The sequence below is a fragment of the Cornus florida genome, unplaced genomic scaffold (assembly GCF_030987335.1).
Source record: "Cornus florida cultivar Cherokee Brave unplaced genomic scaffold, ASM3098733v1 CherokeeBrave_3.0.0_Hap2_Chr04, whole genome shotgun sequence".
Taxonomy (NCBI): Eukaryota; Viridiplantae; Streptophyta; class Magnoliopsida; order Cornales; family Cornaceae; genus Cornus; species Cornus florida.
Genome location: NW_026775574.1, coordinates 100,708,726 through 100,852,904, shown reverse-complemented (window position 1 = coordinate 100,852,904; position 144,179 = coordinate 100,708,726). Strand labels below are relative to the sequence as shown.

General features: G+C 36.3%; 7 protein-coding genes, 2 long non-coding RNA genes and 2 pseudogenes across 15 annotated transcripts; 7 read left to right on the top strand and 4 right to left on the bottom strand.

Moving 5' to 3' along the window:
• The first annotated feature begins 66,360 nt into the window (after nucleotides 1-66,360).
• Nucleotides 66,361-70,335, top strand: LOC132304235 (protein SIEVE ELEMENT OCCLUSION B-like). Of its 2 annotated transcripts, none has more exons than XM_059801817.1 (7): nucleotides 66,361-66,605; nucleotides 66,749-66,856; nucleotides 67,057-67,508; nucleotides 67,660-67,766; nucleotides 68,040-68,179; nucleotides 68,330-68,845; nucleotides 69,488-70,335. In XM_059801817.1, the coding sequence occupies exons 1-7, from the start codon at nucleotides 66,375-66,377 to the stop codon at nucleotides 70,130-70,132; spliced, it is 2,199 nt and encodes a 732-aa protein (XP_059657800.1). In that variant the 5' UTR covers nucleotides 66,361-66,374; the 3' UTR covers nucleotides 70,133-70,335. The 2 variants fall into 2 exon arrangements, with proteins under 2 accessions (XP_059657800.1, XP_059657799.1); XM_059801816.1 differs by having other exon boundaries at nucleotides 66,361-66,647.
• Nucleotides 70,336-72,201: 1,866 nt separating this feature from the next.
• Nucleotides 72,202-76,458, top strand: LOC132304234 (protein SIEVE ELEMENT OCCLUSION B-like). The gene is made up of 7 exons (XM_059801815.1): nucleotides 72,202-72,488; nucleotides 72,577-72,687; nucleotides 73,098-73,558; nucleotides 73,984-74,093; nucleotides 74,225-74,367; nucleotides 74,465-74,959; nucleotides 75,467-76,458. The coding sequence occupies exons 1-7, from the start codon at nucleotides 72,279-72,281 to the stop codon at nucleotides 76,088-76,090; spliced, it is 2,154 nt and encodes a 717-aa protein (XP_059657798.1). The 5' UTR covers nucleotides 72,202-72,278; the 3' UTR covers nucleotides 76,091-76,458.
• Nucleotides 76,459-80,919: 4,461 nt separating this feature from the next.
• LOC132305474 (putative multidrug resistance protein) lies at nucleotides 80,920-86,342 on the bottom strand. Its single transcript, XM_059803112.1, has 7 exons — nucleotides 86,116-86,342; nucleotides 85,776-85,830; nucleotides 85,056-85,240; nucleotides 84,416-84,873; nucleotides 83,442-83,982; nucleotides 81,407-83,349; nucleotides 80,920-81,319 (listed from the first exon to the last, which is right to left on the bottom strand). Exons 1-7 carry the CDS (start codon nucleotides 86,314-86,316, stop codon nucleotides 80,920-80,922), a joined length of 3,783 nt encoding a protein of 1,260 aa, XP_059659095.1. The 5' UTR covers nucleotides 86,317-86,342.
• A 2,059-nt stretch (nucleotides 86,343-88,401) lies between these two features.
• LOC132304233 (uncharacterized) lies at nucleotides 88,402-89,709 on the top strand. Of its 3 annotated transcripts, none has more exons than XM_059801814.1 (3): nucleotides 88,402-88,504; nucleotides 88,619-88,756; nucleotides 89,415-89,709. In XM_059801814.1, exons 2-3 carry the CDS (start codon nucleotides 88,652-88,654, stop codon nucleotides 89,499-89,501), a joined length of 192 nt encoding a protein of 63 aa, XP_059657797.1. In that variant the 5' UTR covers nucleotides 88,402-88,504; nucleotides 88,619-88,651; the 3' UTR covers nucleotides 89,502-89,709. The 3 variants fall into 3 exon arrangements, with proteins under 3 accessions (XP_059657797.1, XP_059657795.1, XP_059657796.1); XM_059801812.1 differs by having other exon boundaries at nucleotides 88,411-88,547; XM_059801813.1 differs by having other exon boundaries at nucleotides 88,441-88,756.
• Nucleotides 89,710-94,196: 4,487 nt separating this feature from the next.
• Nucleotides 94,197-95,694, top strand: LOC132304232 (vignain-like). The gene is made up of 4 exons (XM_059801811.1): nucleotides 94,197-94,644; nucleotides 94,762-94,994; nucleotides 95,077-95,217; nucleotides 95,360-95,694. The coding sequence occupies exons 1-4, from the start codon at nucleotides 94,197-94,199 to the stop codon at nucleotides 95,615-95,617; spliced, it is 1,080 nt and encodes a 359-aa protein (XP_059657794.1). The 3' UTR covers nucleotides 95,618-95,694.
• Nucleotides 95,695-96,502: 808 nt separating this feature from the next.
• Nucleotides 96,503-103,717, bottom strand: LOC132304231 (AAA-ATPase At5g17760-like). Of its 2 annotated transcripts, none has more exons than XM_059801810.1 (3): nucleotides 103,428-103,717; nucleotides 99,260-100,272; nucleotides 96,503-97,422 (listed from the first exon to the last, which is right to left on the bottom strand). In XM_059801810.1, exons 2-3 carry the CDS (start codon nucleotides 100,244-100,246, stop codon nucleotides 97,036-97,038), a joined length of 1,374 nt encoding a protein of 457 aa, XP_059657793.1. In that variant the 5' UTR covers nucleotides 100,247-100,272; nucleotides 103,428-103,717; the 3' UTR covers nucleotides 96,503-97,035. The 2 variants fall into 2 exon arrangements, with proteins under 2 accessions (XP_059657793.1, XP_059657792.1); XM_059801809.1 differs by having other exon boundaries at nucleotides 99,260-100,286; nucleotides 103,428-103,716.
• A 1,912-nt stretch (nucleotides 103,718-105,629) lies between these two features.
• On the bottom strand, nucleotides 105,630-107,428 carry LOC132305473 (lysine histidine transporter 1-like; annotated as a pseudogene).
• On the bottom strand, nucleotides 107,426-108,707 carry LOC132304230 (uncharacterized). Its single transcript, XR_009481550.1, has 3 exons — nucleotides 108,486-108,707; nucleotides 107,766-108,144; nucleotides 107,426-107,635 (listed from the first exon to the last, which is right to left on the bottom strand). It is a non-coding gene; the product is annotated as an uncharacterized LOC132304230 (long non-coding RNA).
• An 8,077-nt stretch (nucleotides 108,708-116,784) lies between these two features.
• Nucleotides 116,785-118,780, top strand: LOC132304229 (AAA-ATPase At3g50940-like). The gene is made up of 2 exons (XM_059801807.1): nucleotides 116,785-116,933; nucleotides 117,324-118,780. Exon 2 carries the CDS (start codon nucleotides 117,358-117,360, stop codon nucleotides 118,606-118,608), a length of 1,251 nt encoding a protein of 416 aa, XP_059657790.1. The 5' UTR covers nucleotides 116,785-116,933; nucleotides 117,324-117,357; the 3' UTR covers nucleotides 118,609-118,780.
• Nucleotides 118,781-121,320: 2,540 nt separating this feature from the next.
• LOC132305472 (AAA-ATPase At2g18193-like) lies at nucleotides 121,321-122,789 on the top strand (annotated as a pseudogene).
• A 9,422-nt stretch (nucleotides 122,790-132,211) lies between these two features.
• Nucleotides 132,212-138,293, top strand: LOC132304228 (uncharacterized). Of its 3 annotated transcripts, XR_009481547.1 has the most exons (9): nucleotides 132,212-132,548; nucleotides 133,944-134,009; nucleotides 134,278-134,336; nucleotides 134,561-134,655; nucleotides 135,083-135,156; nucleotides 135,307-136,430; nucleotides 137,343-137,445; nucleotides 137,708-137,766; nucleotides 137,990-138,293. It is a non-coding gene; the product is annotated as an uncharacterized LOC132304228 (long non-coding RNA). The 3 variants fall into 3 exon arrangements; XR_009481549.1 differs by lacking the exon at nucleotides 134,278-134,336; XR_009481548.1 differs by lacking the exon at nucleotides 137,343-137,445.
• The last annotated feature ends 5,886 nt before the right edge of the window (nucleotides 138,294-144,179 follow it).

Genomic DNA, 144,179 nt, shown 5'->3' with positions numbered 1-144,179 from the left:
CGAAATCAAACAAAGTGGATACTCGGACGTTACGCCGGGTCAGACCGACAATATAGTTACTTTAGGGTTATTAGCCCATGGGTAACCTCCCTATATGCGCACTAGACCATATATAGAGGGACTATCCCCCGTACTAGAACCAAGTCCTAGCTATAGCCAAACAACGACATCCCCAAGTTTCCAAAATCAACAAGTTGTGCAACAACGCATATATCAACAGGAATATGCAAGATAATCAACTATCTACCAAGCACAACCAAATTTGGAAACCTATACAATACATACTCTAAATCCACAACTAATATGATGTGATGAATGTCGAATCTTCAGTGTGCGATTCGTTACACGCTATGCATGAATGATGTTAAATACAAAATGTGCAAATCATTACACAAGGCAACAGTATATTCAATAAGGAAAACATATTCTCATGAGTATAAACATAGCAACTATGTTATCCAATGCTCAAAACATAACCAAATGAATATACAACAAGTCCATGTCCCGGATTTTGATATAGAACCGACTTTCAAACACAATTAAATCCATGGCTCAATTCGATAGAATTTAATTAAATAAAAATAATTAAATTCCCTAGATTCTAATTCAATTCCAAATAACCTTAAATTAATACATATTAAAGAACATGGCATGGTCATCACCTATATCCATTCTAAAACTTAATTAGGTTATTGGAACAACAAAGTAGAACTCTAATTAAATCATGCTAATTTAATTACCAAGGTTCTAAAGCAACTTCAAATGGTCCACAATTAATATATACTAGTAAACAAGTCATGGCCAATACAAATATCAAGTTAAAACCTTAAGCTAATGGGACCACAAAATAGATTTTAATTAATTCTTAATCTCTAGATTTTCAAACTTAACCAAATGCTCTCAATTTAACATATCTTAGAGAATATGTCAAGGACTAATGTAATATCACATTACAAGTTTATTTCATTCAATTTAAGACCATGTGACTTAACCTTTCACTAAAGTTAAATATAAATTAAAAGTTGCAATTCTCATGCAATTAATCCCAATTTAATATATGTGAACAACTATACCTAAACTTAATTTTCTAACATGTCACAATATAATCCCAAGTTGTATATCACCATGAAGGTTAAATCTTAAACATGGAATTTAATTAAATGAAAGGTTTGAAAACCTAACTGAATATTCCAAATCAAACATATGTGAAGCTATATGGCATGTAAGTCAAGAATATCAAGTCGGAATTTAAATAGAGTGAATAGTGCACTCGGGGCAAATTAATTAATCAAATTAATTAATAATTACTAATTTTCAAAACACCTCCAATTACTTTCAAATTCAACAATGTTGGAGAGCATGCAAATGCCTAATTTAATATGCTAACATATATTAATTTCAAGCTAGTTAAGGCTATGTGAATTAATCTTTCACCTAAGATAAATATTAAATAAAATCTTTAATACTTATTCAAATGTTCCAATTTTAATACACGACAATGAGCATATCAAGGGGCAATATAAAATCATGCTACATGTTTAAACCAAGTCATGAGCAACCGGGAAAATTAGATCCCGTACAAGAAAAATAAATAATAAAATCTCTAGATTTTATATTTAATCATGCAAACAAGTAGTATAAGCATCACAAGCATGATATATAACAAGAATTTAAACCTAGAACATCTCCTACCTCAATTTGAGATGAAAATCCCAAAGGCTCACCAAAATAAAAGTGCTCCGAATTTGACGATACCGAGAGGTTTTGTCGGGGACAACACCATGAACATAACCCCCATCAAAGCCCCATCAAAATCATAACTTGACCTCAAAACCAAACTCAAGAAATGGTCAAAACTGAATTCTAATAAGGGGGAAAGGTAGAGCACGGCGAGGGGAACAATAAACGTTAAGGCCGAAAACTTTCCATCAAGGAAAAGTGAACCAAAAGAGGAGAGAGAAGATGGCAGCACCCCTTGGGCTGCCATGGGAGCTCCAGGTCATGCATGAAGAGGGGAGAAGATCAAAAATGAAATATCTCACCCCCCTTTTATAGAAATCTCAAAAAGTGCCTCGAACGGGCCCCGCCGGGTCCGAGAAAGTAAAATTTGAGCAGACGCGCTCAAATGGCAAAACTTTATGAACGAAAAAGATTTAAAATGATAAAATGTGAACAACGGAAGAAACAGCATCAAAAACTGAGTCCCGAGCATAAAGTTATGCCCAAAACAAGTTTGGCGCTAACCGGGGCCAAAAACCCTAAAACTGGAAAACATCATCCAGGAGAAAATTTCAAGAGTACACAACTCGACGAAATGTGAAAATGAATCTTGTACGAGGATCCAGCCTCAAAACAAGACATTTTGCAATAACTTTCATTAATTGCACAATGGCCCCTCCAAAAAGTGAAAACTGCACTTAGGCCCAGAATGAAAATATCGTCCAAAAATATTTTCTTAAAAACCCCTGAAATAAAATATCTTCAAAAGATATTTACGAAAAACACCCCAAGAAAAGAAAATAATTTCAAAGAACTTTGCATCCATGCCCCTATGGACATTGGGAGCAACCAAAGTACTTTCTTGCAAAAGTAAAGATACGTATTTCGAGAAAACCACTCAAGATGAAGGCACGTGAAGTCAAAAACCAACTCCGAGCATGAGAAGTGAGGTTGTGCCAAAAACTGACAAACAGAGATAAGACGAAATAGGGAAAATGACAGAATAGGGAAAAGACGAAATAGTACATAGTGTCCGAAAAACGAAAAATACGAAAATGACTCGGTCCTCAAAGGAAGTTGTCAATTCACATGAAAGAGTCTCAGAAACCAATTCTGAGCACTCGAGATGACACTAAGCGACACGAAACAGAGCTCAGAAAAGAAAATTAAACGAAAAAAAATTCATTCGTAAAATTTTAAGAAAAAGGAAAGGGAGGCAAATGACCGGGTCGTTACAGTTTTACTACCAATAAGAGTCGAATAATCTACAATGAGTAGTTGGATATGCTCTATGCTAGGTAGGGATTTGTTTTTACAACGCCATAAGAATGGTGGTTGTGAATGTTTCGGGGGATTCGTGGGGTTATGGTAGGTAAAGATCACTGTAATGCCACTATAGTTCGGACGAAGGATTTCGGGCTGGTAGGTATTTGTTTGAATGACGCCGAGAAAGGATAATGGACTGATTAAAGTTATATCAGTCTATTCGAAATCTAGACATGTTTTTTTCGGGGGTGTCATTTGAAGTAGTTGCTGGTATGTATTTGGAGGAGGAACCAAAGTTTCTACACTATATAAAATGTGGAAATTGTTTTAATGTCATAATAAACAACAATTAGTTGTTGCTTTGACATTGATGACTATATGGAGGATGGGAAAAGTTTCATAAGTTTTTGAAGTAGGACAAGGAGTCAAATTGACACTACTTATATTACAAAGGTAGGGTGTGTCAAAGATAGGATGGTGGGACCAGTCACCTATCATCAGGAAGCGATGCATGGTGTATGTGAAAAAGTCATACTGTAGGGTTAGTTTTTAACAATGCTCTAAATTAAGTATTGGGTGCAGACGGAAGCTGGTGGTACCCGACTAATGGTAATTTTGGTAGACGGACTGGGAGGAGGATGTCGGGACTAAGGTTCACAACACTTAGTTCTTTCTTCATTCTGGTAGATAATATGATGCGCTCACGGTCAAATTCAAATATCGGAGTTGACCCTGGAAGCGGTGTTACCTTACTTGGCTAGAGCTTAAGGTACTGGAGGGTTACTTTCTGTTAAGGTTGCCGGAGTGAGTGTCATGTAAATGTTCGTCACTTCTTTTCAATTGCACTCGGATGATTAAGGAACATCAGGACATTAAATGTCCGTTCTAGTGAACCGGTTTAGAAAGAGACATGTATATAACTGTAAAATGAGTATCACCAGTTAGAAAGATAACCGGCGATCATTGGAGACTTTTGCCACTGCCTAAATAAAAGTGGGAGTATGACTAATCAGGAGTAGGTGGTTGGTCGAACTTGTCGATATCTATTGGAATTTTAATTCCATGCGGATTAAGAGTGGTGGATTGAGCGAGTTTGCTGCTAGACCTAATTCTCGTAATGTTCACTTTTGGACTTTGTATTAGTTCTATATTGCACTGCTAATGGAGGTATAATTGTGCTTCATATCTCTCAACGGGAGATTAGATCGAGAATGTATATTCGATCATGAAGGAGATACTTGGGATAGATATCCTAGGTTTTTATGGGAAGTTGGAAGTGTTTACTTCATTTCTCATCTTGATGGCACCGGGAGGTGTGCGTAGGAAGCAAGGTGTTGCCGGGGAAGGTCAGTTGTTAGGTATTAAATTTCTTTTTCATGGATAGTGTTACTAAAACACTAGGATGGATGCCTAAACATTTTGCCAGTTTATGCTATGAAATTTGGAGGAATGTGGATCTTTACCCTGTAAAAACAAATGTGGGTACGAATGAGTAGTTGCTAAATCCAACTTATATGTTGAATAATTTTTGTGTTTCCTTTATATCAGACCCGTAAATTGTTCTTGGCAGTTTTGGAATTCAGTGGAGCTCCTACGCAACAACAACGTCCACAATGGAACGATAATGAATTTTAATGAGAATTATTCAAGGTTTCGTGAATTTCGAGGACGGAATTCCATTTGTTAGGGGGGAAGAATGTAATACCCCTAGTTTTAAAAAGGATAAAATTAGAATTTCAATTATCTTTATTGCATTTTTATGTGACTAGTTGCTTAAATGTTTAATTGGTTTATTTATTTTAAACTGTTAGTTTTGTATTTGAATTGCCTTATTTGGTTAAGCATATTTTAATTAATTTAATTGTATTTTTGGTTACTATGCTTACTTTAATTGTATTATTAATTATATTCTTGCATGGACGTAACTGTTTAATTAAATTAAGTGTATGAATTATCTTTTAGGGTTTTAGTATTTTTATGGGCTTGCCGACATAATTAATTAGGATTTACGTTTAGGGTTTTTATTGACTTAGGATTTGGAGTTAGTTATAAATATATAACTTATACGTCCCTAGGGTTTGATAACCCTATTCACGGCACAGTGAAAATACAGAGAGTTTGGAGAGAACTGAGCGAGAGAAAAACAGAACAAAACTTAGAAGGAGAACAGAGAGGGCCAAGGGAGAGTTGTGGTGGATTAAACCAAAACCATAGAAGGCTTGAAGGTGGTCAGTGGTTGCCGGAAATTAGGAAGACCACAACACAGTTTTGAGACCAAAGCTACAGGTAAGTTCTTCTACTTTCTCCTTCCCTTTGGCTTGTGTTCTGTGCACATAGGTAGTCTGTAGGGTTAAATAAATTATAAACTAAAACTTACATGTTAATTATATGTTATATTGATAATATATTTGGGTTGTAATCGAATCTATTACAGAATTCGTACATATCTGTTTTCAGTTTTGTTGGAAAAGCTTGTTAGTCCGGTTATAATTTTAGACTCTAGGGAATTTGTTGAGTCTTAAAGGGATCTTGCATGATTATTATATGTCAAATTTCATTATCTGTTGTCTGAGATTTGGTCTGAAATAAATTCGTTATTGTCTGTTCCAGTTTTGCTCTTTAAGCATGCTAGTAAATTGCTTAGTTAAATCTCTATATTTGATTTCAAATTGTTGTTCTAAAACCATTGGGAGTATGTTTTGGTATTAATAAGACTTTAGGATAAGTTTTAGAAATCAACTGAAGGGTGGACATAGGCCAGAGAAGAAGCAGAAGGACGAGGACGGAGCAAACGGGGACTGGAAGCTCTCAAAGGAGGTGAGAGCCGGCTCCATGGAAGTAGGAGCCGGCTCCCACACTCATTGAGCCGGCTCTAAAGTCCATAGAGCCGGTTCCAGGCTCAAAAAGCGCCTGCTCTTGGAATTTAGAACAGGCTCTTTCAAATAGTGGTTTTCTGAATTTTTTTTTTACGATCTGTTTGCAACTGTTGGAGCATGGGAACTGTTTGGATGGGTCTGGGTCTACACAGAGGTATTAAGAAATTTATTTTGGGTGTAATTAAGACCTTAAGTTGATTAATGTTGACCTCTAAGTCAATAGGACAAACAGTATAAAATTAAGGAATTTTCTACGCTGTTAACGGATGGAAGAGAAATAAATTGCTTAATTAAATTTCAGCAATTGTTATGGGATTTAGTAAGTTATTAAAACTTATTCTATATGCACGATGAAGTAATTTAATTAACCAATTGGACTTGTGGCATAGTGTATGGCTCTATGCTAAAAGATGAAACAGAATACGAGTATACAACTTAGTACGCTGTTATCGGACGAAAGGAACTAAATTGCCTAGATTAGTTTAGGAATTGATTGGAGTATAATATGATTATAAAACTTAATTGTAATGCATGATAGAGTCACTGATATATTAGATGTGATCTACGCATGCTTTGGATGCTAGTTATTGAACCTTTAAACCATTTCCTACAAATACATGGTTTAACTCTTGGATTTAAATTGCTGAAACTATAATAGTCTCCTGCAAGTATTTGGGATGGTTCTGGATTGTAAATTGCTAAACTGTTAATTATGTGTTGTAATTTACATGGGTTGGATGTTAATTGTGGAATCTTATATATTATTCTACAGTTAATTGGATTATGGTTTTGAACTATAATTGTTGTGGCATTGTATAAACTATTCTGCAATGATATGGATAATTGGTTTTGGACTGTAAATTACTTGCTGATTATTTATATGTTGTAATTTACATGGATATGGAGGATTGTGTGCACCGGTATGGGACGGTGACATACTAGGTATGGTTTAGCTCAAAACGCTCATTCCTACCTTATGGATTTTAATTAGTGAACAGTTTTACCTGTTCAATCAATTATATGGATTTTGTAGATGGTATGCACCGGTATGGGACGGTGGCATACTAGGGATAGACTGATTCAAAATAACTCGGTCCTACCTATTTTGGATTAAGGGTTCGAATTATAAAAACATAATTCTCCTTATATTTAAGTCTGTGCAGCTGAATAAGCTGAACGACTTATCGGATTTCCTATGGATGGATATCAATGGATTTTAAATATATGTTGATGGTACCACGAGATGAGCTTGAGTCTCAGACTCGTTGGTTAGGGTGCGTATATGCAGTGGATGCATAGCTGGCTATAGTAGGTTGAGGTGTACCATGTTAGGTCTAGGTACTCATGCCCACCTTTGGGTGCGTTTTCGCATGTTGCCTTCTATTCAGGTTGAGACCCCTACTGTAGACCAGTGAATGTCCCTTAGTGTGGATATATCTATATGTATGGACTAGATAGCTATTGTTGAGATATCTAGGGTGTATCTGCGTATCAAGTCACTGTTTGGATTGTAGTTAGAGAAGAATTTGCATGTGGGCCTGACCCACTCTTATTTTTACAGGTGTTCGTTAGTTCCAGACTTAGAGCTAGATCGTGCTGAGCAGATATAGTCTTCACTCCACCGATGACCAGGATTTTATTTCATATTTTAGACTTGGGTCTCATTTCCAATCTTTTGAGTTCAGTGAGATATTTTAGGGGTCTACTAGATGGATTCCCGAGTTGTAATAGAAATGGAGAAGTAGGATGTATCAGAATTATTCTTTGTTAATAAAATTTTATTCTGAGATTTTTGGATTATTATTCTAGTTTCTTTTCAACAATTTATTTATTCCTGTTTTCTTATTTGTATTCTGTGTTCGATTATTATTAATTGGTTTGATATCCTAGGGTAATCGGGCGTAAGCCTGGCCAACCCGCATCCGGAAATCCGGGGGTATCACACTTCTAGACAATTCTTCTGCATCTCGCGACATATTTGGCCAAAAGTATCCCTGTGTCATCACTTTGTGCGCTAGAGATCTTCTTCTTAAATGATTGCCACACACACCCTCATGGATAGTTCGTAAGATCTGCCTAGCTTCTGTGGGGGGTAACACACTTCAGGTACGGACCCGAGAAAGACCTTTTATACAACTGGTTATGTACAATGGCATATTTCGCAACATTTAATCTGATTTTCCTTACCTCGTCTTTTCGTTCGGGCAGAACACCATCTCGTTTGAAAGTTACGATTGGATCAATCCAACTCGGCTCATATGGTATGACATTCACTTGCCAAGGACCTGAGCCACATGGTTCCCCGAATATAGATGGCTGATATAACACATCAATTAGAATCACCCTTGCCAATGTTTCCCCCAGAACTTGATGCACTACAGGCCAACTGATCGGCATCCTCATTATGTTCTCTTGGCAATTGGATGAATTCAACTTGATCAAAGCTACTCGCCTCGCATATAACGGCAGACCGATACACCTCCATTGTGTTAACTTTGGTTTCATACTCCCCAGTTGTAAGACCCTTAGTTTTCAAAAGGATATAAAAATGATTTAATTATTTATTTTTATTGTATTTTAGTTGCTAATGTGGCTATGTATTTATATGGCTCCATGTTATATGTTTAAATAAATTAATTGTTTAATTATAAGTGTGTGTTTAAGTGGTTTATTTAAATTAATTGATGTGCTTGTTTAAATGTAATTTTGTTTGCTTGATTAAATGTGTGTTTTATTTTATTTTTGATTTAAAAAGGATGGATTTGGATAGTAGTAATGGACCAACAATTAGGTCTCATGGACTACTTGAATAGGGGTTGCTTATGTGTACGGATAATTACCCATATATGGTTGGTTGTATATATACTTGAGTATATATGTTTAAGAGGATAGAGTATTATTATTATTAATTATTTATTTTTAATGTCAATAATAGTAATATTATGTTAGTAGGTTATATATATATATATAATTATAATTATAAATTATGTATTTATATTTGGTTATCATGTATAGGACCTTATATGTATATGTAATTATATTTTAATTTTCTTTTCTTTTCTTTTCTTTTATGATTAGCCGACTTAGTATTGGGTTGGGATTAGGGTTTGTATAAACCTTTATATATGTAAGGTTGTGTCTGTCAAGGGTTTTAGAACCCTATTCACGTAACAGTGGAGGCAGAGAGAAAGAACAGAGAGGTTTGAGAGAAAACAGAGAGTTTTTGAGAGAAAAGAAACTAGGGTTTCGACTTAGGACTTAAGGTCAGACCAAGGAAGTAGATTGAAGGCTATTTGGGGGTTGGAACCAGAGCAGTAGGAGGCTTCGACGGCGGCCAAGGATCACCGAAAATGTTAGGAAATAGAGGTTAAGGTTTCAATCCAAAACTTAGAGGCAAGTTCTATCTCTAACTCTTTCCCTTGGACTTGTGTTTTGTGCATGCTTAGATAATCTCTAGGATGTAATCGGATTTTAAAACTGATCTTGTATGCATATAAATGAAGAGTTTAAATTAGATTATGTGTTGTAAATTAAATTGGATTCACCATATCAATTGTTTTCAGCACATGTGTTTTAAATATCTGTTAGTAATGCATACTTGGTTTATTTGTTTTCTAAATAATTTTGGGACATAAATTGAATCCTAGAAACCTTACTAAACATTACAGAGGGTTCTGCAATATCGTCTGAGGTGAAGAAAATGAAGGATTTCAGTTACGGCTCTCTGGAATAGAAAGAGCCGGCTCCCTAAAGGAGGGAGCCGGCTTCCTCTTTGGGAGAGGCGGCTCTCCCACTGGCAGTGCACTTATGTGTGTGTAATTGATATTTTTGGACTTCTGGGGGCTAAAGTGTGATTCTGGACTTTGATGGGGAGTTTTAAATGATTTACAAAAGCATGTTAAAATCCCAGGAATTGACTAATCTATGTTACTATGCTAGAATGTTGGACATAATAAGATTTATATAATGATTTGCATGTTGTCAATGTTTATGGAGGATTTGTTTGCTTATCGTTTAAATTAGCAAGTTAAATGGAATAACTTAGATATATTCTTGAATAATTTAATATAATGTATTCAGTTATCTATCTGTCATGCATTATATTATTCGCTGGATTTTAATTGATGAACTATTTTATTCTGTTTGGCATATTAGGGATGGATTAGCTCAAAATGCTAAGTCCTACCTATTCTAGAATAAGGGAATAGATTTACTAAAATGTTAAATCCTACTTATATTATCTATTTTATAAATTATTAGATTTTGTGGATTGTATGCACCGGTATGGAACGGTGGCATACTGGGGACGGATTAGGTCAAAATACTAAATCTTACCTACTCTGGAATGAGGGAATGGATTAACTATAGTATTAAATCCTACCTATACATGTCGTGTCAAGGCAACGAACAGTTGACCGGCACTACTTTGGTTTTGGATGGGTTTATATATATATATATATGATTATGGTACTACAATATGAGCTTGAGTCTCAGGATCGATGGTTAGGGAGCGTATATGCAGTGGGATGCATAGCTAGCTATGATGGTTTGAGGTATACCCTGCTAGGTCTAGGTACTCATGCCCACTTCAGGTGCATTTTGCATGTTGCCTACTAGTCAGGTTGAGACTGCCTTGTAGTCCAGTGAAAGTCCCTTAGTATGGATATATATAGTTATGGACTATATAGTTTTGTTGAGTTATCTAGGATGTATCTGCGTATCGGGTCTCTGCTTGGACAGTAGTAGGGTAAAACTTGTTTGTGGGCCTGACTCACTATCATTTTTTAGGTATTCGTCAGGAGTAGGAATTGTTCGAGCTGAGCAGGGATCGTCTGCATCATTCTTCCAAATTGTCTACATAGGAGTTCCCTTTGGGATTTCTGTATCTAGTTGTAGACCGTTGATTGTTTAGTTTTGGTTTTTCAAGGGGTCCACATAGTATGGTCTCTCGAGTTGTATAAATTGGAAGATTACTTGTATCAGAAGAATTTATTAATGGTAATTTATTATGAGGATTTATTTATCATTTTAGTTTTTGATCAGCATTATAGTTAATTTTATTTTCATATTTGTAATCTGTGTTCGATTATCGCCAATTTGTTTTTGATATCCTCAGGTAATTGGGCGTGGGCCTGGCCAACCCGCATCCAGAAATCCGGGGGTTATCGCTAAAAGCAACTAAACTTTTGACCTTCAGCTCCTTAGCCAACTTCAGTCCAGCCAGCAATGCTTCATATTCTGCTTCATTATTAGTTGCTCTGAATTCAAGCCTGATCACTTGACTTAGCGTGATACCTTCTGGTGTCTGTAGTTTGATCCTAATTCCTTCCCATATTTGATTTGAAGAGCCATCAACGAAAAGCCTCCATGAAAAAGTTCCAGGATTTACCTCTAGGTCTTCTGTGTTACACTCAAGCATGAAATCAACCATAGTTTGTCCTTTGATTGCCGTTCTAGGTTTATACATTATGTCAAATGAGCTCAACTCTATGGCCTACTTTGTCATTCTTCCTGATAAATTTGGCTTATGCAAGATGACCCTTATAAGGAAAGTGGTCAGAACGATAATAGAATGGGATTCGAAATAGTACCTGAGTTTCTTCTTCGCGTTCACCAATGATAGGATTACTCGTTCGGCTTTCGAATACCTTCTTTCCTGCTCGGTCATTATTTTGCTGACATAAAACACTGGGAACTACTTACCTTCTTCACACCATATTAGAATGACGCTTGTTGCAATGCTGGACACTTCAAGGTACATGAAAAGTGTTTCACCTGGTTTTGAGACAGTCAAAACTGGAGGGTTCCGCATATATTCTTTTAACTTGGTTAATGCCTGCCTTTGTTTATCCCCCCAAGATTGCCTTTTGTGGCTTCTTATTGTATCAAAGAATGGCTTGCAATGGTCTGACAACCTGGAAATGAATCGACTCAGTGCCACTATTCGACCGGTGAGAGCTTACATCTTTTTTACCATACTTGGCTCAACATTTTTGAGCAGAGCTTCTGCTTGGGCTGGGCTAACTTCGATCCTTTTTTTGTTGACTACGTGCCCCAGGAATTACCTAGAACCCACACCGAACGAGCACTTGGTCGGGTTCAGCTTCATACCTTACCTTCTCAACACTCCGAACACATCTTGCAAGTGTTGCAAATGATGGTCCTTCTTTCTACTCTTTACAACCATGTCATTAATATAAGCCTCTATAGTCTTACCCATCTGACTTTTGAAAATCTTACTGACCAGCCTTTGATAAGTGGCTCCGGCATTCTTCAATCCGAACGGCATGACCTTGTAACAGTAGATCCCTCGTTCAGTAACAAAAGAAGTCTTTTCCTCATCGTTCGGATCCATACGAATTTAGTTGTAGCCTGAATAAGCGTCCAGAAAGGTTAACCGCTCGTACCCAGTAGTAACATCCACCATTTGATCAATTTTTGGCAATGGAAACTATCTTTTGGGCAGATTTTGTTCAAGTTGGTAAAGTCAATGCAAACTCTCCATTTCCTATTCTTCTTTTATACGATAACCACATTCGAGAGCCAGGACGGATATTGAACTTCTCTAATGAACCCTACTTCCAATAACCTGTTAATCTCATCGGCTATGATCTGGTTACGTTCTGGGGCAAATCTCCTCTACTTCTATCTTATAGGCCTGACGCTCGGGCCTACGTTAAGGGAATGACAAGATACTGAGGAATTGATCCCTGGCATGTCTGAATGGCTCCAAGCGAACACATCTGCGTTCTGAGACAAGAAATTAACTAATTGGTGCTTTTTTTTTTCTTCTGCAAGCCCTGATCCTACCCTTGTTGTTCGGTCAGATTTCAGATGATCGATTTGTACGTTAATAAGAGGTTTTTCGGTCAGGACCGAAGGCTCCTCCTCCTCATTCTTATTGGGTGGAGGTTTCTTTAATTGCTATCTTGGGCTATCAGAATGGATGGGAGCTTTTCCCTTTCCAGCAGTTTTCAAAGTTACAGAATAACATTCCTTGGCCGCAACCTGGTCTCTATGAATATTAATCACCTTGTTCCCATCTGGGCCCAAACATCTCATCACTTGGTGCAAAGTTGATGGGACACCATAGACCCTGTATATCCAACATTTTCCTATCAAAAGGTTGTAAGATGGATGGATCTCAACCACCACAAAGCTTTCAATCAACTCTCTCTCAGCAGCCTGAACAAGCAATTCTACCATACCCATTGGTTCCACTCGCTTCCCATCGAATCCTAATAAGGGATTTCTAGTTGATTTGAGCTTTTCTGGCTTGATCTCGAGCCGGTTGAATGTTACCCTAGGCATGACATTCGCACTATGTAATACCCCTAGTTTTTAAAAGGATAAAATTAGGATTCTTATTTATTTATTTATTTATTGATTAATTGATTTAATTATGTGATTTAGTTATTTTGTTTTTCTTAAGTGATTAATAGTGTGTATTTAAATTAATATTGTTTAATTGTGAATAGTGGGTATGTATTTAATTATTTATTGTCTTGAATTTATTTATGTGTTTTGAGTGATTATTTATTTGCTTTCCTTATTTGTTTTACGTGTAATTAATTAATTAGGTTTAGGGTGTTACGATTATGTAATTATGGGAGCCGACTTATAGGAGGTTAGAATTAGGGTTAAGTTTTTATGGTAGCCTATATATTTAACTTTACAAGTCTGATAGGGTTAAAAACAAACTTATGCACGTAAGAATTCTTGAGAGAGAAAACAGAGGCACACATAATGGTTTTGAGAGGAAACTATATGGGCCACCAGTTAGGAGTTCAACCATGACCTGAAGGTCATATCAAGGAGGAAGGAGTGGATGGATTGTGGTATTGGAACTGAGCAGTAGGAAGGTTGCCGGTCGTCCGTTCGTCGGAAACTCCATAGACGACGTTGTAAGGTTTCAAACCGAAACCTAAAGGCAAGTTTCATTCTATCTCCTTCCTATAAACTTGTGTTCTGTGCATTCTATATGGTCTCCAGGAAATTAATTTAACTTTAAAATGGAAGGTTGATACAAGATTATCACACTGTAACCTGTTGCATGCTTAATTAACTGGTCTCAGTTCTCTTGCATAAATTGTGTTGTTTTCGGTTTACATTTTTGTCAATTGATTTACATTGGAACATGAAGGGCTTCTAGGGTTGTTTAAACTCTGATTGAACCTTGTAAACTTTAAAAAAAAAATTCAGAACCGAAGGATGGAGTTCGCTGGTAGCAGAGAGGGCAAACAGAGGAAGCATAAACTGTTTCGTTTATGGTTTATGTTTTGTCAATTAATTCATATTCAAATTGGAGAAGCTTCTAGGATTGTTAGGACTTAAATGAACAGTAAAATTTATTTAATTAATGTGCTTGAATTTAAAGGAATTTAATTGCATGAAATTGAATTTGTTTTAGGACTGCTTTTATGGTTGGATTATGTACCTGTTTTAACCATGATTTCTCTTGAATGTACACTTGTTTTGAATCATGTAGTGATGCAAAATTACTTTGTATAATTAGTTGGGATGGTCTGGAACTTAAAACAGTGGGTTAGGAACTTGAACAGGGGCAACCGAAAAGTCAGAAAGTGTCTGGAATTGAAGAAGACGGAGGTTCAGATAATGGAGCAGGCTCCATTCTTCAAAGGAGCTGGATCCATTGAGATGGAGAAGGCTCTAAACTATTATGGAGCCGGATCCAAGAGGATAGAGCAGGCTCCAAAATATAATGGAGCCGGCTCCACTTTTGGTAATGCACAGTAAGTGCGTTTTGTGGTTTTTCTAATTTCAGGGACTTAAATGAAATTAATGAAAAGTGGTGTGGGGTTTTAGATGTTTAAAATTAACCTATTAAAATCATAAATTAGTTAGTATATGCTAGTGTGTTAATATAAATGGACATCATGACTTTTTAAAAAAAAATTAATGTGCATGTTGTCCAGGAAGGAAAAAGTCTTAAATTTCTAGTTTGGTTAGCCAATTGAATGGACTGAATTGAAAGATATTTTAGGGATTTTGTACCAAAGATATTTGTGATATATTTAAGTTCCATGAGGGTTGGTTGGGTTGTGGTTGTGGACGTCATGTAATTAAATACATTGTTGCATGCTGTCAGGAGTGGAGGAGTTTTTATTTGCCGGTTTGTTTTAACCAGTTTATTTTGGTAAGTATAAAATACCATTGGGGTTGTATATAATGTGTTGTGAGACTTCTTAGTTGATATATTATGTCAAGCATGGGTTTTAACATGGAGGATTAAAAAGGACGTCATGTAATGAAACGATAATTTTCATGCCGTCAGGGATTAAGGAGGATTTTCATTACTAGTCTTTGTTTTAATAATTTAAATGAACTAGTATGAGAGTATGGTTAGGGATGTCTAGTATAATGTGCTCAGCTCATATTTCTGATAGTCATTATACCATGGTGTGGGTGTTAATTGATGAACTATTGAAATTTCTGTTTTGTCAATTGGATGGATATTGATGGTTTAAATTGTCTATCAATGCGTTAACAATTTAAATGGAAGTTTTATGATTATAATCATATACTGGATGCATAATTTGGCCATACATATAATAGACTATATTTATGTTTATTTTGGAGTATGGTTGATGAATATTTATTATTGATTTGTCAACTATATTGGATGGAGGATGGTATGCATCGGTATGGGACGGTGGCATACTAGGTATGGACTAGTTCAAACACTATAACCTACCTATTCTAGATTGAGGTGTGAATTTACCATAAAGGTTCAGTCCCACTCATATTTGTGTTATATCAATTATAAATTGAATGACCTACTTTGGTTTCTGGATGGATTGTTATACTTATATCAGACCACTACAAAAGATGGATGATATTTTGTATTAGGAGTATACAGACTTTATATACATATCATTATGGTGCCATGGTATGAGCTTGAGTCTCAGGACCATGGTTAGGGTGCGTATATCGCCTAGGATGGATAACTGGACACAGGTGTTGTTCCCTGGTAGGTCTAGATATACATGACCACAATATGTACAATTTGCATGGTATCTCTACTCAGGCTGAGACAGACCTATTGGACTAGTGAACGTTTTATAGTGTGTATCTATATCTATATGGACTATTTTAGCTATTGCCGAACTATCTAGGATGTATCTGCGTATCGGGTTTATGTATGGATTGTAGTAGTATGGAACTTGCATGTGGGCCTGACCCACCCTTATTTTTCAGGTGTTCGTGAGTACCAGGCTTAGGGCTTGATCGTGGTGATGCAGATACAAACACTCACTCTTCTGACTATATAGGAGTTTCTTTTTTATTTTAGTTTTGGGTTTTATTTCTGTATTTCATTTACAGTTGAGGATTATTAGGGGTCCACTTGGTGGATTCCCAAGTTGTAAGGATTAGAAGGTTTAAATTATATTAAAATCAGAATTGAAGGATTTTTCGTATTTATAATTCTTATCAGCTTATTATTATTTTATCTTATTTCATATTTTTTATATTCTGTGTTCAATTATATATTGATTCTTTGCTATCCCTCGGATCTGTGCCCGGACTTAATCACCCGTGGCTCTAGAATCGAGGGGTATCTAAGTTGGTATCAGAGCACTCCAGGTTCTAGTGTCCTTAGGAGTGTCTTTCGTTAGAAGTCTTCTGCGTTGCGTCTCTTAAAACTTAGAGTCATATTAGGATTCGTTGTACTCTTTTACGGTTCGTTAGGAGGAGCAGGTGATGTCAATTATATTTCATAATTATGGAATGGTTGACACTAGGTGGAGGATGGGTCCAAGGCGACTGTGAATCAGACTCGAAGGAGTAGAGGAGTACGTTATCGAGTTCTCTATCAGAAGCAAAACTTAGGATCAAAGGTTAAGTTCCGATTGGCGCTACTTTTGAAATATAAGCCAAGGAAGGATTTAGGAGTGTGTTTTAGGTCACCGCATAAAGGGACCAACACGATTTTAGTTGTTCTCATAAAGGAGGCAACCGAGGAATAGGAGTCTGAAGAGAATTCTAATGGAGGAGGTTGCAACACACCCCAGAAAGAAGATATCGAATCTTGTCAATCAAGGATCGCGCAAGGGGAATCTTGTTCGCTAGTAGTATAATAAACGATACTAGTAGAGTTGGTGGGGATTGACCTACATATAGTTAAAAAATTTCGTGTTACCTTAAAAGAGGTTGCTAAAGAGAACTCTTCACGAGTTTAGGATCGGATAGAGTTATTATCGGAACGCAGCAATGATGTGATATCACGTTCCAGGGAGTATGGGAATTAGGTTGTGACGGTCTAAGTTGCTTTCTTATAGCTACATTAGACGGTTGCATTCTAGGTATAAGGAGGATGGAGGTTAGGCCTTGGGAATTTGCTGAAACAAATGGATTTTTGTTATGAGCTATGATTTGAGCTTATGTTTCGGGGTTGGATGATTACCTCTGGAACTGGAAAAAGAGATTGTGAACCAATCCGGTAAAGTTGATTTCTAAAAGAGATTTTCTTTGCTAGGAGGAACGATGTTTTACGTAGGATTTTATTGTATTTTATTGTGTATTTGTGAGTGCATTATGTGTTTTCTTTTCGTTAATTATTCAGGATCGGGAATACGATTTAGTTGAGGACGCAAGTGAGTGAACAGTCAATTATCATTTTGGAGGAATAACATTAATTACGCTAGGATTTTGGGCATGTGGTCATAGGATTTGGTAAGTATACCTACCTAAAGCCAATCTGATGAACCTGGACATGCGTAGTTATAGTACGTTTTCAGGATGGGATAAGTAAACTTGCAGTTCGAGTCACACTGCCTATCCTCCTTTTCATTTATGCTTGATGGAGGTGCGTTCGAAACAATTCTTCTAACTCTTCGGTCTGCTCAGGTAAGCCATGAATTGCATTTATTATCCAGATTGGCTGGGCGTTATGGTAGTTTGGCTTCTGATTTTTCTTAACTTGCTCAGCCGGTCAGTTTTGCTCCTGTACTTCACCTACCTCCTTAGGTTCCTGCATTCATTACTCTGATGTCCAAAGTCACTATGGAAAGCACAATATTTGGATTGATCTCTCCGTTCGAGAGGCAGCCTAATTGGTAGAGGAGAGCGAAACTTATCTTTGTTCTCTTGATACAGCCTTGCCAGAGTGACTTTAAGTGGAGTGATCAATTCCTCCTCCCTCGGCCTCTTTTCTGCTTTCCAAGGAGTTTGGCGCTGTAATGGAGCTTATTTTTGCCGGATTTTTGCTTTAAACTTCTCCTCCATCGATATCATGGATGTCTTCCTTGCATTAGCAGCTTCTTCTTCCTCTAAGTGCACAAAACCATCAGCTCTTCCGTTTAGTTTGTCCATAGTTTTTGGTGTATTCTCTACCAAGCTTGTGTGGAACAGTATCCCTTGATTCATTGCTAGTTTGAACGCTTGAACTGCTGTGAACGGATGGCATTCTAACACCATGTTCTTGACAAGGTTGAATTGGGTGAGGAAAGCTTGGAGACGCTCATCTTCGTGCTGCTTCATTGTAAATAGACTTGAAATATCTTTGGCTGGATGCTTATTCCCGTAGTACTAGTTTATGAACCTGTCGCACAATGTCCAAAAACTATCCACTGAGCCTCTTGCCAGATTCTTGAACTAATTGAGCACTGGTTTGGTTAAGCTTGTAGGAAAGCACTTGCATATCAAAGGACCATTTTCTGTGTTTAAAGCCATTTTCAATTGGATATGGTAATCGTGATCGATCGGATCGGTCTTTCTGTTGAACAGAATGAAAACCGGCATAGAAAACTTTCTTGGATTCGGAGCGTTCAGGATCTCGTTTGTGAACGGTGAATCTATAATACCCTTAATTTTAAAAGGATAGTCTCGATATTTCTTTTAATTTTTTTATTTGCGTTTTTATTTATTTAATTGATTTATTGATGATTTGATTATACGTTTAATTGTTTAAATTGTCTAATTGGTTAATTTAATTAGTTGTTTTCATTTACATTGTATGCTTATTTGGAATTTGAAATAACTGTTTAAGTTGAATAAATGAATAAATTGGTTAATTAAATTAGATGATTAAGTGTTTATTTTATTTTAAGGAGTTGGGCTTGGATGGTATGGATTATTTGGATAGGAGATTAAACGGGTATAGTTTTTACCCAAGGATGGTTATACATATATATATGGGTATATATGTATATAAGGTTAATTTAATTATTAATTATTCTTAATGGTTAAATGAGAATTATTATTCACGTTGTTGTTATAGCCGACTTATATATATATATTTATTTTAGATTTTATTTTTCTTTTTTGTCTCCTCTTATAATTAGAATTAGGTTTTTATAAGCCTATATATATAACTTTATACATTGGCCAAGGGTTAAAAAAAAACCCTATTCACGTATACAGAGAGGTTTGAGAGAAACTAAGAGAGGGAGAATTAAGGTTTGGTTAGAAACAAGGGCTGGTTGAAGGAGGGGTTATTGATGCTTTCTCGTGGGTTGAACTAAGTGCAACGGAGGGTCTGTGAAAGCAACCAAGGTCGTCAGATTAATCAGTAAAGAAGGTTTAAGGTTTCAAAACTGAAATCAAAGGCAAGTTCTATATCTTACTCCTTCCCTTAGGCTTGTGTTCTGTGTATGCCCAGATAATCTCCAAGATTTAATTAGATTTTAAAATTGAATCTGGTATGCATATTAATTTAAGGTTTTAACTATATTATATGTTGTTAAGTGAAAATTTATGTATTGTACCAATTGTTTCGTATTATGTTCTTTAATTGTTGTTAATGATGCATACTGTGTTTTAAAAGTTTCTGGGATAATTTTAGAACATAGACTGACCTCTAGGAACGTTAACAAAACATTACAGAGGGTTTTAACGTCATCGGAGGCGAGGAAGATGATAGGAAGCAGGGGTAGAGTCGGCTCTCAAAGGGATGGAGCCGGCACCCTTTATTTTTGGGCAGGAGGCTATCTGGGAGAGAGAAAGCCGGCTCTCCAATGGAGAGAGCCACCGGCTCCATTAAGGGAGAGCCGGCACCCTCTTGTGGGGAAACAGCTCCCAGGCTGTAATACACCAACGAGTGTATTTGTGATGCAGTTTTGGATGTTTAGGGGCTGTAATGGGGTTTTGAACTGCAATGGAGGGTTTCAAATGTTTTAAATAATTATGCTAAAGCCCTGGAATGGTTAATTTATGCTTATGCTAAGAGATTGGACATCATGAATTTTAATATTAAATTGTATGTTGTCAAGGATTAAGGAAAGTTTAATTGCTTGTTGATATACTAGCAAATTAAATGGATTTTTATGAAATTACTTGAGTATTTCATTATAACGTGCTCAGTTTATATTTTTTATTATCATTATATCGCTCTCTGGATTTTAATTGATGAACCGTTTTATTGTGTGTTATCAATGTAATACCCCTAATTTCAAAAAGATAGTCCTCGTATTTAATTTATTGGTTAAATTGTTTTTAATTGTTTAATTGCATTTTTATTTGTGTAGTTGCTTATTTGCTTATTATTTAATTGTTATATTTATTTGATTTAACTGTTTAATTGTGTATTTAAATTATTTACTTGATTAATTGTTTATTAAATTGAATTACGTACTTGTTAATTGTTTAATTTGGTAGGTTTTTATTTTTCTTTAACTGGAAATTTGTTTTCCTTAGTTTAATTAGGGTTTGTTATTCATAGTCACGTTTTTAGCTGCCTTAGACATGGATTGAATTAGCCGACTTTTGATTAGCTTGGAATTAGGATTAGGGTTTTCATTAACGCCTATAAATATATGTATTAAGGTTCTGCCTAGGGTTTTAGAACCCTATTCATGACTGTGGAGGCATAGAGAGAACAGAGGAGGTTTACGGTAGTCGATTTTCGCCGGAGAACTTAGGAAGACGACGGTGAATGTTAAAGGCAAGTTTTAATCCTAACTCTATCTCTTTGGCTCGTGTTCTTTACATGTCTAATGCAACTGTAGGACTAAATCAAGATTAAAAATTAAAATAGATTGCATGTTTGGATGCTTGAAAACGGGACGTGTTTATAAGTTATGTATTGGTTCTTTTAAATTCTTTCTTGCATATCTCTTGATTTATTTCATGTCCGTTGATGTGTAAAGAGTTAAATTAATCTAGAACACCATGGAATAACACCAAATTAATCTGTTTGCAAGATTGAGTTGTCTGAAGCAGTAGGTGAACATGAATGCTAAGTTGCTCAGTTTAAATTCTTTTTATACAATACTTGTTTAATTTGATGTTGGTGGTTGTATAAAGAATTTAGTTGCCTCTTGAAATTGTTGGGACTTAGTTTAAACACCTAGGTATCCTAGGAATGGAGGGCAGACCGTCGGAAACCCGCCGGAGTTGAAAGAGAAGAAGAATCAGGAGGAGAACCAGCTCCCGTTGGAGGGGAGCAGGCTCCCCAAATAAAAGAGCAGGCTCCATAAAAGCATGGAGCGGGCTCTAAGGAACTTGGAGGCAGCTCTATGAAGGATGGAGGCGGCTCCCTCTTCAAGGGAGCCTGCTCCATCAATTTTTCTATTTATTTTTTATTTTATTTTTTTTGGAGTTTCAGAGGTTCTGTTGCTTCGGGGCTTGATACTTGGAGTAACAGGTCCAATTACAGGCTGTGTTGGGAGTAGTCAAAGAGGTTTTATGCTCTATTAAAACTTCAGAGAATAGGTTAATGAAAAATTAAACCAATTGGTGTTTTTACTTGAAATGTAGACAACTTCTATATAAGCTAGTTTACCGTTCCTAGATGTAAAGGAGTTTAAATTGCTTAATTTTGATATAGCAATTCTCAGTGATGAATTACAGTTAATATGCTTCAGTAATCTCATATAAGCATAAAAAAATTTACAGATTTCTGTTTGTCTTGATGATTATACTTGAGCAGTAGGTAATTTTAATAAATTAATTTGCTGTTTTCTGGAAGGAATGGATTTGATATTGCTTAATCTTAGTATAGCAATACTCATTGATGGTTTCTCAGTTATTTATGTTTCAATGGTATAAAACTAAGCATGTGAAATTATATATATTCGATTGTGTTTACTCAGAATAAATTTGGTTTACAGTTATGACCTGTAGAAACAATTATTGGACTCATGGAACAATTGATGCTTTTATTTAATATTTCTGTTATCAATTGTGGGATTTATGCATTAGTTGATAGTTACATTTATTATTTATGCTATCAACTGTTGGATGGATTGGATTGTATGCACCGATATGGGATGGTGGCATACTAGGGATGGTTTAGCTCAAATTGTTAAGTCCTACCTATTTTGGAATAAGTGTACGGATTATAAAATTGAGTCCTCCTTATATTTAAGTCTGTGCGGTCGAATAAGCTGAACGACTAACTGGATTTCTTATGGATGGATAGGATCGGACTTTAAATATATTTTTATGGTACCGCGATATGAACTTGAGTCTCAAAGTCGACGGTTAGGGAGTTGTTATGCAGTAGAATGCGTAGCTGGCTATGTTGGTTGAGGTATACCCTGTTAGGCTTAGGTAGTCATGCCCACTCAGGTGCGTTTTGTATGTTGCCTTCTACTCAGGTTGAGACCCTCATTATAGTCCAGTGAGAGTCCCATACTGTGGATATATATATATATATATATATGTACGGATTATATAGCTATTGTTGAGTTGGTTAGAATGTATATGCGTATCGAGTCTCTGCTTGGATTGTAGTAGGATAGAACTTGTTCGTGGGCCTGACCCACTTCTATTTTTCAGGTACTCGTCAATTCCAAACTTAGATCTGATCGTGCTGAGCAGAGACTATTACTCACTCTTACGACGACGTAGGACTTCTCTCCATGGTTTCATTTCGAATGTTCTTTTAATTATTTTTACCTCAGTTTGGATTTTCGTATTAGGGGTCCAATGGATGAATTCCCAAGTTGTTTAAATATTGGAGGTTTTGGATTTTAAGTTTTAAATTTAAAGGATTCTATTTTAGATTTCTTCCAGCTGTTAAATATTTATTTCATATTCAGTTTTGTAATCTATGTTCATTTAAAATACTTTAATTGTTTGATATTCCCTCGGGTTTGGGCTTGGGCCTGATTAACCCGTGTTTTGGATCTGAGGAGTATCACAGTTGGTATCAGGGCACTCCAAGTTCAAGTGTCTCTAGGATGTTTCGTACTAAGACTTTTGTGTAGCGTTTTCTCTTAATTAGAGCTGAAGTTTAGGTTTCATTGTATTCCTTTACGGTTCAGTTTAAATCATTTTGATGTCTGTTATTTCCGTGTTTATAGATAGTTAACGCTAGAAGAGGACAAAACATGTAAGAAAATGGGGGACAAAGGAGAGCGGCACGTAGGCAACAAGATCACCTATAGCGTCAGCTAATAGAGGAAAAACAACATTTGCCAGAGTTTCAGGATGATGGTCAGTTCCATGAAGAGCAGGAGGAAGTTCAGCAGACTCAGGATCAGGAAGGAGATCCAGAATATCCTCCTTACATCAACGACCTCATTGCTCGGGCTATAGAAGCTGGGGTAACAGCTTCACTTCAGAATTAGCCTCAGGTACAGCCGGCACCATTACCAGTACCGGTTGTTCAAACTGATACTTGGGAGAAGGCTAGGTGTTCTTTCACAAAGGGGAGCCCACCTAAGTTCACAGGCTCCACGGATGCGAAAGCAACTCATCAGTGGAAGAAAGATATTGAGCGACATCTTCGTCTGGTTCAGTGCACGGAGGTTCAGAAGCAGATGCTTGCTACCTTCAAGCTAATTGGGGATGCATTACAGTGGTGGGAGTCAGTTACCACTGCAGAGGAGATGATGGCATTGACTTATGATCAGTTCAGTGCACGCTTTGATGAAAAGTACTTCCCTTATGTAGTCAGGGCAGCCATAAAGACTGAGTTTCTTAATCTACAGTAGGGGAACATGACAGTGGCAGAGTATGAGCAGCAGTTCATGCGCTTATCTCTTTTTGCATATGAGGAGGTAGATACAGAGGAGAAGAAGCGCAATAGTTTCGTGAAGGGACTGATGTGGTCTATCAAGAGAGCTATTACAGGTATTCTAACCTATACTACCTACGCTCAGGTGGTAGATGCTGCTCTACAGCAGTATCAGTTGACCGTGGACTTCAAACAGGCAAAGGGTGAAAAACGGGGTGACAGAGACTCTGCACATCAGTCAGCTGAGAAAGGGAATGGCAACGGACACCGACAGAATGACAAAGGCAAATTCCAAGGACAACAGCCTTAGAATAAGCACAATGGTGGTTCAGATGCTCACAGGGATGGGGCACCTATTCAACGACAGCAGAATAGGGGACCACAGGCAGGACAGGGTCAGTCATAGGCTAAACGCAAGAGGAGGCCATTTGGTACTTTCCAGGGTAGTTGCTCCACTTGTGGAGAGTATGTTCATACTTCCAGGCAGTGTCCTAAAGCAGGACAGGGACGGGGACAGCATATGCAGTAGAGGCAGAGGGCACCAGTGCCTCTACCAACTTTACAGGTTCTATAGATTTAGGGACCGGCGTATCCAGCTTTACCAGCACCACCACAGCGTCAGGGACAGGCACCGCAACAGTTATATTATGGCAGTGTGTATAACCCCATGCCACAGGATGTTCAGGCACCTCAGGCTATTGAAGGTAAGTTTCCTATTCATGGTTCATTGGGATGTGTTTTATTTGATACAGGTGCTACACATTCGTTTATATCTTGATCTTTTGCTGTTTTATCTGGGATGATGACGCGGGTATGTGATAGATCTCAGAGTATTTCTATACCTTTGGGCAATACAGCTATTTTACATGAGAGTGATGGGCTTGTGACACTAGATATTGGAAGGCTCAGATTTTTAGCCAATCTACTGGTCCTAGACATGCACACTTATGATGTGATACTTGAGATGGATTGGTTATCTCACTACCATACCCAAGTTAATTGTTAAGATAGGTCTGTTGTGTTTACCATACCTAGTCAGGATCTGTACGTCGTTGCTATGCCACGTTCTAACGGAGTTAATGGCACATATTTGTTTCATGTGGAGGAGGAAATGGAAGAAGAGGTTACTGTGTCATTGGATTTCATACCAATTATACAGGACTTTCCGGATGTATTTCAGGAGATTCCAGGGTTGCCACCTAGTCGAGAGATCGATTTTGTGATAGACTTAGCTCCAGGCACTACGCCTATTGCTAGGGCACCGTACAGGATGGCACCAGTGAAGATGCGAGAGCTGAGGGATCTGATTCAGCAGCTACTCAGCCAGGGTTTTATTTGCAGGAGCACTTCACCCTGGGGAGCATCGGTTCTATTTGTGAAGAAGAATGACGGTTCACTTCGGCTGTGTATATATTATAGGGAGTTTGAGATACCCCTCGGATCCGAGACACGGGTTGATCAGGCCCAGGCCCAAACCCGAGGGAATATCAAATAATTAATATTTTATAATGAACACGGAATACAAAATAAATTAAGAAATGAAATTAAAGCTGGAAGGAACTAAAAATAGAATCCGCAAAATATTATAATTATTAAAATCCATCAAACCCAAACTCCAAAACTCCATCAGTTTACAACTTGGGAATCCATCTCTAGTGGACCCCTATTAAACATCCAAACGGAAGATAGAACAACTCTAATAAACGTCCAGAAATAAAACTATAGAGAGAGACCTACATCATCGAAAGAGTGAATAAAGACCTCTGCTCAGCACGAACACGTCTAAGCCTGGAACTATCGTGTACCTGAAACATAGAAGTGGGTCAGGCCCACGCGCAAGTTCTATACTACTACAATCCAAACAGAGGCCCGATACGCATGTACATCCTAAACAATTCAACAATAGCTAATAGTCCGTAAATATATATATATAGTCACACTAAAGGAATCTCACTGGACTACAGGCCGGTCTCAACCTGAATAGAGGTAACATGCTAAAACGCACACGAAGTGGGCATATGTACCTATACCTAAACAGGGTACACCTCCAACCATCGTAGCCAGCTACACATCCCGATGCATATACGCTCCCTAACCATCGGTCTTGAGGCTCAAGCTCATACCGAGGCACCATAACAGTACATATATAAAATCCATCCAAAATCCCTAGTATTGCCGCTCAACAAGTAGTTACCATGACAATACAAATCCACGGGACTTAACTTTTAGTTAATCCTATCCTTATTCCAAGTAGGTGGGTAATGGTATTGTTTTAAAAACCAAACCCATCCTTAGTATGCCACCGTCCCATACCGGTGCCTACTTTCCAATCCTCCAGTAGTCAATAATACCAATAAATCAAGTATATATCAACTAAATTCCAACATCCAACATTCAATGTTAGCAGTGATAAAATAAGCATTGATAAACAGGGTCACAACAACAACATATACATGCCCAATTTAAGTTGTTCCCTTTAGTCTGATATAAAGACAGAATTAATTAAAACTTCCATTTAACACCTTACAAATGACATACAGATATGTAGGGTATGTATCACAAAATCCTAACCTCCACAGTTGATACTAACTGTGATAATGTAAGCATCAAAACAATATTCACAGTATGTATGTAGACATGCTCAAATTATAGTGTTCCACAAAACTGATCTAATGTTAAACTCAAATCCTCCTACTATTTAAGTTCCAACAGTTGCTATTACAGAAGTTAAGGTAACTATCATCTAGACCCATCCTTCCAATAATATATACTAGCAATGGTAAGGAAAAACGTGAACCACAGAACCACAATGCATCCACAAACATGCTTAGTCTAGGTTGAACAAGCATACAACACTACTGTAACTACCAGTTTCATAGCAAAACAGATATTATTTTAGCTTGGTTTAATCTTCATTAATCCTGAAATCATTTAAGAGTGCAAAGAGTATGAAGCCTAAGGGAAAGAGTAAGGATAGAATCTTACCTCAGAAACTTTTGTTCAAAGTTTCAACGTCGTCTTCTTAAAAAATCCCGGCGAGTTCCAAAACCCGGTTACTATTTATGGCTACGAAACACAATTCCCGAACTCAAAATCTGATCTCCACCGTCCAAATTATGTGACACTGAGTCATGAACCTATCCTCCAAATTTTAGCTCGATCGGACCACGGACGAAGCGGGATCGGATGTTTGATGAAATCTAGGCAGAATGGAAAAAAAACCTGTGCGACCCAGTTACTGTTCACGAGTATGAATCACTGTTCCCGAGGTCAAACTCTGATCTCCAGCTTTCAGATTGTGCATCACTGAGTCGTGAACCTCTCCTCCAAAATTCAGCTCGATCGGACCACGGACGAAGCGGGATCGGATGTTTGATGAAATCTGGGCAGAATGGAAAAAAAACCTGTGCGACCCAGTTACTGTTCACGAGTACGAATCACTGTTCCCGAGGTCAAACTCTGATCTCGACCATTCAGATTGTGCGTCACTGAGTCGTGAACTTCTCCTCCAAAATTTAGCTCGATTGGACCACGGACGAAGCGGGATCAGAGCTTTGATCAAACCTTGGCAGAATGTGAAAAACTATGTTTTTCCTTCTCCACTTCCACAAAACGTGTGCTTTGTTTAAAAAAAACCCTACACAGACGTCTACCTTATACTTATAGAGTTTTCCTAAACCCTAGGTTCATTTAAGTCCAACTCACAATCCTAACCGGCCCATCCAATTAACGTAGAAACCTACGATGGCAATAATATAAAACCCTAATTTATACTGTAATTAAAACCTTAGTTAGATGTAGTTACCTAATTACCCTATTCACCATTAAATACTTAACAAATAATCTAATTGAACAAAATAATAATTAGTAAACCCAATTAAACCAAATAAGACACACATAAAATAAGACACACATAAAATAATTAAACCAATTACACTTAAACCATTAATGCCAATTAAATAATTAAAACACTAACAAGTAATTCCAATCAAATAACTAAACCAATTACACTTAAACCATTAATGCCAATTAAATAATTAAAACACTAACAAGTAATTCCAATCAAATAACTAAAAATAAATATCATTTAAATAAATTAAATCACCACAAAAGAAAACAATTAAGCACCTAATAAAAAAAATAATGGCACATAATCAAATAAAATGCACTTAAATAATAAAATAAATATAATTAAATACCAGGAATATCCTTTTTAAAATTAGAGGTATTAAATTCTTCCCCCCTAACAAAAGGAATTCCGTCCTCGGAATTCACTCTTACCTTCTTCCAATATTTCAGGAAACCGTGAGCGAATGACATCCTCTCGTTCCCAAGTGGACTCAGACTCATTGCGATGACTCCACTGAACACGAACCAAAGGAATAACCTTATTACGAAGAATCTGATCTCGTCGGTCGACAATACGACACGGTGGCTCTAAATAAGTTGCATCCGGCTGCAACGCAATCTCCCCAACATCGATATGCTGATACCGATCCTCATTTCGAAGAAATTTCCGCAACATGGAAACCAGAAACACGTTATGGACGTGATCCAAAGTATCAGGAAGTGCCAACCGATAAGCAACAGCTCCAATGCGATCCGTAATCATGAATGGACCAACAAATCGCGGTAACAACTTCCCTTTCTTCCCAAAGCGCATAACACCCTTCATAAGAGACATTTTGAGTAGAACCTGATCCCCAACCTGAAATTCCAAAGCCCGAGTACGACGATCAGCATAGCTCTTCTGCCTACTTTGGGCAGTACGCATGCAATCTTGAATAAGAGCAATCTTTTCAGAGGTATCCTTGATGAACTCAGGACCTAAGAATCGATTCTCTCCAACCTCCATCCAACAAACAGGTGACCGACACGGTCGACCGTACAATGCCTCAAATGGTGCCATACCAATAGTCTTCTGGAAACTATTGTTATAAGCAAACTCCACAAGTGGCAAATATTCCTCCCAGTGGCCCTTAAAATCCAAAACACACGACCGAAGCATATCTTCCATAATCTGATTCACCCTCTCAGTCTGTCCGTCAATCTGAGGATGATAAGCAGTACTAAGGTGTAACTCCGTACCTAAAGCCTGCTGAAAACTCTTCCAAAATCCAGATACAAAGCTCGAATCCCTGTCCGATATAATAGACAATGGAATGCCATGTAGCTTCACAATCTCTGAAATGTAAAGCCTCGCCAACTGCTCCGAAGTGTAGTCAGTGCAAATAGGCAAAAAATGAGCTGACTTGGTCAACCTATCCACAATGACCCATATGGAATTATGCCCCTTGAAAGAATTTGGCAACCCTTCCACAAAATCCATAGATATGCTCTCCCATTTCCACTCCGAAATTGGTAGTGGCTGTAGAGCTCCTGGTGGCCTCTGATGATCAATCTTAACCATCTGACAAGTACTACATTGAGAAACAAAAAGAGCAATGTCCCTCTTCATACCTGCCCACCAAAACTGCCGCTTCATATCTTGATACATCTTATCGCCTCCTGGATGAACAGAGAACTCAGAGTGATGAGTCTCAGTCATCACATCCTTCCTCAAATTATCAGCAGAAGGTACCACTAACCGTCCCTTGTACCTTAAACCTCCATCAGCCCCAACATAGTAGAATGGAACCTCTCCGGAAGCTATCTCTTCGACCTTGTCTACACACTGCTGATCGGTGAGTTGTGCTTGTAAAACCTTGCGAATGATGGAAGGTGTAACCACCATGTAAGCCATAAAAGCATCCGATAACTTATCCACACTCTTTAAAGCATTCCACTCAGTAGTTAATAGAGCAGAAAGACTACCAATAGGTCGGCGACTGAGTGCATCCGCTACTACATTCGCTTTCCCTGGATGGTACTGTATAGAAAAATGATAGTCTTTTACAAACTCCAACCATCTGCGCTGTCTCATATTTAGCTCCCGCTGAGTGAACAAGTACTGCAGACTCTTATGATCACTGAATAATCTGAAAGACTCACCCAACAGATAATGCCTCCAAATACGCAAGGCAAAGACCAATGCTGCCAACTCCAAATCATGTGTTGGATAATTAAGCTCATGAGGCTTAAGTTTCCGAGATCTATAAGAAATCAGTCACTCCTCCTACATCAATACACATCCAAGACCCTGCAACGAAGCATCCGTGTAAACAAGATACTCTATCCCGCTCTGCGGAATAGCCAGAACCGGTGCAGAAGTCAGCTTCCTTTTCAGCTCATCAAAAGCTCGCTGACAGTGTTCAGCCCACACGAACTGTACACCCTTCTTGGTCAGATAAGTGAGTGGTCCTGCTATCTTGGAGAACCCCTGGATGAAACTCCTGTAATATCTTGCCAGACCGAGAAAACTCCGAATCTTAGTAGGTGATGTAGGCTGTCCCTACTCAACCACCGCTGAAACCTTGGCCGGATCCACTGCTATCCCCTTTTCCGACACCACGTGACCCAGAAATTTCACCTCCCGTTGCCAAAATTCACACTTCTCGAACTTGGCATATAACTGGTGCTCACGAAGCGTCTGCAAGATTATGCGAAGATGTCTAACATGATCGTCCTCCGACAGAGAATAGATCAAGATGTCATCAATAAAGACAATAACAAACTGATCCAAATAAGCCCGGAAGACTCTATTCATTAAGTCCATGAATACTGCAGGTGCATTAGTCGTCCTAAACGGCATAACTCGAAACTCATAAGAACCATATCGCGTGAGAAATGCTGTCTTAGGAACATCCTGCTCCCTGACCCTCAACTGATGATACCCAGAACGCAGATCAATCTTGGAGAAATATGTGGCTCCCCTTAACTGATCAAACAAGTCATCAATCCTGGGCAAAGGATACTTGTTACGAATCGTAACCTTGTTTAACTCCCTGTAATCTATACACAGACGAAGCGAACCATCCTTCTTCTTTACAAATAGAACCGGTGCTCCCCAAGGTGATGTACTCCTACGAATAAAACCCTGGCTGAGTACTGCTGAATCCGATCCCTCAGCTCTCTCATCTCTACCGGTGCCATCCTATAGGGTGCCCTAGCAATAGGCGCAGTGCCTGGAGCTAAGTCTATCACAAAATTGATCTCGCGACTAGGTGGCAACCCTGGAATCTCCTGAAATACATCTGGGAAATCCTGTACAATCGGTATGTTATCCAATGACACAGTAATCCCCTCCTCATTTTCCTCCTCCATATGGAACAAATAGGTGCTACCGCCCCCTTTAGAATGTGGCATAGCTACTACATACATATCCTGACCAGGTATGGTAAAAATAATAGATTTATCAAAACAAACAACTTGGGCATGGTAGTGAGACAACCAATCCATCCCAAGTATCACATCATAAGTATGCATGTCCAGGACCAATAGATTGGCTAGAAACCTGAGTCTGCCAATACCTAGTGTCACAAGCCCATCACTCTCATGTATAATAGCTATATCACCCAATAGTGTAGAAATACCCTGAGGTCTAGTGCATACCCTCGTCCTCATCCCAGACAAAGCTACAAAAGTCCTAGCTACTAATGAGTGTGTAGCACCCGTATTAAATAAAACACGTCCATGCAAACCATGAATAAGAAACTTACCCTCAATAGTCTGAGGTGCCTGAACATCCTGTGGCATGGGGTTATACACCCTGCCATAGTGCAACTGCTGTGGTGCCTGTCCCTGAGTCTGCGGCGGTGCCGGTAAAGCCAGATGTGTCTGTCCCTGAATCCGTGGAACCTGTGGAGCTGATAGAGGCACTGGCGCCCTTTGTCCCTACTGCACATACTGTCTCTGTCCCTGTCCTTGTCCTGCTTTAGGACACTGCCTAGTGGTATGACCATACTCTCCACAAGTGTAACAACTACCCTGGAAAGTACCAAATGGCCTCCTCTATCGATTAGCCTGTGGCTGACCCTGTCCTGCCTGTGGTCCCCCATTCTGTTGCCTCTGAATAGGTGCCCCATTCCAGTGAGCATCTGAACCACCTTTGTGCTTCTTCCAAGGCTGTTGTCCTTGGAACTTGCCTTTGTCATTCTGCCGGTGACCATTGCCATTCCCCTTTTCAGCTGACTGATTAGTAGAGTCTTTATCTCCCCGCTTCTCACCACGAGCCTGTATGATGTCCACAGTCAACTGATACTGTTGTAGAGTGGCGTCTACCACCTGAGCATAGGTAGTATAAGCTAGACTACCTGTAATAGCTCTCTTGATAGACCACATCAGTCCCTTGACAAAACTGTTGCGCTTCTTCTCCTCTGTATCCACCTCCTCCGGTGCAAAGAGAGACAAGCGTGTGAACTGCTGCTCATACTCCGCCACTGTTATGTTTCCCTGCTGCAGACTTAGAAACTCGGTCTTTATAGCTTCCCTGACTGCATAGGGAAAATATTTCTCATCAAAGCGAGCACTGAACTCATCATAAGACAATGTCATCCTCTCCTCTGAGGTGGTAACTGACTCCCACCACTGTAGTGCATCCCCAACTAGCTTGAAAGTAGCAAGCATCTGCTTCTGAACCTCCGTGCACTGAACCAAACGAAGATGACGCTCAATGTCCTGTTTCCACTGGTGAGCTGCTCTCGCATCGGTTGAGCCTGAGAACACAAGTGGACTCCCCTTTGTGAAAGAGCTCCTAGCCTTTCCCCAAGAATCCGTCTGAACCACTGGTGCTGGTACAGGTGCCGGCTGTACCTGAGGCTGATTCCGAAGTGCAGCTATTACCCCAGCCTCTATAGCCAGAGCAACGAGGTCATTGAGGTGAGGAGGAATCTCTGGATCTCTGACCTGGTCCAGAGTCTGTTGAACATTCTCCTGTTCCTCATGAAGCTGATCCATGTCATCTTGAAACCCAAGCCTTTGCTGCTCTTCCTCCATTTGCTGACGCCGTAGGAGATATTGTTGCCTACGTGCTGTTCTCCTTTCCTTCCTAGTTCCTTGCATGTTCTGTCCATTTCTAGCGTTAACCATCTATTAACACGAAAAGACAGACATCAGTACCCTTTCTATACGAACCATAAGGAATACAATGAATCCTAACTTAAGCTCTATTCAAGAGAAAACGCTACGCGGAAGACTTAATACGAAAACATCCTAGAGACACTTGAACCTGGAGTGCTCTGATACCAACTGAGATACCCCTCGGATCCGAGACATGGGTTGATCAGGCCCAGGCCCAAACCCGAGGGAATATCAAACAATTAATATTTTATAATGAACACGGAATACAAAATAAATTAAGAAATGAAATTAAAGCTGGAAGGAACTAAAAATAGAATCCGCAAAATATTATAATTATTAAAATCCATCAAACCCAAACTCCAAAACTCCATCAGTTTACAACTTGGGAATCCATCTCTAGTGGACCCCTATTAAACATCCAAACGGAAGATAGAACAACTCTAATAAACGTCCAGAAATAAAACTATAGAGAAAGCCCTACATCGTCGGAAGAGTTAATAGAGACCTCTGCTCAGTACGAACACGTCTAAGCCTGGAACTGTCCTGTACCTGAAAAATAGAAGTGGGTCAGGCCCACGCGCAAGTTCTATACTACTACAATCCAAACAGAGGCCCGATACGCATGTACATCCTGAATAGAGGTAACATGCTAAAACGCACACGAAGTGGGCATATGTACCTATACCTAAACAGGGTACACCTCCAACCATCGTAGCCAGCTACACATCCCGATGCATATACGCTCCCTAGCCATCGGTCCTGAGGCTCAAGCTCATACCGAGGTACCATAACAGTACATATATAAAATTTATCCAAAATCCCTGGTATTGCCGCTCAACAAGTAGTTGCCATGACAATACAAATCCACGGGACTTAACTTTTAGTTAATCCCATCCTTATTCCAAGTAGGTGGGTAATGGTATTGTTTTAAAAACCAAACCCATCCTTAGTATGCCACCGTCCCATACCGGTGCCTACTTTCCAATCCTCCAGTAGTCAATAATACCAATAAATCAAGTATATATCAACTAAATTCCAACATCCAACATTCAATGTTAGCAGTGATAAAATAAGCATTGATAAACAGGGTCACAACAACAACATATACATGCCCAATTTAAGTTGTTCCCTTTAGTCTGATATAAAGACAGAATTAATTAAAACTTCCATTTAACACCTTACAAATGACATACAGATATGTAGGGTATGTATCACAAAATCCTAACCTCCACAGTTGATACTAACTGTGATAATGTAAGCATCAAAACAATATTCACAGTATGTATGTAGACATGCTCAAATTATAGTGTTCCACAAAACCGATCTAATGTTAAACTCAAATCCTCCTACTATTTAAGTTCCAACAGTTGCTATTACAGAAGTTAAGATAGCTATCATCTAGACCCATCCTTCCAATAATTTATACTAGCAGTGGTAAGGAAAAACGTGAACCACAGAACCACAATGCATCCACAAACATGCTTAGTCTAGGTTGAACAAGCATACAACACTACTGTAACTACCAGTTTCATAGCAAAACAGATATTATTTTAGCTTGGTTTAATCTTCATTAATCCTGAAATCATTTAAGAGTGCAAAGAGTATGAAGCCTAAGGGAAAGAGTAAGGATAGAATCTTACCTCAGAAACTTTTGTTCAAAGTTTCAACGTCGTCTTCTTAAAAAATCCCGGCGAGTTCCAAAACCCGGTTACTATTTATGGGTACGAAACACTATTCCCGAACTCAAAATCTGATCTCCACCGTCCAGATTGTGCGACACTGAGTCATGAACCTATCCTCCAAATTTTAACTCGATCGGACCACGGACGAAGCGGGATCGGATGTTTGATGAAATCTGGGTAGAATGGAAAAAAAACCTGTGCAACCCAGTTACTGTTCATGAGTATGAATCACTGTTCCCGAGGTCAAACTCTGATCTCCAGCTTTCAGATTGTGCATCACTGAGTCGTGAACCTCTCCTCCAAAATTCAGCTCGATCGGACCATGGACGAAGCGGGATCGGAGCTTTGATCAAACCTTGGCAGAATGTGAAAAACTGCGTTTTTCCTTCTCCACTTCCACAAAACGTGTGCTTTGTTTAAAAAAAACCCTACACAGACGTCTACCTTATACTTATAGAGTTTTCCTAAACCCTAGGTTCATTTAAGTCCAACTCACAATCCTAACCGGCCCATCCAATTAACGTAGAAACCTACGACGGCTATAATATAAAACCCTAATTTATACTGTAATTAAAACCCTAGTTAAATGTATTTACCTAATTACCCTATTCACCATTAAATACTTAACAAATAATCTAATTGAACAAAATAATAATTAGTAAACCCAATTAAACCAAATAAGACACACATAAAATAAGACACACATAAAATAAGACACACATAAAATAATTAAACCAATTACACTTAAACCATTAATGCCAATTAAATAATTAAAACACTAACAAGTAATTCCAATCAAATAACTAAACCAATTACACTTAAACCATTAATGCCAATTAAATAATTAAAACACTAACAAGTAATTCCAATCAAATAACTAAAAATAAATATCATTTAAATAAATTAAATCACCACAAAAGAAAACAATTAAGCACCTAATAAAAAAAATAATGACACATAATCAAATAAAATGCACTTAAATAATAAATTAAATACCATTAAATACCAGGAATATCCTTTTTAAAATTAGGGGTATTACAGAGTTGAACAAGGTTACTATTTGTAACAAGTACCCTTTACCCAGGATTGATGATCTTTTTGATCAGTTGAAGGGAGCTACCTATTTCTCTATGATTGATCTATAGTCTGGATATCATCAACTTTGGGTTAGGGAGCAGGATGTTCCGAGGACAGCGTTTCTCACTAGATATGGATCTTATGAGTTTCGGGTCATGCCTTTCGGACTGACTAATGCACCAGCGGTCTTCATGGATTTAATGAACAGAGTCTTCAGGGCTTCCTTGGATCAATTTGTCATTGTCTTCATAGATGACATTTTAATTTATTTTAGGTCTGAGGACGATCATGCTAGACATCTTCGGATTGTGTTGCAGACGCTTCATGAACACCATTTATATACCAAGTTCGAGAAGTGTGAATTTTGGTAGCGGGAAGTGAAGTTTCTGTGTTATGTGTTGTCAGAAAGGGTAATATCGTTAGATCTAGCCAAGGTTTCAGTAGTGGTTGAGTGGGGACAACCTACTTCACCTACCGAGATTCAGAGTTTTCTCGGATTGGCCGAATATTATCGTAGGTTCATCCAGGGGTTCTCCAAGATAATGGAAACACTTACTCATTTAACCAAAAAGGGTGTACAGTTTATGTGGGATGAACACTGTCAGAAAGCTTTTGATGAGCTGAAGACTAAGTTGACTTCTGCACCTGTTCTGTCTACACCATAGAGTGGGATTGAGTATCTTGTCTACACAGATACTTCTTTGCAAGGTTTTGGATGTGTTTTGATGCAGGAGGAGCGATCGATTTCGTATGGATCTCATAAGCTTAAGCCTCACGAGCTTAATTATCCAATACGTGATTTAGAGTTGGCAGCTATGGTCTTTACCTTACGTATTTAGAGGCATTATCTATTGGGCGAGTCCTTCAGATTATTTAGCGATCACAAGAGTCTGCAGTATTTATTCACTCAGCGGGAGCTGAATATGAGATAGCTTAGATGGTTAGAGTTTGTGAAAGACTATCACTTCTCTATACAGTATCATCCAGGAAAAGCGAATGTGGTGGCGGATGCACTCAGTCGCCGACCTGTTGCTAGCCTTTCCACTCTATTCACTACTGAGTGGAATGCATTAAAGAAGGTAAATGAAGAGTCGAATGCTTTCATAGCTTGCATGGTAGTTACACCTTCTATCATTCACAAGGTTTTGAAGGCATAACTCACAGATCAGCAGTGCGTTGATAAAGTTATAGAGATAACTTTTGGAGAGGTCCTATTTTACTATGTTGGGGCTGATGGAGGTTTGAGGTACAAGGGCCATTTGGTGGTACCTTCTGCTGATGATTTGAGGAATGATGTGATGACTGAGACTCACCACTCTGAGTTTTCTGTTCATCCAGGAGGCGACAAGATGTATCAAGATATGAAGTAGCAGTTTTGGTGGGCAGATATGAAGAGGGACATTACTATTTTTGTTTCTTAGTGTAGTACTTGTTAGATGGTTAAGATTGATCATCAGCAGCTGCCAGGAGCTCTACAGCCACTACCGATACCGGAGTGGAAATGGGAAAGCATTTCTATGGATTTTGTGGAGGGGTTGCCAAATTTGTTCAAGGATCACAATTCTATTTGGGTCATCGTGGACAGATTGACGAAATCAGCTCATTTCTTGCCTATTCGCACTGATTTCACTTCGGAGCAGTTGGCGAGATTTTACATTACAGAAATTGTAAAGCTGCATGGCATTGCATTTTCTGTTATATCAGACAGGGATTCGAGCTTTGTGTCAGGATTTTGGAAGAGTTTTCAGCGAGCTTTGGGTACAGAATTGCATCTTAGCACTGCTTATCATCCTCAGACTGATGAACAGACTGAGAGGGTGAATCAGATTATGGAGGATATGCTTCGATCGTGTGTTCTTGATTTCAAGGGCCACTGGGAGGATTATTTGCCACTGGTGGAGTTTGCATACAATAATAGTTTCCAAAAGACTATTGGTATGGCACCATTTGAGGCATTGTATGGCCGACCGTGTCGATCGCCTGTTTGTTGGATGGAGGTTGGTGAGAGTAGATTCTTGGGTCCAGAGTTCATTAAGGATACTTCTGAGAAGATCGCTCTTATTAAGGATCGTATGCGTACTACCCAGAGTAGGCAGAAGAGTTATGCCGATCGTCGCACTCGTGCTTTGGAGTTTCAGACTAGGGATCAGGTTCTACTCAAAGTGTCTCCTATGAAAGGTGTCATACTCTTTGGGAAGAAAGGGAAGTTGTCACCGCGATTTATCGGTCCATTCATGATTACAGATCGAGTTGGAGCTATCGCTTATCGATTGGCATTTCTGGATAATTTGGATCGCGTACACAATGTGTTTCATGTTTCCATGTTGCGAAAATTTCTGCGAGATGAAGATCGGTATCAACATATCGAAGTTGGGGAGATTAAGTTACAACCGGATACAACTTACTTGGAACCACCGTGTCGTATTGTCTACCGTTAGGATCAGATCCTTCGTAATAAGGTTATCCCTTTGGTACATGTTCAGTGGAGTCATCACGATGAGGCTAAGTCTACTTGGGAACGAGAGGATGTCATTCGTTCACAGTTTCCTGGAATATTGGAAGAAGGTAAAAGCGAATTCCGAGGACGGAATTCCTTTTGTAGGGGGAAAGAATGTAATACTCCTAATTTCAAAAGGATAGTCCTGGTATTTAATTTATTGGTTAAATTATTTTTAATTGTTTAATTGCATTTTTATTTGTGTAGTTGCTTATTTGCTTATTATTTAATTATTTTATTTATTTGATTTAACTGTTTAATTGTGTATTTAAATTATTTACTTGATTAATTGTTTTATTAAATTGAATTACGTACTTGTTAATTGTTTAATTGGGTAGGTTTTTATTTTTCTTTAACTGAAAATTTGTTTTCCTTAGTTTAATTAGGGTTTGTTATTCGTAGTCATGTTTTTAGCCACCTTAGACGGATTGAATTAGCCGACTTTTGATTAGCTTGGGATTAGGATTAGGGTTTTCATTAACGCCTATAAATATATGTATTAAGGTTCTGCCTAGGGTTTTAGAACCCTATTCACGACTATGGAGGCAGAGAGAGAACATAGGAGGTTTACATTAGTCGGTTTTCGCCGAAGAACTTAGGAAGATGACGGTGAAGGTTAAAGGCAAGTTCTAATCCTAACTCTATCTCTTTGGCTCATGTTCTTTACATGTTTAATGCAACTCCAAGACTGAATCAAGATTAAAAATTAAAATAGATTGCATGCTTGGATGCATAAAAATGGGACGTGTTTATAAGTTATGTATTGGTTGTTTTAAATTTTTTCTTGCATATCTCTTGATTGATTTCATGTTCGTTGATGTGTAAAGAGTTAAATTAATTTGGAACACCTTGGAATAACACTAAAATTAATATGTTTGCAAGATTGAGTTGTCTGAAGCAGTAGGTGAACATGAATGCTAAGTTGCTCAATTTAAATTATTTTTATACAATACTTGTTTAATTTGATGTCGGTGGTTGTATAAAGAATTTAGTTACCTCTTAAACCTACTGGGACTTAGTTTAAACACCTGGGTATCCTAGGAATGGAGGGCAGACCGTCGAAAACCCGCCGGAGTTGAAAAAGAAGAAGGATCAGGAGGAGAGCCGGCTCGCATTTGAGGGGAGCAGGCTTCCCAAATAAAAGAGCAGGCTCCATGAAAGCATGGAGCCAGCCCTAAGGCACTTGTAGGCGGCTCCCTTGAAGAGGGAGCCGGCTCCATGAAGGATGGAGGCGGCTCCCTCTTCAAGGGAGCCTGCTTCATCAATTTTTCTATTTTTTTTTTTTTTTTTTAAGTTTCAGAGGTTCTGTTGCTTCGGGGCTTGATTCTTGGAGGTAACAGGTCCAGTTACAGGCTATGTTGGGAGTAGTCAAAGAGGTTCTAAGCTCTATTAAAACTTCATAGAATAGGTTAATAAAAAATTAAACCAATTGGTGTTTTTACTTGAACAGTAGACAACTTCTAAATAAGCTAGTTTACTGTTCCTGGATGTAAAAGAGTTTAAATTGCTTAATTTTAATATAGAAATTCTCAGTGATAAATTACAGTTAATATGCTTCAGTAATCTCATATAAGCATAAAAAAATTTACAGACTTCTGTTTGTCTTGATTATTATACTTGAGCAGTAGGTAATTTTAATAAATTAATTTACTGTTTTCTGGAGGGAATGGATTTGATATTTCTTAATCTTAGAATAGCAATACTCATTGATGGTTTCTCAGTTATTTATGTTTCAATGGTATAAAACTAAGCATGTGAAATTATATATATTCGATTGTATTTACTCAGAATAAATTTGGTTTACAGTTATGACCTGTAGAAACAATTAGTGGGCTCATGGAACAATTGATGCTTTTATTTAATATTTCTGTTATTAATTGTGGGATTTATGCATTAGTTGATAGTTACATTTATTATTTATGCTATCAACTGCTGGATGGATTGGATTGTATGCACCGATATGGGATGGTGGCATACTAGGGATGGTTTAACTCAAATTGCTAAGTCCTACCTATTTTGGAATAAGGGTATGGATTATAAAATTGAGTCATCCTTATATTTAAGTCTGTGCGGTCGAACAAGCTGAACGACTAACTGGATTTCTTATGGATGGATAGGATCGGACTTTAAATATATTTTTATGGTACCGCGATATGAGCTTGAGTCTCAGAGTCGACGGTTAAGGAGCTTATATGCAGTAGGATGCGTAGCTGGCTATGTTGGTTGAGGTATACCCTATTAGGCTTAGGTAGTCATGCCCACTCAGGTGCATTTTGCATGTTACCTTCTACTCAGGTTGAGACCCTCATTATAGTCCAGTGGGAGTCTATACGGATTATATAGCTATTGTTGAGTTGGTTAAAATGTATATGCGTATCGAGTCTCTACTTGGATTATAGTATGATAGAACTTGTTTGTGGGCCTGACCCGCTTCTATTTTTCAGGTACTCATTAGTTCCAGACTTAGACCTGATCGTGCTGAGCAGAGACTATTACTCACTCTTACGACGATGCATGACTTCTCTCCATGGTTTCATTTTGGATGTTCTTTTAATTATTTTTACCTCAGTTTGGATTTTTGTATTAGAGGTCCAATGGATGGATTCCCGAGTTGTTTAAATATTGGAGGTTTTGGATTTTAAGTTTTAATTTTAAAGGCTTCTATTTTAGATTTCTTCCAGCTATTAAATATTTATTTCATATTTAGTTTTGTAAACTGTGTTCATTTAAAATACTTTAATTATTTGATATTCCCTCGGGTTCGGGCTTGGGCCTGATCAACCCGTGTCTCGGATCTGAGGGGTATCACAATCAATTATTGAATTTGTTTTATGGATTATATGCACTGGTATGGGACGGTGGCATATTAGGGATGGATTAGCTCAAAACGCTAAGTCCTACCTACTCTGGAATACGAGAACTGATTAACTTTAAAAGCTAAGACCTACTTATACTCATGTCAGGTCAACAAATAGTTGAATGACATTATTTTGATTTGGACGGATTTTAAATATACAATTATAGTACTTCGATATGAGCTTAAGTCTCAGGATCGACGATTAGGGAGCGTATATGCATTGGGATACATAGCTGGCTATCATGATTGGAGGTGTACCCTGTTAGGTCTAGGTACTTATGCCCACTTTAGGTGCATTTTGTATGTTGCTTACTAGTCAGGTTGAGACCAGCCTGTAGTCCAGTGAGAGTTCCTTAGTGTGGATATGTATATGTGTATGGACTGTATAGTTATTGTTAAGTTGTCTAGGATGTATCTGCGTATCGGGTCTCTGTTTGGATTGTAGTTAGAGTAGTGGGCCTAACCCACTTTTATTTTTCTAGGTATCGGACGATTCCAAACTTAGAGCTTGTTCGTGCTGAGTAGAGTCGGTCACTCATTCTTCTGACGACGTAGGACTTCCCTTTATGCTTTAGTTTTGGATTTCCTTTTTAATTCAATTTATTTTTAGTTTGGGATTTTTCTAGGGGTCCACTAAATGGATTCCCGAATTGTTTAATTATTGGAGGTTTTGGATTATAGGATTATTTTATTATTTCTTTCGAGGACTTATTATTTAGAATTCTTTCAGCTTAATTAATTATTTATTTTTTTAAAATTTTTCTAGTATTATATGCTTGTTTAAATATTAATTGGTCGATATCCCTCGGATCTGTGCTCGGACTTGATCACCCGTAGCTCTAGAATCGAGGGGTATCACAGTTGGTATCAGAGCACTAGGGTTACTTCATAATAAGACTTCCGCGTATCGTAATCTCTTGTTTAAAGCTTAAGTTTAGGATTCGTTGTATTCCTATATGGTCTGTTTAAATCGTATTGATGTTTGTCTTTCTGTGTTAATAGAATGGATAATGCTAAATGAGGACAGAACATGTAAGGAAACAGTCGGTAAAGGAGAACGGCACGTAGGCAGCAATATCTCCTACAGCGTCAGCAAATGGAGGAAGAGTAGCAAATGCCTGGGTTTCAGGATGATGATGGTCAGTTGCAAGTAGATCAAGAGGAAGTTCAGCAGATTCAAGATCAGAGAAGAGATCCAGAATATCCTCCTCATCTTAATGACCTCATTGTTCGGGTTATAGAAGCAAGGGTAACAGCTGCACTTCGGAATCAACCACAAGTTCAGTAGGCACCTATACCAGCACCGGTGGTTCAGATTGATCCTTGGAAAAAGGCTAGGAGTTCTTTCACAAAAGGGAGCCCACCTGAGTTTTCAGGCTCCACCGATGCGAAAGTAGCTCATCAATGGAAGAAAGACATTGAGAGACATCTTTGTATGGTTCAGTACACAGAGGTTCAGAAGCAGATGCTTGCTACCTTCAAGTTTGTTGGAGATGCACTACAGTGGTGAGAGTCAGTTACCACTGCAGAGGAAAGGACTTCATTGACTTATGATCAGTTCAATGCTTACTTTGATGAGAAGTATTTTCCATACACAGTCAGGTCGGCTATGAAGACAGAGTTCCTTAATTTGGATCAAGGGAACATAACAGTGGCAGAGTGAGCAGCAGTTCACGTGCTTATCTTTTTTTGCTCCAGATGAGGTGGATACAGAGGAAAAAAAATGTAATAGTTTCATTAAAGGACTTATGTGGTTTATTGAGTGAGCTATTACAGGTAGTCCAGCCTACACTACATATGCTTAAGTGGTAAATGTTGTTTTACAGCTGTATCAGTTGACAGTGGACTTCAGACAGGCTAGGGGTAAGAAGCGGGGTGACAGAGACTCTGCTAATCAGCCAACTGAGAAAGGAAATGGCAATGGACACCGACACAATGATAAAGGCAAATTCTAGGTACAGCAGTCATGGAAGAAGCACAAGGGTGGTTTTGATACTCACAATAATGAGGCACCTGTTCAGAGGTAGTAGGATGAGGGACCACAGGCAGGACAGGTTCAACCACAGGCTAACCGATAAAGGAGGCCATTTAACACTTTCCAAAGTAATTATTATACTTATGGGGAGTTTGGTTATACTTCCAGGCAGGGTCCTAAAGCAGGACAGGGATATCATATGCAGCAGGGATAGAGGGCACCAACACCTTTACTCGCTCCACAGATTTCATGGATTCGGGGACAAGCATATTCGACTTCACGAGCACCGCAGCAATTGCATTATGGTAGGGTGTTCAACCCCATACCACAGGATGTTTAGGCACCCCAGGTTGTTGAGGGAATGTTTCCTATACATAGTACAAATGGTCGTGTTTTATCTGATACGGGTGCTACACCTTCATTCGTGTCTAAATCTTTTGTTGCATTATCTGGGATGATGACGCGAGTATACGATAGACCTTAGGGTATTTCTACACCTTTAGGTGATACTGTCATTTTACATAAGAGGGATGGGCCTGTGACACTAGATATTGGTAGACTCAGATTTTTAGCCAATCTATTGGTCCTGGACATGCACACTTATGATATGATACTTGGGATCGATTGGTTATCTCATTACCATGCCCAAGTTAATTGTTATAATAAGTATATTATTTTTACTCTACTTGGTCAGGATATGTACATCGTCGCGATGCCACGTTCTAATGGGATTACTAGCACCTATTTGTTCTATGTAGAGGAAGAAACAGAAAAGGAGATTACTGTATCACTGGATAGTATACTGATTGTACAGGAATTTTTAGATGTTTTTCAAGAGATTTTAGGGTTGCCACCTAGTCGAGAGATAGACTTTGTGATTGATTTAGCTCCAAGCACTACGCTTATTACTAGAGCACCATACAAGATGGCACTAGTGGAGATGCAAGAGCTGAGGGATCAGATTCAGCAATTACTTAGTCAGTGTTTTATACGTAAGAGTATGTCACCCTGGGAAGCACTAGTTTTGTTTGTGAAGAAGAAGGATGATTCACTTCGCTTGTATATAGATTACAGGGAGTTGAACAAGGTAACTATTCGGAATAAGTACCCTTTACCCAGGATTGACGATTTTCTTGATCAGTTGAAGGGAGCTACCTATTTCTCTAAAATTAATCTACGTTCTAGATATCATCAACTTCGGGTTAGGGAGCAAGATGTTCCTATGACAACGTTTCTCACTAGATATGGTTCTTATGAGTTTCGTGTCATGCCTTTCGGATTGACTAATGCACCAGCAGACTTTATGGATTTAATGAACTGATTCTTCAGGGCTTATTTAGATAAGTTTGTCATTGTCTTCATTGATGTTATTTTGATTCATTCTAAGTCAAAGGATGATCATGCTAGACATCTTTGCATAGTGTTGCTGACGCTTCGTGAACACCAGTTATATGCCAAGTTCGAGAAATGTGAATTTTGGCAGCGAAAAGTGAAGTTTCTGAGTCACGTAGTGTCAGAAAGGGGAATAGCAGTAGATCCAGCTAATGTTTCAACAATAGTAGAGTGGGGACAGCCTATTTTACCGACAGAGATTCGAAGTTTTCTGGGATTGGTAGGATACTATCGTAGGTTCATTCAGGGGTTCTTGAAGATAACGGGACCACTCACTTACTTAACTAAGAAGGGGGTATGGTTCGTGTGGGATGAACACTATCAGAAAGCTTTTGAAGAGCTAAAGAATAAGTTGACTTCTGCACTAGTTCTGTCTGCTCCACAGAGTGAGATAGAGTATCTTGTCTACACAGATGCTTCTTTGTAAGGTCTTGGGTGTGTGTTGATGCAAAAGAAAGGACTAATTTCGTATAGAACTCATAAACTTAAGCCTCATAAGCTTAATCATCTATCACATGATTTGGAGTTGGTAATTGTGGTCTTTTCTTTACGCATTTGGAGGCATTATCTGTTGGGAGAGTCCTTCAGATTATTTAGTGATGTAAGAGTCTGCAGTATTTGTTCACTCAGCGGGAGCTGAATATGAGACAGCGTCGATGGTTAGAGTTTGTGAAAGACTATCATTTCTTTATACCGTACCATCCAGGGAAAGCGAATGTGGTGGCAGATGCACTCAGTCGTCGACCCTATACGAGTTTTTTGGCTTTATTCACCACTGAGTGGAATGCTTTGAAGACAGTTGAAAAGTTTTCTGATACTTTTATGGCTTGCATAGTAGTTACACCTTCTATCATTCACAAAGTCTTAAAGGCACAACTCACGAATCAGCAGTGCATTGACAAAGTTGTAAAGATAGCTTCTGGGGAGATTCCATTTTACTATATTGGGGCTGATGGAGGCTTGAGGTACAAGGGATGATTAGTGGTACCTTCTGCTGATGATTTAAGAAATGATGAGATGACTGAAACTCATCATTCAAATTTTTCTGTTCATCCAAGAGGAGACAAAATGTATCAAGATATGAAGCGGCAGTTTTGGTGGACAAGTATAAAGAAAGACATTACTATTTTTGTCTCTCAGTGTAGTACTTGCTAGATGGTTAAGATTGATCATCAGAGGCCGCCAAGTGCTCAACAGCCACTACCTATACCTGAGTGGAAGTGGGAGAGCATTTATATTGATTTTGTGGAGGGATTGCCTAAGTCATTTAAGAATCACAATTCCATTTGGGTCATTGTTGATAGATTGACTAAATCAGCTCATTTCTTACCTATTCACATGGATTTCACTTTAGAGCAGTTGGTGAGACTTTACATTATAGAGATTGTAAAGTTGCATGGCATTCCGTTATCTATTATACTGGACAGGGATTTGAGCTTTGTGTCAAGATTTTAGAAGAGTTTTCAGCAGGCTTTGGATACGGAGTTGCATCTTAACACTGCTTATCATCCTCAAACTGATGGACAGACTGAAAGGGTTAATCAGATCATGGAGAATATGCTTCGTTCGTGTGTTCTTGATTTCAAGGGCCACTGGGAGAATTATTTGCCACATTTGGAGTTCGCGTATAATAATAGTTTCCAGAAGACTATTGGAATGGCACCGTTTGAGGTATTATACGACCGACCACGTCGATCTTCTATTTGTTGGATAAAGGTTGGAGAGAGCAGATTTTTGGGTTATGAATTCATTAGGGATACTTCTAAAAAGATTGCTCTTATTAGGGATCGCATGCGCACTGCCCAAAGTAGGCTGAGAGTTATGCTGATCGTCGTACTCATGCATTGGAGTTTCAGGTAGGGGATCAGGTTCTACTCAAAGTGTCTCCCATGAAATGAGTCATGCGCCTCGGGAAAAAAGGGAAGTTGTCACCACTGTTTGTTAGACCATTCATGATTATGGATTGGATAGGAGCTGTGGCTTATTGGTTGGCACTTCTGGACCATTTGGATCGTGTGCATAATGTGTTTCATGCTTCCATATTACGGAAATTTCTGTGAGATGAGGATCGTTATCATCATATTGATGTTGGTGAGATTGAGTTGTAGCTGGATACAACATATTTGGAGCCATCGTGTCGAATTGTCGACCGTCGGGAGAAGATTCTTCATAATAAGGTTATACCTTTAGTGCGTGTTCAGTGGAGTCACTATAATAAGGCTGAGTCTACTTGGGAAAGGGAAGATGTTATTCGCTCGCAGTTTCTTGTAATACCCCTAATTTTAAAATGAGAGTCCTGGTATTTAATTAATTGTTTTAATTACATTTTGATTTGATTAATGGTTTATTTAATTGAATTCTTTGTTTATTGCATTTCTTTGATTATTTAATTATTTGCACTTGATTATTCTTTAATTAAATTAATTGTTTTATTGCATTTATATTTCATTATTTGCTTATTTGTTAAATTGTTTAATTATTGCGTTGTATAGTTGACTTAATTGTGCAATTGTTTATTTAAATTCATTATTTGGTTAATTGGTGATTTAATTGAATTAATGGTTAAATTTTTTTATTATTTTATGCTTATGTGGAAATTCATGACATTGTAACTTAAAATTAAATGTCTTAATTCGTGTCTCCAATTTTTATGTGTATAACAATAGGTTTAGGGTTTTATTTTATGTAATTAAGTTAGCCGACTTATAATTAGGTTAGAATTAGGTTTAGGTTTTATAAAAGCCTATATATATATAAGTTTTGTGTCTGCAAGGGTTTGAGAACCCTTTTCCCGTAACTAGAGGCAGAGAGAGAAACAAAGAGTGAAATTTGAGAGATTAACAGAGAGGTTCAAAGAGGATGGAACGGATTGCTTCCAGGTTGAACCAAGAGCAACGGAGGTTTAAAACGGCAGTCTAGGACGTTGTCGGGAAACTTAGAGACAGTGGTTTAGAGTTTCAAAACTGAAACTAAAGTTAAGTCTCTATTCTAACTCTTTCCCTTAAACCTGTGTTTTGTGCATGCCTAGGTAGGCTCCAGGGTTTAAATAAATGTTAAAACATATCTTTATGCATGTTTAAACTATATTTGATTTCGTTGAATCAAACTGGTTTGGGGTTGATTGAAGTTGTAATTAAATCTTGCTGCCGTTGGTTTAAAAGCTTGTGTTCAATTCATGTCATCGTTGTATAATAATGTTTTATAATTAATCTAGGACAATGTTTTATGATTAATCTGGGACAACGTTTTATAATTAATCTGGGACTGAGATTGAACCCTAATAACATAAATATAAGCAGTACAGAGGGTTTGGATAGCGCCGGAGGCGTAGAAGACGATCAGAATAGGTAAAACGGCTAGTAGGGAGAGAAAGACGGCTCCCTGAATGAGGGAGCTAGCTCGCTCAATGATAGAGCCGGCTCCCAGGAGTGTGGAGCCAGCTCCTAACTCCTTAGAGCCGGCACCCAAGGATGGGGAGCCGGCTCCCATGTGCTTGGAGCAGGCTCTCAACTTGTGAGAGCTTACTCTCGCCCTAAAACGCCCAGAAATTGATTTTTAGGGCCTGTTTGGGCTGTACTGGGTATTCTTAAGCCGTTTAAATTGCATTAAAAGTTGTAAATAACTACTATGGACCTATAGAAATAATAGGAAGCGTTATTACATTAATGTATTAAGGAATGGAGCAACATGAAGTTAAGGAAAAACCTATTTGTTACATACTGTTGTGTTAATTACTTTGATTACTGGAACTTAGCAAATCCTTTATATATGATTTAATAATGTTTAATCATATTTCAACAGTGTTATAAGGATAATAGATTATCTACAATTAACTATGCTTGGATTGGATTAAATTGATATTTAATTTGTTGTAAACTGTATCAATTTATGGACTATTTGGAGGATTTAAATGCTTAGCTTTATTTTTGCGATTTAAAGGTTTAGATCGTGATTTTTAGGTCTAATAATGAATGCCTAATATCATCATATATGTATTAAACTTTATTTATGCATATCTTGGAGAATGGTTAATGAATACCTACTACTATTTTATCAACTATGCTATTTGGAGGATTGTATGCACCGGTATGGGATGGTGGCATACTAGGGATGAATTAGTTCAAACACTAAGTCCTACCTATTCTGAATTGAGGTATGGATTTACCATAAAGGCTAAGTCCTACTCATATTGGTGTTAGGTCAATAATTAATTGAATGACATACTTTGGTTTCTGGATGGATTGTTATACCTATGTCAGGCCACTATATCAGATGGATGATATTTTGTATTAGGCTTATATGGACTTTATATATTTATGGTTATGGTGCCGTGGTATGAGTTTGAGTCTCAGGATCATGGTTAGAGTGCGTATATCACCTAGAATGGATAACTTGAATAGTTTCTTTTCCCTGGTAGGTCTAAGTACGCATGACCACGTTATGTGCGATTTGCATGGTATCTTTACTCAGACTGAAACAAACCTATTGGACTAGTAAGCGTCCTATAGTGTGTATTTATACATATATGAACTACTTTAGTTATTGTTGGGCTATCTAGGATATATCTGCGTATCGGGTTTCTGTATGGATTGTAGTAGGATAGAACTTGCATGTGGGCCTGACCGACTCTTATTTTTCAGGTGTTCGTCAGTTTCAGGGTTAAAGCTTGATCGTGCAGAGCAGATACAATCACTCACTCCTCCAACTATGTAGGACTACTTTCCATGTTTAGCTATAGATTTTGTTTCAGTTGTTCCTTTTCAGTTTAGGATTTGAATAGGGGTCCACTAGATGGATTCCCGAGCTGTTTAAGTAATGGAGGTTTTGGATTATTAGATTTTAATTATATTATTTTGAGGTTTTTAATTTAAAATTCTTTCAGCTTATTATTTATTTCTTTAATTCATTTTGTATTCCGTGTTCAATTACATATTAATTGTTTAGTATCCCTCGGATCTGTGCTCCGACTTAATCACCCGTGGCTCTAGAATCGAGGGGTATCACAGTTAGTATTAAAGCGTTCCAGGTTCAAATGTCTCTAAGACTTTCGCGTAGCGTTTTCTTTTGTTTAGAGCTTAAGTTTAGGATTCGTTGTATTCTTTTACAGTTCGGTTTATATCGTACTGATATCTGTCCTTCTTTGTTCACAGAATGACTAACGCTAGAACTAGACGGAACAATCAGCGGCGAAGGGAAGCAGCACATAGGAAGCAATACCTCCTACGGCATCAGCAAATGGAGGAAGAGTAGCAATTGCCTGGGTTTCAGGATTATGATGGTCAATTCTGCGAGAAGCTGGAGGAAGTTCAGCAGACTCAGGATCAAGGAGGAGATCCAGAGTATCCTCCTCATATCAATGACCTCATTACTCGGGCTATAGATTCAGGGGTAACAGCTGCACTTCAGAATCTACCACAGGTTTAGCATGCACCTCTACCAGCACCAGTGGTTCTAACTGATCCTTGGGAAAAGGCTAAAAGTTCTTTCACAAAGGGGAGCCCACATGAGTTCACAGGCTCCACCAATACGAAAGCAGCTCATCAGTGGAAGAAGGATATCAAGCGACATCTTTGATTGGTTTAGTGCACGGAGGTTCAAAAGCAGATGCTTGCTACGTTCAAGCTGGTCGAAGATGCACTACAGTGGTGGGAGTCAGTTACCACCACAAAGGAGAGGACTTCATTGACCTATGATCAGTTCAGTGCTCGCTTTGATAAGAAGTACTTTCCTTATGCAGTCAGGGCAGCTATGAAGACGGAGTTCCTTAATCTGCAATAGGGGATCCTGACAGTGGCAGAGTATGAGCAGCAGTTCACGCGCTTGTCTCTTTTTGCTACAGAGGAGGTGGATACAGAGGAAAAAAAGTGTAATAGTTTTGTTAAGGGACTCATGTGTTCTATTAAGCGATCTATTATCGATTGTCCAGCCTATACTATATATGCTTAGGTGGTAGACACTGCTTTACAGCAGTATCAGTTGACTGTGGACTTCAAACAGGCTAAAGGTGAGAAGCGAGGTGACATAGACTCTGCTAATCAGCCAGCTGAGAAAGGAAATGGCAATGGACACCGATAAAATAACAAGGGCAAATTCCAGGGACAACAATCTTGGAAGAAGCACAAGGGTGGTTCAGATGCTCACAGGGATGGGGGCACCTATTTAGAAGTAGCAAAATGGGGGACCACAGGCGGGACAGGTCAGCCACAGGTTATTTGGTACTTTCCAGGGTAGTTGCTACACTTGTGGAGAGTATGGTCATACTTCCAGGCAGTGTCCTAAAGCAGGACAGGGACAGGGACAGCATGTGCAACAGGGACAGAGGGCACCGGTACCTTTACCCGCTCCATAGGTTCCATGGATTTAGGGACAGACATATCCGGCTTTACCAGCACTGCTACAGCCTCAGGGACAGGCACCGTAGCATTTGCAATACGGCAGGGTTTTCAACCCCATGCCACAGGATATTCAGGCACCTCAAGCTGTTGAGGGTATGTTTCCTATACATAGTACAAGTGGTCATCTTTTATTTAAAACGGGTGCTACACACTGATTTGTAGCTAGATCTTTTATTACTTTATCCGGGATGACGACGCGGGTATGCAATAGACCTCAGGATATTTCTACATCGTTAGGTAATACTGCCATTTTACATGAGAGTGATGGGCCTGTGACACTAGATATTTGTATAATCAGATTTCTAACCAATCTTTTGGTCCTGGACATGTACACTTACCATGTGATATGTGGGATAGATTGGTTTTCTCACTACCATGCCCAAGTTAATTGTTATGATAGGTCTGTTGTTTTTACCATACCTGGACAGGATATGCACGTCGTCGCTATGCCACGTTTTAATGGGGTCACTGGCATATATTTGTTTCATATGGAAGAGGAAATGGATAAGGAGATTACTGTAGCATTGGATAGCATACCAATTGAACAAGACTTTCTAGATGTTTTTTAGGAGATTCCAGGGTTGCCACCTAGTCATGAGATAGACTTTGTGATTGACTTAGCTCCAAGCACCACGCCTATTGCTAGGGCACCAGTCGAGATGCGAGAGCTAAGGGATTAAATTCAGCAATTACTCAGCCAGGGTTTTATTCGTAGGAGTACTTCACCCTAGGGAGCACCAGTTCTATTTATGAAAAGAATGATGGTTCGTTTCACCTCTGTAAAGATTATAGGAAGTTGAACAAGGTTATTATTCATAATAAATACCCTTTGCCTAGGATTGATGATCTTTTTGATCAGTTGAAGGGAGTTACATACTTCTCTATGATTGATCTGCGTTTTGGATATCATCAACTTCTGGTTAGGGAACAAGATGTTCCGAGGATAGCGTTTCTCACTAGATATGGTTCTTATGAGTTTCATGTTATGCCTTTTAGACTGACTAACACACCAGCAGTCTTCATGGATTTAATGAACAGAGTCTTCAAGGCTTAGTTAGATCAATTTGTCATTATCTTCATTGGTAACATTTTGATTTATTCAAAGTCAGAGGACGATCATGCTAGACATCTTTGCATAGTCTTGCAGATGCTTCATAAGCACCAGTTATATACCAAGTTCGAGAAATGTGAATTTTGGCAGTGGGAAATGAAGTTTCTAGGTCACGTAGTGTTAGAAAGAGGAATAGCGGTAGATCCAGCCAAGGTTTCAGTAGTGGTTGAGTGGGGACAACCTATTTCACCTACTGAGATTCAGAGTTTTCTCGGATTGGTAGGATATTATCGTAGGTTCATCCAGGGGTTCTCAAAGATAGCGGGACAACTCACTCATCTGACTATAAAGGGTGTATGGTTCGTGTGGGATGAATACTGTCAGAAAGCTTTTGATGAGCTAAAGCGCAAGTTAACTTCTGCACCGGTTCTGTCTACTCCACAGAGTGGGATTGAGTATTTTGTCTACATAGAGGCTTTGTTACAAGGTCTTGGGTGTGTTTTAATACAAGAGGAACGGCTAATTTCATATGGCTCTCGTAAACTTAAGCCTCATGAGTTTAATTATCCAACACATGATTTGGATTTGGCAGCTGTGGTATTTGCCTTACGCATTTGGAGGCATTATCTGGGAGAATCCTTCAGATTATTTAGTGATCACAAAAGTCTGCAGTATTTGTTCACTCAGCGGGAGCTGAATATGAGACAACGCCGATGGTTAGAGTTTGTGAAAGACTATCATTTCTCTATACGGTACCCTCTAGGGAAAACGAATGTGGTGGCAGATGTACTCATTCGCTGACTTGCTGCTAGTCTTTCTACTTTATTCAAAACTGAGTGGAATACTTTGAAGACAGTGGACGAGTTGTCAAATGCTTTCATGGCTTGCATGGTAGTTACACCTTCTATTATTCACAAGGTTTTGAAAGCACAACTCATGAATTAGCAGTGCATTGACAAAATTGTAGAGATAACTTCTGGGGAGGTCTCATTTTACTATGTTGGGACTGATGGAGGTTTGAGGTACAAGGGACATTTAGTGGTACCTTCTGCTGACGATTTAAGGAAGGATGTGATGACTGAGACTCATCATTCTGAGTAATCTGTTCATCCAGGAGGAGATAAGATGTATCAGGATATGAAGTGGCAGTTTTAGTGGGCAGGTATGAAGAAGGACATTGCTATTTTTGTCTCTCAGTGTAGTACTTGTCAGATGGTCAAGATTGATCATCAGCAGCCGCCAGGAGCTCTACAGCCACTACCTATACCGGAGTGGAAATGGGAGAGCATTTCTATGGATTTCGTGGAGGGATTGCCCAATTCTTTTAAGGATCACAATTCCTTTTGGGTCATCGTTGATAGATTGACTACATCAACTCATTTTTTGCCTATTCGCACTGACTTCACTTCGGAGCAGTTGGCGAGACTTTACATTTTAGAGATTGTGAAGCTGCATTGCATTCTATTATCTATTATATCGGATAGGGATTCGAGCTTTGTGTCAGGATTTTGGAAGAGTTTCCAGCAGGCTTTGGGTACAGAGTTGCATCTTAGCACTGCTTATCATCCTCAAACTGATGGATAGACCGAGCGAGTTAATCAGATCATGGAGGATATGATTCGTTCGTGTGTTCTTGATTTCAAGGGCCACTAGGAAAATTATTTGCCACTTATGGAGTTTGCATATAACAATAGTTTCCAGAAGACTATTGGTATGGCACCATTTGAGGCATTATACGGCCGACCGTGTCGATCGCCTGTTTGTTGGATGGAGGTTGGTGAGAGCAGATTTTTGGGTCCTGAGTTCATTAAGGATACTTGCTCTTATTAAAGATCGCATATGCACTACCCAGATTAGGCAGAAGAGTTATGCCGATCGTCGTAGTCATGCATTGGAGTTTCAGGTTGGGGATCAGGTTTTACTCAAAGTGTCTCCTATGAAAGGAGTAATGTGCTTTGGTAAGAAAGGGAAGTTGTCACCGTTGTTTATCGGCCCTTTCATGATTACGGATCGAGTTGGCACTGTAGCTTATCAGTTGGCACTTCCAGATAATTTGGATCGCGTCCACAATGTGTTTTATGTTTCCATGTTGCGAAAATTTCTGCGAGATGTGGATCGGTATCAGCATATCGATGTTGGGGAGATTGAGTTGTAGCCGGATGCAACATAATTGGAGCCACCGTGTCGTATTGTCAACCGTCGGGATCAAATTCTTCGTAACAAGGTTATCCCTTTAGTGCATGTTCAGTGGAGTCATCACAATGAGGCTGAGTCTTCTTGGGAACAGGAGGATGTCATTCGCTCGCAATTTCCTGAAATATTGGAAGAAGGTAAGAGTGAATCCAAGGATGAAATTCCTTTTGTTAGGGGGGAAGAATGTAATAACCCTAATTTTAAAAGGATAGTCCTGGTATTTAATTAATTATTTTAATTGCATTTTGATTTGATTAATAGTTTATTTAATTGAATTCTTTGTTTATTGCATTTCTTTGATTATTTGATTATTTGCACTTGATTATTCTTTAATTAAATTAATTATTTTATTGCATTTATATTTCATTATTTGCTTATTTGCTAAATTGTTTAATTATTGTATTGTTTATTTGACTTAATTGTGTAATTGTTTATTTAAATTCATTATTTGGCTAATTGGTGATTTAATTGAATTAATGGTTAAATTGTTTTATTATTTTATGCTTATGTAGAAATTCATGAAATTGTAACTTAGGATTAAATGTCTTAATTCGTGTCTCCAATTTTATGTGTATGACAATAGGTTTAGGGTTTTATTTTATGCAATTAGGTTCGCTGACTTATAAATAGGTTGGAAGTAGGTTTAGATTTTATAAAAGCCTATATATATATATAAGTTTTGTGTCTACAAGGGTTTGAGAACCCTTTTTCCCGTAACTGGAGGCAGAGAGAAAAACAAAGAGTGAAACTTAAGAGATTAACAAAGAGGTTCAAGGAGGACAAAATGGATTGCTTCCAGGTTGAACCAAGAGCAACGGAGGTGTAGAACGGCAGTCTTGGACGTTGTCGGGAAACTCAAAGACAATGGTTTAGAGTTTCAAAACTGAAACTGAAGGTAAGTCTCTATTCTAACTCATTCATTTACACCTGTGTTCTGTGCATGCCTAGGTAGGCTCCAGGGTTTAAATAAATGTTAAAACATATCTTTATGCATGTTTAAACTGTATTTGATTTCATTGAATCAAACTGGTTTGGGGTTGATTGAAGTTGTAATTAAATCTTGCTGTCGTTGGTTTAAAAGCTTGTGTTCAATTCATGTCGTTATTGTATAATCCTGTTTTATGATTAATCTGGGACAATGTTTTATGATTAATCTAGGACTGAGATTGAACCCTAATAACATAAATATAAGCAATACAGAGGATTTGGATAGCGCCGGAAGTGAAGAAGACGATCAAAATAGGTAAAACGGCTCGTAGGGAGAGAGAGACAGCTTCCTGAATGAGGGAGCCAGCTTCCTGAATGAGGGAGCTAGCTCCCTCAATGATAGAGCCAGCTCCCAGGAGTGTGGAGCCGGCTCCCAACTCCATAGAGCCGGCTCTCCATGGAGCTGGCTCCTATGTGCTTGGAGCAGGCTCTCAACTCGTGAGAGCCTGTTCTAGCCCTGAAACGCCCAAAAATTGATTTTTAGGGTCTGTTTGGGCTGTACCGAGTATTCTTAGGCCGTTTAAATTGCATTAAAGATTGTAAATAACTGCTATAGACCTATGGAAATAATAGGAAGCATTATTACATTAATGTATTTAAGGAATGAAGCAACATGAAGTTAAGGAAAAACCTACTTGTTGCATATTGTTGTGTTAATTAATTTGATTGCTAAAACTTAGCTATGCTTGGATTGGATTAAATTGATATTTAATTTGTTGAAAACTATATCAATTTATGGACTGTTTAGAGAATTTAAATGTTTAGCTTTATTTTAGCAATTTAAAGGTATGGATCGTGATTTTTAGGTCTAATAATAAATGCCTAATATCATCATATATGTATTAAACTTTATTTATGCATATCTTTGAGAATGGTTGATGAATACCTACTATTGTTTTATCAATTATGCTATTTGGAGGATTGTATGCACCGGTATAGGACGGTGGCATACTAGGGATGGATTAGTTCAAACACTAAGTCCTACCTATTATGGATTGAGGTATGGATTAACCATAAAGGTTAAGTCCTACTCATATTAGTGTCAGGTCAATAATTAATTAAATGAGATACTTTGGTTTCTGGATGGATTGTTATATTGTATTAGGCTTATACGGACTTTATATATTTATGGTTATGGTGCCGTGGTATGAGTTTGAGCCTCAGGATCATGGTTAGGGTGCGTATATCGCTTAGGGTGGATAACTGAACATAGTTGATGTTTCCTAGTAGGTCTAGGTATACATGACCACGTTATGTGCGATTTGCATAGTATCTCTACTCAGGTTGAGATAGACCTATTGGGCTAGTAAGCGTCCTATAGTGTGTATTTATACATATATGGACTACTTTAGTTATTGTTGAGCTATCTAGGATATATCTGCGTATCGGGTTTCTGTATGGATTGTAGTAGGATAGAACTTGCATGTGGGCCTGACCCACTCTTATTTTTCAGGTGTTTCTCAATTCCAAGGTTAAAGCTTGATTGTGCAGAGCAGATACAGTCACTCACTCCTCTGACTACATAGGACTGTTTTCCATGTTTAGCTTTAGATTTTGTTTCAGTTATTTCCCTTCCAGTTTGGGATTTGAATAGGGGTCCACTAGATGGATTCCTGAGTTGTTTAAGTAATGGAGGTTTTAGATTATTGGGTTTTAATTATATTATTTTGAGGTTTTTAATTTAGAATTCTTTCAGCTTATTATTTATTTCTTTAATTCATTTTGTATTCCGTGTTCAATTTCATATTAATTATTTGGTATCCCTCGGATTTATGCTCGGACTTTGTGATACCCCCGGATTTCTGGATGCGGGTTGGCCAGGCCCACGCCCGAACACCCGAAGATATCAAAAACAAATAGCAATAAATGAACACAGAATTCAATTATGATAAATAGGAATAAATAAAAATTGCTGAAAGAAAACTAAAATGATAATCCAATAATGAAAACCTTAGAATAAATTTTATATATAAGAATTATTCTGGTACATCCAGTACAAATACAACTCGGGAATCCATACCATGTGGACTCCTAGAAACTCCAACTAAAGATACACTAACTAAAAAGGAAAACCAAAACTAAATATAAATAACAGTCCTACGCAGTCAGAAGAATGAGTGACCGTCTCTGCTCAGCATGAACAAGCCCTAAGACTAGAACCATCTGATATGTGAAAAATAATAGTAGGTCAAGCCCACGAACAAGTTCTATTCTAATTACAATCCAAACAGAGATCCGATACGCAGATACATCCAAGATATCTTAACAATATCTATCTAGTCCATACATATATATATCCACACTAAAGTACTCTCACTGGACTACAATGGGGGTTTCAACTGAATAGAAGGCAACATGCAAAAATGCACCAGTGGTGGGCATGAGTACCTAGACCTAACAGGGTACACCTCAGCTATCATAGCCAGCTATGTATCCCAATGTCTATACGCTCCCTAACCAACGATCCTAGAACTTAAGCTCATATTGTGGTACCATAAATATATATTTAAAGCCCGCCCAAAACCAGAGTTTGTCATTCAATTGTTCATTGATCTGACATAAGATTTCCAATCCAGTTAATCACTCAACTTATTCAATTGATCTGACTTAACTACAAATAACAATTAATCCATGAAGTCACTCAACTTATTCAGTTGATTTGACTCAAATATAAGTAGGATTCAATTTTTACAATCCATTCCCTTATTCCAAGAAGGTAGGACTTAGCGTTTTGAGCTAATCCATTCCTAGTATGCCATCGTCCCATATCGGTGCATATAATCCATAACATCCATATAATTGACAGAATTTATTATAATAATTCAGCAATTAAAATCCAACACATAAATCCATGTAATTGACAGAACATAGTTTAATAGTTCAGCAATTATTAACCCAAACCAATAATCCATGTAATTGCAGAACAGCGTTTATGATTTCAGCAATTAGAATCCTAAGTAAGCATAGATCAAGTCTGATAAATAAATGACCCTATTGTGCATCCAAAGCAAGATTTATAATTATGCTACAGTCCGTTAAATTGTTACAACAAAATTAAACAATTTAATCCCTTTCTATCCGTTAACAGCATGCAAGATTGTTTAAACTTTCCTACTGTTAAATCCAATAGCATAAAAACATTAATTTGGCTGTATGGATTCTAATACAACATAATAGAATGTTTAGAGTCCATGCTACAGTCCATTAAATTGCTAGACAAAGTTTAAGCAATTAAATCCTCTCTATCAGTTATATTCGTGAACAGCATGCAACTTGTTATAAACTTCCATACTGTTTAAAATCATTAGCATATAAATAAAAATTATGCATCCTAGGGCTTTAAGACACCATGAATTAATATCCCATAACAGTTCAGGATACCAAATTTAACCAAATAGTGCGCAAATCACCTCCGGTATGCTTCAAAACAAGAGAGCCTGCTCACAAGAAATCAAAGCAGGCTCAAACCACCTCAGAGCCGGCTCCCTAGACCTTGGAGCCGGCTCCCTAGACCTTGGAGCCGGCTCTGTGAAGAGGGGAGCTGGCTTCCCATCACCTGGAGCCGGCTCTGCACAAGAGGGAGCCTGCTCTCACTTCCATGGAGTCGGCTCTCTCCCTCTCTGAGAGCTTTGCACTTCTTCGCTTCGTCTGCTTCATCTCCTGCTGTTTTCAACCCTTATGTTCTCATAAATAATGATCTTAACAGTCTAACTTATATCCAGTATCATCCCAGTCCTTTATTTAAAACAGTTTGCATTAACTAGAACCCTAAAAACAATTACCGATTCAAGATACTTTAAGATAAAACACTGAAACCCAAATTTGAAAGAACAATTCCAGAGTAAATTTAAACATATACAGATGAGCAATTTAACATATTCTAAGCATGTAAGACTCAATTAATATCCGATTAAGATCCTAGAGATCATCTAGGGTATGCACAGAACACAGGTCAAGGGGAGAGAAACAAAATAGAATTTGCCTGTGTGGTTTTGAATCAAAACCTCATCGCCGTCTTCCTAAGCTTTTAAGCCACAGCCGAAACCCTAACTGCTATCTCTCCAATTCCCTCTCTGTTTCTCCCTATAACACTGTACGTATATAGGGTTTTTTCCAACCCTTTTGAAGACGTATAATAGTATATTTATAGGCACCAACAAAAACCTAGGTCCAATTCTAATCAGAGATAGAAAACCTAATTAACTCCTAGTCTAGTCGGCCAATACGTGAGTCATAACAGACTAAAACCCTATTTTTACATTATAATTAAACATATTAATAATTAAACTTAATTAACTCATTTAAATAAACTAACAAAACATTTAAACAATTAAAACTAATTTAATTCAATTAAAGAAAATATAAATACAATTAAATTAACAATAACACTTTAATCCAATTAAAGAAAAATACAATATAATTAAATTAACAATGAAACAAACAATTCAATTAAAATAAATAATCAATCAATCAATTAATTAAAATAAACAGGCAACCAAACACACAAATAATTAAAAATGCAATAAAAATAAAACTTAAGATGCTAAAACTATCATTTTAAAATTAGGGGTATTACAGACTTGATCACCCGTGGCTCAAGAATCGAGGGGTATCATATTTCTTGAAATACTAGAAGAAGGTAAGAGTGAGTTCCGATGACGGAATTCCTTTTGTTAGAGGGAAAGAATGTAATACCCTTAATTTTAAAAGGATAGTCTCGGTATTTCTTTTAATTCTTTTATTTGCGTTTTTATTTATTAAATTGATTTATTGATGATTTGATTATATATTTAATTGTTTAAATTGTCTAATTGGTTAATTTAATTATTTGTTTTCATTTACATTGTATGCTTATGTGAAAATTGAAATAATTGTTTAAGTTGAATAAATAAATAAATTGGTTAATTAAATTATGTGATTAAGTGTTTATTTTATTTTAAGGAGTTGGGCTTGGATGGTATGGATTATTTGGATAGGAGATTAAACAAGTATAGTTTTTACCCAAGGATGGTTATACATATATATATAGGTATATATGTATATAAGGTTAATTTAATTATTAATTATTCTTAATGGTTAAATGAGTATTATTATTCACTTTGTTGTTATAGCCAACTTATATATATATTTATTTTATATTTTATTTTTCTTTTTTGTCTCCTCTTAGAATTAGAATTAGGTTTTCATAAAGCCTATATATATAACTTTATACGTCGGCCAAAGGTTAAAAAAAAAAACCCTATTCACGTATACGAAGAGGTTTGAGAGAAACTAAGAGATGGAGAATTAGGGTTTGGCTAAGAACAAGGGCTGGTTGAATGAGGGGTTATCGAGGCTTTCTCATGGGTTGAACTAAGAGCAACGGAGGGTCTGTGAAAGCAACCAAGGTCGTCAGATTAATCAGTGAAGAAGGTTTAAGGTTTCAAAACTGAAATCAAAGGCAAGTTCTATATCTTACTCCTTCCCTTATGCTTGTGTTCTGTGCATACCTAGATAATCTCCAGGATTTAATTAGATTTTAAAACTGATCTGGTATGCATATTAATTTAAGGTTTTAACTGTATTATATGTTGTTAAGTGAAAATTGATGTATCGTACCAATTGTTTTTTATTATGTTCTTTAATTGTTGTTAATGATGCATATTGTGTTTTAAAAGTTTCTGGGATAATTTTGGAACATAGACTGACCTCTGAGAACATTAACAAAACATTACAGAGGGTTTTTAACATCATCAAAGGTGAGGAAAATGATAGGAAGCAGGGGTAGAGCCGGCTCTTAAAGGGATGGAGCCAGTTCCCTTTATTTTTCGGCAGGAGGCTCTCTGGGAGAGAGAGAGACGGCTCTCCAATGGAGGGAGCCAGCTCCACCAGAGAGAAAGTCGGATTTCCATGAGGGAGAGCCGGCTCCCTCTTGTGGGGAGGCGGTTCCCATGCTGTATAACACCAACGGGTGTATTTGTGATGCAGTTTTGGATGTTCAGGGGTTGTAATGGGGTTATGGACTGCAATAAAGGGTTTTAAATGTTTTAAATAATTATGTTAAAGCCTTGGAATTGTTAATCTATGCTAGTATGCTAAGAACATCTCCAATGCTAAAAGCTATTTTTAGCTGCCAAATCTATATTTTGACAGGTGCTACAATGTCAAAATAGCAATTCTACTCCAATGGTGCATTTCATGTAAAATGTTATTTTTTGACACAACCACTATTCTTTTTTAATTACCATTCCCACCATACATATTTATATCAGTAATATTAATATTAGGCATATTCGAAGTCAAGTTGTAGACATCAGAAGGAAACTAAAATTAAACCTAATTAAAATAAAATAAAAACAAATATCTAAAATATCTGGTCAAAAAAAGACCAATATATATATATATTGAAAAAAAAAATTATATAACAATATAATCATATATATATATATATATATATATATATATATATATATATGTAGATATATATGTAGATATATATATATATATATGCATGTATATTATATATATTTGAGTATATTACTATTAAAAATATATATATTTTTAGGGCAAATCATTTTAGCTCCCCAATCGCCTCCATCTCTATTCTCATTCTCAACTCTGAACTCCCCCTCTTTCTCTATCTCTCTCTCTGCAACTGCAAACTAGAAAATCTACAAGAATTAGAAATTGAAAACCCATATATTTCAGTTTATCTATCTGTCTGCAAGAATCAAAGGATCAAAACCCATATCGGCATATCATTTCAGATTGTTCAAAAACCCATATCTTTCAGTTTACATCGCCTGCTGTTCCAGTTCGGGTTCGCCGTTCGTAAGCTTCAGCCGCTCTCTCAACTCTCTAGCTTGGCCTCTCTCTCTCTGCAACTGCTAAATTGTATGTATGGGTTTTGTTTTAATTTTTTTCCTAAATCAACTAATCAAGGTCTGTAATTCTTGTTTTGCAAAATATATATTATTTGGTGAAATTTTTTATGATCTTATATATATATACGAATTTGGGTTAAAATTATATATGTGGGGGGGGGGGGGGGGGTGGAAATTATATATGTGTGTCAGGGGGGGGGGGGGTTAGAAAGCTGCCAAATTTTTTTGGCAGCTCTTATATTTGAGAGAAATTTTAAGATTTTCAAATTTTGAGAGGCCAAATGAATGGCCATTGGAGTAGCTTTTTTTATCCATCTCTCAAATTATGAGTTTGAGAGCTCAAAATGGAAGAGCATTGGAGATGCTCTAAGAGATTGGACATCATGAATTTTAATATTAAATTGCATGCTGTCAAGGATTAAGGAAAGTTTAATTGTTTGTTTATATTCTAGCAAATTAAATGGATTTTTATGAAATTACTTGTGAGTATTTCAATATAATGTGCTTAGTTTATATTTCTGATTATCATTATATCACTCTTTAGATTTTAATTGATGAACTGTTTTATTGAGTATAAATTATTGGATTGTTTTATGGATTATATGCACCGGTATGGAACAGTGGCATATTAGGGATGGATTAGCTCAAAACACTAAGTCCTACCTACTATGGAATAAGGGAACGGATTAACTTTAAAAGTTAAGACCTACTTATACTCATGTCAGGTCAACAAATAGTTGAATGACATTATTTTGGTTTGGACGGATTTTAAATATACAATTATGGTACCTCGATATGAACTTGAGTCTCAGGATCGACAGTTAAGGAGCGTATATGCATTGGGATGCATAGCTGGCTATGATGGTCGGAGGTGTACCCTATAAGGTCTAGGAACTCATGCCCACTTCAAGTGCGTTTTGCATGTTGCCTACTAATCAGGTTAAGACCGGCCTATAGTCTAATGATAGTCCCTTAATGTGGATATGTATATGTGTACGGACTATATAGTTATTGTTGAGTTGTCTAAGATGCATCTGCGTATTGGGTCTCTGTTTGGATTGTAGTTAAAGTAGTGGGCCTGACCCACTATTATTTTTTCAGGTATCGGATGGTCCCAGACTTAGAGCCTGTTCGTGCTAAGCAAAGACGGTCACTCATTCTTTCGACGAAATAAGACTTCCCTTTATGCTTTACTTTTGGATTTCCTTTTTAGTTCAGTTTATTTTCAGTTTGGGATTTTTCTAAGGGTTCACTAAATGGATTCCCGAGTTGTTTAATTATTGGAGGTTTTGGATTATGGGATTATTTTATTATTTATTTCGAGGACTTATTATTTAGAATTCTTTCAGCTTAATTAATTATTTATTCTTTTTAAATTCTTCTTGTATTCTATGCTTGTTTAAATATTAATTGTTCGGTATCAGTCGGATCTGTGCTCAGACTTGATCACCCGTGGCTCTAGAATCGTGGGATATCACAGAATCGACTGTTTATGCTATCGAACGGAGGGCTTCATTCTCCCTTAGCATCCTTGGGAAAATCCTTTGATCAACAGATCTCCTATCCGAACCTCTGTAATCGTACGTTGTCATTAAAGGAAAGTAAGGCGGATCAAACGATCTTTCCTCCGTGAACTCTTTCTACCACGGTGACATAGCCTTATGGTGACCAAACTCCATGGTTTCATCTCGCCTCAACCTCTTTTGATATGGATCGAATGCCATGGCTTCCTCTCGCCTGATCTGCTCACGATGTGGATCCAAATAAATAGATCATTCCCAATCCTCCATGTGGCGAGTATTTGGCGGTAAATCGTCTGGCCTAATCTCTTTGCAGTGAAGATCCATGTGATTGTTCCCTTTTCACTCGCCTTGGTGAACAACATCGGGTTGCATAACTCTCTCTCCTACTAAAGGTGGTCGTGGAGTCGCCGGAGCTTCCCAACGCTCCATTCCAGCTCGTAATTCTATATTCTCTCTTCTCAGAGCTTCAACCATACTCATCAACTCAAGCTTTATCTGCTGGTCATTTTCCTGTGGATTAGAACTCTCACCTCCTGTTATCATTCCTGATCGGAGCAGAGTCATCAACCGTGAATTCCTGATCAGATCTGAACTCTGCTAATGCGAACGCACTAGATTTGGCCTCGAACTAGCTGAATTCCAATCTCCTTCTACCGGATCTGAATCTTTCATCCTGTGAACTAGTCAAGTCTATCTTTGCTAAACAGATCTTGATTGCACAGATCCAACTCTAATCTCCAAAGGTCAATTAGAACTTAGACTCTGCAAGATAGATCATGATCTTGCCGATCTAAATCCAACTTTTAGATATCGAGCTTCTTCTTCACGAATCAGTCTTGATTTAATCAATCTTGCTCGAACGCGAATCAATCTTTATCGTTTCCCATAGACGGCGCCACTGAAGATGTAAGAAAAATACTCTCAATTTAGAAAGAATAATTCTACTCTTTAAGAAATTTTTCAACCCCTTTTCTCTCTTTTTACAGACTATTTATAAGCTGTTACAGATATTCTAAAAGCTTCCTAACTAACTTCTACCGCTGGGCTGAACTTTTGGGCTCATCTTGGTTATGGGCCCATCCCCTTTTATCTTGGACTGGGCTCTCTCCCTGATCTTCCGATCCTGGGCTTGATGAATGAGAACTTGGACTTGGTTGGTTGCTCTTACCCGACCCGTTTATGACAAGTTGGGTTTTGTCCAGCCCAGGCCATTTTCGGTATCCTCAAGTCCATAACAACGTACCTTTATTGCCTTGTGTTGCTAACTCATTCTGTTTTTGAATTTGGCAACGGCTATTTTTGTATCCAAATTGGCTGGAGTGTAATGGTTATTGGGCTTTGCTTTTTTAGTTCTCATTTTGTGGTTGGGTTGCCTATTGGCCTTGTACCTCTCTCACCCTAATGGGGGTTAGGTCTAGCTCTGATCCCTTATAAATATCATACATTAATATACTTTGCTTGAAAAATGAGATTATAAGATGCATGTTGGGCACTGTTTCAAAGTCGTATAAGTAATGGGCCTCTCTACCTGCAAGTATTAGCAATTCAATATGGTTCCAATATATAATTTATATTCATTAGTGATCAGCGACGGACTCAGAAATTTTGTGAGGGGGGCGAACTTTTAATTTGTGGGGGGCAAATTTATACAGTGGGTTCATTTTTATAATTTCAATTGAATTTTTTCATAAATTTTAAAAAATGTAAAGTAAAAATAAAAAAATAAAAAATAAAAAAAGAAGAAGAATCTAGTGAGAGAAAATTGTAATTTTAGTAGGAGCATTGTGATGACCCTGTAGGCGGGTGTGCCGTGGGTGGGTGCGAGAGACACCGTCAGGCTACCACACTGGCGAGTTACGGGTGCACAAGTCCCACATCGCTTGGGTAGAGGAAATGTGAAGTGCTTATATGTGGTGGTGTCATCTCCAATTGGTATGAGGCCTTTTGGGGTGAAGCTCAAGAACAAAACCGTGCGGGCTCAGACCCAAAGTGGACAATATTATACCATGTGGTGGAGTGGGTCGTTACAAATGGTATCAGAGCCTGACCCAACCGGAAGTGTGCCGACGAGGACGTCGGGCCTCCAAGGGGGGTGGATTGTGATGACCCTGTAGGCGGGTGTGCCGTGGGCGGGTGCGAGAGACACCGTCAGGCTACCACACTGGCGAGCTACGGGTGCACAAGTCCCACATCGCTTAGGTAGAGGAAAAGTGAAGTGTTTATATGTGATGGTGTCATCTCCAATTGGTATAAGGCCTTTTGGGGTGAAACCCAAGAACAAAACCGTGCGGGCTTAGGCCCAAAGCGGACAATATCATACAATGTGGTGGAGTGGGCATAAATTCTAAAAAAATTAAGGTATAAAATGAAAATATAAAAAATTCAATGGGTGCCCCCATTGATCCCACGTTGGATCCGTGCCTGATATTAGTCTTCTATATGTCTAAGTTGTCCAAAACAATACTTAAAATAGTAAAATATATTTAGTATCATCACAGCAAAATTGAGAGAGAGAGAGAGATGGATCTCTCTTATAAAACATATATAATACCCTATAGGTACCCTACAAATATAAATCCAAGCCCTCCACATTGTTTTGCCCTACACTCCAAGGCCCATGCAACTAGTGCTTTTACCATTAGTACCTATCCACAAAAAGTTTCTCAACAATTTGTCAATCTCTCTTAGAACATATTCAAGTAGAATGAACAAGTTACACACACACTTCGAGAGTTTCCTGCCACTGGATTATTAATGTCTTTGAAGTTTTTAACTTTTATGTACATAAGAATCATCATAAATGGTACGTAACCTATATAGCTTGTTCATCACATGGATTAAAATAATATACTCCGTATTAGCATATATACTTGCCTACGATTCTTTGGACTAACCTTCTACAATCTACAGATAAAGAAATTACCAATTGGACCACCTCAACCCATCCAAGTTGTCATCCAAAATTCTAAAGCTGTCTTATATATATGTAACTTTAAAATTTAAACCACATTGGAAGCAAGGTACTAAATGGTTACTTATTTGGTTCACTAATGGCCTTTATTCTACTTTCCATTAGCTATATAAGTCTGATGAGGATGCAATGCAAATGTAAACCAAAAAACATTGTATAGTTTGGCTTCATGGCTCCTACTAAGCCAGCTACTTCACCTGCAGCTAAGATGCAACAACAGATCAAAAACGATCGCTACTCAACATCATCATCACCGGAGGACGAAGTGTTGATGGGCCTTGTCCAAGCCACACACGCTCCTGAAGATGAACTCATTCACGAGTTTGAGGTCAAACCTATTCTCCAAATCATCGAGGAAGTCATGCGCCGTTCAACCCCTACCATCGACAGCATTGTTCAAGTATTCAATCAGCCTAGCTCCTCCTTCGTTTATTTTCAGAAAGTTAGCTCCACCTTTGTTATACAGTACTTGCATAGTATAGTTTTGCATTTGCTAGCTCTACTTCTACTCATTGAATTAACCATTTTAATTTTAATTTGTAGGGAACTCAAGCTCAAAAATTGGATGCATCGGATGACAAAGCCCTTCGTAGTGTCAACACGGACATGCCTGACTTTTTGGCACACACAATAAGCAAAATTTCCTGCGAGGTATTACTAACTAGCTAGCTGTTAAAGACCTAACTTATCAGTTCAGTATCATTTTTCTTAATTGATATATCATTTGATGACCCGTCAATTCTTTAGAAACATTTATATGTTATTTAAAAACATGTACTGTTTTTAGAAAACTGAACTAATAGAAAAAAAAATAATAATAATAAAAAAAATAAAAAATTGTGTTTTGACAGATATCATGCCATTGTTCCGGAGAAAGAGATACGCGCAACAACTCCATGGCACTTCTCAAAACACTTTCATCCTACACATGGGTTGGCAAAGTGGTGGTAGTCTTGGCAGCTTTCGCAGTGAACTATGGGGAATGTTGTCTTCTTACTCAGCTTCACTCCACCAATCCACTCGCCAAGTCGGTCGGATTCCTTAGGCAACTCCCGGACATAAAACAGGAGGGCTCCCGGACTCTGAAACCCAAGTTGGAGGCACTGACCGACTTCTACAAAGCCTTGTTTGACCTGATCAAGAGCATTATCGAATTTTATGAGCTCCCGTCTCAGTACTTTACTCCAACTGTACCCGTTTACCAAACTGCCAATGCTCAAATACCCACTAAAGTTTACTACATTATTGAGAGTATAGTGGATTGTGCACCACGAATTATGAACTTTATGAGCTTGGGTCCTGAGTAAGTTTTAATTTCTTTCATATTATATCAACTTCAAATTCTTATTCATTCAACATTATTGATTTGATTACAGTACAGAATTTTTATTATTGTTATTTTTTATCCTGTCTAATATGCCCCCTAAATCAAATTCCTGACTACGCCGCTGCAGTTACCAATCACCCAATGATGCTTGGCAGCTCTCTATCTGCACTCTTAGGATTAAAAACCTACACATGCAACTGACGGACCAACTGTTTTTATGTCGTCAACACATTGGTGAGTTGTCTAAATATTTTAAATTAATTATATATATGGGCCATGTAAAATGCTACTAGTTCCAAGTACCACTACAACAAAAAATGACTATTGACACCACATTTTTTTTAGAGACGTTGTATTTCGAAATTATTTTGGCGGGTATTGAGTCTTAGAAAAGACAATCATGGAATTTATATGAATATAAAGTCAATATAATTTTATAGAGTGGATCATATTCATGATATATGAATAAATATGATATAAAGTCAATATGATATATGAATGATGCAGGTAAGAAGATAGAAATTGACGAATATCAAGCACTTGTGCGCCTCTTCCAGTCGACACCCCACTTTGATAACACAGTGATTATGAAAAGACTTTTTGTTTACAAGGAGGATAAGCCTGCACTCTATGATGTCAAGAAAATGGTTAGTTCCATCATAAGCCACTTCAAAATTTATTTATTTTATGTTCTTTAATTCTCATTGCTGATTCCAAGTATTGGAAAGCGACGTTGTTATTGTTTTTGTTGTTGTAACGCTTGTCATGAACTGATCTTTCTATATATATGTGACTAGGCACATGAACATGGAATTGATGTATTGAGAATGAAGACTGTGTTGCTATTCATTTCAGACTTTGAGGTCTCCCATGAAGGAGGACTTTCCATTCTCATGCACAGGTATGCCGAGTCACGGCAGAAACCAGAAAGGGCTGACAGCCACTACGAGGTGGTGTGGTTGCCGGTGTCGGTGGACAAATCAACCCCATGGAATGAAGTGAAGAAAAAGCATTTTGAGGACACACGAGTTACTTATATGCGATGGTACACGGTGGCTGACCCTAGCTTGGTGGATGGGGCAGTCATCAGGTACATCAATGAAGAATGGAAATTCAACAAGAAGCCACTGCTTGTGGTGATAGACCCTCATGGGAAACCTGTGAACTACAATGCATTCCACATGATGTCGATTTGGGGAAATTCGGCTTTCCCATTCACCAAGTCCAGAGAGACAGATCTCTGGAACCAGGAATTGACCTTGAAGATTGAATTCGTAGTAGAAGATTCCATAGAGCCAATGATCCTTAGATGGGTACGTATGACATTTTAATTTCCTAAATGCCTTATACTATATATGTGTGTGTGTGTGTGTGTGTGTACATTAACACATGCATGCACAATTTTGGCTGTAAGCAAATTTTCAAGCTGTTTTCTGTCTTATGTTTGCTGCTCCACAACTAAAATTTTTGGTTTTCTGCTAAAAACTACGGTAGATTAGTTTATGAATAATGTCTTACGTTTTCAATTAGTAAAAGAATTTTCAAACTCTTTTCTGTCTTACTTTGCTGCTCTACAGCAAAAAAGTTTAAGATGATCAATGTTGGTATGATCATTGATCCCTGGTGGGATATATGAACTATTAAAACCTAAATTAGTGTTTTCTGCTAAAAACTATGGTAGAGCATTTTAGGAGTGTCTTACGTTTTCAAACCGTAAATGAAATTTCAAACTGTTTTCTGTCTTATGTTTGCTGCTCTACCATAAAAAAGTTTTAAGATGATAATATTGATATGGTCCTCCCCTTTTGGGATGTAGGCACAACTAAACCTAAATTGGGGTTATTTGCTAAAATTTACAGGAGAGCATGCTCAATTTATGAATGTCTACATATATATGTCATAGTTAGATCAAGAATTAGTAATTGATTTCTGTTCAATTAAATAATTGATTTCAGATGAGTGAAGAAAAGTTCGTTTGCTTGTATGGAGGAGATAACCTAGAATGGATTCGGAATTTTACCACTCTTCTAAAATCGGTTGCAAAAGCCGCCAACATCCCATTAGAGATGCTTTACGTGGGGAAAAGCAAGCCGACCAATAAAGTTGGGAAGATCAATGACACCATTATTCAAGAAAAAATTAGTAGTGCACTGCCAGACATAGCCGCCATCTGGTGGTTTTGGTCACGGATAGAGAGCATGTGGCACTCAAAGGTCAAAATTGAGGAAGACAAGAAGGCTGCAGACTCCGATCCGATAATGAAAGACATCCTGTCACTGCTCAGCTTCGATTGCAGTAGCGAAGGATGGGCTTTGATTAGTAAAGGATCTTCCGCGGATAGGGAAGTGGCAAAAGCAAAGGGTGACATTATGACCAAAACTTTCGTCGAATATAAGGAATGGCAGGAACGTGCGGAAAAGACTACTTTTATATTTGCACTCAATGAGTACCTCATAAAACTCCATTCCCGGGATGATCATCACTGCAACTATCTCACATTGCCTGAGACCGGCGAGGGAATCATCCCTGACAAGGTGGCCTGCATTGACTGTAACCGTCCCATGGAGAAGTACATCACATATCGCTGTTGCACCGATTAAGCTATATATATGTGTGTGTGTCAAGGGATTGTCTCTTTCTCTATATATCATTATCATGGTATCTGCTACCATGCATGTAATAATGTCCCTTGCTCTCTAGTTTTTTTTTTTCAAATAATTCCCACAATGCTCTAAGGCGTTGGTGGTGATGTGTGTTGTGTTGATGCAGTATTAGTAATAAATGTTTATTATGTTTTAGGTAATGAATGTGTTTTTTTAATTATTGAAAAAATATATCTTTGTTTTTCTATTCCAAGCTCAATTTTTATAGATTTGGGAAGAGGGTTAATGATTAAGCAGTTAACAAATTGACAAAACCAATTGTCCAAAAAAACAAAAAGGGTTAACCAATCAATGGCGACTTCTGTTATTGCTAAGAACATAAAACACTAATTTTATTCATATTTTCAATAATTTACATTGTACATGTATACAAATTAATGAAACATGATTTTATAACTACAAACATGAATAACATTAAAAAAAAAATTAAAAAAAACACTATAATGTAATTACAAATAAAATGAGAGTAGAATAGATAATTGATTTGATAGATAACACAATAATAAAAATGATAATATGATAGAATATTAAAAGCAATATTCTATTGACTTGTCATCTGTCTGATTCGCCTGAGTATAGGTGCTTGTTTAGAGAATGGGGCATTCCGGTCTCTGTTCTTCGTCCTCCAGCTCGAAGCATCCAAGGCAGACCTGAGTAACAGTCCATAGCAGCGTGCCCTTATTGCCCTGCTGCTAACTCATTCTGTTTTTGAATTCGGCAACGGCTATTTTTGTCTCCAAATTGGCTGCAGCGTAATGGTTATTGGGCTTCGCTTTTTTAGTTCTCATTTTGTGGTTGGGTTGGCCTGTTGGCCATGTACCTCTCTCGGCCTAATGGGGGTTGGGTCTAGCTCCGATCCCTTACAAATATCATACATCAATATACTTTGCTTGAAAAATGAGATTATGAGATGCATGTTGGGCACTGTTTCAAAGTCGTATAATGGGCCTCTCTACATGCAAGTATTAGCAATTCAATATGGTTCCAATATATAATTCATATTCATTAGCGATCAATGACGGACTTAGAAAATTTTGTGAGGGAAGGCGGACTTTTAATTTGGGGGATTCATTTTTATAATTTCAATTGGATTTTTTCTTAAATTTTAAAAAATGTTAAAAAAAAAAATGGGGCCGAATTGTAATTTTAGTAGGGAAATTTTCATAAATTCTTTGAATTATTTTGTCCACCAATTCCCTACAATCCGAAGCTTTGAGCATACATAGTAGAAATGAAGGGCACACAAAGGTACCTAGCTAATCTCTAATTTTATGTCAAGCTTACATTAATGTCTATGGAGCTGCTAGAGCTTCCGCACAAGTGCAACTTATGCTCTTATATATAATTTCCTTATCTCGTCCTATCTTTTTCTTGTATATTATCTATGTTTTTGTCTCTTCTCTTACAATTATATTTGTTTATCAAAAGTCTTTTATAATGTCAAATGGTAATTAAGTTTTTTTTAAAAGGAATATTATTAAACATAAACTAATCTTATATTAAAAAGAAAATGTCAAACATGGGCAGGATGATTTGTAAACCGACCTAAAAGCTTAAACCATCAAGTAAGGTTAACACCTAGCTTATATGAATCCATTTACTTCCCCATCCAGATCCAATGTGGGACAAGTCGTCCTTGTAATACCTACCATGAAAAAATTTATCACAAAATGTACTTAGCTTGTACACATCAGTACTGTATGTATTTGTAATTGTACTTCAAAACTGAATCATTTTTACTGTATCAGCAACTAAAGTTTGTTTAAAAAAAAGCAACTAAAGTTTGTATACGAATCTTAGACTATCCTTTTTACAATCTATAAATAAAGAAAGTATCAATTGGACCACCACTATTCATTTTTAGTTGTTATCCAAAATTCCAAAGCTCTAAACCACCTCGGAAGCAAGGTATAGTACTAATTGATTCACTGGCCTTTTGTCCACTTTCCATTAGCTATATATAAGTCTTAAGAGGAAGCTAGCCAAATGTAAACCAACACAAGTTATATATATATATATATATATATATAGTTCTCACTTCTTTCTCTCCTCTGAATATTCACAACCTCACCTTTGGGAGCCCATGGCTACTACTGCTATTGTACCTGCTAAGACACGACAACAGATGAGGACTGATCGTAGCGTGTTCTCATCATCGGATGACAATGCGATGATGAAGCAAATTCTGGCCACCCACGCTCCAGATGGCCGCGAGTTTGATGTCAAGCCTATTCTCCTCATCGTTGAGGATGTCATGCGATGTTCAACCCCTACCATCCCCGGCATTGTTCATGTATTCAACCTTCTTCTTTGTTATGTGTTCATACACTTTTATTTCTGCATTTCTAGCTATATTTTCACTCATTGAACCATTTTTTAAGGGAAATCAAGCACCAGTAGCGGATGCATTGGATGAAGACAGGACCCTTCATAGTGGCTTCAGTGATATGCTTGAGCTTTTGGCATACACAACAAACAAAATTTCGTGCGAGGTATACTATTTAAGGCCTACAATTAATATATATATATATATATATACACACACTGATTTGAAGACTCCTAAAGTTTAAAGTTGTTTTAGAGATCAGTCTTTTATGGGTTGCTTGGTTTAGTTTTCAAAAAATAGTTTTATGTTATGAGAACTGAAAATAAAAAATCTGTACAAAACTCTACTTGATTAAACATTTTTTATAACTATTTTATGAAAAGTAAGTTACAAAAAGAAATTTATTTGCAGAACTGTTTTTATAGTTCTCTAAAAACAGTTTTCTATTTTTTGAATTATTGAGAACTATTTTCCCAGTGATAAACCAAGTAGATTCTTTTAGAAACTGTTTTCTATTTTAAGTGTTTTTAAAAATTACTTTTTGAAAACTGAATGAAATAGAAAACAATGTGACAGATATCGTGCAAGTGTAGTGCTGGAGGATCTGGAGGAGGGGATGCCCACGCGACCACTGTGGCACTTTTCAACATACTTCAAAGCTACTCATGGGATGCCAAGGTGGTGATAGCATTGGCAGCTTTCGCCGTGAACTATGGCGAATTCTGGCTAGTTGCTCATCTTTATCCCACCAATCCACTTGCCAAGTCTGTTGCATTCCTCAAGCAACTCCCGAACATACTAGACCACGCCGACTCTTTGAAACCTAAGTTTGAGGCACTGACCAGCGTCATCAACGCCATGCTTGATGTGACCAAGTGCATTGTGGAGTTCAAGGATCTCCCATCTCAGTACATTAGCCCCGACACACCGGAATTGGCAACGGCCACTGCTCACATCCCCACAGCTGTCTACTGGACTATTCGGAGTATTCTGGCTTGTGCATCACAAATTATCAACCTTTTAGGCTTGAGTCATGAGTACGTTTTAATTATTTCATCTTCATATCAGCTTCAAATTCTATTCATGCAATAATAATTGATTTGATTACATATTTGCTCAAATTTGAAGTAAATTGTGTGATAGATTTGTCACTTTATAGCAACTACATATATGATATATGAGACCTGCTCTTGCCTAATTATTATGGAGTGATCATTAACTAGAATCATTGTGATTCGGAGATCACATTTCAAAACAAGAAAACAGACTCTTCACATGCGACCACATACATTTGACCCTCCCAAACCCCAAACCCCGTAATGATGGGAGCATCGTGCACTGAGTATGCCCTTTGCTCATATCTAGGCCTTTAAAAAATATAAAATTTTATCGCTATATAGCAACTATTTAATTCTATATGTGATTCAATGCAAACAATGCAATATTTTATCATTGCTCTCAGGTACATAGCATCAACCACTGAAGCTTGGGAGCTCTCTAGCTTGGCTCATAAGGTTAGCAATATACACAGCCACCTGAAGGAGAAACTGGTTCGTTGTAATCAATACATCGGTGAGTTGTCTAAATTTGTTTAATTAATATTATGGACCATGTAATATGCTACTCGTTTTAACTAAGTCTTAGAAATTAAAGACAATCATGGAATATAAAGTGAATATAATTATATGGATATATTGATGCAGATGAGAAGAGATACATTGAAGCATTCCAAACACTTGTACACCTCTTCGAGACACCCCACATTGATAACATGAAAATTCTGAAGGTTTTGATTTATGCCAAGGATGATCAGTTTCCGCTCTTTGATGGTTCTACCAAGAGAAAGGTTTGCTTTAGTTTTCTAAGAATAGTTTTCTGTTCTGATCAACGTTGTCTAGAAATTGAATTAAAATTTAAGAAAATCACTTAAACTATGACTACAGGTTAGCATTGATGTATTGAGAAGGAAGAATGTGTTGCTATTCATTTCGGACCTTGAGCTTTCCCATGAAGAACAGTCGATTCTCGAGCAGATGTATAATGAGTCACGGGAGGATCCAAAAAGCCCGGAGAGGCTATACCAGGTGCTTTGGCTCCCGGTGGTGGACAGATCAGCCCCGTGGAACGACGCAAAGCAAAAGCAGTTTGAGTATACACAAGCCTTGATGCCATGGTACTCAGTGGCTCACCCTACCTTGATCGATCCAGCAGTCATCAAGTACATCAAGGAAGTATGGAAATTCAACAAGAAGCCACTGCTTGTGGTGTTGGATCCACAAGGGAAAGTTGTGAACCCTAATGCACTCCACATGATGTGGATTTGGGGAAGCTTGGCTTTCCCATTCACTAGCTCCAGAGAGGAACAACTCTGGAAGGAAGCTGAGACCTGGAAGATTGAGTTGTTAGTAGACTCCATAGACCAATTGCTCTCAAATTGGGTATGACATTTTCCTAAATGTCTCATACTATTTACATATAAAATTACACGTATGAGATTTTCTCCAAAAAGTCAAGAAAGCGCACACACCTAACCCACAGTATTGCTCGAACACTCAACCTTTCCTTTCAAAAAGAGAGGTCGATCATACCATATAGGCGAAGAGCCCAGATCCTTTGTTGTAATCCCTTGCAGTATGTTTTTCAACACATTACGTCTATTTTTCAACACATTAAATCTATCTTGAAAAAAACACATGTAAATGTGTTAAAAATAGATATAATAGTATTGAAAATCACTGCAACACCAAAATTTACAACAGAGGATCTGGACACTTAAACAAAAATATCTTATTTGTGCACAATTTGACCTATTTAGATCGTCTGCAACGAATTTTCAAACTGTTTTTTGTGTTACATTGTTGTTCTGCAACCAAAAAGTTTAACATGAACATTGATATATATCATGTCGTTACAAAGAGAATTAATTAATTTTTGTTCATTTTCAGATCATTGATGGAAAGTACATTTGCTTGTATGGAGGAGAGGACGTGGAATGGATTCGAAGATTTACAAACACTCTGGCCGCGGCTGCAAAAATGGCGCGCATCCCATTACAGATGCTTTACGTGGGGAAAAGCAACCCGAGGGAGAAAGTTCGGAAAATCAACGACACCATTGCTGGTGAGAATCTTAGTCATGTACTGCCAGACCTAAATGTGATGTGGTTCTTTTGGGTGAGGCTCGAGAGCATGTGGCACTCAAAGGTCCAAAACGGCAAGACTGTGGAGAATGATCCGATAATGCAAGAGATCATGACGATGCTGAGCTTCGACGGCAGTGAGCAAGGATGGGCTGTGATCTGTAGAGGAGCCTCCGCGGAGATGGCCAAAGGAAAGGGTGACACTATGTTGAGGAGTTTTACAGAGTTTAAGTTGTGGGAGGGGCGGGTGGGAGAGATTGGTTTCGTGCCGGCACTCAATGAGTACCTCCATGGCATCCACTCCCCGCATCACTGCAACCGTCTGATATTGCCTGGGACCACCGGGAGCATCCCTGAGAGGGTGGTCTGCGCTGAATGTGGCCGTCCGATGGAGAAGTTCATCATGTATCGATGTTGCATCGATTATTAAATTCTAAGGCTACATTTGTCTTGGTCGCTTTAGGTCTTAAGAAAGAAGAAAGATATAAAGTTAACTATTAGGCAAGTGAGCGACTGATTAGTATGAGGTCTAGTTAATTTAGTTCTAAGATTAATTGCTACTACTAGCTACTAGCATTTGCTACTATGTAACAGTGTCCCTTGTGTCATGGACGGATTCCTGATGACGTTTGGAGTAAGGAACTCTAGGCCCGTGACACTCGGCTCTCTAGCCTATAAGGGGAGGCTTAATGTGTGTTGTGTTGGTGCAGTATTATTAATAGATATTTACTATGTTCTATGTACTAAAATGTGTTTATTTTGTGTATGAGAGTATTTACTTAACCAGAGATAAAAAATAATAATAATAATAATAAATTTTAAAAAAAATTAATTCATATTTCTATTCTAAGTTGAATTTTTTGGATTTGGCGAGAGGGTTAATTATTTTAAGCAGTTAACAGATTATTTATTGATATGTACCCAAAAATAAAATAAAATAAAATTTGAAGTGGGGATCGACTTTAAAGTTTTAAATGGGGGATAAATTTGGGTGTTGTATGAGGTTATTATTGACATGTCTTGATCCCATGCCACTACATTCAGGTGCTCTGGGAGAAAGTCTTTAATACCTGGGCATTTTGCCATGGAGTATCCACTAATGAAAACTCTTTTTTATATATACAAGGTCTGGTATACATATAAGTAGTATGATAGTTTGACCAATTCGACTATTTTTATAATAATGTCAGTTCTACATTATCTGATTCATTTTTATTACTTATTTAAAATAAAATAAAAAATAAAAAATAATAATAAAAAGAAGAAGAAGAAGAAGAAGAGAAGGTCCATTAGTCAATTGCCAAAAGAAAGTTATAGTGATAAATCTATTTTATTTAGGATTTTTTTCTTATTGACTTCAAAAAAAAAAAAAAAAAAAAAACATTATTGTGAATTTTTATCTAAGCATTATTTTTCTTCTTGGACAATGAATTTTTAAAACATGTTTGAGTTTTATTAATATTAATTAGAACAATGGCGATATTGCACCATTATAATTTGAAGTTAACTTAAATAAATAATAACGTCCCAAATTTGGATTATCTGTCAAAGCCAATTCAATTTCTTCTGTTTTTGAAAAGGTCAAGCAAAATAAATAAATAAATAAGAGAAACTGTACACAATAAGTTGGGCTGAGCCCAAAAGCTACGAAGCCCAAGCAACAACCCAAGCCCAATGAATAGAGGCCCAAAATTACAACATCAAACCGTCACAACGGACGGTTAAAAGATACAGAGCTACGAAGAAGAAGAGGACTGTCAGAGGAACTAATTATGGAGATCCCAATCCAAGGCAACACTCCTCGCCAAGTGTTTGAGGTTATGCTTAAGAGAGTAGCAGAAGAAGCAGAATCCCTGAAAACTCCGGCTTTTCTTTTTGAAGCCAAACATGGCATATGGTGGCCTTTGGAGCAAGTTTGCACACCAAGTGTTTGAGGTTTTGCTTAAGAGAGTAGCATCCAGAAGGAGATGGTGTCCAAAGAAGCTTATCGAGAACAGTGTCATTGAGGAGAGGAATGAGGGCAATATCTTTCAGCTCAGGGATAATAGATGTGAGTTTTCAAGGAAGAATCCACGAGTTGCCAGAGATAATGGAGTTGACAGTGGCATATTTGGGCAAGGGCATGGATGCAATCTGGGGAAGGCTGTATTAGGCAAAAAGAGATCCACTAAGACCCCAGGGGTCAAACCAAAAAAGATTGGAAGAGCCATCCCAATTCCTGAATCTCATAAGGGACCTGCTGGTATGCCTAAGCTGTAGCAATTTTCTCCAACACCAGGAGCAAGACTGTACGTCCATATCCAGTGTACCGAGTGTGGGTTTGAATCCCCTCCGCTGTGCTAGTCCGCGACTTAAATCTCACCAGTGTCATGGGGCTGGTATGGTTGGGGGTCCTCCAATTAGAAGACCTTCAAAAAAAAAGGAGCAAGACTCTGGGATATTCAGTTCCCAGAAGCTTCTTACCCTGTTCAGATAATGCTTCACCCCTAAACTTCGACTGTTGCCATTTAAAATATTCCAAGAGAGAGCTTCATGGTAGCTGCAGTGTTGAGGTAACTCAGATCTGGAAGGCCTAAACCTCCATTTTTCTTAGGAGAACAAATCTACAACCAAGCAACTTTAGCACCATATTTCCTCATTTCAGGACCTGTCCATAAGAAACATCTAAGAATTTGGTTAATTCTTGAGATAACATCTTGGGCAGAGAGAGAATGCAAGACCAGAAGAGCTGAATACTAATGAGCACTTATCTTATAAGTTGTAGCCTACCAGCATAAGATAGGGCCTTACTGATCCATTGCCCTATCATGCTGGTAATTCTCTCAATTAAGGGCTTGCAGTCAATGAACTTGTTGAGTCTAGTGGAGATGAGGGGGGGACACCTAGGTATTTCACAGGTAAGTGACCCTTCTCAAAACCAAGAGAGGAGAGGATTGCCTGCTCCACAGATGGAGATGCGCCAGAGAAGACGAGACCAGGCTTTTAAAGCCTCAAATTATTTTCTGGCAAAGTGAAAGAGTGTATATATAAATACACGATGTATATATCCAATTCTGAAAACTCAGTAAGCACCATTATCAAAGTGGAGATGAGAGAGCGCTTCTTTGAACAAAGCTTTTCGTAACGAGTTACTAACTGATTCTATGAGGTAACTTTTTTGCCTAACTAGCCTTTTTTTTTCTTTTTAATCTTTGCAAATTTGGAGATTTATTATTAAATTTATATAATGGTTTACTTGGTCTTTCGAGGGTTAGGGCTTATATAATGTGGTAAAAAGCATCTGTATGACTGTATTCTGAAACTTGTGTTTTAGTTTGCTTATGGTCCACATTAGAGGTTGCAGTCTTAAATTTTTCACTTTTCCAAAAACAAACTATTGATTACTATTCACGAAAAAAAAAGGTTTTAATATTTCACTAGGGAGACTGGAGTATTAGACTACACACTGGCAATTCATTAGATTGACCCAATATTTTATATTTTTTCTTTCTCCATAGTCTGTTATTAAGTGTAGATTTTAACCATAGAAGTGTACTTGCTTCTTCAGTTTAATTACATAGTGCTGTGAAGGCTTATGATGACAATCAATCTTGTGGCATGAGAATAGTTAAATTTCTTTGATTTTTATATTTACTCCATGCAAATAAGTTTTAATTTTAGAGTCAATTTCTTCCCCCCACCACCCCCCCCCCCCCCCCCCCCCCCCCCCCCCCCGCCTCCCTTCTTCTCTTGTGTTTTAGAAGTTGTTTTTTGTATTTATTCCTTTTGAACAATTTGTGTCCTCTCGTAGTTGATAGTTTTTAGTAGTTGAAAAAGGATTGTGAAAAGTGGGCAATGTTATTGGCAAATATTTCCAATCCTTTGTGCTCGTGACTCATTGTATATATAATAAATCTTTTCAATTCCACCCCCATTGTAGGTCTCTCTGTCTCTCTCTCTATCTCTCTCATGTATGTATACAATAAATATTCTATTTACGAACACACACTTATGTTAATATTTCAATTAATTTATGTCCTAAACATGTAGTCCTGATTTTATCACCACGCTTGGTGGCAAAAATTAAATAAATAATTCCATACATTCTTGGCTTGTGATCTATTGAGATGTGGAAACACAAAATCTTATGCATTAATTTGTTGTTTTTTATTTTTTAATTTTTTTTTTTAAAAGTTTATTTCTTGCTTTTCTTTTTAAAAAATGAGCACGTTTTTTACTTATCAAAAAAAAAAAACTTATGAAAGCAAGTTACCTTTTGTACAGGCAACCGAACTGTGCTTTGAAAAATCAACATTGTTTTGGTTCTTTCTGGAACATATTTTGGCTTTGGTATTGTCCAAAACAAGGAGTTTTTATTGGTTAATTGTCATGCACTTATACTTGTCTACATACTATGGCATTGCTGAATTACATAAAGTGATCGCTTAGCTATACTGCAACAATCTTTATAAAAATTAATGAGCCATGCTATGACTTGCCATGATTAGCATCATAATGTTTAGAGGTTGATGGTTATATGAGTATCCAGATAGAAAGATATATTAGGCAAAACACAACTCTATGTGTGTGTTGTCTCATGCTTTCAGAAAACAATCTGTTTGTTTCATTTTATTTGTTATTTTATATGTGGATGTGAGTATATGCATACCATGACTGAAAGCAAATCAGGACCCCATCATCTTATTCAATCTTTGGATTGTTTGGTTGCATGCATAGTTACTTTGATGGTTTGGGACTTTGGGAGATGCAATTTGGAGGAGTGAAACAAAGCGATTCTTTTGATCTAATGTAGTAGGCCAGAAGTGCATATACTAGTTGAACAGTGTCAATCTTCTTAAATTCAGCTTATTTGTTATTCTTTTGATCAATGGTGGAAAAAGTAAAAATAAAAAATAAATGTCATGCCAATACTAAAATCAACTATTTATTTACCATAGTACTCATGATACAACTAGAGGGTGGAACAGTTAGTATTTTTTTTTTTTTTTTTTTTCAGAAGGTGAACAGTTAGTATTTCTTACAAACAGTGGAAACACTGGAGAGCAGTTTTTAACTTTTATTTTTGAAAGATTTGCTCATAGGCAATCTTGCTGTTAGGAAGTTCCAAAATTTTTTATCTGCCAACTATGCTATGTTTAAAGTTCACTTCCAGGTAACTCGGCCGTCCATCATGTCAGTCCTTCATGTCAAAGATGGCAATCTTCCAGTAATAAACATCCTAGAAAGATTGCTTGGAAGACATTAAACAACATTTCCAACTTACAGTTCCACTGCCTTTTTTGTAAGGGGAGTTGCTGAGTCGCCACATTGTAGGTTTATTAAAGAGTAGTATGACCCACCACATCCCACAGCAAGTAAATCGGAGTGTGATCCTTGTTCCACAACCTTTCCATTCTTTATCACAGCTATGGAGTCTGACTTCTGTATTGTGGATAATTGGTGCGCTACAACTACACAAGTCCTCCCACCCATTAGTTTCTCCAGTGCTTCTTGGACTATATTCTCTGAAACGCTATCAAGTGCACTGGTTGCTTCATCCAGTAGAAGGATTGCTGGATTTTTCAGAATTGCTCGAGCAAGTGCTATCCTCTGCTTCTGGCCTCCTGATAGTTGGACCCCTCTTTCTCCACAATATGTTTCATATCCATCTTTCATAGAACTGCATAATAAAACTTTTTTTGTTACTGAAAGTGACTAAAATAAGAAGTGTTTCTTTTGCACTGTGAGTTGGAACATGAATCAATACCTTATAAATTCCTGAGCGTTGGCAAGAATTGAAGCGTTCCTTACTTCAGCTTCTGTAGCATTTTCCTTACCATAGAGAATGTTCTGGCGGATAGTGTCTGCAAAAAGAGTGGGCTCCTGACTCACTAATCCAATATGAGACCTCAAGTTTCTTAAATTGTAGATCTTGATGTCCTGTTCATCTATTAGTATTGACCCCTTTATTGGATCATAGAATCTTTCAATTAGTGCAATGACTGTTGATTTGCCTGAACCACTCTGTCCCACGATTGCCACTGTTTTTCCAGCTTCAATTTTAAGATTTAGGCCCTTGAAGATCATTTTTTCAGGTCTCGATGGGTAACAGAAGAACACATTTCTCAGCTCTATTTCACCCTTAATCTTTTCAACCTTAATCCCTTCTGGATCTTCAGGCTTAATCTCACTCTTCCTGTCTAGGATTGCAAAAAGTGATGTGATTGCATTGGCAGCTTTGGCTAAATCAGATGTCATGTTTCCTACTTCTGCAATATTTCTACTTGTGCTCATCAAGATGAAGAAAGCTCGAAATATCTGCTTTGGGGAAATTAATCCTTGAGTCATTAGTCTCCCTCCATACCAGTAAGTCAAAGCTACAGAAGCTGTTGTCAGGAACTGGGAGATAAACATCCCAACACCTGAAAGCCATGACTGTTTGATGCTTTCTTTCCTTGGGCCTTTCATTGTATTTGCAAAGAGACCTAGTAATCTTTTTTGAGAAGAAAAGGCAGTAATGGTCCTGTGATTGACAGCTGCTTCACTTGCTAATTGGCTTCTTTCATCATGTGCCTTTCGGGCTTTCTCAGACATGTTCTTCATTAGAACAGTCCTTGAATAGAAGCACCATATGAGAAAAGGCTGCATGGAAATCATCACAATGGCTAATCTCCATGTGACCACTAATGCAAGGACAAAAGACAAGGAAGCATTGGTGAACACCTGTACCAATAATGACATACGATCTCCAATAAGAGATCGAACCATGTTGGCTTTCATGGCTAGGCTTGCACAGATTGCTGCACTTGTGTTCTCATCACTATCAAACCAGCCAATCTCAAAGGTGAGCACATTTGCAAGCATTTTCTCCCGCACCCTTTTCGTTAGATGCTCTCCCATGATTGCAAAATCATAATGTTGAAGGTGATTGGTTACAAAGCTGAGAACCGTAAGGCTTAAGAATATGAAGCTATAGTATTTGGTCTCTGATTTGATTTTGGAATTGTCCTTTAGTAAGTATACTGAGACAAGTGTTCCCATACAATAAGCATTGAATGGTTGAATTCCTCCAGCACCGACAGCTCCTAAACAACCAAGCACTGACCTCTTCCACTCAGGTGCATTCATTTGCAGCAAGTGCCATGAAGGTGTAGGATAAGAAGGCTTTTCATCTTTGCTGTCATCATTAGGAGGCATATCAAAGGATTGCTCCCAATTGAGGGATAATGCTGGGCTGAAGGGGAAAGCTGGGCTGCTTTGCCAACTTGATCTTGCTCTGAAAGGAATCTTGGGAGACTGAGCACTCATCAATATGTTGGGGCTTCTAGCTCCTGATGATTGATAGGGAATACTAGTGTCTTCAGTCTGCATTGTCGATTGATGCAATTGCACCATTCTTAAGTAGGCTCCACCTTTTCCATTGTTCATTTGCAACACCTCATCATGAGGTCCTGATTCAACTACTCTCCCTGATTGAAGAACCACTATAGTATTGGCCTTACGAATTGTGGCAAGGCGGTGGGCAATGATGATCGTTGTTCTTCCCAGTGAAGCCTTGTCAAGGGCTTCTTGCACTATTCTTTCAGATTGTGCATCCAGAGCACTTGTAGCTTCATCCAGAAGAAGTATTCTTGGGTCTCTGATTAAAGCCCTTGCCATGGCTATTCTCTGCTTTTCACCTCCAGACAATTGAATTCCAAGTTGCCCCACCTGAGGTATCAATACAAGTTTGCCAAGTCAAGTTCTGCATGCAAAACTTACTTCCTATTGTATTTTAAGAAATAGAAAAAGTTATAGCTTACTTGGGTCTCGTATCCTTCAGGCAATCTAGTGATAAAGTCATGAGCATTTGCAGCCTTAGATGCACTTATAACAAGTTCCATGGGAGCTCCTTCCTTGCCAAACAGGATATTCTCCTTAATGGATGTTGCAAAGAGAACTGGTTCTTGATTAACCAGCCCCATCTGAGATCTCACCCATTTGAGCGAAAGAGTCTTTAGTTTGCATCCATCGAAGAGAATGTCTCCTTTGACAGGGTCATAAAATCTCTCGAGCAAAGAAATGATTGTGGACTTGCCAGAACCACTCTCTCCAACAAGACCTACTGTCTCGCCAGCTTGTACTCTGAGATTGAATCCTTCAAGAATCAGTGTATCAGATCGTGAGGGGTAACTAAAATAAACCTCTTTAAATTCAATTTCTCCTCTCACTTCTTCTAGAATTTTTCCTGAGTCATCTTCAGAGTCAATAAGTGGTACTCTGTCTATCATCTCGGAAATCCTGGTGGCTGCAGCTTTTGCCTCTGCAAAGAATGAAATATTCGGGAGGGCACCCATTATAGACCTGAAGTTTCAACAACCTTGCTGTGAGTTTTGATGCAGAAATTGCCCAAGTGAGTGAAGGTACATTATAAATGCTATAAATTTCTTGAAGATGCTGAAGTTATTATTTGTGTGTGCGTGTGTGTGCGTGTGTGTGTAACATTGTAGTGTAAAATTCAAGAACCAAGCTTATATCATGATGAAGTTCTTATACTGAAGTTGTGGATAATTTCTAAATTATTTGTTGAACTTGCAACTTAAAACATATGGGGACATGTACTTTTTTCCTTCTCAATTGAATTCGTGAAGTTAGTTTGGCTTAATTTTAAAATGCATGAATTTTAACTTGGATGCTGGAGTAAGATTGTCACTATGGGAGAAGAGTATCAGAAAGAGATACCAGAGATAATAAAGAAAAATAAATAAATAAAAGTATCATGAAGAAAGTAACTCACAGCCCTCCCAGAACAACACACAATCCAGAAATGAAAACAGCTCCACCTCTCTCTCCTTTCTCCGTAATGAGAATGCTTCCAATCAAAGCTTGACAAGCCCAAACTGCATAAATCATTCCCATGCTCCCAAACAGCAGTCCCTTTACAAACCCTTGCTTTATACCAAGCTCTGTGCATTTTTGATGTGCTTGGCTAAACCTATTTAGTGTTTGAATCTCCCCCGCATATGAATAAACTGTTCGGACTGAGGAGATTGCTTGTTCTGCAATCCCACCTGCAACCCCATAAGCATCCTTCATCTTTAGTCCTAGGTTCATCATTAGCTTCCCAAATCCTGCCCCCGGTATAAAAAATAGTAGTGTTAAGGGAAGAACAGCCGATGCCAGTCTCCATGACAGTAGGAAGGAAAATAAGAAGCAGAAGATTGTAGATGATAAGTGAGTCAGGCAGTTGGGTATCTACAAAAGAAGAAACATAGATGCCATTAACTCATTAGAAGAGCTGTAAAGAGAAAGAATGGAAAAGAAAACACAGAGAGCTCTTGGTGTCAATTATCAAAGCAGATGAACTCAAAGGATACTATCAACTGACTAGAAGAGGTGTAGGGAAAGGAGAAACATCAATATATATGATTGAAGACCTTTTCGGCTATGACATCGCGGATTGAATGAGCATCGGAGGAGACACTAGAAATTACTTGGAAGGTAGTGGAAGAATCAGCTTGGTTGTCAAAGAAACCAACATCTTGCCTGAGAACTGATTTCAAATATTCCATCATCATCCGAGATGTCTGCCTCTCTGCTGTTCTTGTCCAGCATATTCCCTCTACAAAATTAATGCATACAGAAATAGAATAATAATGTAATTAACATCGTAGATAACTTTCCTGCATTCAAGTGCATATGGTATGAAATTGCATATAGAGCTTGAGTCCCTGCCTCCCACTCCTTCCCCCCTTTTTCTAAGATACTCTTACTTTCAACAACAAAAAAAAAATCATATTCTACTGTTGGAAAGGATTGCTGATGGATCAATAAAACCGCGCTTGAATCTGAGGCTTTGAAAGTTAATGTTTTGAGCAATGGTTTTATGAACCTCTGGTTCATATATTGGCATTAAAAGTGGACAAGGTTAAGGTCTCCTTGTACATAGAGGCTTTTAGAAGAAGCCCATGTTCAAAGATCTAATCTAACCTAAGATAGGACCGAGTTTCAGTCAAGAACTCAAGCTTGCAAGACAATCAAATTGAAGAATTAGACTAGTCTCAGAATAGCACAACTGTAGATACCAGTTGACTTAGCTAGTTTTTTCTAATCCCTGCAATGCAAGTATTAACAGTACCTTCTACAATCATACTTACCAATGAAAGCAGAAAAGGCTACTCCAATAGCAACATACAGCATCTTGAGTCCATACTGTAGAACAGATAACCGGTCAAACAACCATCTAGGAAATGAATAATTCTAACATAAGATATACCATCATAAATACAGTAAGTTAGAGATAATAATCTAAAGTTATGAGATCTTTTTCCTATTGATTTGTAGTTGTTAGAGCTGCATATGCATCATTCATTCAATAATTTCAGTATTTTGGGAACCATGAGGAGAGGGCAATTGCATGAAAAAGCTTATCGCTGCATGGTTTGAATTTCTTTTTTGGTAGGTTATTACTCAAGTTATGCAGTTAGTAATGTGTACCTCGTTCACCAAATGATTGCTTAAAGTTAAATGATCTTTAGAGTAAGTGCTTCCATATTTGTTGATCAGATTACTGAGAATCAACATCGTAAGCGGCATACTCATCCCGTCCCCAATGCTACCCAAAGTCCCGAACAACAGCAACAGCCTGTCCGTGCGATCAGCGTACCGGAAGATGCGCATGCCCCCTTTGGTCCCCATTTCAAACGGCTACTAACAAATGGACGCAGCCCTCAAGTCCACTGAAACACCTTTGTGGACTTATATACAGTTCACATTTTTAAAAGGAATATGGGGACAACCACCCTTCATGGTAATTTTTTTTTCTTTTATCCCAATACCGATAATGATCGATATAAATGCAAATTTGTGTAACGGCGTTTCTCTGGGTGTAGGATGCTTTCCTTAATTTAATCTGTTTGTTTTCTTTAGCTTGAATTTGGATCCTTTCGGCCATTTTTGTACTCCATCAGAAAGCTTTATATCATGACTCACAAATATAATACTATAATGTGGATACCACAACATAGTAAGCATCGTCAAAGGAACATGTGAACGTCAATTGCTGGTGAAATCACCCATGATTAAGTGATTGTTATGCCATCTTGATACTGCATGTAAAGATCCAAGTCGAGTGTTTGGTTGAAATGTGAAAATTCATTTGCTTCGTGTGTTTGATTGTTCTAAGGATTTCTCGTCTCTGTCTAAATTTTTTTGTTCTTTTTTCATGTCAGCTAGGGGCGAAAGTTTGATGCTGATCAAGGAGGGACAACCAGCAGGAAGGTACTGGAGATGAAGCGAAACCGGTGCCGACTAACTTGTGCTTTCTTTAAATGAGACAAATCAAAGTCTCTCATTTTTGTTCTATAAAGCTTACATTGTTTTAGATGTCTCTCCTGGAATTTCGATGGGATCAACTTAAGTGGAATCTTTGAAAACAAGAAACATTGTCTATACATGTATAGATTGTTCAACTTGATCATGTGTGACCCTCCAGTGCTTCAACGAATTTGTAATCTTTTTATTCATTTCTTCTTCTTTGTGTCAAACATGTGGCTTAGGACCTGTGAATTTTTCAAGAAAAGTTCAAAAGAACTTGGTAAAATCTCATCATGTTAGCACAATGAACAGGGTCTTTAAGAAAGTCTTGGTTTAGATTATATTTCTTTTTGTAGATATCTTTTTGACAAACAGAATCAATTGTTGGTAAATTTCCTATGAATATCTGTATTAATGGTGTTTTTTTATTATTATAATAATTATTATTATTTTCCTCTTGTTATATACATAATGGAGACAGCCAAGAGTTGAAAAAGAGCATTTTTGGAGATCAACTGGCCTTGGATATGGTGTGGACATTTCCAAGAGATACGAAAAAGTTGAAAGGTAGTCCAACTAAAATAGCAGTTTTTAAGTTGTCGAGAAATAATATTTAGGTCTCACCGATAAGGTCACTATTTGACGTGGACTAAGCATTTATTCAGTACATTAAAATTGAATTATTTTTTAAAATTTTAATTTTAAAAAGTCCATTTGATAATTTCATATGTAGTTTAAGAACATGAAAAACTGACATATTATCTTTATTTTTATCAATTTCACATAATCCAATTTATCATGTAATCAACATACTGTCAGATCAAAATTTAACAAGCTTTGAAATATCATCATATGAATATGATTTACTGTTTTGTTGTGTATGATAAATCCCAAGCTCCAATACTGAAACTTAAATAATTCCAAAGTCTAAAGAATAAATAAATGACCAGCCATGTGTCATATTTTACAAAATGCTATTATGAATCTTTACATCATTTGTTGTATCCCTCATGCAATCAACACATTTGTCATATATAACTCCATTCGTCCTCAAATAATTATTCACTTTGTGAGGCACACAGTTCCCAAGGTAAAAAATTGTCATATATATTACTCTCACCGTCCCACCGTCCCAGAATAGTTATTCACCTTTATGAGTCACACAGTTTTTAGGATAGAAAAATTATTTTGAGAGGAAGAAACTACAATTTTACTGTCTCCTAATATCATAAAAGATAAAATTATTTAGAAACTGTCTTAAAAATTACTATTAAAATGGCTCTAATTAAAATCATCTTAAAACTAACAGAAATACAGTTTAAAATTAAAAAGAAAAAAATGAAACCTGTTTAATTTCAGAAAAGGATTAATGTCAAAATAATAATAATAATAATGAAAATAAAAGGAGAAAAAAAGAAATTTGATGGGATCTGGTCCTAAAACTATTTATGTTCATGTAAACGACGTCGTTTCCATCACTTACACGGTCACAATCACAATCACTTCACAATCCCAAATTGGTAGTGTTTTGGTGTTAGGTCAAGCAACGAAACGAAGATAGCACAATCAGGTGATGAATCTCAAGACCCGCTTTTTCTCTGTCAATCATCAATGTAATTGTTCATTAAGTTATTCGATTTGATATTGATTTGATACACATAGAGAAACTCATAATTAATTTCAGCTTTTTCGAAGAGAAGAAAGATAATCGAAGAAGATGGTGAAAGTGGCAACATTCTTCGCAATGACATTTGGGGCCTTCCTTTTCTGGCAATCTATGGATAAAGTCCATGTCTGGATCGCTCTTCACCAGGACGAAAAGGTCCTTCCCATTTCTTCTTGCTTATATATATATATATATAGTTGTATATTGTTTTCCATTTGGGTTCTCTTAATTCGTGGACCTAGATTTTAGTCTATGCATGTTTGATTTTATAATTATACATATATCTACAATTTTTTCTTCTTCTTTTTGGGTCTTTTGTTTTTGGTGTTTTTGGTTTCAGGTTAGATCTGATTTGTATATTTTATTGTTAGCTATCAAATTTGGAAAAATTAAACAGAACCATATCTTAATATTTAAAGGAAATGTTTTTACTAAGTGGAATTAGATGTCTATAACTTGAAATTATCATTTCTCTCATGTTTAGCAAAATATAATAATTTGGGGGCATATGTGGTTGTTTCTAGACATTGGGAAATTTGGCCCATTTTAGTAAATATCGTCACTGGTTGTGGTTTTTTATTCCTAATTTGAGTTTAAACCAACAAATGATAATGAAAATATGTTTAATTGACGTAAAATGATATAAAAATCAGTGAGCCTGACAATATATATATATATATATATATATTGAAACCACTGATATGCGCAAATGCATTTTAACTATATATATATATTGAAACAACTGATATGCACAAATGCATTTTAACTGCTATTGCAGTTATATGCTGATATAATAAGTTGGTATATTTTGCAGCATGAAAGAATGGAGAGAGAAGCAGAGATCAAGAGAGTGAGACAAGAGTTGCTACGAGAAGCAAGGGAAAAGGACCCTGTTGCTTAAGCCCTGTGTCTCGATGTCGGTGGCATTTTCTGTGAACTTTCTATTGTTGCTGTTTTTTCTTGCTTTATTCCGGTCAGAGTTGACAGAATTCTCATAAGATATGACTTTTGTGCTGCATCAATGATTATAATATCATGGATAAGATATGATTCCTGTACTAAACCAATTATTATGATTCTCATGAATAAGCTATTTTGTTTTTCATTCAGTGCTTTGCCTCTTTCAGCTATTCCAGGAATAAAGTTATTTCTTATATATCTAATTATTGCAATTGTTGGAATTTGTAATTGGTTTTCTTATGACTGACTCATTTTTGGATGAGTTTGCACAACATCACAATAACATATATTTGCCGATATATATGTATATATTTGGTATCTTCTTGATTATTGAAGGAGCTTGAAACTGCTGCATACATTGTTCTGGTTAGTGTTTCTTGATTGCTCCTGCTTCAAATGGAAATTTTAGAATGAATTGTGAAACCTGTTTTTGTGATGGAGATTAGTTTCATCTCACTAGGTTCTGGTTTGTTGAATTGTCATTGGAATGCTTTTGGGGTGTCGGTAACTATCTGTAGTGCACCAGATACGGAGCTATATATATTTTTTATGATATATGTTTGGTTGATTGATGAAATTGTGCTTGCTTTTGATAAATGGTTCTCATACTCATCGGAGTGATATAAGCAAACTGCATGCAGTTGAACTTACCTAGCAAAGTTAAATAAGTTGTTTCTTTTTGTCACCATGCCTACTGTATAAAGCATTCCTGAAACTCTTGTTCATCTTTTTTGTCCCTGCTCTTATAAGTCAGGATGGTATATTGTGTCTAAAATGAAAAGTTGGAATGTTTATCATAGTTGTACTTATCAAATATATATGTGTTATATATCATAGTTGTGATTCCATATATGGAGTATTTACATTTGAAACGTTACTTATGGATTATGCAATTTTCAATAGTGCCTGAACTTGGTTCAAACTCCCTGAAAATCCCTATTGATATGTTAAGTAATGTGGTAAGTAATTTAGAGAATCTGCTCGTGGTTTGCCGAAGGCTTCTAATAAGATGGAAAACTTGTTTGGGAGCCAAGACAAAATTCTGAGAAATTATTCAAAAACTTTTGGAAACTATGGAGAAATTAACATTTGACTTTCCAGAAACACAGACAATGTTGAGAAATTTTTTGAGAAACATGATTCCATTATATTTCAATTTTTTGTACTTTTAGGACCTTTTCTTCAGTAATAATCTGTTGCTTTCCACATTTAGTAGTTGCTACTGAATTCATGCTTGTATTTTACTGTAGTATATTTCTTGTGTTCCATATTAATTTTATCTAAGTTCCTCAATAAGTTTTTTGATAAGCTTCCAATCCATTTCAATCACTTTCATTTTTTTTTTTCCTGAAGGTTCAATCAAAACCCACACACCCACTATATATTTTTGCCCCCCGGGCTCGAACACTCAACCTCCCCAAAGAGGGTGGAGAGCTTATACCATCTAGGCTAGAGCCCATTATTTTTCCATGTTACCTGTCACTTCCTATTCCTTATCATATTTTTTTACCACATATTTTGCTTATATTTCCTTTGCCCTTTTCTGCTTCTAGCTTTTGATGCTACTAACTTTTAATTTTGGCTGAAACCTTTTAAATTATCTGTTAAAGGGTTAAATTATAGAGCACAAAGCCTACCACCTGGGAGCTTAGGTGTGTGCCCTCTTCATTCAACATTGGCTTGGGAAGAAAGCTAGAAGGGAAATGTTCATACAAATTTGGTGTTCCTGTTTATATGGTTCAGTGGCAGTACGTAGTAGCTGTTATAATTTGTGGACCGTGGATTCTCACTCTAGCTAACCCAATTTTTGTAAGGAAAAATTATAATGAGGTTACCCTCTTGACAAGAGTGATGAGTTCTCTTGATTGACCATACAATTTAGATTAGTTCTCTTGACTTCGTAGTTACATTCACAAATCTCGAGATCCTTCTGAATTCTGTGGTCAATAAGAAGAGCTCATGGCTTGTCAAGAGTGTGACCTAGTGACACCTGATAGCATTGCTCTTTTTGGTAACTTACTGACTTGAGATATTTAGCATGATACGCTAAATGATAAGTTCACACAGCCCACTGCGAGAGTGAATATCTAGTGCAATAGGGAATTTAGTTATAATTAGTTTTATACTTACTGTAGTTTCTAGGGGTCATTGAAGTTAATTCTCGGGCTGTCAAGCGTAATGGGGTTCTGATCCTGAGGGCAGTCATTTTGTGCAATTAAGCTGAAGGTAAGTTTGTGGTTAATGACCCTTTGCTTAATGTAGTTTTAGGTCCTGCAACGATTATGGATCTTCATAAGACCCTGAATATGAGAAATGGCAGGTTAGGTTAAATTCACGATCTCAAGTCTAAATGAAGGCTCCGTTTGTTTCAACGTAAAATATTTTATTTTTTCAGGTAAAATATTTTCTTTTATTTTTATTTTTTGGTGTTTGGCAAAGGTTTAGGTCGAGGTCGAGGTTGAGGTTGAGTTTATCGGGTGGGGCGTGTAAAATAGCTTACCGAAAATTGATAAATAAGTTATTTTTGTTAGGTTTTAATATTTTTTTCTTACGAAACACCAGAAAACACATAAAATATTTACGCTTAAACAAACGGAGCCAAGATGAAGTTTATTTTCTGTGAGAAATCAAGTGAGCCATTTGCTTGATATTCTTTGTATACGCCTGTTCAATTCTCTGCATCTTCCCTACTGCTTGATTTTATGTGGTTGACTATTAGAAAGTGAGTAATTTTATGAAGATAATAAGGAATGATCTCTCTAATACCTGAACCTATTTGAGAAGGACTTAAATGTTTTTGGATCTGTTCTTGTGAACCTTAATTTCCTCAGATCAGCTTAATATTTGAAGCACTGTAGCTTATGTGATAAGCATGACACGAAATTTGTGATCGGTGCTTAATTTATGTTCCGTGTTTCTTCGTGTGTGAGTAATAGGCACTAAGAACCTTGCCCTAAGGATTTGATTTACAGTAATATTATTACCTGTCTGGAACAGTCCATGATTACCGGAGTAGATACAAAATTGAACATATTTTTGCTATTACTCAAATAGAAAAAGTGGAGGATGGATGTGTACAAGCTCATAAGTGGCTTGGCCACTGAATATTCCAGTATACCAAATGGTTTAGACTTTTTCATCTGCATCCCAGGCCCTTGTGTGTGTGTGTGTGTGTGTGTGAAATCATGAATGGAAGCAGGAGCATCTTTTGACCTCTGAACAGGTTTTGCTGGTTCCTCCAGAGTAGCTGATTGTGGTTTTAGTCTGTGATTTGGTTGTGTAGTTTCTACCTTATGAGGTTTCCGTGAATATTTTCTGAACTTGTTCCATTGCGAGTTTATGTTTTTTGTTTTTGTTTTAAGGTTCTAATGCGAGTTTTTATTTCTTCAATCAAAGCATATGTTTCTTTATTGAATTTGATTTGTATGGATGTAAGAAAGTGTTATATTAACGATTATATCAATTTTAAAGCTGTCTGAAAGGTGGAACCATACTCTGCTGTTTACCTCTTTCATCTGTTTCCAGGATTGAGGAGGAATGTTTAATGCTTTAATTGCTTTTCATATATGGGATTAAAGTGCCCTTTTTATTTGCATTCCAGATTTTGGGCAAGTGACCTGCTGAAACCATTCTTTCCTCCAAATCAATTCTTGAGATAATTTCGAACATTATATCTAATGTTTACTGCACAGAAACTGTTTAATTTGAAACCAACTTTGTTGGTAAAAACTAAATTGAGATGCATTCTTGTGGACTGAAACTTTGTTAACACAAGAAAACACCTTTTGATCATTAAGAATATGTTCATCTTGTAAGAAAACAGGAATTCAGAGTTGGAATCAAGGGCAAGCCAATCATGTTTTTTAGTTGATGAGAGTCGAGTCGTGACTACTGTTCAGTTTCATTCGTCGGAAGTAGATTTACTTCATGATTGTGAAACCATGAATTTACCATGCACAAAGTTGTGATCCAGGTGTAATTCAAGGTAAGCCTAATGGCAAGGGCTTTCACCTTACATCCTAGAGGTTGAGAGTTCGAATCCCCTTAAGGGCAGTCCCTAGTGGTGGATTATGGGGTGCTCTAAAGGTCCGACACCACCATACTTCTAAATCCAGCTCAGTACAATATAATACTATATATTATATGGTTGCATAATACTCACTTCAAGATACAAGCTGAACTACAACATGAAAGCCATTCATAAAGTTTGGCAAACTTTTCAAAAAGCTATTGGTGATCAACAAAAGACACAACAGTTCTGAGTTCTTTTTGTCTTTCACTTGCCAAAATCGTTTTCTCAAAGTAGCTAACTTGTCTATCTTCCACAAAAAAATAAAAAAATCTAACGTGGTTTGCATGTAGAGGTATAACCCCCCAATAACCCACCTCTAAAAATAGCAGAATAGCCTCTAAAAAGATGAAACTCTTTATCCCTTATTTTCAGGTTAAAGCTTTCATGGAGCTAAGAAAAAGCTATGCAATTCACCTCTATATAAGGACATGTTTGGATAACTAAAGATCATATCAAACTACTTCATATCACCCATAATTCTCATTCATATATATATATATATATATATATATATATATATATATATATATATATATATATATATTTCCCAATTTAGATTGTTATATGGAGATAGGAAAGTTTTTCTTGGTGGCTCTGTTACTGGCTCTGGCTTCGGGGCTGGTCCAGAGCTTAGATTTCACTGAGAAGGACTTGGCTTCTGAGGAGAGGTTGTGGGACTTGTACGAGAGGTGGAGGAGCCACCACACAGTATCACGAGACCTTGGCGAGAAACAGAAGCGTTTCAATGTGTTCAAGGAGAATGTGAAGCATATTCACAAGGTTAACAACATAGACAAGCCTTACAAGTTGAAACTGAACAAGTTTGCAGATATGACCAGCCATGAGTTCAGAAGCACTTATGCTGGTTCCAAGGTTAAACACTACAGGATGCTCCGCGGCAGCAAGGCCGGTACAGGTGGATTCATGCATGAGAAGACTGACAATCTGCCGCCATCCGTTGACTGGAGGAAGAAAGGAGCAGTCACTGGTGTCAAGGACCAAGGCAAATGTGGTAAGTCTCATTTAGATGAAATGTCATTTCAAAGTCTAATAGAATAACTTACTGAAGCATCAAGTCTAAGGTAAAAGTCCGAGCTTTACCTAACCCGTGTTACTATATTGCTTGCAGGTAGCTGCTGGGCATTTTCGACCATAGTTGGAGTTGAGGGTATCAACCAAATTAAAACCAAAGAATTAGTCTCTTTGTCTGAGCAAGAACTGGTGGACTGTGAATCTGATAACCAAGGTTGTAATGGAGGACTAATGGAAAACGCATACGAGTTCATTAAGCAAAATGGTGGTATAACAGCTGAGAAGATATACCCCTACAAGGCAAGAGATGGGAATTGTGATGCATCAAAGGTATATCATTCTTCTATCTTCTCAACAAATAACCAACCGACTTGGTATACGTCGTAAATTAATTTGTATGCTTTTCTTGTAGATGAATTCTCCTGTAGTGATGATCGATGGCCATGAAAATGTACCTATAAACGACGAAAATGCCTTGATGAAAGCTGTCGCTAACCAACCTGTATCCGTCGCAATTGATGCAGGGGGCTCCAATTTGCAATTCTACTCAGAGGTAAGTTTCTAGCAATATTAGGCTAAAGGATCACCTTATATAATTCACTAGCATTATATGTACACTATTATTTCAATTTCTTTTTTTTTTTTTTTAGAAGAAACAAACTTAATTATGCTTGAAATGGATTGTGAAATTGCAGGGAGTGTACACTGGGGACTGTGGCAAAGAGTTGGACCACGGGGTTGCGATTGTAGGGTATGGAACAACTGTTGATGGGACGAAGTATTGGATAGTGAAGAACTCATGGGGAACAGAATGGGGAGAACAAGGTTACATTAGAATGCAGCGCGGGATCGATGCAGAAGAGGGGATATGTGGTATAGCTATGGAGGCCTCCTATCCCATCAAGTCGTCCTCAGACAACCCTAAAAGAGCCTATTTGAAGGATGAACTCTAAAAGTCCACAAAGTAGAGCAATAAAATCTCCTAAATTATGTGCTTCTGGGAGAACAATTACATATAGTAATGCGTATTGTTTTTTCTTTTCTTTTTTCTTTTTTCTTTTTCTTTTTTTTTTTGTATTTTTTGGTACTAGTATCAGTTTAATGTATTAGTTTGAATGATAATAAATGTTCTTTGATGTGTGAAACTGAAATTAAGGGTTGCAAAGTTGTTGCCCTAAAATTTAGGATATGTTTTACTAATTTAGGAGATTGCATATGGACCATGCATTACAATACAAAGGGTGAGCCATGTGATCATACAAATATAGGCACTAAAAATCAACTTTCAAAAACATACAAAGTCCCATCAAAGGGATCTTAGATTCACTGGTTCAGGCATCATTTCCTGGTTTAGTGTCACTCTCTAATACAAATATACTAACTGATCACTAGCATAAACAATAACAGTGCCTCAAACATATCAGTGTTTGTGTATACAGATAACAGTATTGATAGAAAGAGCAAGAAGTCCATCCTAATGGTTTCTTCATGTGCAATGGATTATTGCATGACATTGGACAATCATACAGCTGCAACAATTCAAAGAAATAACCATTCAAAGCACAAATGTCCCCGTCTCGAGAGGGTTAGATGTCCACGATCTTACCTCCGCAAGGTCATGCTGAGAGGTTATTTCCATGTTTCATATCTCTGACCTCCTCCAAATTCACAATGGAGCAACCTTGCAGTTGCCCCAAGACTCACCCTCGTCTTTCTACAAGCCCACTAATATGATTTGGTCACTACCTTCACTTTCACTTGAATACACCTGACAAAAAAGGTTAATATCAGCACATTTTGCCAACCAAAATACCCAACTAAATATGATGGGTTGGAGATCAGGCAATACATACTATAGATTCCCCATTCTTCTACATAATCACATCAAACAAAAACAAAAACAAAAACAAAAGAAAGCCTTGAGAGAAAATGGTGAATTATTACAAGAAACACCATCTGACTTCTTATGTTGTACAAAAATCATCATAGAAATAGTGGAAATTGTTATGTTCATTTTCCTTTCTGCAAGAAGGAAAAAGGACACTTGCTAAAGGTTAATCCCCATACAGTCTTTACTGACTTTTTTCCATGACATAAAGCACAGCATCATATTAGTACTTGTTCCAAGACAGTAAAACTATGCTAACAGATACAGAAACAACTATAAAATGAATTAGTACTAGTTACACTTTAAACTTGTTCAATATCTACACTTGGTCTTTCCTGATTTCTTCAACTCCACCTTCTCTCTTTTTCAATATCTACACTTGGGTCTTTCCTGATTTCTTCAACTCCACCTTCTCTCTTTTTCAATATCTACACTTGGGTCTTTCCTGATTTCTTCAACTCCACCTTCTCTCTTTTTCAATATCTACACTTGGTCTTTCCTGATTTCTTCAACTCCACCTTCTCTCTTTTTCCTCCTGAGTAGCTCTCTTATTCCTCTCAGTGCAATTTCCTTTTCACCTGATTTCAACAGTTCCTCGGCAATCTGTGCAGGAGTGACCTCCACATCTGTCAACAGCTCTTCAATTTCAAGAAATGTGTGGTGGTCCGTTAAGTCTAGGTAATTACTCACAAGTGTTTTAAACCCCATAAAGCTTAAGTATGACATATGTATATGCTCGTCCATTCTACCCGCTCTCAGCAATGCCGGGTCGAGCCGCTCCTTATGATTGGTGGTGAATACAATAATTCTCTGATCCCCACAACTCGACCAAAGGCCATCAATCACATTAAGTAGTCCCGAGAGTGTCATCTGTCATCCAGAAATGAAAAGCCAACGGAAAGCCAATTCAGTTTGTATTATCAAAAACATGAGTTTGACATGTTAAGGGCATTTGGGGCTTTAAGTTGTTCCAAAGAGTAATGCAATCAAAAATGTCCTTTTATTTAAATAAACCTAAATGAGTTTAGTTTAGATTCAACTCGCCCTTCTATAATTGTTCATGCATGATAACTTATGATGAATGCATTAATTGCCTCAGTGAACATCACAGAGGAATATCCCACTTGCAATAGCATATTGAAACACCATTCAGGGTTATGCCTTTTGATAGACCCAGTGAGCACAACCATGCAGCGTTACAGTTTTAGCAAGGTGATACAAACAATTATGAAGCACATAATTCTGAGTGTGGTCTGAAAAAAATACATGTGTTTTAGTGTCACCCAAATTCCCCCAGTAAAAAAATAAAAATAAAAAAAGAAGGCAGGTCAATGACCCAAAATTGTCACCATCACCACCTAAAGCAATGCCAGAAACCAAAGGTATATTAATGAACAATCCAGTTCAGTACCACATAAAAGCCTCCAGTATGAGCAACCGAGTAATTTAACAGTAGTTCTCACTTCTTTAGTAGGGAACAATGTATGCCACCTAAACTAATTCCATGTTCGAGAAAATTTTATCTAGAATATTATATACCAAATTGTCACAACCAAACTCGATGGGCAATGTAGAAGCTGGACCAATCTTTGCTGATTAGCACACGCTCCTGGGAGAACTAGTGCCATCTTGAATATTAAGCAATTGCAGTTGATTTAACTTGAAATGTGAGAGGAGGACAATTAACCAAGGGTGTGTTCTTTCAGACCTTTACACTCAAATTGAATGGTACATTGCCCAGAACATAGCATTCAATAATACAAATATATAGGAACATGCTACGTGGTTGAGCCTATAACAACATAACTGCACAACGATTATGAGGCTGCCTGTTTAGTGTAGCATGCACCCCATACAAGAGGGCAATATCATTCTGTAGCATGCATATGTTGATCTGAAATTTTCATCTTAACAGATTAAGGACCATGAAAAAGAAAACAATATCAGTGGGTGATTTTACACATCAAAGAAATCATGGGTATGTAAATGGAGAATCCAGCCAAACAAAAAATTAAACAAAAGAACAACTTAATCGTGTCTTCAGCATTACTCATGGGTCTATTCTAAACTATTCTATCAATGTCAACGACGTAAGGGGATTTATAAAATTTAATTAGCTAGGCAAAAAAAAAAACATACCTATTTCTTTTTGCCAACTCCACCCATTCCCATCAACTCTCTTCTTTCAAAAAAGAGACCTATATTATTAGGACAAAAAAGGAAAAGTTTTAAAAGCGTTAATAAATTTGAAAAACATATATTCTGAAATTGAAAACTAAACTTCCAAGTCTTTAATTCCCATTAATAAATTGTTCGAGTATCACATCATAACAATATTATATATATGTATGTAGAAACAAAAACAAAAACAAAAACAAAAAATCAATATCAGTGGGTGATTTTACACATCAAAGAAATCATGGGTATGTAAATGGAGAATCCAGCCAAACAAAAAATTAAACAAACTAACAAGTTAATCGTATCTTCAGCATTACTCATGGGTCAATTCTAAACTATTCTATCAATGTCAACAATGGAATTTGACTCCAGAATGCAAAAATTATGCAACATGAAGGGCTTCCAGCCTTCCATACAGTCATTATACTTGATTATAAAAAATTAAAAATTACACTTAAAACTATCCAAGTATTCTGTTATCTCAGTTTATCGCAATCTCACACAAATTAAGCAACAAGCTAAATATTACCTGGTCGGTACTTTTACCGGAAGCTCCCCCTTGGCGGGACTGCGAGTTGATGGTACAATCAATGTCCTCAATGACGACAATAGACCTATTTGAAGTTGATAACAACAACCTTTTAAGTTCTGAATCGCTCAGGTGACTTGTAAGCTCTAAGTCGTATATGTCAAACTTTAGGTGATTTGCCATGGCAGCAACCAAACTTGATTTACCCGTCCCAGGTGGGCCGTACAATAGATACCCACGCTTCCAGGCCATTCCAACCTTCCGGTAAAAGTGTTGTCCCTTGACAAACTTATCCAAGTCTTCGAGTAAGCACCTTTTCAATTCTGGGTCCATCGCCAATGTTTCAAACGTAGAAGGATGACCAAGATTGACGGACCCCTTAGCAGTCCGATTCCCAAGTGAGTGGATCTGTACAACCCTCGATTGTTCTCTAATAGATTTTGCCTTCTCTTGTACGTGGGGCAAAAAAGATCCAAGTACCCTATCTTGGTACTTCTTCTCAAAAGTCAGTTCAAGAGTTTGGTCCACCTTGTTAGTAGTAAACCCACCCTCAGTTTTTTGATACTCGTTGCCGACCAACTTCCAAACAAGCTGGATGTCTTCAAAAATCTCAGTAATTTTTTCACCTCTGCTGACAGTAACAGAAACAGCATCATCCTGTGGTTTCTTCGAAACCACAAGCACCTGAACAGAAGGGCTAATGAATGTGCTCAAATAGAGCTGTGCATCCTCGAATATCTCATTGGTGTAGTGGCCAACATATTCGTTGATAACAATTTTCATTTCATTTGCACGACCACATCCAAATTTTGATACAATCCAATGTTGGAGCTGTTCGGGTACAAATTGGTTGATTAGGATCTTGAGTTCTCCAAGAATCGTTTTCACTAGCATCATGAGTGCCAAAAGGTTTGTGTGCGCTGACCACAGTGATGCTGTAGATGGTATCAATCCAGAAAGTGTGGACAGTAATGTCTTGGGAGACATTGTAGAACTCAACTGCTGAAAAGAACCTATGCCAAAAGACCTGTCATTTTGAATACGACAACAGTTCATATATTTTGCACAACACAAAAAATAATTGAGACTTAAATAGGCATTTTACAAGCTTAGAATTACACAAATGAAAAAGCAATAGTAATTGTGTGTGTTAATGATAGACAAGAACAATTTTGTTTTGAACTTGGAGAATAAAAGAAAAATATTCAAAACTACCAACTATGTCAGCATGGCATTGAATTCAAAGACCTAATAAATCATTTAATTGCTAGATTCTTACTAGTTGAAGTTTAAATCAAACAACTAGTGAGCTTATAGATATTCACAAAAAATCAAAGTTACGTGAGACGATAAAAAAATCGTACCATAAAAAGTTATGCACCTTCTATCGTAGTATTAAGATACCTCAAAAATGTGATTTTGACATTCAATATATCTAAAAATAAAAATAACAAAATAGAAAAGGTGTTACAATTAGCAAGATACTCTTACTGAAAAAGGAAAAAAAAAAAAAGAAAAGAAAAAGAAAAAGAAGCAAGAGACCGATAAATATAATAATAAGATCGTAATTATCTTACCAAACAAATACATATGTGTGATTATCTAATGTTTGGACCAACCACAAGTAGTCTGTTGTCAAAAGACTATATCTGGGTGGGGAAAAGAAAGAAAAATTTTAATCATGTTGTTCGAACTTCCAATTTAGTAGATTTAGCCTTAAATCAGTAGATCTAACCTCCAATACAGATTTTGAACCCTAAGAAAACAAAAGCCAGTGAAGAAAAGTAAAATGTTAAGTCTGTGAAGAGAAGTAAATTATATAGATTTTGAACCCTAAGAAAACAAAAGCCAGTGAAGTAAAGTAAAAGGTTAAGTCTGTCATCCAGGAGCAGGTTTTAACTAAAACTAGCTGAGACGGCTGTTAGTTTCCTGTGACAAACTGAATGTAAGCATCCATGGTCCCTCATATTACACAAATAGTCAATTATGTAATGTTAATGAATGTTACAAAGGTGAATCTTCTCCCCAGTAAAATCAGGATGAATCGGATGGGCTTCCAAAAGCTGTTACACACTCATTGACATGTTACATAACGAACGATATTTACACTATAATTGCTAGTCATACTTGGGGGAGAAAACAGTATGTCTTGCCAGACAGTTTCATTTATGATTGATTATGTTCTAGGAGTTAAGGGATTTTTCATAGTTTGTCAAATATGTTGGACATGGGCTGTAGTAGAGGTTCATAACTCACAAGTCTTATTTTAGATCATATAATTAGGTCTCGTGTCCCTTGAGGCAAAACATGTAAATCTTTAAGGGAAGGGAGCGGGACCTTTGAGTGAGAAGACCCTACAATTCACAAGTTGAAGAGGTCGATGGTAAACACGCTGCATTTTTTGACTTTTGGAGTCTTTGCCTTGCTACAGATTCTGCTGTAGATTTCTGGGTAAAAAGGTACTTTCTAGACAGAAAATTGGGCTTTTTCATTTAGAGAAAAAGGATATCAACAAATAAAGTAAAAAGAATTGAAAGGTAATCACGAGAGAACATTTAGAGAAAAAAAATGAACAGGAAAAACAATGGGATTGGAATGACAATATAAATAACTTATGGTAAAAAATGGCGGGTTCTATTAGGAACAAAGCAAAGGAAACTTTGGGAGAGGCTAAGGAAAAGAAATTTATTAAAAAAAGTAAGATGGAATGAGGACTCCATGTTGATGTAGTAAGTAGGATTGGAGGAAGGTGGAAAAAATGGAGACAAACTAGTTGTATCCTATGGTACAAATGAATACCAAATAAATTAAAAAGACAAAAAACTATGGGAGTTATTGGGCCAACTATATTGTAAGGAGACGTGTGTTGAAAGTCGAAAAAGAAACATGACCAATGTTTTATTTTCATCATCATTGTTGCCTTTTGTTACTATTTTGCATAATATTTTGTTAATTCTAGCGGCATACTTGTTTTACCACCATGCCTTTAGCTTAAGTAGTATCTCCTCCTCCTAGATGGGAGGTTAAGGGTTCAGGTTCCTATTAAATAAAAATAGTTTCGCTTTAAAATGAAAAATATCATATCTATGAGGTATTTTACACTGATAAAACCAAACTCAACAAAACGATTTCCGGTTTTAAATTTTTGTGGTACCTTTTTTTTTAATTCAAATTTTTATTTAATATCTGTTGATTATAGCAGTTGTTCCATTTAAACTTATACAATACTCAAAATATACCTACAAACAATTTACCCACAAAAAATACCTACAAACAATTTAACATAAATGAAAGTAACAAAGAAAAAGAAAAATAGAAAAGAAAACATGGTAAAACCTATCCTAGCACAATTAAACAAGTGGATGCAATGAAAACAACCACGGTATAGTAATATGAAGTCCCACGTTATCTCACACTAACTAACAGGAAGGTTGACACAGTAAGAAAAACACATTAACGTAATCATAAATGCACAATGTATAAAGTTAATCAATTAAGGCACTAACAACTGGAGCTCTCAATCAACACTTATCCTCTTTAATTTTTTTTTTTTTATTATTATTTTTTATTACAAACATAAATATATATAGAGAGATATAGAGTAAAAAGCAAATATATGATTATATGTAATCAATGTGTTTTAGTGTGTTGGTGGTGTGCACTCTGTTTCTGTTTTAACTCCCTATATTAGGATTATATATATATACACAAATAGAGAGATATCTAGACAACAGAGATCTATACGACGATTTTGATGATCATCATTTGCAACCGAAGACATACATATAGTGAAGAGAGAGAGATTATTTTGTATATATATAAATAAATACAGAGATACGACGATTAAGACGATGATCAGACGTACATGTAAATTGTGCATTTAAAGAAATTGCATATATACAATGGAAGTGAAGAGAGAGAGATTATTTAGTATATATATAAATACATACCGAGATCTATACGACGATTATGATGATGATCATTTACAACCGAAGATATACATATAAATTGTGCATTTAAAGAAATTGAATAGATATATAATCAGAGAGTTAAAAGCAAGTGGAGAGAGAGATTGATCTATGCAAATTTAATCAAAATAATTTCACCATCCACGAGAACAGACTGTGTATGATAGTGCATTTGTGTGTTGTATGTGTAAGGAGATTACCTAACCAAATTCGTTCTTCAATGGAATGACTATCGATCTTGATCAGTTGATCGTCAATCGGTTCATCTTTTATCTCCGGATCTGTTTGTAGAGCGAGAGTCAAACGTCGTTCTTCGAAGAACTATCGATCTTGATCAGTTAATCTCCGGATCTGTTTGTAGAGAGAGAGAGAGAGTCCAACAGTTCAAGAAAATAGAAGGAAACAGGGAAAAAGAAGTGCGAAAGTCGAATGGAAAAAGAAAAGTGAGGTGGTTCAAAATATCTGACGTCACTCTTATTTGGTGAGAGGAGGAGGAAAGAGAAAGAGAAAGAGAAAGAGGAAAGAAGAGAAAAGTGCCGCCAAAGCTTTATGTGGGGCCGTCACACGCCTCAAACTCAAGGTGGTTTGTAATTTTCAGAAAATAATAATAATAATAAAAGACTATATGACAAATTAATATAGAACCATAATTTTTTTATTTTTTTTGACAATATAGAACAATAAATTGAGACTAATAATAATAATAATAATAATAATAAAAGACATGAAGACAAATTAATATAGAACCATAACTTTTTTTTTTCACAATATAGAATCACAAATTGAGACTCCATAATTTTTACCCAAACATCAAAAACAAATTTGTTGGCGAAAAGGGATTGGGATAGTACTACCAAATTATTGGGCCTGTTTGGTTTAGAATTCTAAAAACGGCTCTCAAGAATTCAGAGAACATATTAAACTATAAAGGCAATTCTCTTAAAATAGATTTTTTTATAATTGAATTTTCAATAAACCAAATCAAGAAGAATTTTTTATATTGTTTTCATTTTTATCAATACATAAAATTGTCCTCAACTGTTCTCAGGAGTTACAAACTAAAGTAGGTTTAGTTTCCAACCCAATTTATTTGTTTATGAAAAATGATTGTTTATCCAAAAATGAATAACCGAAGTCCAAGCAAGATAATCCTTAGTTTCAATTCTTGATAAATCTCAACCTGATTGATGCCACAATATTTGACCAGAACCTAAGAGCTTGTTTGGTTTAATTATTTTAAAACAGTTACGGTTGTCAGAAATTCCCGATGCCGAAAAAAAAAAAAAAAAAAAAGTTAAGAAACCAGATGTTATAAAAGTAATTTTGAATTGTGTGCTAATTTTCAGTTATTGTATAATGAAAAACTATTCTCAGCAAAATGAATCAAGTCAGTCCAAAGTTATTGCTTGAATTCTTTTTATATTTCTTTTGGTGGACGATGGTGGTTTCGGGTTTCTTCGAACACCCCGTAATTCACTACCAAATATATGCAATTCCGATTAACTAGACAATTATCGAAAATTTCCTTCATGGCTCCGGTGGAATTCGAATTCTCGAAATAACTTCATTGAATTAAAGGAAAATCAACCATGGATGGAGATAACAAATGCATCTAACATACTACATATGGTCACTAGGACAAACTTTCTATACATTATCACAAGTTTTAGGTAGAGAGAACTTTAGAAGAGACTCATAGGAATGTAATAATTACTTTGATGGCTCTAATTAACAGTAGGTGGTGTAATTATTAATTTGTTGTCAATAAACTGAAGCAAAAGACACATTTTGCTTCTGAGGTGATTTTCTGATTATAACTCGACGAGAAAAATCAGTCTCCTAATAATTTTTTTTGCTAACTGCCCGTTGTATGTAGGACAGGAGAATTGAATAGTCGGCATGTGCCCGATGATGAATTATGTGATGCTCTAAGAGGCCCCACACCACCATCGTCGACCACAACAACAAAGTAAATCACACTTTTGGAGTCGAAAACTTGAAATTGATTATCCAAACAAAGCAATGGAAATACAAATCAGCAAACCATGGTATTATTGGCAATTATAGCAACAAAATACAAACTGACAGACTAATATAAAATGAAATTTTGCAAGAGATCCCTTTTAAATATTGGGCCCAATGGCTACATTCCATTTTTTGAAAATAAACTTGATCTACAGACTCTATAAACAATAACATTTCCCATCTATTGATGTCTGAAACAGGTTCAACCAGGGGTACATTCAACAACATCAACTTCCATCATCATCATCATCTTCTTCTTATTCATTTTCATCATTTTATCATAAATTGAAATTGAAATTGAAATTTAACTCCTAAACACATTGAAAATCAGCAAGTAGAGTAAGTATTTACCAGTAGAATTTGCAGGCCTTCGATTGAAGAATGATCTGCCTTAGCCCACCGATGGGTGCTAAAATCATCAAGGACACACCAAATATTATGCAGAACTGAAATCACATGAATCAAAATAAAATTAGATTAGTTGCCATGCTTAAAAAGAAATTGAAGAAATAAATAAAATAGTTGATTCAATATCATTTTTTTTTTTTTTTTTTAACACCATATCAAATCAGCATTACCCAAAATTTGCACACCAAGATGCGCCGAATTTTTTGGGTTTGTAGATGATGAGCCATATGATGCAGGGGAGCTGCAACAAGAAAAAAATAATATTAAATAATTAATTAATTAAAATAAAATAAAATTATAGCCATAATAATGAAGAACTTGGTTAATCTGAAGAATGAACATTAATTGTTGCAAATTGGTCATAGTTCGTAATTCATGAAGGAGAAGATAGGTTTTTCACTTACATAATATGAGGTAGGTGCCAAAGCAAATCCTCCAAAAAAATCCAAGTAGACCACCAAAAAAAGGGAATGTCATACCAATGAACATTGTTATTCCTACAATCAAGCAAGGTGAAAAGATTTGTAATTAAAAAAAACCCGAAAAAAGGAAAGGTAAAGAAAAAGATTTGTCATGAAAAAAAATCAATTTTTTGACGTTAAACCAATTGAATTATTGAATTTTGTAGAACCACTTACCAACATATGATGTTCGAGTAAGGAAGCCCAGTGTAGAAGTGGGATTAAATTTAATTTTTACTACCAGCCAAGTTTCTATCATGTCGAACACTGGCATTGCAAATATCTGCAAATTTTGGCAAAAATAAAGAAAGAATCATGGATAAATAAACTGTTAGCATGGACAGATAATTAGTAAAATATGAAAGAAAGAAAAAAATATTAAAAGGGAAAGTATAGGACAATGATTAGACTGGCTATGCTACATAGTGCAGAATGTTGGGCACTCAAAAAGAAACACGAACTAGGCATCCATGTGACGGAAATGTGGATGTTAAGATGGATGTTAGGAGCAACTAGGAAAGATATGATTAATAATCAAAGGATTAGAGAGAGTAGGCGTGGCACCTATTAGGGAGAAAATAAGAGTAAGTAGACTTAGATGGTAGGGCATATTCAATATCGATCTACAGATGCACCCATGAAGAGAGAGTGATTTACACAGAGGGTCGACCAAAACTAACATGGAATGAAGTGATAACGATAATCTATGTGGCTGGCTGACCCTGTTTGTATAGGATTAAGGCAAGGATGATGATGATGACAATGAAAAGAAAGAAAAAAAATTGAAAATGTACCTGATAGCCTCCAATGACATGAACAACAACAAAACATGTTAGCAGTTGCAATAAGCCAATTGGGCTTCTCTAGTGATAGAAGGTTGTTGTCCTCAAGTTTGTTTCCAAATATATGGTATCCAATTAGTGCAACTGGAAAATAGCATAGGGCAACAACGATATATGCCACTATCACTCCTTTCCACATAGGTTTCTTGGAAGGTTTTTCAGGGGTGGAAGGAATTGTTGCTTGGATCTCCAATACCACATTTTGACCGGCAAAGGCAAATGCATCACCCAAGGCGCTGAAGAAGTGAAAAACGTTTCCGGATGTGGTTTTAGATATTGGAGCATAGCTCACATTGTCTTGAACTCCTTTTTTAAGCGAAGCTCTGCCCAAGCAATGGTAGAGTAACTGCAAGCAACAGTAACGCCCAAAAGAGGGAAAAGAAAAACAACATTACATTGACCAGTTTGATAACATGAAATTCCTATGAAAAACAACATTACATTGACTATCACTCCTTTCCACATCGGTTTCTTGGAAGGTTTTTCAGGGGTGGAAGGAATTGTTGCTTGGATCTCCAATACCACATTGTGACCGGCAAAGGCAAATGCATCACCCAAGGCGCTGAAGAAGTGAAAAACGTTTCCGGATGTGGTTTTAGATATTGGAGCATAGCTCACATTGTCTTGAACTCCTTTTTTAAGCGAAGCTCTGCCCAAGCAATGGTAGAGTAACTGCAAGCAACAGTAACGCCCAAAAGAGGGAAAAGAAAAACAACATTACATTGACCAGTTTGATAACATGAAATTCCTATGAAGATGCCATGAGGAAGTTAATTTAGAGCATTTTTAACGGAGCACTTACCTCAAGGACATTACAGCTGCGGCCAAGGAGACGACAGAAATGGAGTTAAAGTTGGGCAGATGAGAGAGAACAAAGTTAGCAGAAGCGAAAATATGATGAAGTAAGTGGTCTTGATTGGTGCACAGTTGGGGCAAACTGATTCATGGAATTTCTTCAATGATTTCCTCCAGTGACCATATAGACTATGCACGTGCCAACTTCCACAATAAGCTGTTGGGGTACAACAATACAGAGCCCAAGCTTTTCACCAAACGCATGCTGGCCTAATTCATGGTATCTATCGAACCGCTTACCAGGAACCATTTCGTGCATCTCAACTATTTGCCACATGTACAGGGTGACAATCCATGACAGGACTAACATGGTCACCTCGGGACCCCTACATGTTGAGGGTTTAAAGGTTATGAAATTTCCGAACATTTCATTCACTGCAAATCATATCCTAAAAAAAAACTATCTAAAAACGAAAATAAATTTTGAAAGAAACATCACTTGGAAACCTTCTAAAAGAATTGTAAATTAATAATTGAAAACCTGAAAAACATTTTAAAGCATTCTTGTTAAAAAGAAACCAACACAACCCGGTGAAATTAATTATTAATGTAAAAAGATAGGAACACCAAAATTGATCAATACCTAGAACCTTAGCAGTCTCAAGCATCATTACGACTGAATATAAACATTTGATTTGGGGAAGAAAGAAAGAAAAGAAAAACATACCATCATATGGAAAGCTGAGGATGCCGGCTCCTACCATGGCCGTGACATTATGGAATGCAGAGTACCACCATTTGGCAGTTCTTGACGAAGTGATTGTAAGCCATTCTTCAAGGGCCTTCTCTCTTGCAGCTTGTTCATCCATCTCTGCTTGATTATGAGACATTTTTTTCTCCTTCTGAAACAAGGATTTCAAGGAGGGCAAAATTGTTGAAACAACAAAATGACCCTTGTGGGGGTAGAAGTGGTAGTTAGAGATTTTATACTTGGTTTTATCTAATTGTTGTTGCACTATTGGATCACGATATCTAATTCCCATATCCCCATTTCACTTCTTCTTCTATCAAACTGTACGTACATCATCACGTGACACTGCAACTCTAATATATAATCATAATGTTTATCTTTTTCAAGTTTTACGGAGAATATTTTTTTTTCACTCTCTTTATCAATAATAACAATAGGTCTTAATTTAAAATGCTAAATCTTGATTTAACATATCTAAAATTTTAATTTAACTTAAGTATTTCATTATGAGAAATTACTCTTATTGAGAATCAAAACAGATATAGCATGCAAATTAAGAAATGTAATAAAATAAAACGTAATAAGATAAAATACTCACAATAATAAAACTGTGAGTTAACAACACGTGTGTATAACTTAAAAATATAAATACAATATACAATTATAGTACCCCTTTGAATGACAACTATAAAATACTAGTAATGATGTTTACATGTTTTTATATGTATACCTTCATTGGTAATGCATTATTTAATTAAAGATAAGTTATCTTTGAATATCTTATATCTACCTAATTAAAAGAAACATACAACCCCTTAATTTTCATTTAATCACTTGAAAATCAATTACCTTTGGAGAATTATTTCTCATAATTAAATAAACTCAATATTCATAAATATCACAAAAAATCATAAGCATCATAATTCATGAAATATTGCAATTATGTTTACGACTAAAATTAAAATTCATCAACTATTATGGTTAAACCACTTTGACAGCTACTAACCTTTACATAATATGAATGTTAAATTAGGTAGTGACTAATTCATCATTAATTATATTTACAGCTAAAATTAATATTCATAAATCATTATGGTTAGGCCACTTTGGTAGCTACTAACCCCTACACAACATGAATATTAAATTAGCTAGTTACTAATTTATCATTAATTTGCCCATTTAACATTATACACACAACTCATACTGATCAATTTAAATTTAGGTAGGTTCGATCCCAAAAACTTAATAGTCTAAAAAATTCAATAAAAATATCATTTTACTTTATATACATAATAAAACATATTTTTATTTTTTAACTTAAAGATCATAATTAAATTAATCTAAAATTGATTCTCTATCATGTATATATATTTTGGTATTAAACAATAATTTATTTGTATGTCCAATAAAGTCAAATTTCTAAACTCACATATTATTCTAAAAATTATAAAATAATTAAAAATAAAATCATTCATATCATCAAACAATAATTGATAAAACTTTGAGTTTCTTTCTAATAGCAACAAGCTGCCATTAATACTTTTAGCAATTAAATCAAGCTAGGAAATCAAGATACCCAAGTTAGTTTGGTATCCACAAAATTCATCTATAATGATATTAAAATTAGTATATAATAATACACATATTTCTTTTTCAAAATCATGTACGAAAAGGAAACTTCATCTTATTATGCATGTGCATACATGCATCATTAAGTAATTGACTTTCATGCAATTACATAAAAATCAGAAATATATGTATGAAAACCAAAATCAGTGCACAAAACTTGATTCAAACAAACCCACGGAAAATACTGATCAAAACATATCCACAGTGCAGATTCAAAATAACACATTATTCAATTATGGAATCATCATTATATATTAAATATTATTTATGCAACGTTAAAGAAAAATAATGAGTCCCTAAACCTTAAGCTCTGATACCACATGTAAACTTTAATTATTCATGCAAATCATTAATCACGAAAAAGCATGAATTCCAAAATCTTATAATTTCATTATTCTCACATTGCTATAATGTATAAATAAAGTAGTTAAGTATAAATACATCGATCTGTGATTGCAAATATCGTAGAAATCAAGTCCAACGTCGAGATCCTTTAATAACGAACTAAGCCGCAACTCTAAATAATAGGCAAAGCGTGGAAACTGGTTTATCTCTCTTGACCTTTTGTACACATAAATATTATACGTATTGTTTTCATTAGCATACATAATTAATGGGATATATGCACTTTTATAAAGGTAGAAAGAGAACCAGTTTTTCTTTTTAGTAACCTTAATTCCACTTTTCATCAAAATAAGAAATAAATAGGAAAACAATTCTCCAATAATTAATTACCATAAAGGTAATTTATAAGTTAACCAAATAAAATAATTTTAATCCGATATCTTTTTACTTGACCACTAATTAATGAAATATATCACATATCCAAATCATGTGGGCCACACAATTAATAAATAATCTTACGTAGATATTGTTATATTAAATAAAAATATGTTTAGTGCTTCCTTTTCACCTTTCAAAATGAAAGGTTGAGAACTGGAGGGTTCAAGTCTTTCCAAGAGTATTGTGTAAAATCTTTAGGTAAATTACACTGATTTTATTGAGAGAGAATTACATACGAGTATTACTTTGACCTCTTCCCCTGAGATTTATCATGTGTGCTCAACAACACCCCTAACATTTTTCTTTCTAATAAACCTGTTGACCGAATTTTATAAAATGACAATCTTGTTATCCCCTTGTATAAAAGGGCCATTACTGACTTGTCACTCTCAAAATCACTTGAAGAACGAGTTTAGGGGAGATCAATATAATAACCGTCAAATGGTCTGTGTGTAATTTATCGAAACTTCACAGAAGATCAATATAATTTATCCAATTTCTTTTCCTGAACAAGAAAAAAATAAATAAATAAATAAAATTCTCACGCAATGAAATCACTGCAAATATATTAAGGATAATTGTAAAAAAATGGTGTTTTGGAGGTCAAAGGACAAAAAGATGGAATCAAATTCTAATTTTCCAAATTAATGGAGTTTTCTTAAATGTTGACATGGATATGAAATTTTACTGTAGATTATCTTTTGATTTCCAAACTGCCCATCTATTTTGTTGTGAAGTGACCCAACTACCCAGCTCTCCAATAACTCCATAATCCAATCCATTTCAATAGATGACGACTTGTTCTTTGGGTAATTCATCACGTTGGGAAATTTGGTCTTGCAAGGAAGCACAGAGGTGGTCGTAGATCAGAGAAAGAAAGAACAGCTACTCTTATAATATCGTCGGCAAATTTCTTGTACAATCAAAAGGCTAATGTTTCTGCCAAAACTCTATATCATTGTCATCGCTGCAGATCCGGCCACCACCATCCCCGCCGCACAACCACCACTATTATCCCTGTATTCGACAACCACAACCACCATCTCAGCAGTCGACAACCACCACCACCATTGCTAGTTTCACCCCCCCTACCCCCACATATATAATATATACATGTACTATATATAGAGAGAGAATATAGTACTCGTGTATGTAAAGAGAGTACTGATTCAAGAACGCCAATTTTGGGTTTGTAATCTTATTTTTGATCCATAGGTCAAATGTGATTTTTTTTATTTTTTATTGAGGGTATATAAATAATTTTGAATTCAATAGTAAGGGTAACAATGTCTTTGCAACTATAGTAAGGGCAAATGTGATACTTCATACAAAAAAATGGATGAGGTCATCAAAAAGCGTCGTAGTGTCACCTGGGCAAAGTGTTATGCCGGGACTAACTTTAAGAAAAATCAGTGTAATTTTTGAAACGTTAGGAATACTATGTGAAATTAGGCCTGACTTGAGAGAAGTAAGTGATATTTTCCCTAGAAATATTCATAGACATTCCCACATTTGGAGTAGTATAATATGATATAATATAATAATAACCCCCCTACTTTTGGTCCTATTGCAAGGAACGCCCTGAACTTTCATTTTTGTTGCAGTTTGCTCCATCCAGTGGAATGTTGTGGTCAAAAATACCATTTGCGGTCATGTGGCACAAATGTTGAATATTTATGACCATAGTGCCCTCGAAAATATGAAAAGACAATAATGCCCTTATGCAAAACCCAAACACAGCCTAAATCTAATTTCCCACAATCCAAACATAGCATTATGCCAGTCTATCATTTCATTGTTCATCTTCTTCAGTGTACGAAATGATGAACTCATATTTCTTAAATTTTCACGGAGACAGATCCAATCTCAAAAGAACTTAGGAGGGAACCAAATGCAAAATAATCCATTTCGCCCTCCTATTCAATCGTATCTTCCGATTTCTCAACATGTTCCTCAGGTTGTTGGACCACCGCAACAACGGTCATCCTTAGAAGATTCACTCCAAAAATTCATTTAGTTAACTGGTCAGGCCATTCTTGAAGTCAAAACTTCAACCGAACAGAACACTCAGACCATTGTTAAGTTGGAACACCAAATAGGCCAATTAGCCACTGTGGTAGGGGCGAGAGAAAAGGGTAAATTCCCTAGCCAGCCTGTTCCCAACCCAAAGAGTCAATTAGGCCAATTTCAGATTTGTGACCAATCAACTCCTATTTCAGTCTATCATAACCCTAAGGTCAGGTAGACAAGTTGATAATAAAATCCCAAATTTATGAGGAAACTGAAAAAGGCTATGTCTATGTGGACAAAACTGCACCTGCAGTTGAACCAGAAATTGAAAATCCAAATCCGGTCTCACAATCTTTAACAAATCTTCCGGTTAGGAATTTTGTTCCTGTTGCCCCATTTCCTCAAAGACTTCTGAAGCCTAAGAAAGGGAATATCAATAATGAGATTATGAAAGTGTTCAAACATGGTGTAAATGGTCAATTAAGCTTGTAGTTGGAATTTGTTAATTTTCTGTAGTTCCACTCTTGCGTACATTATAGTTCTTCTTTATAGTTTTGGCAAAATCCATTTTAGGATGTCAAACAGTAACTAATGAAATTATATAATCACTGGAGTTTATACTTCAAATTCATTTCCTCATTTTTGTCACACAATCATTTTTTCTTAATTAATTATCCTAGATCACATATGCAGAGTATCATAAGTTCATAATACTGTTAAACACAAAAGCACAATCTTTATTTACTATATTCACTTAAATAAAGGCATACAAAGCACAAAATAACAGGATCTACTACTAACACACTTAATTCACTACTAGGATACTCCTGAAGGAACAATACTTCCAACCTGCTTATTTGGTCCAATAGATCTAAAACAAGTGTCTAAAAACAAAAGTTAAGATTTAAAATACATGTCTAAAAGCAAAAGCTAGGCAATGCCCAATTTAATTTTAACACTTGTCGCAATTTTATTAAACCACATTAGCAGGTTCATCCAACCTGAATTGAATCCAAGCATACATGATTGGTTTAGTTGCTTGTATATCTTTATTATTCTTATATTTATAAAACTTTCAACTTCCAAAAAAAAAAAAAAAATTATTTAATTCCTTTCCCATAGTCTGATATGTGTTCTTAATTTGATTTCCTTTTGGAAGTGTAGTTCAGTATATTTGATCTATTCATGACTTTCAATTGAGAGGTTATATTTATACAAATTATAGACCATTATAGCTCCGGAACTTGTGAATGGTAACATACACATAAGGTGCCAATGAGAGCACATATTTTATACAAAATACACATAAGGTGCCAATCAGAGCACATATTTTATACAAAATATAAAGTACTATAACACGAGTAAAATTAAGTTACTCCGTATCATGGATTGAACAAATTCCAACTGTAATCAAAAATTGGATGGAACGAAACTAATTAAACAAAATAATAGGAAGCATACATATTTATATGGAAAAAAAAAATCACAGTCCTTTTCTACTATCATTTTCGTTCAAAAAATCTCAACTAAAATTAAACACCTATTGAACTAAAAAAATGCTATTAAGTTACTACATATTCGTGACTCACCCGTTTATTAGCATGTGAAATGACAAAATTAATCTTACAATTTAATATTAAATTAAAAACTGATATTTATTATTGTGAAATTACGAAAATGTCCATCTTCTTCCTCCTATTCACTCTCTCTAGAACTGTTACCTCCCTCCACCCACACCAAGTTTGCCGACTATAGTAAGAGATAAAGAGGATAACTTTACACCAACTCTGACCGTTTTGTATCAGTTCCTCCATTGAAGAAAGCTTACAAGCCCAAAAGGACACTCTTGTCGAAGTAAGTAAAACAAAACACAACCTTTCTCTCTCTTTTTTTTTTTTAAAAAAAATTAAATTAAATTGATGAATCATCATCAATATATTGAATTAATCAAATTAAATCGAATCAATTTTCAAGTTTGTTTGTTTTTATTTATTTATTTATTTTTAACCACTATTAAATTCATGAATCAAATAATTGACCGAATTAGATCGAATAGATTTTCATGTATTTTTTTTTTTTAAACTACTTCCTATTCAAATTGATGAATCATCAATGTGTTAATATATAACAATGAAAAGAATTTGCAGTACCCCATTTAAAATAATAGTAGAACAAAATCAAATATTACATAACCAATCACTAGAATGAGAAATCACCGATTATTAAATGATTCAATTTAAATGCAAAATGGTAATTAAGATATTTCGTACTTAAGTCATACGATCTTCTTCAATGGGTGTGGTTCTAGCACGCTCCTGTTCTTACGCTCCGCACGCTCTCACTCAAATTTTCACTATTTGTAATCTAATTTTGTCACTTTTATACTTTAACTCTTGAATTCGTTCTCGTCCCGCTTTATATGACTTAGAAACATGCTTACAGCACAAAAGGAACAAAAAAATATTAGGTACAAAAGTTATTGCTAAAAACAAAATTAATTGCGAATACAAAAATTGTACCGTTATGGTCCAAAATACCCTCAGCCCCTCTAAAAATTTCCATCCATCTCCTCCTCTCTCTACCGTACGAAAAGTGATGGATTTAGGTTAAAATTGGAAGAGAGATCACTGCTATCTTTTGTAATGCATATGGTTTCTTGGAAAAAAAAAAAATGGAAGATTAAGGAATGGATCTATGAGCTCGGGTCTCTGCCGCCGATCCTGCTGGTCTCTCTTCCTCTTCTCTCTGCATATAACTTATATTTATATAGGTATATATTTTGCAATTTTGTATGTAAAGGTTGCAATATACAGCAAAAGTCTCGCCCGAAGACGAAGACGAAGGGGTGGTGGGGGTTCGCCTGAGAAGAAGTCTTCGCCAGTGGTGGTGGTGATTGATGAATGATTTTGTGAGTCATTCTAATTTTTTATACACCCAATTTTTTTTAATATAATCATTTTTATAATATAAATTAATAAAATTCTAAAAATTTAATTTTTTTCCTTTACTTTATTTATCATATAATTCATATTTCTCAATTTCCTTTTTTTTTTAATTTTTTCCTTTCCATTTATTGCAAGGCCACTTGCGATGTTGACCACCGCGGACGCGCAACCGATGCTCGACTAGGTGGATGGCGAAGACGGTGATGGGTGATGGCCGTCGATGCTGTAATCCGATCGTGCTGATGGCGGCGCGCGGAGGAGGGACGCGAGGGAAGAATGGTCTGTGTAAAGCTGTGTTTTTTTTGTCTGTGTATTTAAATAGAAGGGTGTTTTTGTCTTTTTAATTTAGCTCCAAAATTTTATAAATATTAATATATAATTGATGGTAAAATTATAAAATCACCCAGCTAGTAAAGTTACGGATTACAAAGAGAGGAGGTAGGTGAAATATTGAACCTTAAAGGGGTGTGACTGTAATATGGTCAAAGGTGCGGGGTGCAGTTAAAATTAACTCTCTCTTTTTAATATAATCATTAAAATTCTAAAAAATTAATTTTTTACCTAAAATCTTTGTATTTACTTTATTCTTCTTATAATAATAATAATTATAATAATAAATCATATTTTTCAATTTCCTTAATTTAATTTTTCCTTTCCATTTTTTACCTAAAATCTTTGTATTTACTTTATTCTTCTTATAATAATAATAATAATAATAATAAATCATATTTTTCAATTTCCTTTTTTTAATTTTTTCCTTTCCATTTTTTACCTAAAATCTTTGTATTTACTTTATTCTTCTTATAATAATAATAATTATAATAATAAGTCATATTTTTCAATTTCCTTTTTTTAATTTTTTCCTTTCCATTTATTGCAAGGACACTTGCGATTTGTCTCTCTATAAATACGCTCTATGGTAGAGACGACACACAAAAAAACCCTTTTAGAAACCAATTTGTGACACTTACTCTCGGTCCCTTCCTGCAAGGAACCCTAGCCACGAGAGCCCATATATCCTCGTATCTTTCTTCAATTCCGGAGATCCTTTTACCAGGTGAATACACTCATCTAAGGATTTTATATATATGCACACATACATCTCTCCAGCACAAATTCATAATAGTAATTCAATCATAATAGTAGAACAAATTCATTCATAATAGTTAACTGATATATATAAATAAGTGAGGACTACGGGTACAGACAGATTCACTAACAACAGGATCAGATGGATTTGGGGTCATATATGTTGTTTCTACATGTGCAAAATCAAATTCAGATTGTTCAATTTCATTATTCAATTTAGTTTTGACATATGCAAAATTTAGTGGTTCAATTTCATTATTCAGCTCTTTTCTTAGGTGTGACGTATGCTAATTAATGTGCTTTTTATATAAGAAGGAAGCTTGCTGTATAATTTTTGAGCCCTATTGTCATTTGACAGGCCGTTGTAGAACTGGATTAAAGCTCTATCAAATATGCCTTCAAATATGCCTTCAACAGCATTACGACTACTGGTTAAGACACTGTTCAGCATGATCATCCAGATTATACCTAAACAACTTCAAGAGAACATCTTGGCTAAACTTGGAAGGGTGATGTGGAATTTTTCATCTCAAATGACTCTGGTCATTGATGAATACGATGAACTCTCCTCCATCAATGAAGTCTTTGAGGCTTCACAAATCTACTTGCGCGCAAGAACTACTACTTCAGTTCAGGAGCTCAAGGTATCCAGGACAGCAAAGGAGGAGGAGCTCTCAGTCAGAATCAACAAAGTGGAAAAGATAATTGATACATATGAAGGAATCCAACTTGTATGGCAAATTACTAATAAGGGTAAGTGTCAATCAATCAAACTCAGTTTCTGTGATAAGTACAAAGAGAAGGTATTGAGCTCTTACTTGCCATATGTACTAGAGAGGTCAAAAGCCATTAAAAAAGAAACCAAAATAGTAAAGCTCTACTTCCTTTGGGTGGACGGATCACTCCGTCCCCTCAATTTTGGTCATCCATCCACATTTGACACATTGGCCATGGATCCACCATTGAAGAAGGAATTAATAGATGACTTGGACAGTTTAGGTGGGAAAGCATGGAAACGTGGGTATTTGGTGGACGGCCCCTCTGGTACAGGTAAGTCGAGCTTGGTTGCTGCCATGGCAAACTATCTGAAATTTGACATTTATGCCTTCGAGCTCACAAGTCGGTTGATGAGCAATTCAGAGCTTACAAGTTTATTGCTCTCTACCACGAAAAGTTCCATCATCGTGATTGAGGATATTGATTGCAGTGAGTTGCAGAACCGACCGGACCAAAGTGACAGCCAGAAGACATTGGGGCTGCTTGATTTTATTGATGGGGTATGGTCAGCTTGTGGTGAGGAGAGGATAGTTGTGATTACTACCAAGGACAAACTTCACAACCCCACGTTGCTGAGCAGAGAGAGCATGTACGTGCATATCCATATGTCCTACTGCAATTTTTGTGGGTTCAAATTTCTTGCTTCCAACTATCTAGACATAACCAACCACTATATGTTTCCGGAAATCGAAAACCTACTCATGGAGGTGGAGGTCACCCAAGCAGATGTTGCAAAAGAACTCATGAAAGGTGATGGAGCAGACATTGCACTGCGAGGACTAACACAACTTCTTAAAATGAAAAGGATAGAATGCGGTGGTCAAGATGGAGGAAAAGAAAGCCCACAAAGAAGTAAAACAAAGTAGTTTTTAGGACTCTTGTTGTCATAGTTGCTATTGCATGCCTAAGCCAAAGTGTGATCACAAGTATTTATAAATAATTTGCTTTATGATGATACTCTACATCTGTGATCGCTTTATGATACTTTGCATCTGTGATTGCCTATATATGCTTGATATTATAATTTGTAATTCGTAATATGATACTCTCTACATTCATACAAAACGACTGATGCTAATTTGTAAAGACAAAAGGGTCAGATGAAAATTAGTCCCTTCCCTCCCTCAAGTTCGGTTAAGGAAGAGCCCCCGACACATGGCAAAATGATCTAATTGCCCTTTGATTTGTCAACCACCATCTTTGAATTATAAAATGAATTGTGCCATCTCTAAGTAATTTTAATTCCCTCCCTCTCTATATTCGCTACAAAAATAAATGTTTGTATCCTATATATATATATATATATATATATATACACACACACACGCAAAAAGGTCTCATCACAGACAAAAGGCCACAAACGCATTCTTTGCCTCTTTGATTTTGAGGGTGATTTTTTAGTCTTCAATTTTGGGCCAATATCAAATTACAAAAGAAAGCGCAACAAAGACTTTAGAGCTTCAAAGTAACATTTTCATTTTGTCAAACCCGGTTAGTAGCACCACGCAAACTTTAATAAATTTAAGATAAATTTGGTAATTGTTTTTTTTTGTAGTATATTTAAATATTTAGCAAACAAATATTTTTTTATATATTAATTATTAATCAGGGCAAGTTCGTGGCTTGCAGGTATTATTATTATTATTATTTCAAATTCATCCAAAATTCGTTTAGGATGATCCCAAACTCGTCCTGGTGAGATTTCGGAGAGGGTTAAATTGACATCCTTGCCAATTATCGCAAGTGTGAACTATAAAATTGAAGAGAGGATATTGTGACATAGAATGAAAAAAAGGTTGGGCAATGGGTTATTTTTTATTTATATATATATATATATATATATATATATATATATATATTTTGTGTCTGTATAATTTGTATTTGATTTAATTCATTGCACCTTCTCTAAAAATGTCACCTCATAATCCTCGATAATGTATTTTTAACCCTTGATAATGTAGCAAATACATAATAGTAAAATTTCAATTATGATATTTTTTTCTCAAATTACATCATTTTACACAGCATGGAACTTTCACGGCAGTCATAAATGACATGTGACATTAGTAAGAACATTTTTTAGCCTAATCTCTAAATTTGTGTAAGATACATATCTGTAGAATTTGTTTGATAACTCAATTTAATATTTAATTTTAAATAAATTAAATTGTTATTCAATTAAATAGGTTTGATAATACAATTTGGAAACCATTTAAAAGGACATGTGTCACTTATTACTAAGAAAAAGACTTAAATTCAATCACTTAATTAAAGTCACATCTTTAAATTCTTAGTACTTAACTTTCAATTTTACTAAACAACATTGTTTTATTTTTGGATGTCAGGTTTGTGTGCTAAATAGTGTGTTCTTTGTAATTCTAGTAAGGTGCTATTTGCTAAAAAAATTAAATTTTAAGTGGTTATTACAAATTGAGATTTTTTTTAATATCTTTTTGAGTTTTAATTGTTTTTGCAAACATAAACAATGAAATTTTGTTCCATTCTTTTCATAAAAAGTGAGATGCTATTTTAGCATTTAATTTTTAGCAAGAGAAACCATTGGACACTGCTTGCACAGAGAAGGAGCTAGGTCATGATCATTTTCAGCATCATTTCATACATTGTAAGAAATTTCCTCGCAGTTAGATGGACTGACATCATGGCAGGTTTTAAAGGCATCAACACTCTATGGATTGAAAGTCTCCTCTACCATTTAGATCTCTTTATATATATATATATATATATATATATATATATTCTCCGGCAAATAAGTACCATGTCATGAGCTTGTCCCATGACTCCCTTCACTTGTACTTTGCAGCCTGCCCTTTTCCTATGCATTCTTTTAAGATGGAGTATAAGAAATCTGTAGAAAATCTTAGTTAAAGTGTGACATATACGGAATATAAGAAATCTTAGAATATACATATTGACATATGCAAGATTAACTTATCAATTTCATTATTCTAACTCTTTTCTTAGGCGTGACATGTTTTAATTATTTAAGAAATCTTAGCTTACGATAACATCTTAGAGACGGAGTCACCTTGTTGTCAATTGAAAAAAAAAAAAAAACAGACAGATTAAAGCTTGTTGAAAAGTATTCCAGTGTATGAGAATTCCTTAATAAGAGGGTAGTTCTTCAACAAGATTGTCCTTGTCTTGCTCTGCTTCCAGAGCAAGTTGCTTTATGGAAACGTAGTTGAATTCCACAATTTCTTCCTGTGTGGTGCGGACTTTAGTTGCTACTTCAGCTAATATGATGATCTATAAAAAGCCATTTACCTAGAATTGTGACAAGCCAAGCAAGAAAAAGCAATAAAAACAACACTTCCCTGATCCAAGTACCACCTATTTCTCTTGTAGTCTTTTGTGTCCAAATAGTTATAAGCATGTTTTCTGTATCAAGCATGCCTTCAACAACATCAGTTCTGTCAACAACGTACACCACTTTTGCTGCAGTAATTAGGTCAGTGTTCAATGAAGTCTAGAACACGATCAACTGGCCTATACCTCAACAACTCCGAGAGAAGATCTTATCGAAACTCGGAGGGCTAATTGGGAACCTTTCATATCAAATGACTCTCATCATTGACGAATATGATGGACTCTCCCCTCAATCAAGTCTTCGGGGCTTCACAAATCTACTTGCTCATAAGAATTACTCCTTCAGTTCAGCGGCCCGAGGTGTCCAAGGCATCACGAGAGGAAGAACTCTCGGTCACAATCAACAAAGGGGAAAAGATCGTTGATACGTTTGAAGGAATCCAATTTGCATGGGAAATCATTTTTACCGAGACTCGATCAGTCAATCTTGACCATCCATCCACATTTGACACATTGGCAATGGATCCAACACTGAAGAAGGAATTAATAGATGACTTGGACAGATTTGCGAGCAGAAGAAAGTTCTACCGGAGAGTTGGAAAGGCATGGAAACGCGGGTATTTGTTGTACGGACCCCCTGGCACAGGTAAGTCGAGTCTGGTTGCTGCCATGGCAAACTATCTGAAATTTGACATTTATGACTTGGAGCTCACAAGTCTTCAAAACAATGCACACCTTAAAAGCCTATTGCACTCTATTACGAATAGATTGATCCTTGTGACTGAGGATATTGATTGCAGTGTCGACTTGCAAAACCGACAAGATGGAGGCTACAACTATAGTGACAGCCAGGTAAGACAATAGCTTGAGTCACCATTAGACTAAGTAGTAATTTTTCTTTTTTCCTTTTCTTTTCTTTTTCGTCAAATAATTCTTATAATATTCTTAAGGAGACTCAAACCCTCCACCTTCTGCTCAGGAATACCACTAGACAAAATGCCTCGACTAAGTAGTAATTGATGAAGCAAAACCTTAAAAGGAAACATTTCTGGTCCCTGAACTTGCTATATGCCCCTATTGCTCCAAAGCATAGCCATGTCTCAAAGACGGCTGGTTTAGTTAATAGCATTTTTTGGGAGACCTTTCCACAAACCTAGCTAGGCCTTCTTGCTGGCTGATTCAATTTCCTAGCTTTTTTCTCGGTAGTTCAAGCAAACGCACACACGCTCACAATATTGCCTCTAAAGGGGCTCGAACTCTCAACCTCCCCTTCCAAGCTAATGGCTAGGTGGTAATCTCCTAGCTAACTTTCTCACTTCTTAATTGTCATTTTTTTCCTCGCTGACAGTTGACGCCGTCCGGGTCTGCTTCATTTTATTAATGGACTATGGTCAAGCTATGGCGACGAGAGGATTATTGTGTTTACTACCACTCACAAAGAAAGGCTTGACCCTACATTACTTAGACCAGGTTGCATGGACATGCACATCAACATGTCCTACTGCACTTTTTGTGAGTTCAAGATTCTTGCTTCTAACTACCTTGGTATAACCAACCACTACATCTTTTCTGAAATTGAAAAGCTTGCGACTGAGGTGGAGGTCACCCCGGCACAGGTTGCAGAAGAACTCATGAAAATGATGAAGCAGACATTGCACTAGGAGGATTAACAGAATTCCTTAAAAGGAAAAGGATGTGAAGAAATCAAGAAAAGTGGTGAGAAGAAAGTGAGGAACAACAAGAGAAAGGCTAAAAGGGGAAAAAGGAAATCCCCAAGGTCCTAGGACTTTGATCATTGCATCCAATAATTCGACACTTAATTGAAGTAATAAAAATACTTCCACCATGTCTATTGAACAATTTGTAATAGGAGACTCTACATCTCTGATTGCCTATATAGGGTTGATATGATAATTAAGAAAGGAATAATGATTTTCTCGGAAGAAAAATTGAAGGTTGAGAGTTGAATTCCCTATGAGAGTAAGTTTCAAATTCAACAACGACAACCAAGCCTTTTTCCCAATTACTTGGGTTGGCTACATAAATCATATGTTTCCATTCCGCTTTAAGGGTAAGGGCATAGCCTCAGTCAAATAACATGCTATCATATCCCTTTCCTAGAAGTGACTCTACCCACGTTAATTTCGCTTTTCCACTAATATTACCCTTGATGTGGATTATGTCAATCTTCAAATAGGGGTTCGAGTATGAACTCCAATAATCATTTAATGTCATTTGTACTGTTTAACATCCAAAAATAGATTTTGTCTAAATTATAAAGAACAACTGATATGGCTCTCAAATTTAGAAGGGAAAGGGATTATAAGCAAGAATGTTTTCCAATCATCACAATCTTCATTCTTCCTTATTGCTCTCGGTCTCCTCTCCTCTCCTCTCCTCTCCTCTCCTTGTATATAAATCTTGTTGACTCATATCAAGTTAGATATCAAAGTACCTTGCCTCCCACAATATCTTTTTGTATGATGGAAAAGGCCTCGACCTCCAATGAGATTACCTAATAGCCCACTGCTACCAATTTAGAACTTTTCATTAGCATGTATGCACCCATATAGACATGAGGAGTTCCCAACGGTAAAAAAAAATATAAATGAGACAATGCACACAGTGCATAAGATGATATATATTACTATAGATATATGGGGTTAAAACCTTTGTATATGGGGCCTCATGCAATTAGCTACAACAGTAAAGGAATTTATATAATTCAATTAGCTAGCCCAAAAAAACATACCTATTTTTTTTTTCCCCTACTCCACCCATTCCAATTAACTCTCTTCTTTCAGAAAAGGGACCTATATTATTAGGAACAAAAGAGGAAAAGTTTTAAAAGCGTAATAAACTTATAAAACATATATTCTGAAATTGAAAACAAAACTTCCAAGTCTTTAATCCCATTAATAAATTGTTTGAGCATCACATCATAACAATATTATATATATGTATGTAGAAACAAAAACAAAAACAAAAAATTAGTATGTAAAACATGAATAAATAAATGGATATGCCTATTGAAATTTTTGAAAAAGTAATTTGTTACTTGATGACTGAGGAGGCATGTTTCTTGAACTTTGTTCTTGCTAAAGTTAAGGCCCGATGCTAACCCAAAAAATAAGAAAACACTGAGATTTCACAATCTCACTCATAACAATTAAAACACCGTCTAAGTACTATCTGTATCATGTATCAACCCAATCTAACTATGCTCATAACAATTAAAATACCACCATCTAAGTACTATCTGCATCATGAAAAAATGTATTAACCCAACCCAACTATACTTTCAGTAAAAATGTTGGACACCTATCCGTAGAAAGAAGTGTGATTAGCACATATTATACTCAGCTCTCATGTTAAAGTAATCAAATAACAAATTACAATGCATCAGTTTAGGAATAATCTCCAACATTAACAAATTATCAAATCAATATCCTGATATTCTACATTCTAATAACAGAAAATCAAAAACCAAAATTTGAAAATAAAAATATGGCAGAAAGATTGAATATATCCTTCGTGCATTAGACGATTGTATTTCTATGTGAAACAAAACATTATTAGTATCATCAAGGGAGGATCCAGGATTTCTCAATGGGGTGAGTTAAATCAAAATATATCAACCAAAATCAACTGTTGTTTAATTAAATTTTAGTTAACTAACATGTTTCTTTAGACAATTGACTGATTAGGCCATAGAAAATCCTATTTGGGTAATTAATAAAAAAAAAATACCAATTTATTTATGAACAATTCACCACTCAGTACCCTATCTCTTCTTTTGACCAATTTACTAATCCTATTTGAGAATCTACTAGTGGCAGCCGAGTGTGAGGTACTTCATGACAAGCCCCTTCCAACACTATGGAATTCACTCAAAAACATGCTTTTTTGTAAGTATTTTAATTTTCAAGATGTAACTTTAGAGCTTTACCCTATAATAAGTACTTTTGCTTGTCAAAGTTCTATTGTTATGATTCTTTTTTTTTTTTAGTTCTGAAAAGATTTCCATCTTCAAAAAGCTTGGCATGTTAATAAAAATTGTTTCAGATTCAATCTCTGCAGATTTCTAATCCAATTCAGATTCTTTTTTCTTTTTCTTTTTCTTTTTTTTCTTTTTTCATGCCCAGATTCAAATTTTCTTGTAGGTATAATTGACAAAAAAAAAATGTTTTGCTGAAATAAAATGTAGATTACGGTGATTACCTCAAAATTCAATGCAATGATTACCTCAAAATGCAATGCAAATTTTGTGTAATTCTAAGCTTGCAAAATGCCTATTTCAGTCTGCTCAATTATTTTTTTGTGTTGTGCAAAATATATGAACTGTTGTCCTATTCAAAATGATAGGTCTTTCGGCATAGGTTCTTTTCAGCATCCTCGTCCCACTCCGAAAGAAAAAGTGAGTTCTACAATGTCTCGCACAGTTTCAGGATTGTTTTCGCAGTTGAGTTCTACAATGTCTTCCACGACATTACTGTCCACAGTATCATGATCTACAACATCAATTTGGTCAGCACACACGAACCTTCTGGCACTCATGATGCTAGTTAAAACGATTCTCGGAGAACTCAAGTTCTTGATCAACCAACTTGTACTCAAACAGCTCCAACAGTGGATTATATCAAAATTTGGATGTGGTAATAGTGCTTCTGAAATGAAAATTCTTATCAACCAATATGTTGGCCACTACACCAATGAGATATTCGAGCTCATCTATTAGCCCTGCTTGTGGTTTCAAAGAAACCACAAGATGATGCTGTTTCTGTTACTGTCAACAGAGGTGGAAAAAATTAGTGAGATTTTCGAAGACATCCTGGAGCTAGCTTACTAAAGCGGAGCCCGCAACCATTCCTCACCTACAGCCACGAGTGGGGCTTCTTTTCTTCTGAGGACCCTATTCCATTCCTCCATGTGGCAGAAATCTCAGTCTTTACCCCAGCACTCTCCTGGAGCTACTATCCAATAGGCAACTGAAATGAAAGAGAATATGAAAATTGTTTGGAAGTTGGTCGGCACCGAGTATCAAAAAACACAGTGGGTTTACTACTAACAAGCTGGACCAAACTGTTGAACTGACTCTTGACAAGAAGTAGCAAGATAGGGTGCTTAGATTTTTTTATTATTTATTATTTTTATAATTAATTATAATGACTGTATGGAAGGCTGGAAGTCCTTTTTGTTGCATAATTTTTGCATTCTGGAGTCAATTTCCATTGTTGACATTGATAGAATAGTTTAGAATAGACCCATGAGTAATGCTGAAGATACGATTAACTTGTTAGTTTGTTTAATTTTTTGTTTGGCTGGATTCTCCATTTACATACCCATGATTTCTTTGATGTGTAAAATCACCCACTGATATTGTTTTCTTTTTCATGGTCCGCTATATGTTAAGATGAAAATTTCAGATCAACATATGCATGCTACAGAATGATTTTGCTCTCTTGTATGGGGTGCATGCTACACTAAACAGGCAGCCTCATAATCGTCGTGCAGTTATGTTGTAATGTTGTTATAGGCTCAACCACGTACCATGTTCCTATATATTTGTATTATTGAATGCTATGTTCTGGGCAATGTACCATTCAATTTGAGTGCAAAGGTCTGAAAGAACACACCCTTGGTTAATTGTCCTCCTCTCACATTTCAAGTTAAATCAACTGCAATTGCTTAATATTCAAGTTGGCACTAGTTCTCCCAGGAGCGCGTGCTAATCAGCAAAGATTGGTCCAGCTTCTACATTGCCCATCGGGTTTGGTTGTGACAATATGGCATATAATGTTCTAGATAAATTTTTCTCGAACGTGGAATTAGTTTAGGTGGCATACATTGTTCCCTACTAAAGAAGTGAGAACTACTGTTAAATTACTTGGTTGCTCATACTGGAGGCTTTTCTGTGGTACTGAACTGGATTGTTGATTAATGGCATTGCTTTAGGTGGTGATGGTGACAATATTCGGTCCTTGACCTGCCTTCTTTTTATTTTTATTTTTCACTGGGGGAATTTGGGTGACACTAAAACACTAGATCTGATATCTGTACACACAAACACTGTTTATGTTTGTGGCACTGTTATTGTTTATGCTAGTGATCAGTTAGTATATTTGTATTAGAGATTGATATTCCGGTTATATGCTATCATAAGCTATAATTATTTCATACTTATACATATAGCTTGATTTAATAATTTAGGTAATACAAAACTTTTCATCATACCGGGCCATCCTTGGGCCGGACCACTCAGTCCAGAACATTACTGGGCCGTTGATCCACTTTCAGAACTACCTGTCAGGCCCAAAGCTCTATTCAACCGCCTCCAGGCCCAATCTCTTGAGCGTTGCAGACGGGACGTCCATTCACTATGGCCCAAAGGGAAGACCCACTGAAGATCGGCCCAGGTTTGAGAGTTTTGGGAGAGGTTTTAGGACAAATGTACACTTCTCTAAGAGAGATGGAAAGGGGGAGATTTGTGTGAAGTGTAATAGATTTCTTTCCTAATACAAAAGAGCAATTTCTTGATCAAATGCATTTTACGTTTTCTTTTAGTGCAACATATTTATAATTCTTGTTTCTTGGATTTTTTAGTAACTGATGTTACGCTCTCATAGTTGTTGGCTGTAACTTCAACCAACTATGGAGTTTATTTTATTTTTCTTTTCTTTTCTTTTTTACTTAATAAAAATTCTTAGTTTCTGTTGCTAGAACAAACATACACACATATTAGTTTTGACAAATTTATAGGTACTGCTATTCTATATATTGATATGTATATAATCTTAAATTGTGGACATGTGTTTTGACTACGGATGCTAAAAATCCCCACCTCGACCCCGCCCTGCCCTATTTGGGACGATTTTGAGGAATCAATCATGCAAATGGGGATGGCGATGGGGGATGATTTGGAAATCCAATGGGTTTTGAGGTAGTTTCGGGGGGTTTTGGGAAAGGGTTTCCCGCCCCGAATATATTATAAATTTATTAAATTATTTTACATATTATGATATATTACTAAAATAAGTTAAATATATACATATACATAAGAGGAAACCCTAGTCCTCATTTCATTTCATGTCTTAAGTCTTGTGAAAAAAAGAGAGCCGCGAGCCGGGATGGCAAAAATCCCCACCATGTTGGCTCAGTTGAACTGATCTTAAGGGTTGACTGCCTACATAACGAGTTGCTCGCTTACCAAGCCGCCTCACTTTATTTATATTGGGATGGGGATTTCTTTGCAAAACTAGACGGATTTTGGGATGGTTATGAGGGTGAAAAAATTAAACAAGAATGAGAATGGGGAATGAGATCCCTGCCTCAAACCCATCCCTGGATTTGACAACCATCATGACTACTATAAACTGTCAGATTTTTATTTTTTAGTACAATTATTTTTTTTTTTTTTGGTTATATATCTTCATTGCCGTATAGGAGTAAGAGTAATAATAGTGCAATGTCTCATGGAATAATATTTTAACTCGATCTCTCTCACAATTTGCAAAAATTTAAGCCGGATGGGGTCATTATGTATCTGATAAACTGTATATATTTTTGACAGGTGAAAGTGTAGGGATGTCTGTCTATGGGTTCATGCTTTCTATGAAGGACAGAAAGCATGATACCAGGCTTACCAGCAGCAGTTTGGTGGGATTATGGTATTTGGCAATGCTATTGTAACCGGGACCTCATGTATAAACTTGTTCATCAAAATGTGGTAACAGCCGATGTGTTTAAGTAGACGATGGCCGCAACAGCTTCCTCCTCCTCTAAGGTCGCAGCATGAAAACTCCTCGAGCCATTCAGTTGGTTCGATAGCCTTCTCGGGAAGCTTGGCGGTACTTCCATGGCAGGAACAGAGTGCTTGCTCGAGTGAGTTGGGCTACGCTCTATTAATTGGTTGATGGTGTCGAGGCCTATTGGTCGTATTTCAGATTGTGAGAGAGAAGCAAGACACTAAACGAGGAGATGATGCTTTTACAAGAGAAATGATGCCTGAACCAGTGAATCTAAAGATCCCTTTGTTGGGACTTTGTATGTTTTTGAAAGTTGATTTTTAGTGCCTAAATTTTGTATGATCAACATATCCTAAATTTTAGGGCAACAACTTTGCAATGCAACCCTTGATTTCAGTTTCACACGTCAAAGAACATTTATTATCATTCAAACTAATACATTAAACTGATGTTAGTACCAAAAAATACAAAAAAAAAAAAAAAAAAAAAAACAATACATATTACTATGTGTAATTGTTCTCCCAGAAGCACATAATTTAGGAGTGTTTTATTGGTCTACTTTGTGGACTTTCAGAGTTCATCCTTCAAAGAGGCTCTTTTAGGGTTGTCTGAGGACGACTTGATGGGTAGGAGGCCTCCATAGCTATACCACATATTCCCTCTTCTGCGTCGATCCCGCGCTGCATTCTTATGTAACCTTGTTCTCCCCATTCTGGTCCCCATGAGTTCTTCACTATCCAATACTTCGTCCCATCAAGAGTTGTTCCATACCCTACAATCGCAACCCCGTGGTCCAACTCTTTGCCACAGTCCCCAGTGTACACTCCCTGCATTTTCACGATCCATTTCAAGCATATTTAAGTTTGTTTCTTCTTAAATATATATATATATATATATGTATTGAAATAATAGTGTAAATATGATGTTAGTAAGGGTGTATCTTCTCAGCTGTTATACCACCATTTTGCTTAATGAACTCGTACGCGTTTTCCATTAGCTAGGGTTAGTAATCTTTATCTCCTCCTCTCTCTCACTCTCTCTATGTAGTCGTTGTTCACTCTCATCTCTCCATTCCCATGACTCTTCACTGTTTTTGTTTTTTTTTTTGTGGATTATTACATATAAATTGTACTAATAATTTATATTTACTGTTTAATGAAGTCTGAGTCTAATAGTTTCAAAAAAAAAAAAAATAACCAAAATCTTTTTTTATACCTTTAATTCTTATACAAATTCCGCATATTTTCACATTTAGGATTTACATATACAACATGTAACGCTATCATTCTCTGAAAAAAAAAAAAGTTATTTCTTATTGTTTAGGTATTTCGATTCAAAAAAAAGTCAAAAAAAAAAAAAATAAGAAAAAGAATTGAGTTGCGCGTGAACATAAAAAAACACTATTAACCTCACTGAGGTATCACTTTTTATACATCAAATGCTACTTTTATTTTGAACATAAAAATATCACTTTTATAACATAAATATCACTTTTTTGTACATAATACCATTCTTTAAACTGTTTATGAATGCAATGGGCTTCATTATAATATCAGAACATATGGTCCAATAATGAGAAACGATAGGCACTTCCTCATTAAAAAGGTTGGCTTCATGTGAGTTTCGGGTTGCTTAGTCAATGTAAAGTTGTTGGGTGATATGTTGCTTGATGGGCACTTACACGTGGGCCGTGGCCTAGGCTAAGGCACACTATTTATCAATCTAATTAAAAGGTTCGTTTAGTACACGAATAACGAGGCTTTTATTATTGTAAGCCTTGATATAGTCATGGGTATGTAATATTACCGATTATTTCTAGTTTCGAAATATTTCTAAGGTCACAAGGAAATAATCTTTTCATTGTGCTAAGACCCATTCTCTAAAGTCACCAATCTAATTAACTTTGTTTTAAACATTGCTTTGGAGGTTGTTGCTAGCATGGACTATACATGTTTTTTACTTTTTTGAATTTTTTTTTTTTTTTTTTGGAAAGTTAAAGCAATTACACTTATATCCTACCTTCTGAGATTCAAACTCCCGACCACTCATTTAAAAAGAAAAGAGTGATACCATTGAGCCAATTCATCATTTGGTTACTTTTTTGAACCTTACCAAGTGAAATCATATGCCAACTCAATATGTCACTGAAATTATTTTTGTTAACAAAAAAAAATAATAATAATAATAATAGAGAATAAAATAATGAAGGATCACTTGTGTTTTACTTCAATTAATGTTCCCACCTACACTGAGTCACTCAATTGCAACCAAAAAGCAAAACCCTTTATTGAGATCAAAATCTACAAACTATCCATCAAACGGCTTATATTGATTGCTATCTTTTTTATACCATTTCAATCGAGTACTCTCTCTCACACACAGAAAAGTCACAGAAGACGACTGACTCACATTATGAATGCACCAGAGAGCAGCTGTAAATTATCAGATGCTTGTTATACTTACACTTTAAAGGACAATACTGGTTTTATAAAGCAGACTAGCTGTCAAGTGTATATATACAATCAAAGATTTGAAACCATTTTTGAGATCAACAACATCAACAAACTAATATTATTGCATGCATCACACGGACATTTCTTATATAATATTTTTTATACTTCTTTTCTAAAAAGTGTCATATTTGGATAACGCGAACCTGCAATTCCGAAACATTACACTTTTTATGAGAAAAAAAATGTGTCAACCGGTCAATAGTGACCATTTTAAACATTACACTTTTTATGAGAAAGAAAATGTGTCAACCGGTCAATAGTGACCATTTTACTAATAGGTGCAAAGGAATTTGGGAGTCTCTTTAAATACACATCATGGTCTTTGTTTCTCTCCATTCTAATTTCCTAGAGAGAGAAATTTCAGAGAGGAAAGGTTTAGAGAGAGAATGTGGCTACCCTTAGTTGACATCAACAGGGTTCCGATGGCAAGAGTAAGCTCTTGTTTGCCCTATCAATTCACTTAGATCTGTTATCTGTATACACAAACACTGTTATGTTTGTGGCACTGTTATTGTTTATGCTACTGATCAGTTAGTATATTTATATGAGAGATTGATATTCTTGTTTTACGCCATCATAAGCTATAATTATTTCATACTTATAAAAATATATTAATATCTAGCTTGATTTAATAATTTAAGCTCAGCTAAAAACAAAATTATTAGTAGTATTAATCCATTTCAAAATTAAGTCCACCCAATCAAGCCCAAGTTAACTTAACCACCATACTAAAATTAAATCTAAGCCAAATAAGCCCAGGGCTGGCCCAAACCCAAATGCAACAAAGGCGCCTAGGGCCTCAAAATTTATGAGCCCATGGATGATGGACCACCAATATATATATATATATATATATATATATTTAGGGCAAATCATTTCATTCTCCCCAATCGCCTCCATCTCCATTCTCGTTCTCACTGAACTTGCCCCCCTCTCTCTCTGCAACTGCCAAGTGCAAAATCTACAAGAATCAGAAATTCAAAACCCATATATTTCAGTTTATCTATCTGTCTACAAGAATCAAAAGTTCAAAACCTATTACCTATATCAAAACCCATATCGACATATCATTTCAGATTGTTCAAAAAATCAAAACCCATATCGTTCAGTTTCCATCGCCTGCTGTTCCAGATCGGGTTCGCCGTTCGCAAGCTTCAGCCGCCGGCCCGCTGTCTCTTAACTCTCAAGCTTGCCCCCTTCTCTCTCTGCAACTGCTAACTTGTATGTATGGGTTTTGTTTTAAATTTTTTTCTAAATCAACTAATCAAGTCTGTAATTCTTGTTTTGCAAACTAAATCCTATTTGGTGAAATTTTTTATGATTTTTTTATATAATTTTTTTTTTTACAAGTAACAAAATTTGCATTGCATTTTGAGATAATCATTGCATTGCATTTTGAGGTAATCAATGTAATCTACATTTTATTTCAGCAAAACAATTATTATTATTTTTTTATTTCTATAACTTCTATTTCTTTTTCTTTTCTTTTCTTTTTTTCTTTTTTTTTTTTTTTTTTTTTTTTTTTGTCAATTATGTCTACAAGAAAATTTGAATCTGGGCATAAAAAAAAAAATTAAAAAAAAAAATCTGAATTGGATTAGAAATCTGCAGAGATTGAATCTGAAACAATTTTTATCAACATGCCAAGCTTTTTGAAGATGGAAATCTTTTCAGAACTAAAAAAAAAAAAAATCACAACAAGGACTTTGACAAACAAAAGTAGTTAATGTAGGGTAAAGCTCTAACGTTACTTCTTGAAAATAAAAATACTTGCAAAAGTCATGCTTTTGAGTGAATTGCATAGTGTTGGAAGGGGCTTGCCATGAACTACCTCACACTCTGCTTCCACTAGTAGATTCTCAAATAAGATTAGTAAATTGGTCAAAAGAAGAGATAGGGTACTGAGTGGTGAATTGTTCAGAAATAAATTGGTAATTTTTTTATATTAACTACCCAAATAGGATTTTCTATGCCTTAATTAGTCAATTGTAACATTGTTAGTTAACTAAGATTGAATTAAACAACAGTTGATTTTGGTTGATATATTTTGATTTAGCTCACCCCATTGAGAAATCCTGGATCCGCCCTTGATAATACTAATGATGTTTTGTTTCACGTAGACATACAATCTGTGTAATGCACGAAGGATATATTCAATCTTTTTGCCATATTTTTATTTTCAAATTTTGGTTTTTGATTTTCTTTTGTTATTGGAATGCGGAATATCAGGATATTGATTTGTTAATTTTGAAGATTATTCCTAAACTGATGCATTTTACTTTGTTATTGGATTAATTTAACATAAGAGCTGAGTATAATATGTGCTAATCATAGCTATCCGTAATCACACCGAACTGAGTATAATATGTGCTAATCACACCTATCCGTAATCACACCTCTTTCTACGGATAGGTGTCCAACGTTTTGATTGAAAGCGTAGTTGGGTTGGGTTGATACATGATACACATAGTACTTAGATGGTGGTGTTTTAATTGTTATGAGCATAGTTGGGTTGGGTTGATACATGATGCAGATAGTACTTGGATAGTATTTTAATTGTTATGAGTGAGATTGTGAAACTTCTTCCTCACAACTTGGGTGTTTTCTTATTTTTAGGGTTGGTATCGGGCCTTAACATTTATCAAGAACAAGGTTCAAGAAACATGCCTCCTCAGTCATCAGGTAACAAACTCTTACTTTTTCTAAAATTTTAATTGGCATTTTTAGCTATTGGTTACGTTTATTTGTTCATATTTTACATACTGATTTTTTGTTTTTGTTTTTGTTTTTGTTTCTACATGCATATATATAATATTGTTATGATGTGATACTCGAATAATTTATTAATGGGAATTAAAGACTTGGAAGTTTAGTTTTCAATTTCAGAATATATGTTTTTCAAGTTTATTAACGCTTTTAAAACTTTTCCGCTTTTGTCCTAATAATATAGGTCTCTTTTTTAAAAGAAGAGAGTTCATGGGAATGGGTGGAGTTGGCAAAAAGAAATAGGTATGTTTTTTTTTTGCCTAGCTAATTGAATTATATAAATCCCCTTACCGTCGTTGACATTGATAGAATAGTTTAGAATAGACCCATGAGTAATGCTGAAGACATGATTAAGTTGTTATTTTGCTTAATTTTTTGTTTGGCTGGATTCTCCATTTACATACCCATGATTTCTTTGATGTGTAAAATCACCCACTGATATTGTTTTCTTTGTCATGGTCTGCAAGGTACTTCATATCTTACTTGATAGGAGTACCACGCTGGAGAGGAGACAAAGGAGACAAAGAGCAGCAAGAGACCAAGAGCAAGAAGGAAGAAGAAGGTTGAATGTAGATTGTAATGATTGAAAAACATTTTTTGCTTATAATCCCTTTCCCCTTTGCCTCTAAAATTGAGTAGATTAGATGCAGGTTATTACTCTTTTTAACTTATTAGGTTTTTAACTCAGTATTGTTGATCACCTACTGAAAAATCTAATTTATAAGTGACACGAGGTTTTTTATCCTCCACATGATTGAAGGTGGCAAAATGTTTTTTTTTTTTTTTTTTTCTTTTTAACTTATTAGGCTTTTGACTCGGTGTATATATATTATCCTCCACATGATTGAAGGTGGCTATTATTTATATAAGTTCTTTCAAATTCTTATTGCCTTTTTAATTTTGTTACTAAATAATTGCACTAAAGATGTTTGAAGTGTTTTATTATAAAGCAATTAGCAAATTATGGAGACTTATGTGGATCATTTTAGGTTTTCGGCGAGGATGAAAACAATGCGGTTGTGGTAAAATCACCGATTGGTTCAACTAGAGAGATTTTTTCAAGGTAAAAAATCCACTTTTCTATCTCATTTCATTGTCACAAGGGTTGTCCACGATCCCTTCTCTCTCACACACTCGTAAAGTCATCAAGATTCAATAATTATATACTGACATTTCTTGTCATGATTACTTTGTTATAATTGCTCATTGCCAGGATTCGAGACGAACCTTTGAATATCATCAAAAGGCCTAAAGTTTTCGTTCATAGCCTCAATCATGGACAAGTTCCACTCAATTTGAGTCCATTTGAGGTTGTGGGACATTCTAGTGAAACTGGTTGGGGTCTATTAATTTCGCAGTTTTGTGTTCTCCTGGTCAAACAATTGACCTTCCTGATTTGCCTCACGATCTGCCTCCCGTTGAAGGTGAGAATACTATCACGCTAGGTTGTTTTATTATGAATGAGAACAATACTAGCATTTTAATTGTTCGAAGATACACGATTTCATGTTTTTCGACATAGAACAAATTTGGGAGAAGAATTTTGGCAACTTGATATTGTTCTTTAACATAGTGTACCTCAAGGGTTTCATCATTCAGAGCTTTATGTTGTTTGGGCGGACACAACTAACAATCACATAATTGTCATCCAAAATTGGCAAGATCATGCAAATTTTGCCATAGACTTTAATTTTTTTAATGAATTAGTGGGCACTAACATGGTGAGTGCAATCGATTTTGATATGCATCTAGTGCTCCTTCAGGGAACTGACTTTATTATCTATAACTTGTTTGTGTGGGAGGATCTCGAAGGGGTATTAGACATTGGATTGGTGGGTTTAGACGATTGGTACACTGATGGGTTCAATTATTACATTACAAGGAGTTTGTGTGGCATAAGGATACAGATTGACATGGGCGACGGGGAAAGAAATAGGATTTATGCACGGTTTCATTGAAAGTATTGTTAGGTTTCGCTGTGTTTGAATTATCTTCCTCCAATTCGCTTCTATATATAGTCGTGTTTGGTGTCGAATCGAGTCACCGGCAGAGAAAGTGTGTGGATGTTTGCACGACGACCGCTTCGGAACTGTTCTACAATCAGAGGTCTCGTTTGAGCTGAAACACCATTGAATTAGGGCTCAATTCTTCTCTCGATCGAAGTATTCATCACAATCAAAGCAATCGTCGCAATCATCTCCACAACACCACCACCACCACCACCACCACAAACAACAACACAGCAGCAGCTATCAAGATCGTCACGATCCGGACGGATGTGATCCTCTCCGTCGATCTGTCCATATCAGGCTTCCATCTCATCGCCCTTCTCATCCGGTAAAAAGCACTTTTGATTTCTCATGGTTTCTTTTGCTTTAACAAAATATAATCCGCACAAATTATTTTCCCCGAGTTTCTGTGATTATATTATGTTTTTATTTGTAAATTCTCAAATGGACTCGTATATATCATGAGGTTGAATCTGGGACTGAAACATTGAGTTTGAATTAACATGGACTTTATTGAAAGAATGCAGTTTGCAGCTTGAGACTATTTGGAATAATAGATTCTTACTTATTAATGATAATTATATTTTGGAATGGGAACTTTATTGAAAGAATACGAGGACAAGCCTCAAATTTCCAGATTTTTTACATTATATTTCAGCAAAACAATTTTTATTTTTATTTCTATAACTTCTATTTCTTTTCCTTTTTTTTTCCTTTTTTTTTTTGGGTCAATTATGTCTACAAGAAAATTTGAATCTGGGAATGAAAAAAAAAAAAAAATCTGAATTGGATTAGAAATCTGCAAAGATTGAATCTGAAACAATTTTTATCAACATGCCAAGCTTTTTGAAGATGAATTGGTTTTTGATTTTCTTTTGTTATTGGAATGCAGAATATCAGGATATTGATTTGTTAATTTTGAAGATTATTCCTAAACTGATTCATTTTACTTTATTATTGGATTAATTTAACATAAGAGCTGAGTATAATATGTGTTAATCACATCTATCCGTAATCACACCTCTTTCTACGGATAGGTGTCCAACGTTTTGACTGAAAGCATAGTTGGGTTGGGTTGATACATGATACACATAGTATTTAGATGGTGGTGTTTTAATTGTTATGAGCATAGTTGGGTTGGATTGATACATGATACAGATAGTACTTCGATGGTATTTTAATTGTTATGAGTGAGTTGTGAAACCTCTTCCTCACAACTTGGGTGTTTTCTTATTTTTAGGGTTAGCATCGGGCCTTAACATTTAGCAAGAACACTTATCAAAAAAATCAAAAAAACATTTAGCAAGAACAAGGTTCAAGAAACATGCCTCCTCAGTCATCAGGTAACAAACTTTTTTTTTTTCTAAAATTTTAATTGACATTTTTATCTATTGGTTACGTTTATTTATTCATATTTTACATATTGATTTTTTGTTTTTGTTTTTGTTTCTACATACATATATATAATATTGTTATGATGTGATACTCGAACAATTTATTAATGGGAATTAAAGACTTGGAAGTTTAGTTTTCAATTTCAGAATATATGTTTTTCAAATTTATTAACGCTTTAAAAACTTTTCCTCTTTTGTCCTAATAATATAGGTCTCTTTTTTGAAAGAAGAGAGTTGATGGGAATGGGTGGAGTTGGCAAAAAGAAATAGGTATGTTTTTTTTTTTGCCTAGTAATTAAATTTTATAAATCCCCTTACGTCGTTGACATTGATAGAATAGTTTAGAATAGACCCATGAGTAATGCTGAAGACACGATTAAGTTGTTCTTTTGTTTAATTTTTTGTTTGGCTGGATTCTCCATTTACATACCCATGATTTCTTTGATGTGTAAAATCACCCACTGATATTGTTTTCTTTGTCATGGTCTGCAAGGTACTTGATATCTTACCTGATATGAGTACCACGCTGGAGAGGAGACAAAGGAGACAGAGCAGCAAGGAGAGACCAAGAGCAAGAAGGAAGAAGAAGGTTGAATGAAGATTAAAAACATTTTTTTGCTTATAATCCCTTTCCCCTCTGCCCTCAAAAATTGAGTAGATTAGATGCAGGTTATTACTCTTTTTAACTTTTTTTTAACTCAGTATTGTTGATCACCTACTGAAAAATCTAATTTATAAGTGACATGAGATTTTTTATCCTCCACATGATTGAAGGTGGCAAAATATTTGGCTTTTAACTCAGTGTTGTTGATCACCTACTGGAAAATCTAATTTACAAGTGACATGAGGTTTTTTATCCTCCGGTGGCAAAATGTTTTAAAATTTTTTTTTTTTTCTTTCTTCTTAAGTATACATGTGTTGCTATGTTGACTCCGCGTAGTAGTTATAATATTGCTATGGACAAAGCTTGAGGACATTTATGGTTCCTCTACACAGTAGAGTTCATGGATTCCACAAGATCATTCGACAAATTATCGAGTCAAAAATCGGGAATTTCCTTGATCAAGCCCATCATCAAGTGAATAAGACAGTGGGTTTGTGTGTCCTCCCAATTTCTTTTATTTTACTTTTCACTCTCTGGGATGTTTTTGGTCTGTTCTAAAAACAGGGGTATGATAAAGTAACGTGAGAGCGAATGATTAAACATAATCGAAGAGCAATTTACTCCAATAAACTTCAATATCTAGTTACACAATATTTAAAAAAGCACATTTGCCATTTTATATTACAATAAACTTCAATTTCTAGTTGCACAATATTTAAAAAAGCACATTTGCCATTTTATATTACAATAAACTTCAATTTCTAGTTACACAATATTTAAAAAAGCACATTTGCCATTTTATATTATAAATCTTATAGCTTAATCAAATATAATATGGGTGAAATCACAAAATCCCCCCATCAAATTGGTGCAAAAAACTCTCACTAAAATGAAATTGTTGTCTTGTGACGTAAAAAAATGTTACTATTTTACCCCAATTTTCGTTTGAAATGACAAAATTATTCTTATAATTTAATGTTAAATTAAAAATTAATAATCATTATTATAAAATTATAAAAATACTTCTTCGATCAAACGATTGAAGTCTTTATCCTCCACTGCTTGATGCCGGTGGCGGCAGCCAAAACCCAACCCAAAATCAATCAACACATGGCCACCACACATGGATTCTTGTTTTTGCCTCTCTTGTCATGTTCTTCACTCTCACTCTTATCATCACAAGGAACATTATCTCCTCTGCCACAACCGCCGCCTCCCTACTACCCGAACCCGTCTTCGACATTCCTTGTAACGACCTACTCCACCACATGGTATAATATTATTCCCTTTGGATCTGAGCCTGCACGGTTTTGTCCTTAGGCTTTACCCCAAAATGCCTCATACCAATTGAAGTGACACACATACATATAAGTACTTCACTTTTCCTTTACCCAGGCGATGTAGGTCTGTGCACCCGTAACTCCCCATTTTGATAGCCTATCAGTGTCTTGCACCCGCCCACGGCACACCCGTCCACAAGGTCATCACAATCCACCCCCCTTGTAGGTTCGACGTCCTCGTCGGCACACTTCCAGCTAGGTTAGGCTCTGATACCATTTGTAACAACCCACTCCACCACATGGTATGATATTGTCCGCTTTAAGCCTAAGACCGCACGGTTTTGCTCTTAAGCTTTACCCCAAAAGGCCACATACCAATTAGAGTGACACACCTACATGTCCATCATAAGCTATAATTATTTCATACTTATAAAAATATATTAATGTCTAGCTTGATTTAATAATTTAAGCTAAGCTAGAAACAAAATTACTAGTAGTATTAACCCATTTCAAAATGAGTCTACCCAATCAAGCCCAAGTTAACTCAACCACCATACTAAAATAAAATCGAAGCTGAATAAGCTCAGGGCTGGCCCAAACCCAATGCAACAAAGGCGCCTAGGGCCTCAAAATTTATGGGCCCGTGGATGATGGACCACCAGAAGAAAAAATAAATAAATAAAAATAAATAAATAATAATTTTTAGGGCAAATCATTTCAGCCTCCCCAATCGCCTCCATCTCCATTCTCGGTCTCACTGAACTTGCCCCCCTCTCTCTCTGCAACTGCAAAGTACAAAATCTACAAGAATCAGAAGTTCAAAACCCATATATTTCATTTTATATATCTGTCTGCAAGAATCAAAAGTTCAAAACCTATTACTTATATCAAAACCCATATCAACATATCATTTCAGATTGTTCAAAAAATCGAAACCCATATCTTTCAGTTTCCATCGCCCGTTGTTCCAGATTGGGTTCGCCGTTCACAAGCAGCCGCTGGCCCGCTGTCTCTCAACTCTCAAGCTTGCCCCCTTCTCTCTCTGCAACTGCTAACTTGTATGTATAGGGTTTGCTTTAAATTTTTTTTTCTAAATCAACTAATCAAGGTCTTTAATTCTTGTTTTGCAAACTAAATCCTATTTGGTGAAATTTTTTATGATTTTTTTTATACAAATTTTTTTGTTTACAATATAAAGTAACAAAATTTGCATTGCATTTTGAGGTAATCAGTGCATTGCATTTTGAGGTAATCAGTGCATTGCATTTTGAGGTAATCACCGTAATCTATATTTTATTTCAGCAAAACAATTATTATTATTTTTTTATTTCTATAACTTCTATTTCTTTTTCTTCTTTTTTTTTTCTTTTTTTTTTTGTCAATTATGCCTACAAGAAAATTTGAATCTGGGCATGAAAAAAGAAAAAAAAAGGAAAAAAAAAAAAAAAAAAAAAAAAAAAGAATCTGAATTAGATTAGAAATCTGCAAAGATTGATTCTGAAACAATTTTTATCCACATGCTAAGCTTTTTGAAGATGGAAATCTTTTCAGAACTAAAAAAAAATCATAACAAGAACTTTGACAAGCAAAAGTAGTTAATATAGGGTAAAGCTCAAAAGTTACTTCTTGAAAATTAAAATACTTACAAAAAGCATGCTTTTGAGTGAATTCCATAGTGTTGGAAGGGGCTTGCCATCTCACACTCTGCTTCCACTAGTAGATTCTCAAATAGGATTAGTAAATTGGTCAAAAGAAGAGATAGGGTACTGAGTGGTGAATTGTTCAGAAATAAATTGGTAATTTTTTTTTATTAATTACCCAAATAGGATTTTCTATGCCTTAATCAGTCAATTGTCTAAAGAAACATTGTTAGTTAACTAAAATTGAATTAAACAACAGTTGATTTTGGTTGATATATTTTGATTTAGCTCACCCCATTGAGAAATCCTGGATCCCCCCTGGATCCGCCCTTGATGATACTAATAATGTGTTGTTTCACATAGAAATACAATCTGTGTAATGCACGAAGGATATATTCAATCTTTCTGCCATATTTTTATTTTCAAATTTTGGTTTTTGATTTTCTTTTCTTTTGTTAACTAATAATGATTTGTTAATTTGTTAATTTTGAAGATTGTTCCTAAACTAATGCATTTTACTTTGTTATTGGATTAATTTAACATAAGAGCTGAGTATAATATGTGCTAATCACACCTATCCATAATCACACCTCTTTCTAGGAATAGGTGTCCAACGTTTTGACTAAAAGCATAGTTGGGTTGGTACATGATACGCATAGTACTTAGATGGTGGTGTTTTAATTGTTATGAGCATAGTTGGGTTGGGTTGTGTTACAGGGCTAAATCACACCACAAATTTTTGCCTCTGTAATGGCACTTGGGGCCACCAAGTCTCAGCCAACACACCACATAATACACACAATATAGAAATGTGAAGAAGGCACACACAGTTTACAGGGATAAGCCCCAACCTTTACTCATATTAAACATATTACAAAGGAATATGAGTTCGTACAAGGAACCAAGGCTCACACCCTCCTATTTGTCCCCTCTACAAAGCCCACCTTAGCATTATATAGGCCATTCTCAAAACCGCCCATAACTGCCCACTAAGATGATGGATGACACCCCCATCCACCTAGGGTCGTACTGATACCCTCTAAATGTGCCAGCACTATAATGCAGTTGACAAGCCCAACTGCTAGACTTGTTGGCATGTTCTGCTCATGCCACATAACCACAAGAAGTTACATTCTGCATAGTGGAAGAAATCACCCTTAACCGCCTGTGTGTTGGTCCTCTCAGAATTGTGTCACATACTTGGGAGGTTACTCAGCACTCCCCCACTTCCCATGATGAGTGGGAAGTGCTAGTAACTTCCCCCAACCGACCAAGCCTACTTAACCACCACATCTTGTAACCGCAAGCCATGACTTTGTGTGGTCCATGCTCTAGCCACATCTGAGTCAACCTTGTGAACCTAGCCCAAGCCAAGTCCACCAATCTGCACCCACATATATATATGTCTCTGAGTGCACGGCATGCCAAACCATGCACGCCCGTGTGCACGCTCGGGTACACGCCAAAGTGCACGCCGGCGCACACACTGGTGCCCTTCTACGCGCGCCATGTTTGAACCCTCATGCGCCCATGGCTGTACGCCCGCCTGGACGCAATAATATTAAGTTACCATAATATTATAAAGTAACTTAAAACATAACACGTATCAAATCTATGTATATTTTTATTATTTAAATAAACATATACATCAAATTAAATATTACTACCCAAATTACCATAAAAGTAATTAATAAATTACTTTCTCTTTTATATATATATTAAAAAGGTAAGTAAAATATGTTACGTATATAATTTATGTATATGTTTATTAAATAAATAAATTATACACATTCCATTATTTATTAATGGATTATTCAATAATACTTAAGTTACCATAATATTATAAAGTAACTTAAAACATAACACGTATCAAATCTATGTATATTTTTATTATTTAAATATAAAACATATACATCAGATTAAATATTACTACCCAAGTTACCATAAAAATAATTAATAAATTACTTTCCTTTTTATATATGTATATAATATATATCTATATATATACATACATTATCCATGGGTAATAATCCATACACATCCAACCTCTTATCCAAATAGTCCATGGGACCCAATTGGTTGGCCCATTACTACTAACCATAACCATAAAAGAAAAATAAAATAAAATAATAAAAGAAAAGAAAATATTTAATTTACAATTAAAACAAATAAATAAATACCGAGACTATCCTTTTAAAATTAGGGGTATTACATTCTTCCCCCTTAATAAAAGGAATTCCGTCCTCGGAATTCGCCCTTACTTTCTTCCATTATGCTTGAAAACTGTGAGCGAAAAACATCCTCATATTCCCAAATAGATGTAACCTCACTATAAGGGCTCCACTTAACTCCAATATACCAAGTGGTATACAGAGTTCCTATATTTTAAGAAACACAATAATCATACAATGCGTAGGTTGTATCAAATAACAACATAATCCTCCTATGTCGACAAGGAAATGATCTACATACCTCCAAATGCCATAGAATATACGCACAAACTCCTATGCACCCAGCGCTAATAATTTAGTAACGCTAATTCAGAGGTGACTGCCTCAATTGCGAAACACAATCTTCTAAAAGTCAATGTACTAAGTAAAATTGACCTTTCTCCAAAAATCGTCTTTCTTCCTATATAGAAAACAGAATGAGCAAACTACTCCCTGATAGAAAAACTCTAGTATACGAGTTCAACTATTTACAACATCCTACTGTTGCCTTCCAACCGCGCGTAGTTCAATATAAAGGGAAGAATCTATTTCTGACATATTTTTAAATGAAGTCGAGGTCTGATTGTACAACCCTTATTTCCATTTCTAACCAACAAATGAGAGGTATGCATTGTGAAAGATACAAAACCTCCAAAGTTGTCGCACTAACCTCCTTGTGCCAATAATATCACAGACAAAATTCCGACAAGTGAAGTAAACACTTCCAACAGTCCATGAAAATCTAGGATATACGCCCCAAACATATCCTTTATGGTCTAATTTAATCTCTCGATTAATTCTTCCGTCTATATATATGAAGTAGAGCTGTTGCTCCAAAATCTTCATAAAGCTCATTCGAAATAGCACTTTGCATCCACTAATATGGACATCCACATGCTATAACACCACTATCACTGAACTATATAACTACTATGAAGTTCTTAAATAA

Excerpts from the sequence above, each read along its gene's own strand:
- LOC132304234 (XM_059801815.1), top strand. The coding sequence starts at position 72,279 with ATGGCTACTACTGCTATTGTACCTGCTAAGACACGACAACAGATGAGG. Across the intron at positions 72,688-73,097 it reads CAAACAAAATTTCGTGCGAG|ATATCGTGCAAGTGTAGTGC; the intron begins GTATACTATTTA and ends ACAATGTGACAG. Across the intron at positions 74,094-74,224 it reads TCGTTGTAATCAATACATCG|ATGAGAAGAGATACATTGAA; the intron begins GTGAGTTGTCTA and ends ATATTGATGCAG.
- LOC132304229 (XM_059801807.1), top strand. The coding sequence starts at position 117,358 with ATGCCTTCAAATATGCCTTCAACAGCATTACGACTACTGGTTAAGACA.
- LOC132304232 (XM_059801811.1), top strand. The coding sequence starts at position 94,197 with ATGGAGATAGGAAAGTTTTTCTTGGTGGCTCTGTTACTGGCTCTGGCT. Across the intron at positions 94,645-94,761 it reads CAAGGACCAAGGCAAATGTG|GTAGCTGCTGGGCATTTTCG; the intron begins GTAAGTCTCATT and ends TATTGCTTGCAG. Across the intron at positions 95,218-95,359 it reads ATTTGCAATTCTACTCAGAG|GGAGTGTACACTGGGGACTG; the intron begins GTAAGTTTCTAG and ends GTGAAATTGCAG.
- LOC132304233 (XM_059801814.1), top strand. The coding sequence starts at position 88,652 with ATGGTGAAAGTGGCAACATTCTTCGCAATGACATTTGGGGCCTTCCTT. Across the intron at positions 88,757-89,414 it reads CTCTTCACCAGGACGAAAAG|CATGAAAGAATGGAGAGAGA; the intron begins GTCCTTCCCATT and ends TATATTTTGCAG.
- LOC132304231 (XM_059801810.1), bottom strand. The coding sequence starts at position 100,246 with ATGTCTCCCAAGACATTACTGTCCACACTTTCTGGATTGATACCATCT. Across the intron at positions 97,423-99,259 it reads CCGGTAAAAGTACCGACCAG|ATGACACTCTCGGGACTACT; the intron begins GTAATATTTAGC and ends TCTGGATGACAG.
- LOC132304235 (XM_059801816.1), top strand. The coding sequence starts at position 66,375 with ATGGCTCCTACTAAGCCAGCTACTTCACCTGCAGCTAAGATGCAACAA. Across the intron at positions 66,857-67,056 it reads TAAGCAAAATTTCCTGCGAG|ATATCATGCCATTGTTCCGG; the intron begins GTATTACTAACT and ends GTGTTTTGACAG. Across the intron at positions 67,767-68,039 it reads TTTATGTCGTCAACACATTG|GTAAGAAGATAGAAATTGAC; the intron begins GTGAGTTGTCTA and ends TGAATGATGCAG.
- LOC132305474 (XM_059803112.1), bottom strand. The coding sequence starts at position 86,316 with ATGGGGACCAAAGGGGGCATGCGCATCTTCCGGTACGCTGATCGCACG. Across the intron at positions 85,831-86,115 it reads GCAATCATTTGGTGAACGAG|TATGGACTCAAGATGCTGTA; the intron begins GTACACATTACT and ends TCTGTTCTACAG. Across the intron at positions 84,874-85,055 it reads GCGATGTCATAGCCGAAAAG|ATACCCAACTGCCTGACTCA; the intron begins GTCTTCAATCAT and ends CTTCTTTTGTAG.